The following is a 137,518-nucleotide window of genomic DNA, read 5'->3' on the forward strand; positions in this document are numbered from 1 at the left end:
TAGCTACATGTATTATGTGCAATTTTTCTGCAAGGAAGGCTGTTCTATTATCCTTCGTTTATTTATGAGATGATTTATTATGGTCAACATGGACTTGTGCTATGTTAATGTTGTGCTTTAGCTTATCATCCAAAACCACATTATTCAGTTCTTGCTTTGGGTTCTGGCTTTGCCATTGGAGCTCTTTCAGGGGGCGCCTGCGAGTGGGACAGTTTTTTCAGCATTGGAGAAAAAAGCTTAAATTGCTTCCCTATACCATATCTTTCAGCCATATGCATTACAAATGGGTCAAAAATTAAGCTACAAAAAGTTAAAACATAAAGGTACTAAAAGAAAATATGGGAGAAACTGTTTATAGGGTTAGAGTGGAAAAGCCTTTCTAAGTAAGCATAAAACCCCCCAAAGTCATAAAAGAAAGATTAACCTGTTTTATTACATAAAATTAAAATTTTCTGCATGGCAAAAAGGCCAAAGAACTAACAATGTGACAGAAATATTTGCAAAAGATTTCTACTGGACCACAAATATGTAAAGAGTGCCTACAAGTCAATAAGAAAAGACCAACTGGAAAAAAGATGCAAAGGACGTGAACAGACCATCACAGGGAAGACCTGAAAGAAAGAAAAAACGGATTTGAAATCTTTGAAAAGCTATTTAACCTTATGCATAGCGCAAGACATTCTCAACAAAACCACAATGGGATTTCTACCATTCAGATTGCCTAAAGCAAAAGTTTTCTTGTGTGCTGCTTTGTAAGTTGTAGGGCACTGGTTCTCAACCAGGAGGGATTTTGACCTCAGGGGACAGCCCGGGATGTCTAAAGACAACTTTGATTGTTATGACTAAGGGGAGGATACTGGCGTCTAGTAGGAGGAGGTCAAAGACACTGCTCAACCCCCTGCAATGCACAGAACGCCCCTCCCCCAGCCGAGAACGATCCAGCCCAAACATCAATGAACCAAACTCTTCTGTGTATTATTTGTGAGAACATACCTTTTTCAGAGGCAGTTTGCTAACATCTGCCAAAGTTGGAAATGCAAACATCGCCTAACACAACATTTCCAATTCTTTTAGTATATCCTACGTGTCTGCAAAGATACTCAGCACAGTATTGTTTGTGGCAGCAAAAGACTAGCAACAAACCAAAACTGTCCCCAAGAGGAGACCAATTTATAGAAACCAGAGTCAGCAGAAAACAGTGGTTGTTCCTCAAAGAATTAAACAGAGAATCACCATATGCACCAGCAATGCCACTCATGGGTACAGACCCAATGGAACTCAAAGCAGGGTCTCAAAGAGGTATTTGCATATCCATGTTGATAGCATATTCGCAACAGCCAAAAAGTAAAAGCAACCCAAGTGTCCACTGATAGATGAATGGATGAACGAAATGTGGCCCACCCATACAACGAAATGTATTAGTCAGTCTTAACAAGGAAGGAAATTCTGACACTCACTACAACATGGATGGACCTTGAGGACATGATGCTCAGTGATATAAGCCAGACACAAAAGAACAAATACTGTGTGATTCCACTCATAGGAGGTCCCTAGAGGAGTCAGATTCACAGAGACAGGAAGTAGACAGTGGGGCCGGGGCTCAGGGAGGGGAGGGGAGGGGGAGTCAGTGTTTCATGGGGACAGAGTTGCAGTTTGGGAAGATGTGAAAGTTCTGGAGATGGATGGTGGGGATGGTTACATAACAATGTGAATGTGCTTAATGCCACTGACCTGTGCTATTAAAATGGTTAATATGGTAAACTTTATGTTATTTATATTTTACCACAATTTAAAAAAAAAAAACTGGTGCATCCATGCCGTGGACAGCTATAGCCGCTAACTAGCGGCTTTGGGTGTTGATGGACAACCGGCTCTTAAGGCAAACCAAGCGACAAAGGCTGCAATGTTGACGTGTACCGCGAGGGGGCAGCACACGACCAGGAGACCCGCCTTAATGCTTTGATCCGCTCGCACGTTGTTGAAGGTTCCCTTTCTCCTCCCTCTTTTGTTTTGTTTCATTTCCCTGTGTATTTCTTTTGTTGTTGTTGTTGTTGTTGTTGTTGTTGTTGTTATTGTTCTTGTTTTCGGGGGAGGTAATTAAATTTAGTCAGTTAGTTATTTAATGGAGGCACTGGGTATTGAACCCAGGAACTCCTGCATGTTAAGCACGTACTCTACCCACTGAGCTACACCCTCCCCCTTACCTGGGTATTTCTACCCTCTTCCTCCGTTACCATCCATCCACAGGCAAACGTCTCAAGTATCAATGTGCGTCTCTGAAAATGTATTTTGTTAGTTTGCACGTATAGGTAATACACCTGGAAAGATGATGCTTAAGTGAATAGGTGTGGCTGTGAATGCCAATAAAACTTTATTTATAAAGGCCAGGGGTGGGCTGTGTACGTCAGGGTTCTCCAGAAAGCAGAACCAATAGGGGCTGGGTGTGTATGTGTTAGACAGATACAGAAATATAGATATAAACAGATAAAGATATTTATTTTAAGTAGTTGTCTCATGCCAGGTGGGAGCTGGCACGTCTGAAATTTGTAGGGCAGGCCAGCATGCTGGAAATTCAGTTACGAGGCGATGTTGCAGCCTTGAGTCTGAAATCTGTAAGCCAGGCAGGCTGAACACTCAGGTAGGACTTCTGTTACAGTTCAGAGACAGAATAACTTCTTTAACCAGGAAACCTCCGTATCTGCTCTTAGGTCCTTCAACTGATTTTATGTGGCCCATCCATATCCCAGAGGGCCAAGTGCTTCACTTAAGGTCAACAGATGGAGATGCAAATGGCATGTACAGGATCCCTGCACAGCAGCATTTAGATGAGGGTTCACAAAATTTAACCCTCCCAGGCTGGATTTGATCCTTGGACCACAGTGTGCCAACACCTGTGTCTTAGTTTCCTGGGGCCATTAAATCAAAATGTTACACACTGGGTGTCTTGAACCAGACATTTGCTGTCTCCCAGCTCTGGAGGCTAGAGTCCAAAATCAAGGTGTCCACAGGGCTGGTTCCTTCTGAGGTCAGGGTGGAGAATCTGTTTCTGCACCCCTTCCTCGGCTTGCAGGCGTCTGTCTTCGTGTTCACATGGCCCCCTCCGTGTGTGCACCTCTGCCCAAATTCCTCTTAGAAGGATGCCAGGCGTATTGGCCTAGGGCTCTCCCACAATGGCCTGCTTTGTAGCTTGATCACCTCCGTAAAGACCCCCTCTCCGAATACAGTCACGTTCTGAGGTCCTGGGGGTTAGGACTCCAACATATGCATTTGGGGAGGATACAGTTAGTCTCATAATGCCCTGTTATTAATGTGGGTGGTGCTGACTCCTTGCTGCATAGTATTCCATCAAATCAGTACAGCTCGCTTTTTTCATCTGTCCTAGTAAGGACGGGCATTCTGGTCGTTTCCAGTTTGGGGTTTTTATGCATGAAGCTGCTATGAAGCTCCTACGTGGGCCTCCTGGTGGATCCATGCAGCTCCGATGACAGGTGTGCACCTGCCTGTGTCAGCTAGTAGTGTCAGGCTGCTCCCCAGAGGGGCTGCCGCAGTCCCCCCCTCCACAAACACACACACAGGCTCCCAGCGGCCCTTGGCATCATCTGCCGTTCTCAGTTTTGCCCCGCTGACAGGCGTGAAGTGGCCCCTCACTTCTGCGCTACTTTGCATAGCCCCCGGGCTGGCCATTTCTTCTCTCCTCTGAAAGCCGTCCCCTCGTGTGCTCTGTCCACTTGGCTCTAGGGGTGCCATCTTTTTACAGTGGTTTTGAGGAGCAGGGCCTCCGTATTGCACAACTCCAGGGCAAACAGTCCCACTGAGACAGCTTGGAACTCAGGTTAGAGGGACAATGGCTGCCGCTGCAATATAGCAGCTCTGGGTAGGAGTTCCTTGTGTACTCCAGCTCTTGGCCCTGCCATTTTCCCTCCTGTCCCATCACCTGTCTAGTCACTCTGCTCCTAGTGTCCTTCTTTGGACAGAAAGATTTCATTTGAATGTCATCGAATTCACACATACTTTGCCTTCTGGCTTGTAGTTCAGAAGTTTTGTTTAAGAAGTTCTTTCTCACCTCCTGGGTTCTACAGCTCCCCTCTGACACCTTCTTCTATCAATGTTCCTGCTTTGTCTTTCATGTTTCAGTTTTTAATTCGGGGGGCGTCCACTTCTTCAGGTAACGTGGGTCTGGGGACCAGTGTCAGTTTTCTCATGGGACGCAAGCCTCTTTTCCCCAGTGCCATTGGCTGGCCCCACAGTCTTCTGCTGGTTGGCTTGTGATCTCACCTCCGCAGATATCCAAGGATGCACCCTGGGCTCTCAAATCTCTCTGATTGGTCTGTTTGACTATTTTAAACATCTGGCCGCACTGAACACAGTTGGTGAGCTGTGGACTCTCACACGCTCCATTTGACAGTTGGGAAAATTGAGGCTCAGGGCAGGAGCACTTCTAAAGTCATACTGTGGGAGGATGAGGGTACAGTCAGGACCAGAAGCTGGAGTGGGTCGAATGTTTCCATTGGTTCCATTTATATCCACTAGTCTAAAGTGGAGGAGGGGGGAGGTTGCAAAATTTTTCTCTAAAGGGGTGGATAGTCAATATTTTCAGCTTTGTGGGCCAGTCTCTGTCATGACTACTCAACTCTGCAGTTGCACCACAAAAATAGCCATAGACGAGATGTAACTGAATGGAGTGGCTGTGTGCCAATAAAACTTTATTTATGAAAACAAGTGGTGGGCCAGACTTGGCCCCTGGGCTGTAGTTTACTGACCACTGGCGTAAATGTTTATCAAACCCCTAGTGGGTATCAAGCCCTGTTCCAGGCCCTGGGGTTACAGCATTGACAGAAATGAATAAGATAACTTCAGTGATGAGGCTACAGAACAGAAAATAGGATGGTAGGTGGGTGGCAAGGGAGAGGGAGACAGGAGTGGAGGCCTCAAGTGGAAAGTGTCCTGAAAGATGAGAAGTCAGCCTTGAAGGTATTGGGGAAAGGTGTTCCTGGCAGCGGGTGCAGCCTGTGCAAAGGCCCTAGGGCAGGACCATTCCTGGCATGTTGGAGGAACAAAGAAACCTGTGTGGCGAGGTGGAGAGAGGGAGGAGGTAGGGACAGGGAGGGGATGGGGCGGGTCATGCAGGGCCCTGTGGGCCGAGGGGAGGACAGTGGATTTTACCCAAAGGGAGATGGGGAGCCATGGAGATATCAAGGAATATTTTACAGATGGGGTAGGGTGGGACCAGAGCTGAAACCCAGGAAACTAGAGAGGAGCAAACGGCTCCACCTCTCAGAGCCTTAGCTTCCCCATCTGTAAAATAAGTCCCATGAAGCCTGCTTGCTCGCGCAGCGGAGCAAGAGCCTAAGGGATGTTCCCACTCCCGGGTCTTGGAGTCTGACGCAGTTTCAAGGTCTCACCTGAGTTGTTGGAAACGACGTATGCCTGTTGGTACCCTATGCATAGAAGGCCTGCAGAGATGCTACAGGTGTGAGCGGTGGAGGACACTGGGTGACTAACTACCCACTGGGAAGACAGAGGAACGGAATGGGAGGAGAGAAATGATAAAGGGTTGGAGCCACGCCCAGCTCGCCAAGCCCTGGGGGGCAGAACCCTTTCTGCCCCTCCCACTTCCACTCTCCCTGGGTCTGCACCAGTCATGGTGGGGGGGGGGGCGGGGGGTCTCCAGGAGAAGCTGCCTGGTGGATTCAGTCATTACGGCGGGCGTGCTTCCTCCAGGCTGGGGACAGGTGGTCGGGATGGGAGTGAGTGTGTCATGGGGTGGACAAGAATGGGGACAATCTGGGCCATATCTGGGGTCTGGGAAGCTCTCCTGCCTCCTTCCTGCCTCGGGTGACACCAGACACCTGCAGGGGGCAGCGAGCAGCAGCCCAGGAGTTGGGGGCAGTGGGAACTCCAGCCTCTCCCCTATTCAGCACAGTTACTGCTGCTGGCCAAGGCCCTGACCTTTCTCCCAGACCCCGGAGCTGAGTAATCGTTACTGGAAAAATAAATCAGCCTGCTGAGTGGCTGCAGTGCGTCCCCCTGGTGGGGTGGGGGGGAGATCACTCTGGGTCCCCAGCCTGGCAGCTGGAAGGGAGGGCACCGTGGCCTCAGTGAGTGCTGGGGCCAAGGTTCCTCCCCCGCACCATACTCTCTACCCCTCAACACTGGGCCCACACTCCCTCCAACACAAGGGCCCTCAAGTGACACTGCCCATCCCCCTCCCAGCTCCCTGCAAGGCTGACAGGTGGTTGCGGAAAAAGACCCAGGCACACCCCCCCCCCAAAATCCCCCAGGCCTTGATCCCACAGACATCCGGGTCCAGGAGGAGCAGGGCAGCCTCTCAGCTGAGTGCCTTGAACGTTAAGGGGGAAGGGATTCGAAATTCAGCTCTGTCACTTCTTTGCAGGGTGACTTTGAGCACATGACTCTCCCTTTCTGAGCCTCAGTTTCTGCCTCTGGGAAATAGGGGCAATAAAACACCACTTCCTGATTTTGTGAGGCTCCTGTGAGATGCCCACATCCTCAGCACAGAGCTTGGTCCTGAGCGGCTATGCAGTACACACGAACGTGTGCAGGGCGCTTCCTGGGTGCCGGGTCCCTGGAGCTGGCTTTCCAGGGAGCCAGACCAGAGAGGAAACACAGCACACAATGTCCAGGGACACTGAACCCCATAAGGAAAACCGAATCGATCGTTAGACTTTCTTATGATTGCCTGGCTGCTAGCCGACGAATAGCGTGGAGAGCCCACATTCCAGCTTCCGAGGCTTTCCAAGGCGTGCGCCGACTTGTGCCGAGCTCCCAAACGCTTCGCCCTGCAAGCCCATTTCTCAGAAGAGACCATGTGGTCTCGGGTTTGTCCGAGGTCACGAGCGCATGGTGCCGGGAGGGCCTGGGAGCGGATCTGCCAGGTGGCACACTTCCTGGATCCGCCCCCCTCCACCTCCTCCCGCAGAACCGGCGCCCTCCCAGCGGCACCCGGCCCCTGCAGCCCTGAGCAGGGGTCCAGGGGGCTGGGCTCAGGGGTGGGCGTGGCCAGGGTGGACCCTGAGGCGGGGCGCGCGGGAGCCGGGTGCCGCCACCCACCGCCAGGGCTGCCTGGAAGACGCCAGCGCCTAATCCTGGCTCCGGAGGACACGTTGTACTAGAGATGATATGAACCAGCCTCTCCCTTCGTTTGTTTAATTCTTTCAGGCTTTTCCTCTCGTCTGTCACTCTTTAATCGCCCTGTTAACGGAGCTGGGGGGTGGGGCGCTCCCGGCCAGGCCTCTTCCAGAGGGGGGGGTTCTGCAGCCCAACCCCCACCCCCACCCTCCCCGCCTTCTTTCTTAGATCCAAGTGGGGCCTCTGCCCGCCCCAGGCTAGGTCCAGCTGGTGGAAGGTGCATCGGGTGGCGGATGGAGCGTGCCAGGGAGACGGAGTCATAGGGACCAGAGCAGGGCACCCAAGTCAGGCTCTGGCACCGCTCTGACCCAAAGCATCTTGCCCCAGTTTTCTCGCCCAAAAAGTGGGGGTCCCGATGGTCCCCACCTCCACTTTGTGGCGAAACCTCTTGTCCTTGAGAAAAAAATAAAAGAACCAAAATGTTAGTAAATAAATAAATACATAACCCAAGCCCACTGCACAGATGGGCACACGGAGGCTGGGTTACCCTGCATGTCCCGGGCAAGGCTGGGAGTGGAGAGACCCAGCCGGGGGCCGGCCGCCACTCCGGCCCGCGGTGCCCCGTGGAGGGGAGGCTGAGGGGATGGAGAAATGGGGTGAGGGCCTCCAGTCCCCATGGCCCGGATTCCCCTGGGCCGGCCTCCAGCTCCCGCGGGGCAGCCTCAAGCTTGTGGCCAAGCCGCTCCGAACCCGCAACCCGCGTTTCCCTCGTCTGTCCGACAGGCCGGGTGGGCGGCGACGTCAGGGCGCCCGCCCTCCCCGCTCTGCCCCTTCGCATAACTCAGCTGCGCAGCCGGAAACACGGCGCCCACGACTCTCACCCTCTGCAGCCGGCTTCCTGCCGCTCCCCCAACTCGGGCGCCGGCCCCCCCCCCCACCCCGCTCCCCGGCCCCCACCCTGGGCCGCAGTCCTCCCCAAGGCTCCCACTCCCAGGAGGGCACCCCGCCTCCAGCCTCACATCCACCTGGGTGTGACCCAGGCTGCCCCCTGGGAAACCACTTGCTGGCTGCCCCCTGCCTGCAGCTGAAGGTCAGAGGGCAAAGGGTGAAGGCCAGGGAGCCATCTTTTCGGATCTAGAGGAGCAGGAGTTGCTCCCCAACTTCTGGAAGGGAAAGAAATCTCTTATTCAGGACTTTCCCCAGCAGCTGGCAGGAGGCAGGAGGGAGCCCTCCTAGTGCGAAGAGAAGGCCCCAGCCCTACCCAGGGAACATTGAGGGGGTGTCTCTGGGGACACTCCTCCAGCCAGCAGGGCGACAGGTGAATAATGGCAACCACAGGCATCATATGACTGTGCCCATTTTGCAGATGGGGAAACCGAGTCAAGGAGCAAGGATGCCTCCTGCCTGAGGCCACGCCAACTGACAGCCACAGAGCTGGGGTCTGAGCCTCCAAAGTCCTGAGTGCTGGGCCCTGGCGGGTGGGGGTGAGGGAAGGGGACCTCGGTGAGCCCCATGGAGCTGGAAATCACCGTGCCGCTCCCACACCCGCTGCTGCACAGAACTGGATCATTTTCTCTTCCCTGCAGTGGCCCCCGCCAGGCAGGTCAGTGAGTTCCTGTGGGACAGATGGGGAAACTGAGGCCCAAGAAAGAGAAGCACCTTGTCTGAGTTCCCACATGACAACGGCAGACACAGCCTGGGAAGTGACTGAGCCAGGCGGTAACAGGGGATGTGGGGAGGGTCCCCACACCTGCCCCGTATCATTCACCATCTCCCACCCTGTGAGATCCTGACCTCAGTTTCTCCCATCTGAAGGAGCCGTGCCAGAGAGCGGGACTTCGGAGGCTGCCTGGGGCCGGCGTGTATGGGCAGGCTCCGGAGTTCCAGGCCGTGCCCGAGCCCACACCCAGATGCCCGTGCCAGGCCCTCTGGCAAAGGCGCTGGGTGGAGGCCTTCCCCAGTCCCCTCCGCAGAGGTCTGGGCTTGACTTTGGCCACCACATTCCATGGCCTTCTCGCTGCCCCCAAATGTGGCAAGCTACCCCTCAAAGTCACATGGCAAACAAGTGGCAAAACCAGGATTCCAATCCAGCTCGGCTCGATTCCAAAGCCAAGATGTCTGGAGAAGTTCAAAGAGTTCAGGGATAAAGCTCCCTGGCCAACCGGGAGTCCCCCCGCCCATGGGCAAGTGGCCACATCTTCTGGGGCTGCAGCCTCCCTGTCTCCTCCAGAAGGATCACCACTCACCTGCTCTTTCCTCTGCTGCAATTTCAAGGGAGTGAAATGTGTCCAAAGGGGAGAAATTGGGGGCAAACTTCCTGCTCCACAGGTTTCCAAACCTGGGAAGTGCTACTAAGCATCTAACCCCAGTCCCTCTTGCTGCTTTGCTTCCCTTCCCAGCAGTTTGGAGGGTGGCAGGGATAAGCCCAGAGAAGCCCAGGGCCATGCCCTGAGCAAGGCAACAGCAGCGCCTCCCACCTTCCAGGAGAACTGGGGAGACAGGCTAGGGGGCCCAGCTCAGCGGAAACCAGTGTGCAAGTCTGAGGGGACCTGGGAATCTGCATGTTGCATGGTGTCACAGAGCCCTGGAACAGACCTGCTCCTCTCTGGGCCTCAGTTTCCCCATCCGTAAAATGGGGGCACTGGTACTACACCCATCACTGGGCGGCTTTGAGAATTCATGCGTGGAGTGTGTAAAAGATTCGGGACAGGGTCTGGCACCTCGAGGTGCTGGGTGATGTTGGTTATTGGCATTCCTATTGTGATACAAGTGAGTGAGTCTGTCTCCACCGCATGCAGGGGTGTCATCCAAAGCATTTAACAACCACCAGAGCCCAGGCTGACTAATGAGAATAGAGGTCAGCTGTGGATGCTGGGAACGGACCTCTGGGGTAGGTTAACTGGCAGCTCTCTGTCCCACATAAGCGATGGGGGCAGAGGGCTGGACCACGGGGGCACCTACTGTGCACTCTTGCCGAGCCCAGGGAAGCCTGGGGAAGCAGGACAGAGAGCCCGGAGCAGGACCAGGGCAATGAGGTGGAGGGAGCTGGAGCTGGCCTCAGGCTTAGCGTGTGATTGCGGGCAGGTGCCTCAGTGTGCACACCTGTGAAATGGGTTGAGGAGAAATGGCTGTGTTGATTGGGGATGTGTGGGGGGGATGGAGTCACATGTAGGTGAGGCATGGGTACCTGATACACAGTAGGTGCATTACAAACCTGTCCTGCTTTCATTGTCCCCACCTCCCACAGCTCTCATGAGGATAAATGAAGCCGCCCTGTACGGGCCCGGCCCGCGGCAGCAGACAGATCCGTGCTTGTTGAGTAAATCATGACAACCAGGCAGCCCCTTCTTTGCACACAATGGTTTCCAGTTTCCGAAACGCCTAGACCCCTCCACTGCAGGGTCATCCCCCCACCTCCCGCCACCCGCCTCAGCACTGTGGATGTTTGGGGCCAGATCATTCTCTGTGGGGCCGTCCTGGGCGCTGTGGGGGATGAGCAGCACCTTGGAACCCCACCCACTTGATGCCAGGTGACCTCCCTCCAGTCGTGGTAACCACAAAAGTCCCCAGGCATGGCCCAATGTCTTCCCGGAGCAGAACCGCCCCCTTGAGAATCTCTGTGGCCTCACTGGCACCCACATTCAGAGGTTTCCTTTAGCAGAGGAGAGAATTGAGGCTCAGAGAGGGCGCACGGCACGTCAGGGTGGAGCCAGCCCCTGCCGCTGCCCCGGGCGCCCGCGCTGCACAGGACTCTGGGCCCACCTGCTGGGGGGTGGGCAGTCAACACCACCGGCCATGCCAGGGTTCCAGGAACTGGCAGAAGGAGCCCAGGGCATGCAACAGTTGCAAAATCTCTGGGCGGCACATCGGCATGCCTGGGCAGTGCCACCGCCTTGGCCCCGCGGGCACCGCCAGGAAAGAAACAGCAACTCAGAACTGGGCACCCGGACAAATGGTGGAATCCCAGGCATGGGGTGGCCGCTGGAGAAGAAGGGCCCAATCAGAGACTGCGCTTTGCTGCGTGGCCTGTCAGGACATGGCTGGGTAGGTCATGACCAATGAGAATGCCCCTAACGAGTCAGGCCCCATCTCTGGGAGAAGCCCATTGGCCCAATGAAGGGGTTCGGGGTGGATCCCTTTGGTCCCCCAAATCCAGCCCTCTTGGTTCCTTTCAGACATCCCTCTGCTGGTGGTTCCTAATTCGGGGACCCAAGGGTTGGTTTGAGGGAGCTCCCTGTTTAGATATGTGCCCTCGGGCTGTTACCACCTCATAAAAGCCAGAATTATGCTTAAAAGTTCAGTAAGTCACTCACTAAATACTTACTGAGTAACGACCATGTGCTGGGCACTGAGCAGGTGAAGATGAACAAGGCAGATGTAGAGGAAAAGCCACATTGGAAAGAAAGGAGTCTGGGTAGAGGGCATAGCCTATGCAAAGGTCCTGGGGCGGGACTGTGCCCAGCATGTTGGAGGAACAGCCAGGAGGCCCGTGTGTCTGGAGGAAAGTGAACGAGGGGAGAGAGGGAGGGGGTGGGGCAGGTCTTGCGGGACCTTGTGGGCCATGTGGGGGACTTAGTCATCCTGAGGGCAATGGGGAGCCCTGGAAGGCTTTAGACAGTGGGAAGATGCGCTGTGCCGCCTAGAGACTGGAATTTGGGGTGAGGTCCTTCCCTTCTCTGGGTTTTTAAAGTCTGCCATAATCTTCTCATTCATCAAATTGGGAAGTGATAATACCTAAGGGGGGTGGTACTGATGTGAAGGTAAAGAAAGATTTCAGCAAGGTACCTGGCACATAGTAGGTACACAGCCTTCCCCTGGTCCAGCCCCCATCACTGCCCACCTGGATTAGCACATTCCTTCCATCCTGGTCCCTAGCTCCCATCCTCACCCCCACAGTCTGTCCTCCCCGCAGTGGCCAGAGGGCGCCTGTGAGCCCCTAAGTCAGGTCCCACCCCTCTGTCCACAGCCCTCCAGGGCTCCCACCTCCCTGAGGGTAAAAGCTCAAGTCCTCTCTGCGGCCCATGAGGTCTGGCACGACCTGCCCCATCCGCTCCCTGCCCTCACCGCCTCCCTCTCCCCTCCTCGCTCATTCTGTTCCAGCCACACGGGCTTCTTCATTGTTCCTCCAACACACTAGACATGGCCCTGCCCCAGGACCTTTACGCGGACTGTGCCTTCTGGAACACTCTCCCCTTGGACACGCACATGACTCCCCCTCCACCTCCTGCAGGTCTCAGCTTAGTAAATTGCACCCCCAGGCCTGACCCCGGCTTCCCCCCCCCCTCCTCTCTCTCCTTCTGATTTTTCTCCGTGTTACCACCACCCAACGCTGTACATTTCTACTTCCACATCTTGCTCCTATGTGTCTCCCCTAATGGATCAGGTAGGAATTTTGACTTTTTTTATTCCCCATTGCATCCTCACTGTCCAGAAGATTGCCTGGCACACAGAAGATGCTTGATAAATGTTGATGGAGGACTTAGAGAAAAAAGACCAATTATCTTTACCCCCGCCTTCCCACACTGTTCCAGCTCAGTCCCTATTCCCCTTTCTGTATTCCCTCCACCCCTCCCCTGCCACCCTCCCAGCCCTAGGGGAGCCCCTGGGGCTCACTGGGCTGAGAGAGGAAAGGGCGGGTGCAGAAAGAGCCAGGCAGAGGTCCCCCAGCGCTCCGAAGTCTGGACACCCCCCACCAAGTGCTGCTAGCAGGGCAGCCGTCCCCCCCCCCTCTGCATCCACATGAGTTGTTTTTTGAATTAGAGGAGGGGGAGTAATTGGAGCGGGGCGTGTCTGTGTTTGTGGGAAGGCTTCGTGGCCTGGCTTGGTTTCGCTGGGCGGCTGGCTGGGACTCAGTTCTGGCCCGGTTCCTGGGGGAACTGAGAAGACAGGTCCCTGTGGGTGTGTGCAGACATGTGTAGGGGTCTTGACCCCCTGCCTGGCCCAGAAGCCCAGCTCAGCCCATCTGAGGGTCTGCTGAGGCCCAGGCAGGCCCTCTCCTCCAGCATTTTTTGTCCGGAATCCCTGCTCCTCAGCTCCAGACCCCAGTACCAAGGTTTTCAATGATGAACAGATGGTCTCATGGCCGAGAGGGGTGCGAGGTGCTGTGCTGAGCCCTGGAGGGGCACTAAGGCTGGGGGCTCCTCTGCGCCCCGGCTGGGGGTGTATGCCATCCTCAGAGGGTCCCCTGGTTTGGTTTGGCCACGTCGTGCTTGGCAGAGAAGGCATGGGGGAGGGTGGAGACCTGGGCCAGCTGCCATGTCAAATTCCTCCCTGGCAGCGGTGTGGGGGCGGGGAGGGAGAGGGTTTTTGTTTTTTGTTTTTTTTCCCAGCAGAATCCAAAGGAGGAGAGAGAGCTGTTGGCAGGAGGAAGGTATTGGAGCCAAGCCTAGGCCGGGCTCCCTCTGAATCACGCTCCTGGCCTTGCACTCAGCAGCTGGAGGGGGTGCGGGGAAGGGACCATGGTGCTTCTCATCCTCTGCCAGCATCGCTGAGTTTTGCAGAAAAGGGAGCTGCCTCCTCGAAGGACAGCAGCCCTGGGCTTCCAGGCCCCGGCCTAGCTGCTGCCCCCTCGCCCTCTAGCTACTCAGCAGGCTTCACTGCCTCCAACCTCCGCTGAGGCTGTTCCCTCCACCTGCGATGCCCTTCCCATCCATCTTGGTGTCTCTCCTGGCCACCTCCAATCTGGCCTTCCATTCCTCTAGACTACAGACCTCAGGTTGGAGCCTGAGACCAAAACAAAAGAAGCAGTAATACCAATCCTGACTTTATTTCAGCATGACATTTTGTTCATTGCAGATTTTTTAAAAGATGAGTTATCTTGTTTGTGCCGGGCTGAAACCCAGGCCCGGAGACCAAGGCAAGGAATATGAAGATTCAGTTTCTGGCCTCCACTGCTGGAAACAGACGCTGAACAGACAAGATCAGTGATGGAGGGGCCCCAGCATTGTGGGGCCCACTGGACACACAGCTTACCCGCTGTGTGACCCTGGGTGACTCCTGTCCTTCTCTGGGCCTGAGTGATGCTTCTTCTATCACACAAGCTAATGAGGGTTTTCCCTGCTTCAAGGGCTGTTTATGCATGAAATGGGATAATAGCGGAAATAGCTGCCTACACAATGTAAGCTGTTATTAGGGCTTCAGGGCCACCCAGGGGCCTCAATTTCCTCATCTATAAAATGGGCATAATGATACCTGCTATGGCTAACCTCACGGGGCTCTGGAGCATGCAGGGGGAATGATGATGTTTTGTGGAGGGAAATTTTGAAGGCTGAGATAGTTCTGCAAAGATGAGGACGGAGGCTGAACCACCCCGCCAACCCCGCACCATTATAACACCTCCTGCAGAAACACTGAAAAGACGTACTGGCTGTGTGACCTTGGGCAACTCTCTCAACCTCTCTGTGCCTCAGCTTCCTCATGTGTACCATGGGAATGATGACAGTTCCTTCCACGCAGAGATTCGCAAACTGCGTCCCAAGGGCTAGATTTTTCTGTTCAGCTCTTGAGCTAAGAACACATAAATGGCTGAAAGGAATCAAAAGCATAATATTCTGTGACACGTGAAAAGGATGCGAAATTCACATTTTGATGTTTGTAAATAAAGTTTTATTGGCACCTGGCCATGCCCATTTGTTGACATGTGGACAGACACTGAACAGCTTTTGAGCTACAAGGTGTTGGTGCAGCAGAGACCCTCTGACCTACAAAGCTGAAACAGTCACTCTCTGGCTCTTTATGGAAAAAGTGTGTGAACCCTGGGTTACTTTGAACTGTGGTGGACACAAAATGAGCTTGGTACAGGTGTGTTTGCTATTATTATTAAATCTGTGTTGTTTTTCCTCTGTCCCCATAGAAATGCCAGCATTTTGCCCCCACCACTGACGATTCTTGGAAGTCTGCCTTAGTCCCCCATCCACGGTCCCCTATGGTTGGGCACTTAGGTTGTTCCCAGTTGCTAAGGCAGAGCTGCAGTGAATAGCTTCGCATCTCAAGCTGGTTTGTTTTTATGCAACAAACACTTCTCCATCACTCACTGCGTGCTGGGTCCTGTTCTAGGCACTTTGCAAATATCAACTTATTTGATCCTTGCTATGACTACTTGTCTTCTCCCTCCCCATTTTACAGATGGGCAAACTGAGGCTTAGCCAGTTGAGGTGATTGCTGAGGGTCACACCGCCAGGATTTGAACCCAGGCTGGGGGGCTCCTGTCTGTGTCTTGGGCTGAACTCCTCGTTCCTTGAGGTAGAGACCCAGAAGCCCAGTCCTTGTAGCAGAGGGGGAAAAGGATTCAAAGACCCCAGTCGTCCACAGGCAAGCTGTCCCCACTGGCTATATCTGGACATCACTTAGGGCCAACGTGATGTTTGATGCTTAAGCCCCACCTACGGCCTCCCAAGGGCAGGCTCTGGACTCAGAGTTGCCGGGAGAACCTGGCATCCCTGCCAAGACAGAGAAGTGACAGCCTCTGGGCAGCATCCAGGTATGGATTTAGGGGCGCTGCCCCAAACGGGTAGCTGCTTTCTCCTCAGCCTGGAGGGGCGGGGCCAGCAGCGCTTATCCCTTACCTCCCCCCGCACCCCCTCAGGCTTCCGCTGCCATCTGATTGGCATTCTCCTAGTCACTCACCGGGTCTGAAAGGATGCGTTTGTTCAGCCTTAGCCACTGGATGTGGAGTAACCGAAATTCCCGATCCCTGCTGGCGGGTGTGTCAAACGGTGCAACCACTTTGGAAAACAGTTTGGCAGGTTCTTAAAAAGTTAAACACACACCTACCACCGTGGGATCCAGCCTTTACCCCTGGGTCTTTGCCCAAGAGAAATCAAAGCTTATGACCATGAAAGACTTTCACATAAATGCACTTAGCATCCGACCCATTCCATTTCCAGACATTTACCACGAGGAATGAAAGCAAATGTTCACACGAAGGCTTGTACGCAGAGGCTCATAGCAGCTTTATTTGTAATAGTCCAGAACTGGAAACAACTCAGATGTCTATCAGCAGGTGTCCATCAGGATAAACGAACTGAAATATATCCAGACGACGAATACTAGCCAGTGATTTTTAAAAAGGCTTGAGCTATGGGTGCGCACAACAGTGTGGATGCTCCTCGAGATAATTACGTGGAGTGAAAGAAGCCAGACACAAAAGAATGTTATGGACACTTGGCCACGCCCATTCGCCCATTCATTTACTTACTGTCTGTGTCTGCTTTTGTGCTACAGGCAGAGCTGAGCAGTCAGTAACCTTGGGGAATTAGCAAGTAACACTCTGGGCCTCAGTTCCCACATCTACAAAATAGGACTAAGCATTCTACCTGCTCACAAGTGTATCTGCAGCTAGAGGACTGTGTGGTTTTGTTTATTTTCCTACATAAATGTTGGACATATGTCTTTATCATTCAGCAATTTGGGGGTTTCTCTTTTCCCCCCAAGATAACAAAGCATCTTGGAGATTAGTTCATATCAGTGCTGTAGCAGAGGAACCCTGGTATGTGTGTGTGGGTGTGATTCTTTTAAATATATATTAAATGTACATTTAATAATATACACATATTATATAACGTACAAATGTAAATTATATACTATATCATCATTATGCCTGTATTTATAATATATACTGCAGAATACATGTTCAGTACATATACATGTTACATGATACATTTTATAGGTATATATAAGACTTAAACACACCCATGATGCTTTTTAAAAATGGAATTTTATAGGGATAAATTTGGGAGTTAGAGATTTACAAATGTTAATCAATATATATATAAAAAATACTTCTGTATAGCACAGAGAACTATATTCAATATCTTGTAATAACCTTTAATGAAAAAGAATATGGGGGGAGGGTATAGCTCAGGTGGTAGAGTGCTTGGTTAGCATGCAGGAGGTCCTGGGTTCAATCCCCAGTACCTACTATAAAAATAAATAAATTAACCTAATTATCTCCCTCCTCCCCCCAAACAAAAACCTTTAAAAAAAGAAAAATAATATGAAAACGAACATATATATATATATATATATATATATGCATGCCTGGGACATGATCCTGTAGACTAGAAATTGACACATTGTAACTGACTATACATCAAATTTTTTTAAATGGGATTTTACACAGGCCCTGTCCCTCTGAGACTTTCACTTAGTCAACAAGTCTTGACTGAGCACCTACTACATACCAGGCACTATTCTCAGTGTTCAGGGACACAGCTGTGAACAAAACAGACACCCTCCACCCCCAGCTTGGAGCCAACAGGCTACTCTGAGTTCATGGTTTAGCTGTGTAATGGGGCTTTAGATGCTGCCATGAGTTTAATCCCAGTTTGACTCACAACTTACACCTATTATTGTTCCTTTTGGTTTATTTTCTATCTATCTATCTATCTATCTATCTATCTATCTATCTATCTATCTATCTATCTATCTATTTATCTATCTATCTATCTATCTATCTATCTATCTATCTATCTATCTATCTATTTTAATAAGCACACACTGTACCACTGAGCTATACCCTTCTCCCCATTTTTCCTTTTATTTGTAAATTTAAACATTTGCTAATGGAGTAAATACCCCAAACCCCCAAAATAAATACCACCAGGAGAAACAGAGCTTTTGCAATAACTCTCACCCCAAAATGCTTCTCCCCAGTGCTGCCTTCTCGGCTCCTCTCCCCAAAGTTAACTCCTGAATCTGGAATGTATCCTTTCCGTGCTTGAAAAAAATTGCATCTCCAATATATATTCCCCCCAAATGTCTCATTTTAAGTTACTGCAAGTTCACAATATTTGGGAGTTTGTTGTTCCACTGGATGTAATGTTGTTGAGTCCATCCGTACAGTTTGCCTGTGGCTGAGGCTGCTGATGAATATCCCATTGGGTGAATTTCCCACAATGCACTTCTCCATTCTCTCAGAGATGAGCATCTGGGTTGTTTCTGAGTGTCCACCTGCTTCCCAGTGCAGGGATGGACAGTCTGGAGCATGTTTCCTGGGGCAAAACCCCAGAGTTTCTCATGGATATGTATCTGGGCTATGTTATGTGGCTCGTGAATGTTCAGTGTTGTGATTATCATCAGTTTGTTTTCCAAAGCAGTGTGGAAGAGCCCTGTGTACCCACAGCCTCTCCAACATTTGGCATTGTTGGACATTTTAAATTTGAGGCAGTGCTCTAGGGGTAAAACGGGGCCTTGGTATGGCCTTGTCATGCATTTCCTTGATCTCTAAAGAGGTTGAACATCTCTTCATGCACTTGTTGGCCACCCATATTTCATCGTTCTCGTGCTTTTTGCACTGTTGCTTCTTGGGTAGCTGCCTTTTCATATTGGAACTTCTTTTTAAAGGACTATATAAGTCCATCAAAAGGCTATAACATTGTTTATAGCACACATTCTCAACAAGGGCAACAATCAGTACTTGCAGAGGAGTGAAAAAATCTTACTCTTTTAATGTACAAAATGCAGATATAAACAAATATAAAGCATATCTGTGGTATCAAAATTTCATAAGGGGTGATTAGGAAAAAATGTCTAAAATAACTGGGGGAATAATGAAAAAGGCTGAGAAGCACTGATTTATAGCAATTTCACAAGTCTATGGCAATGAACATCCTTAAGGGCATATGTACCTTTTCCCAAGTTCAGGGTAGGTTTCCAGAAGTTGGCCTATAAGGTCTGAACTTGTCTGAGGCCTCTGCCATACCTGCCAAATTGCTTTCCTAATTCATATTCACGTTCACTTCCAAGCAAGTTATGAAAATGGTTATTTCACCACATGCTCACCAGCACTGGGTTTTATCAGTTTAAAAATCCTTACTGATTTTGATGGGTGCCAGAGCATGGTATGTTCTTATTGTTTGTTATCCTTTCTTTGGTCTCTGTAAGGCTGGATGTTTTTTATATGTTTGCTAACCAGTTTGTCTTTTGGGAATGTTCTAGGGTGGAAGAAATGCAAGCCAACACATCTGGAGGAAAGGGGATCTTTTATAGACAGTGGCAGTAACTTAGCTGAGTTGTGTCTTAAAGTTATACAGAAAGCAGAACTTGTAAGTGATGAACTTGGATATTTAGCAGAAGGGAATTTCCAGTCAAGTGTCAAAGGTGCAGCTTGGTTTCTTCTTGCTGCTCATAATAAAATGTGAGAGGAAAGAGATTGATGGAGAAGAAAACTGTTAAGCAAAAAGGAACCAGGACTTGATGACTGGAGAGATTCTTAGTCTACAAAAGTCACAAAATAAGCTAAACTTAGGAGATTCACAGTTAGGAAGGCATCCTCCGGACCAACATCACTTAGCAGCTGGGTGACCTGGGGCAAGAGTCTAAACCTGTCTGAGCCTCAGTTTCCTCACCTGTGATACGGGGTTACAAAAGTAATAGCACACACCTCATAGGGCTGCTGTGAGGGGTAAATGAGTAGCCTTGTGTAAAGTATTTAACTCTATGCCCGCAGGCCCAGGGGTGGCCGTGTGGGGAAAATGAGTGGGGGAGGCTGCTTCTGAGTCCCCATTACTGCCCTCTGGACCCCAATCCCGGCCTGGCTCTTATCAACCCATCTCTCCCCTCCCCTCCTCTCCTCCCAGGTACCTAATTCCCTAAGGCAGGGGAGGGACTGAGGATTCAAGCTGGGGATTAACAGAGGCCGATTAGAGATGAGCTGAGAGAGGAGGGGGTTCTCTATCCCCTTAACCCTTTCCTCTCTAGAGCCAGAGCCGGGGTATCCACCCTGCTTCCTTTGGCTTCATGTGTGTGAGAGGAGAGGCCATCTCCAGAACCTCCCCACTCCAACCAGTGAAACACCCTGGAAGAGGCATTAGGATTAGGGCGTCTGATAGGCTGGTCGACTGTAGGATGAAGAGTTCCCCTCTCTGGGCCTCACTTTTCTCTTCTTAAAAATGGGGAGAGGAATCCGCAGATGGAAGGAAAAAACCTCAGCATCCCAGAGTGAACGCTCCCTGGACGCCTGAGATACTGGCTACTCCGAACCCAGACATACTGAGCACCTACCATATAGTCAGAGCTGATGTTACCACCATTTGCCTGAGATTTTCCGGCCCCCCCAGGGTGCACAGCATCGCACACAGAACCACAGAATTAACTTCCAGAAGCTCCCGGAGTCAGCCATGGCTCCAGAAAGGCGGCCCACGGTCTGATTCTCCTCTGGGGGTGCTGCCTGCACTCACCCTAAACCCTGGCGTCCTCCCTGGCGGAGTTGGGAACGACTTCCCCAAAGGGGTCCCTGAATCTTGGAGCCCCAGTCGGGGGAAAATGGGGTTGCAAGCAGGGGGAAACCCCCAGATAGAAGGACGGTAACAGAATCTCCTCCACTCCACCAGGCCCCGGCAAGCCCCCCTCCCATGGTCTCCTAGTTGCGCCAGACGCAGAGCTTGGAGTGGGGCGGGGAGAAGGGGGCGGTGCCTACTCTGCGGCTGCCGGCGGAGGGGGGACTGCGGGAGAGCGCTTGGTTGGGGGGGGGGGGCGCTGCGGCACCGCTTCCCAGCCCGCAGCGGCAGGCGCAGCAGGGGCGGGGGCGCTGACCCGCCTCGACCCAGCCCCTCCCCCGCCGCGGAGGCATCGCCAATAATCCTGACCTGGGAGGGGGCGCCCGCTTCCCCCAACACCTACCGAGCCACCGCGCGCGCTCCCCGTCCCCCGCCCCGCCTGGAGACCCTGCGGGACCCCCAGGCAACCCTTGCCCCCCAGGTCTGTCACCCTTGGTGTCCGAGTCTCTGTCTGTGTCCCCATCTGTCCCATCTCCCCACTGTGCGTGTTTGTGACTGTGTTTCCGGGACACCTGCACTCACGGGCAAGGGTGGCTGCCGAGATGGCCTGGGGAGGGATCCTGGGGATCGGCGTTGGGTCATTCTGAGGTCTGAAGTGTCTTTCTACGATTGTCAATCTGCGTGAGTGTCTAAGCGACACCCTGCAGGCTGTGGGTCTGTGTGTGTGACAGCGTGGAGGCTGTGGGTGTCTGGGTGACACCCTACAGGCTGTGAGCATGTGGGTCCCCGTGTGTCTGTCTGGCTGACACCCGCAGGCTGTTGAGTGTGAGTCTGTGTTCGCGGCATCCTGCAGAAGGTGTCCGAGAACCGCATCTGCGGTGAGCATCGGCCCCCGTGTATCTATCTAGGTGACACTCGCAGGCTGTGTGTGTCTGTAACACGTTGCAGGAGCGGCGGTGTGCGGTCGGTGTCGGTGTCGGAGTCGAGGAGGCCCGGGCCGCGAGTGTCCCCAGCCGTCTGCGTGTGTGTGTATGTGTGTGTGTGAGCGCGCGCGCGCCGTGAAGGTGGATCCGCTCCCTCCGCAGCGAGCCCGACCCGGGCCCCACGAGCCGCCGCCAGGACCGCTCGTCTGGCCTCCCCTCGCGCGGGCCGGGCCGGGGATGGAGCCGCAGCCCGAGCCGCCGCAGCCGGAGCCCGGGCGTGGAGCGGCCTGAGGCGCGGGCGGCGCGCGGGACTGGGGGGAGGGCGGGCCGAGGGGAGGGTCCTGGGCCGGGGGGGGCGGGCGCGGCGCGCCCCCTCCCTCGCGCGCTCGCTCCCTCCCCCGCGCGCCCTCCCTCGCCGCCTCCTCCCGCCGCCTCCGGCCCCCCCTCGCCGGGGACCGAGCGCGCTCGCTCCGGCAACGGCCTCGCCTCCTCGCAGCAGCGCCATGGTACGTCGCCGCCCCCACTTTCGTTTTCGCCCGGGGACTTTTTTGGGGGGTGCGTGGGCTCCGGGAGAAAGTTGCAAGGTCTGGGGGGGACAGGGGCGGGGGCCGCCCGGGGGAGGGGCTCGATCCGGGACCCCCGCCTCCCTTCAGCCGCCGCGGGACCCCCGCCCGCCGATCCACAACCCCCCCCCCCCGGGCTGGGGGCGGAGCTGGCACGCGGGGCGCAGCGGGGGACCCCAAGTGGGGGGCCCCTCGTGGGCGCCGCAGACTTAGCAGGGAGGGGCGGGGCTCCTGGGGAGAGGGTCCCCCCCAGGCCAGGCCCCCGCCCCCTCCTGGGCCCGGCAGGAGACGGGAGGGCGCGGCCTGGGGCGCACGACCCCCGAGCGCACAGCACATGGGGGAGCCGGGGCCGGGAAGGGGGCACCCGACGGGGCCGTGCGGGGCGGGGGTCGCGGCGGCCCCCGCGGGGTGCCCCAGCCCGGGCGAGCGCGGCGCGCCAGCTAGCGGAAAATGGCCGCTGCGGAGAGGGGCGGAGAGCGCGCAGCGGCCGCAGCCGGGCGCCTTGAACTTGGAGCCGGGCGGGCGGCCGGCCACGCTCGGCGCCGCGCAGGGGCAGCCACCCGGCCTGCCCTCTCGCCGCCTGAGCCCCGCCTCCGGGCCCGACCCCGGCCCTGCTGCAGCCTACGCCGGGTCCCAGACGGGAGGGGTCACCGGGTCTAGGCCAGGCGCGCCCCAGGCCCTCGAGCGCCGGTAGCTGCACTTGAGGGTTCCGGTGTCCGGTCCGCCGGTGTCGGTGGCATCCGCACTCGGGGGTTGCGTTCGGGGTACCCTGTGCTCTCAGGCGGGTCAGCGCGGGAATGCGGGGGTGCGTTCGTGGGTCTGTACGGCTGGGTGGTCCCATCCCTTTCCGTGGGTCCATGGGTCCCCAGACGTGGGGTTCTCTCCTTTATGTATCTGTGTGTCGGCGCATCCACGTGGCTGTGTGTTGTGTTGCGTGTGTTAGAGCATTGTGCGGCTATGGGACGGTGTGTGTGTGTTGTAACTGGGCGACTGTGCCATGCGTCCCCGTGGGGCAGTGTTGTGAAGCTGTGTAGCTGGGTTGTGTCCCCGGGAGACGTGATGTCCCTGGATGACCGTAGGGGTGTCCCTCTGTGAGTATGTGGAGGTTAGGGGGTTGCCAGTGAGTGGGGAACTGTGTCGTGTGGCTGCGTCTCAGGGGACTGTTGGGTGTCGCTGTGTGCGTGTGACTGGCGCTTAGTGACTATTCCTGGGGATGGGTCTATGCTCTCTCTCCCATCCCCTCCCCAGTTCCTTTTTTCCTGTAACCTCGACTGCCAGGTGGGGGACGGGTGCTCCTTCTATCTTGGCAAACCTCTGTCCCCTCCTCTCACTCCTCACCCCTCCAATTCCCCCTGCCTCCGGGTCCCCCATCCGCGCAGCCCTAGGTGGTCTCAGCTTGAGGTTCGGGCGCGAGGTGGCGCCGGGACGCGATCACTTGGCGGCGACGTCTCCCGCCAGGGGCTGCGCGTGCGCGGGGACCTGACCCAGAGAGGGGCGGGGCGGCGGGGGGGGTCCCCCCACCTCCGCCTCCGAAGAGGTCCCAAGGGATAGGTTGTTACTGGGTTAGGTCTGGACCAGGGGATGGCCCAGGAGACCTCCTCGCCGGATGGGCTGGGAGCTGCGCCCTCAGGCCTGCCTCCCACCGCTTGCCCGGGACCGGGCCAGATCCGGCGGACACAAAGTGTTTTCTCCCCTCCCGGGGAATCCCCGCCACGGCCCCCCCTCCCCGCCCCAGGGCGCTTGATATAATTTTCTAAATATAAAAGCCCCAAGGCCAGGCAGGAATCTCTGCTTTTTACTTTAAACCTGCATCCTCTCTGGGGGCGGATTGGGAAGGGGAGAAAAAGGGTTCTAATACTGACCCAGGGATGCATACACACACGACACTCGGCGTCCCCAGCTCAGGTCAGCTCGCCCACCCTCGGGTCCCTCCACTCCTGACTCCACTCCGGGGCACTGCCCTACACCACACTCCTCTCCATCCCCACCTGTCACCTGGTGCGCAGGGGGACACATTCTCCTGTAAGCACATTCAGCAGCACATGCCCATGACACACCCTCCCAGCTATGTGTTCACAGCCACATGTGTGCAAAACTCTGCCCACCCACAGGGGTCCGCACAACCACACACACAGGCACACGGACACACACACTCAAAGACAGGCACCTGCGCTTGTGGGAGGGGGAGGAGGCAAGCCCATCACCCCATCTCCCCGTCCAAGCCAGGTCCCTACAGGGCTTGGAGAGCAAAGACCCCAGCTGTAGGGGGGAGCTGGTGGGGATAGCCCTGAGGGAGGAGCAGGCATGTGATGTGTTGTGTGTTACTGTGTGTGTGCCAGGGTTTAAATACCTGGGAGGGGTTTTACCTGTAAGTGTGTATAGTTGTGTTTGGATGTACTTGTGTTATTGTGGCCCAACGTCTGTGTGTTGTGTTTGGGGTTGTGTGTGTGCTCATTTTTTGGATCTGTGCGTTTCCATGTGAGTCTGCATGGGTCTGTGTGTCACCTGGGGTCTGTAGATCTGTATCTGTTTGAGTCAGGGTGACACGTGAGGATCCGTGTTTTTCCGTGTGACGTTTTTCTGAATGTCTGTCTTTGTGTCAGTTCGTGGCATGTTGTGTTTGTGTGTCTCTGTTGTGTTCTGTGCCAGCTCTAATGTCACATCCCGCCTTTACCTCTGAAGACTGAGGAGGACCTTAACAGCCCCTTCTAGGAGCTTAATGCCTCATCTGTGAAGCGGGAACACAGGATGCCTCATGAGGTCGGAGCGGGGACAGTGTTGCCATGCAATCACAGGTCCTGGCTCCCTGCTGTGTCTCTTCGCTGGGTCTGGTGGCTGTGGAGTTACCGGGCAGGCTTGGACCCCTATCATACCTGCCTGAGCTGCTCTCACTTTTAAACATTTTGCTGTGAATTCCAGCCCCTGCAAAGTCCACTCACATTTTTAAAGTTTGCTTTTTAATAACACAAGCCACTCAGGAACATCTAAAGAGGCTACCAAAGTACCTAGAGTAAAAATCAAACCTTCCTCATAACTCCTACCCCAGGGGGCCCCCTTCCCCACTCCAGAAAGGCCCCGTTATCACCCAGCTTTGTCTGAGCAATTGCAGATGTAACAGATACACATTCTTATAAAGTATGCATGTATATTCTTTTCTTGCTTGTTTTGGGGGGTAGGTAATTAGGTTTATTTATTTTTTTATTTTTAGAGGAGGTACTAGGGATTGAACCTAGGATCTCACGCATGCTGAGCATGCGCTCTACCGCTTGAGCTATACCCTCCCCCTTACATGTATATTCTTATAATGGATCTATGCATATCCTTAAAAAAATCCCAAATGAGATCTTGAGTTTACCTGTTGAGTTTACAGCAGGGGTTCTCAACTGGAGTGGTTTTTGCCCCAGGGGACACTGGGTGATGTCTGGGGACGTCTGTGGTTATCACGACCTGGGGTGCTCCTGGCATCCAGTGGGTGGGGGCCAGGGACGCTGCTCCACACCCCCCAGGCCCCGGGATACCCCCACAGAGGATGGTCCATAGTGCTGGAGTGGGGAGCCCTGGTCTGCATCGCGCCTTCCCCCTGGGTGGCTCTTGGAGCCGTCTCCAGGTGGGAGCCCCTTGCTCTTTCGTGGAGCTGTGTAGTGTTGGATGCTGTGCCGTGCCAGCCTTGCTGGACTGGCCCCCACAGAGGGACGCGGTGGCCAGCCCCAGGTGGTTGGCATTAGGGTTGCAAGGTGACAGTCGACACCCTTGTGCATCTGTGTCTGGGACGAAGAAGCCAGGGAGTGAGCGATAGGGGAAGTGCGTTTTTAAACAAATGAGCTAAATTTTGCTCCAGAGTGCCAGGAGCTAAATCACACCCCCACTTCTGAGCACTTACCCGCACAGATCCAATCCGCCCATTGCTTTGCTAAGAAACCACTATGCACGGTGCACCGTTCTCACCTCCGTCTAAACACTGGCTGGTTTACCCACCACAACCTAGAGGGGCAGAAACTATCACTGCCGCATTTCACAGAGCAGGGAGCTGAGGCACAGGGAGGTTTAGCTGCTGGTGGAGAGGAGACGTAGACCCAGGCTGCAACCTTGTACTACAGCCAGCCCTCTGTGCACCTACTGTGTACACTGCAGGGGCCCCTCCTGCCCAAACTGGATTGTATATCCATGTAACACTTCAATGCTGTTTGTGAACTCACAAAATGTTCTGCCACTCATCACCTCTAATATATTAACACTGTCTTCCGACACGTTATCTCAGAGCCTTCTCCAGCCTTCCAGAGTGCGGGATGCGTCCTCTCATTGCCATTTTATAGATGTGGGGACTGAGGTTCTGAGAGGGAGGTGGTCTGTGTTCTGCAGACTTTGCCTTTGAGAGAACCTAAACTGCCTTGTGACGGCTGCTTTCGAGGGGGTGAGCATTGAGGGGAGCGTCCCGGGGTGGGGCTGTCTGGGGGTTGCTGCAAGCCAGGAGAGTGCTCTGAAGCCCCACTGCAAAGTTTAAATGTGAATTTGGGATGCTGCCCTCCACGTGTTCATGGCGTTTTGGAAATAATAAAATACTGCTTTATGTTATGTTGGCATTTGGAGTCCTAGATACCTGCCTCCTACCCCCACCCCCATTCACCCTGGGGTTTAAATGCTCCCCACAGCTGCGGGGTGCGGGGGGTGGTGGTTAACAAACCATTTGTGAACTGCTGTTTGAAAGACCGTCACCCACGTGCAGTGGGAGCCGGTGGGTCCCACAGCACACGGGCCCTTTGTATATCTGACTCCCTCTTCGTCCAGCCCTGGGGCCTCCAGTCGGTAGCGTCTGTTCCTGGGCCTCAATTTCCTCCTCCCGTGTAACACGGGAGAGTAACAGCATTGCTGGCGTCTTCTGTGCCCCTGGGCACGGGGCAGCTGCCCCAGGTTGTTGAGAGGGTATCATTTGTTCTCAGGACACTCGGAGAGATGAATCAAAATGGCCAAGCTTTCTAAGAATGTCTCAGTGCACGTTTGACAGAATGTTAAGGCTCTGCTAAGTGCCATCATCCTTCTGCTGACCGACCTGGTGGGGTGGGCACCGTTAGTCCGCTTCACAGGGGAGGACACCAAGCGGGGAGTGACAGTCCACACCACCCTGGTCTGTGGGGTGGCAGTGAGAGTTGCACCGGCCGCTGAGCGAGGCTGGGAGGATTCCGAGTGGACTAGGGGAGGCGGGGAGTGGGGGCTAGATGGTCAGGCTCCCTGGTGGCTCAGACTGGGGGAGGCAGGTCTGTGCCCATTTATTCTAGAGGGAGAATAATGGGGCTTGACGAATGTCAGCTCTGGGGCCAGGTGGACAGGCTCCAAGCCACTCTGAGTGCCTCAGTTTCTGGATCCGTGAAATGGGCACATTTTGGGGATCAGTAGGAATTCCTGGACACCCAGGAAGAGGCTGCAAGGATTTATCTGGCCAGCCTGAGGTTCTGCCCCGACACCTTCTCTCATGGGCTACTGGGGCAACATATAGGGGAGGCCAAAGCCCCCTCAACACCCAGTTCCCCTTTAGTGCTGACTGAGGAGAGAGCAGATTCCTATAGGCTCCCCTGTTGGTTGGGGCCCATCTGGTCAAGAAAGGGCAGTTGGCGCCAAGCCCGTGCTGGGGCTCTGCAGTCCCTGTCTAGCTCTCAGGGGAGCAGGGGGAGAGAGTGCCGTGGGACCCTTTCTCTTGCCATGAACCCCGGGTTGTACATCTTTAAGGGCAAAGACGCGCGCTCGCGCTCTCGGCCTCTGCACACGTCACTTCATTCTTTCCCTCCCTCCCCCCCACCTTGGCTCCTTTCTCCAACTTCCCGGCCAGCTCGGGGGGGGGGGGGGGAGGCGGGGAGGGTGTCTTCCAAATCCACCTCCGGCCCCAAAATGTCCAGCAGCAGCCCCTGCCTCCCCACTTGACTCGGGCGGGCGGTCCAGGGGTACCCGCTGGGGTCGGGGTGTGCGTGGCCCGTTGGTCCCCCCACCGGTACCCCGGCCCAGGGTGGCTCGAAATTCGTAATAATAAGCAGTAATGGGGGTTCATGAAGCATGGGGAGGGGGCGCGGCTTTCCTTTCTCGCTCGCGCTCTTTTTTCCCTCGTTTCTTTGAAAGTTGGATGTTGAGAAGTGGGAGGTTCGGGGTGGGAGGGGAGACAAATTCGGGGAGGGAGAGAGGAGGTTGCCAGAGGGAGGAGAGACAGAGACACAGGGAGAGACAGAGACGGGGGAGGAGGGGTGAGGGACAGGAAAGGAAGAGAGAGAGACAGAGAGAGGGAGAGAGAGAGGGAGTCGGGCGCAGGAGAGAGGGAGAGCTCGGAAGGGAGGAGGGAGGGAGACCGAGGGAGGAGGCGGCGAGGAGCGCGCCGGCCGCGGCCGCGGGGGGGGGGGGGGGGTTGGAAAAATGACTCAGTAAGTTCAGCGCGCCCGCTCCGGCCGGCCCTGAGCCTCCCGCCGCGCCCGGGATGTATTCGTCCCCGCTCTGCCTGACCCAGGTACGCCCCCCGCCCGGCGCCCCGGCCCCGCGGCCCCCGCAGCCCGGCCCCGGAGTTTGGAAGCCTGGGGAGGCGGGACGAAAGAAGCGCGCGTCCCTCCCGCCGCCGCGGCCGGGATGCCCCCCGCCCTGGGCCAGGGTCCCGTGGGGGATGGGCTGGGCCGGGGACCCCTCCCAACCCGGGACCCTCACCCAGGACTCCCGCCCCGCCCCCCGCGACCTCTCCCCCTGGCGGACGCGGGGGCTCGTCCTGCAGTCTCGCCCTCCCCCCACGCAGGACGCGCTTCCCCCCAACGCCCCGGGAAGGTCGGGGGGCCCCGAGGAGAAGGCCAAAGGCGGGGCTCGGCGCGAACCCCAGGCCTGGACGCAGGCCTGCTTTTAAGAGGATTTGAGGGGTCCTGGCTGGACGCTAATCGCCCTGGGACTCTTGAGCAGAGGACCCCTGTGATGTTTTGGCTGAACGCCTCCCAAGGTTGTGCCCGCCACCCTAGCCCTGGGCCGCCTTTCCCCCCATTATTGGCCCACGTGGGCGAGGAGGGGGAGGGGGCACGCGAAGTTGGAGGCGCCAGCAATGGGGGAAGGGGGTGCCCCGACGTCCCGGCTCGGTCTTCTTCACCCTCCCGCCCCTCAATCCGGTTCCGAGATTTTCGCCGCATCGATTCTGGGTTATTGAGCCGCCGCCGCCGCCGCCGCCGCCGGGAGGAGCCGGGAGGCCGGGCGTTCCGGGGTCTGGCCCGGGCACTGCGGCGCTGCGGACGCCCTCGCCAGCCAGGCACCTGCCCCTGCCCCATCCTGTAGCCTCTCACCCCTGGCCGTGCTCCCGGACAGCCCCGGGCTCAGCCCTTGTGCAAGGATTAAGGGGGTGTGTGGGGAAGGGGCCGCACCTCAGGGGACCCCTCCCCCAGCACCCGCTGGGAACCCCCAGATTGGCTAGTTCTACTTTCCGGCTCGGCCTCCACACCACGTCCTTGTATGTCTTTAGGCCCTTGGGGTCCCGGCTGGCCTCCGTTTCCCCACCCCCCCAGCTGACATGGGGCCAAGGCAGGTTGTGGAGAGAGGGTCTGCGTGGCCTCCAAGCTGTAAAGTGCAGGGCGCTGGGAGGTGGGAGTCGCCAGAGCTTGAGTGCCCTGGGGAGCACTGTATGGGGTGCGCGTGGATGCCAGTCTCTGCTGGGGGTTCCCCCTATTCATGGCCCTGGGGTGCCCGTCATTCACAGGCTCTTTCTCCCTGGCCCCCTCCGGCTCCTGGCCCCCCACAGGGAAAGTGAGGGCTGGTGCCAAGGGGGTCCTGGGCTTGTCCTACCCATGATCCCCTGGGTGACCTTGGGCATCCCTGCCCCTCTCCAGACTTCCCTTCCCATTCAGAACAACTTTGGGGGTCCTCTGAAGTGGTCATCACTGGCCCACCTCTTCCTGTAGGTCGCCCTGAAGCTCCCCCAGAACAAGTAGGGTCCTGATTGGGGTTGCCCTGTGACCTTGGGCCTCCCAGTCTCTGGGCCTGGGGCTGGCCTGCGTGGCCCCCCGGGTGCCCCCGCCCCCTCCGCCCTTCCCGCGCTCACTAGCTCCCAGAGCTGCCTGGGGGGCTGAGCCCGGGGAGGCTATTGCAGGCAAGGAGGTTGGATGGCCGCCTGTTGTCCCTGCGCCCTGGAATTCCCCCACAGGACTCCTCCGGAGACAGGCCTCCGTCCCGTCCACGCTGCCCAGAAGGGGGTGGCGGTGAGAACCAGAGCTGGCGCTGTGCTCCTGGGCCTGGCTTTCCCAGGTGGAAAACCAGGCTGGCTGTCGGTGGAAATATGACAATAAAAAATACCTGGGGTTGCTGTGTGCTAGAGACAGGGTGACAGACAGACAGACGGAGAGAGGACCAGGGAGCTCCCAGGCTAGGGTGGGGATGGAGTGGCCCAAAGGCAGGGGGCTCCCCTTCTCTGTTTATTTTCCCATGGGTGCCCCAAGCCCTGGAGAGGGACCACCTCTTAGACTCCCCCAGCAGCCTCAGTGTAAGCCCTGAGCTCCTTGCAGGCCCACCCCCAGATCTGGGGTCTCTAGCTGGGGGACCCAGGTGCCCCTGCAAGATCCCCCTCCACTCCTGGCTGCCTAATCACGCCCTACGCATCGCATCGCTCTCTGACTGTCTGCATCTCTGTGTCTCCCTGCCTCTCTCTCTTCCTGTCTCTGTTCTCTCTCCCTCCCTTTCTCTCCATCTCTCTCTCCATCTCTTTTCCCTCTCTTTGTCTCTGTGTCTCTCCTCACCCGCCAGTCTCTCCCTGTCTCTCGGTCTCTGGGCCTCCATCTCCCCCCTTTACTGACTAATTTTACAACCCAAGCCCATCCTAAAATAGCTCCCTTTTAGCTGATCCGACCCGGATCCTTCTCTGAGCGGAGACCAGACCGGCTAGGGGGTGCGCGGGGGTGGAGGGTTTGCTGGGCTGCTCAGGTGCCCGCCCGCCCTGTGCCCCGGTCCTGCCCACCGAGGAGGGGGGGTGGCCGCAGCCCGGGCGGCCCTGGAGGATTCTGGGAGCCCCGTCCCTGTTTCAGTGGTGACTCAAGTGCTTTTCACTTTTACTCTTAAGAGGAACTGTGGAGCAGCCGTTACTTCCATAAATCCTGCCGGCGGGAAGGCCAGCCTCCTCCCCGAGCTCGCCCCACTCTGGGCCTCCCTTCCTGCCTCCCTCCCGCCCGCCTCCACCGCCACGTTAGTTATTCCGGGTTTGGGGCCAAATCCCTCTTGGCTGCAGTGCCCAGGATTCCCCGGGGCCGCAGGCTGGGCCTGGGCTGAGGCCATGGCAGCGCCGGCTGCCAGGGCCCCCTCCTTCATTCATTCATTCTTTCCTTCATTCCTTCACCCTGTTCCTTCGAGGGGCGGCACTCTTTTTATTACTGCTTCTCCAGTGGGGAAATTGAGGCTGGGAGAGGGTCCCTGACTTTTGATTGATTTAATGTAGTAGATCTTCACTGAGCCCCTCCTATATGAGCCTGGGCACGGAGGGGAGAAGACATTGAGGGGTCAGCCTGGTATGGGTTCCTGGAGGCTCTGCTGGGATTGGGGGACCCCCAGCACCTCAGGGCTGGGAGAAAGGCCAAGACCAGAGAGGGCCATGACCTGCCCCGGGCGGCACAGCATGGCCAGTGAGGCTGGGGTTCAGGGCTACGGCCCACCTTGCTCTTTGGCCAGGACCGAGCAGATGGGCGCTCCCTGTGAGCCCCCCCACGTGTGGTCTGATGGCCTTTGATTGGCTCCTGTAAAAGGCACAACCACTCTCCATGTCTCTCTCCCTCTCCATATCTGTGTCTCCCCCCCCACCCCTTCTCTGCGGTGGAGGTGCCTCAGCGTCAGGGTCGGGCGCCTTGTAAATCATGATGCTGGGATTCTGGCCGAGTCAGCGTTCTCCCTCTTCTCTCTCTCTCCCTCTTCTCTCTCTCTCTCCCTCTTCTCTCTCTCTCTCCAGTGTCTCTCTCTCTCTGCCTGAGCCGCCTACCTCTCTGTCTCACACCAAATGGATGGGGCACACCAAATGTCCTGGGGCCTCCTGCCCCACGAACGCATGTGTTCACAGCCGCCTGCACACGCGTGCACTGCCTCCTGGCCTGGGTACCCAAAGCACACCCTCCCACACGTGCGAGCACACAGACGCACACACCCGCGTGCCCTGACAACGGTCACCGAAGCAGAGACCCAGGGCGGCCTCAGACCTTGCCCAGGTGGCTGTGTGACTCTGGGCGAGAGACCTGGCCCTTCTGCGCCCCGTGGCCTCACTGAGAAATGAAGTTAACGGTAATCCTCAACTCCTGGGGCTGCCTGAGGACTCCGGGAGGCGGGACATCGCCCGGCACGCAGTAGGAGCTCATAAATATTTGTTGTGTGAATGAGTGAACGGTTTTGCCAGTGGAGAGGAGGAACTTGAGTCTCTCCCCACATAAAATGGGGAACGTAATCATGCCTTCCTCGGATGCTTTACCCTTAGCACTGTTCCTCGTATACAGTAGGTGCCAAATAAGTGCAGCTGTGATTGTGGCCGTCGCTGAGCTAATCACTGGACTGGACATCCCATAGGCATTTTCCAACTTGCCCTCCTTTCCTGTCGGCTCGGTGCGGACCCGGCCCTGGGCCAGGTGATAGGAACAGCGGTGACTCCCCAAAACCTTGAGCCCTGACCCGCCCCCCCAGTGGGTGTCTGTTGGCCTTTCCCCTCTGCCTAGCCCTGTCCAGGGTTTCCCTGAGTTTGGCCAGACCCACGTGGGTACCAGCATCCTTTGTCCATCAGGGTGTGTGAGTAGGTACCAGGCAGAGGCTGGGACTGCGCCTTTCCTGATCTGGATGCTGGGGACGAAGCACGGAATGAAACAGATCAAAGCCGTGCCCCTGAGGGGCTGCAGTCTAGGTGAGGGGATGGCGGGACCCAGCTGCCGCTTTGGCTCCCTGAGGAGGAGGTGGCACGTGTCCTGGGGCTCAGCAGGGGAAGGGGGCCACACGGGATTCAGAGACAGAGCATGCCAGGTGCAAAACTGGCACTGCTGGTGAGTCCCGAGGATGGCGCCAGACCACGTGCTCGGGGGTGGGAGGGCTGGCAGTGGGGCTGAGGAGTCAGGAGGTTCAAGTTCACAGTCATAGGGACCCAGGTTCAAGTCCCAGCTCCTTCCTGGCTGCGTGACTTTGGGCTGGTGGCCTCAGTGCTCAGGGCCTTAGTTTCTCCCTCTGGACAGTGGGCAAAATAGTTGTTCCCATTTCATAGAGTTGAGAGCTCAGTAAATGTTCAGCCTCTAAATAGCACGACCTCACTCCCTGTCTCTCTCCCACACCCTGGGCTTCTAGCTCTGCCCCCATCCTTCTCCCAGGACACCAAGGCACAGAGGGGAGCTCAAGAGATCTAAGGCTTAGACTCACTGGTCACTTTGGTGGGAACTTTCTACTCCCTGGACTTAGCTTATCCAGACTCTTCCCAGTGGCCCTCAAGGCTCTGCACGGCCAGCCCCTGTCACCTCCCTGCCCTCACCACCTCCACTTTGCTTATTGTTTACTCTGCTCAAGCCTTGCCAGCCTCCTCATTGTTCTCGCCAAACATTAAGTGTGGTCTTGCCTCAGGACCTTTGCATGTGCTTTGTTCTTCACCTGGGAAGCTCCTGCTGTGGGTTGTCATTTTTCAGCTCTTTGTTCAAGTGTCCTCTCCTATGGGAGACCCTCCCTGACCACCTTCAGCTAAAAACAACCCCCAGGGGACTCCCCAGCCCCCTCCTCAAGCTCCTTTAAATTTTTTCAGAGCACTTTGTTCAGCCTGACATTTTATTATGTATTTTTTAGCTTGGTTAACATCCATCCCTGCCCACATCAGGATCTGGGTGAGGGCCGAGCCCAGGACATTGTCGGGTTCCCAGCATCATGCATGGAGCTGGCACAGAGTAGACACTTAGTAAATGTTTCTTGAACCAAATGAATCTCCCCCTCATTAGATAAGAGCTGTTCATAAGCTGTGATGCTGAGCTTGAGGGGAGGAGTCTTTCTAGGTCAGGAACACTTACTCTGGCACAAGAAGAGTTTGTGTTTGAATAAGAGCTCTGCCGTTTGACACTTAACCTGGGCTTAACCTGGGCTTAACCTGGAGGAGGGGACCAGGGCTTTGAAGGATGCATAGGAGTTGAGGATAAACACTTAGAAGGTGGATAAGAGATTCTCAGTAACATTTGTTAGATCACTGAGTGAATGAAGGAGAGAGAATCCTTTGCGGAAAACTTTTGGTAAGGGAATTGGAGTTTCATGTCCTGGTTTGCTTCTGCGGGCTGTCAGAGTGGGAGGGCCACAAGGAGGCCCAGAGAAGGGCACAACCCAGCGCACAGTTGACCAGTTCATAGTGCCCAGCAAAGGCTTGGACCCAGTTGCCTACCTCCCAGCTGCTGCTGCCCTCTTTGGCCAGGAAGTCCCAGTGGGCCAAGTGGAGTTTCTGAGAAAGGCCTGGTCTTGCTCCCTGCCCTCACCTTGCATCTCTGATGACCAGGGCAACGGATAAGCTCTCCGCCAACCCCTAGCAGGGTGCAATGTCCCTTTCTGCCCATTGTACAGAATGAGAAACTGAGGCCCAAAGTGGAGTATCAGTTTGTTCCTAGATCATACAGGAAGTGAAAATGGAGACCGTTGTCACCCACCCTCATTCCCTCCACAAGTCTGCCTGGCAATGAGTGCCTCAGCCCTGGGCCTCAGGCTGAGGGGAGAGTGAGTGAACTGGACTCAGAGACCCCTAGTTGTGTGGTCCAGGCTAGTCTGGAAGAACACTGAGGAGAGCAGGAAAGCTGCCTGACGAAAGGCACCCTGGAGACAGGGCTTTGAGGGATGTGTAGGAGTTCAGGAAGATTCTTGGCATCTAGCTTGCCTTGGCTGTCTGCCTTGCCCTGTCCACCAGTGAGGCATTGGGAGGTGCTTGGGGAAGAGGCCTTGGTCATCACAGGTCTTGTGGGACAGAGAGTGATAGACCTGCCTCTCACCTGGCCTGACCTCCTGGGGAGGACGTGAGAGGCTAGGGCAGCAGGTCCATGACCCAGTTACAGGCTGTTTGTCTTCCTTTCCCCAGGACTAGCTTGGGTCACCAGTGACGTGGGATCCCACCCCTGCCCGCCTCCCTGGCACCTTTCCCCAGAGAGGGCCCGGGGGCAGGTAGGGATAAGAGAGAGGCATGGGGGCTTGGAAGGGGGAGGAGCTGGAAGACAAAAGGGACTCAGAAAAGGGGAGGGGGCTCAGAGACACAAGGGTTCAAGGAGAGGAAGAGTTTGGGCCCCAAATAATCACAACAACAGTAATAATAGCTAAGACAGGTTTTTGTGAGCTGGGCAGATAATGGGGCTCATTTGCTAGGAAGAGATAGCACCCCGCATTCAAGAAGGCCCGCCGGCTGACACCCCAGCCGCCCTTCCCAGCTCCCTCTTATCATGGCTCCAAGAAGCTCCAGGCCTCCAGTGGCAGCCGTTGCCCAGGTCTCCTGCCACCCTGGCGTCCCCTCCGCCGGGGGCAGCACCCTGTCCCGCTATCAGTTACCCACTGCTGGCCTCTCCAGTAGGATGGCCTGGGCTCTGGTCCTGGCTCTGCTGACTGGCTGTGTGACGGCAAGTGGTTCCCCATCCCTGGAGAAGCCCCCGAGGTTGGGCAGGGCCCCTCCACCCTCCCTCTGCCTCAGCAGATCAACCTGGGCTGGGGTCAGCGGCAGCAAAAAAGGGCCCTGAGGTCCAGTCCCTGCCACAGCTGTCACGGTGACTCACGCGTCGGGGGACATTGGCGTGGGGGAGCTGGGCTGGGACAAGCCGTGCCCCGGCCTGCCCCACCCTGCGAGGGCAGGCTATTTTCAGAGCCTCAGTAATAGGGGAAATCTGAGGTCGTCCCCCACCCCCAGAACCCCAGGGCTAGGAAAAGGCATCACCCCTGTTCCAGAAGCCCAGCAGTCCCCCCAGGCAAGAGAAGGGAGTGGGGTGGAAGTTCTTCTCTGCCTTCCTTTCTCTTTGAATTTTCACCCCTGGAGGCTGAGAAACCAGGTCCAGGATGTTCTGCAGACTCAATTTCTCTTGCTGAAAACTGGCGAGAGTCAGAAAGCCCTCCCATGGCCTCACGTTGTTCCCTGAGGGGCCCAACTGGGGCTGCTTTTTGTGGGGAAGTCAGATGGACGTGGGTTCCAGTCCCAGCCCTGCCCCTCATGACAGGGTCTTCTCTTGGGGTCATGGTTTCTTCATCTGTAAAGTAGGTGTCGTGGTCACCCAGCAACACCCACCAGGCAAAGGGAGGGGAATGTTGAAGTCTTAGCTCTGGCCAGGTCTCAGAGCCTCCATGAGCCTTGATATTTTCATCAGTGGAATGGGTCTATGGGGGGCAGGCTAGGGTGAACCAACCCCCAGGGACCCTTCTCTCTTCAGCTCTGAACCTCCAGGGCCGAGCACCACTTTCTCTACTGCATTCTGATCTCTTGCCTCCATGAGCCTCAGCTTTCCCAGCCCCTGCAATGGGTCTATGCAGGAACTGCACCCCACCCCGGCTTCCATTAGCTCCTGATACCCAGGTGGCCCCGTCTTGGCCTGTGGACCTCAGCCATCCTGTCTGTACACCTGGGTAGGAGTGACATGTTGTCCTCATTTTTCCATCATCGCCAGGAGCCAGCAGAGGCAGCCCTCTGACCCTGCATCTGGCGTCAGCTCCCTCTGCTGAGCAGTGGGTCTGAGAAACAAGCCCCAGGGACATATGCTGAGCCTGGTGTCTCCCATAATCCTTGAGCACCCAGAGTGTGCTCAGCCTTGCCCTAGCCATTCGGGCTCACACTCTGGTTCGGGGGTTTGCAAACTACAGCCCCAGGGCCCACGGCCCATCGGCTGTCTTTATAAATAAAGCTTTATTGAGACACTGTTGTGCTGGTCACTTACGTCTCCTCTGTGGCCAATCTTGCCCTACAGGCAGAGGGGACCTGTTGCAACAGAGACTAAAATGCTCACTATCTCTTTTAAGATGCTTTTGAAGTTTTCTGACCCCCATTCTAGAAGGCAGAGAATGGGTCCAAAACACCATTCTACTGACTCATATTCCCCATCTGTTCAATGTGTCCCCCATCAGCCTCCACTTGGGACCCTCAGCTTGTCCTACCTGTACATGGGGGTTCAAGACAGTCCTCCACGAACATCTGCCTTGGCCTGTGTCTTCAACATAGTCCAAGCCTCAGTTTCCCCATCTGTGAAATGGGTTGTTTTCAGACCCAGTGAACTTCTGCTGGGTCCCCTCTGGTCTTCAGTTGTCCCCAGGAGGTAGAGGGATCTGCAGTGGCCGCCTGGATACCTCTGCCCTGCCCTCCCTCTAGTGGCTCTGCCTGGGGCCCCTCCCACCTCAGTCTTCCTGGCCGGGCAGTAGGTTCACGGGGCCGCAGCGCTACCTGACCTCTGGCCTCTCCCCCTCTCCACAGGATGAGTTCCACCCGTTCATCGAGGCGCTGCTGCCTCACGTCCGCGCCTTCGCCTACACCTGGTTCAACCTGCAGGCGCGGAAGCGCAAGTACTTCAAGAAGCACGAGAAGCGGATGTCGAAGGACGAGGAGCGCGCGGTGAAGGACGAGCTGCTGGGCGAGAAGGCCGAGGTCAAGCAGAAGTGGGCGTCGCGGCTGCTGGCCAAGCTGCGCAAGGACATCCGGCCCGAGTGCCGCGAGGACTTCGTGCTGGCCATCACTGGCAAGAAGGCGCCGGGCTGCGTGCTCTCCAACCCCGACCAGAAGGGCAAGATGCGCCGCATCGACTGCCTGCGCCAGGCCGACAAGGTGTGGCGGCTGGACCTGGTCATGGTCATCCTTTTCAAGGGCATCCCGCTGGAGAGCACCGACGGGGAGCGCCTGGTCAAGGCGGCGCAGTGCGGCCACCCGGTGCTCTGCGTGCAGCCACACCACATCGGCGTGGCGGTCAAGGAGCTCGACCTCTACCTGGCCTACTTCGTGCGCGAGCGAGGTGAGGGCGCGCGGCCGCAGGTCTGCAGGCGGAGGGGGGAGGCGCCCTCCCGGTGTAGATGGGCAGGGCGGGCCCCGCGGGTCTGAGGGCGGAGGCAGGCGCACGCAGTCCGAGGAGGGAGGCCGACCCGGGAGAGGTCCGAGGAGGGAGAAGGTCTACCGAGGGGGGAGGCAGGTGCAGGTGCAGGTCCAGGGGGGCAGTGGGCCTACACGGAGGTCCGAGGGGGCAGGCGCATGCCGCGGGAGGGTCTAAGGGAAAGAGATCCAGTCAGTCCAAAGAGAGTCTTGGGGGGAGGATGTGGCAGGGGCGTCCTGGGGGTCTGGAGGTAGGGGCCAGCTCTGACCTTGATGTCTGAGGGGGCTGGCAGGCAGGTCTCAGGTTATGAGACCCAGTCCCAGAGGGTCTCTTGGGAACAGGGGTGTGGATAGGCGCGTGACCCATGGGAGAGGGACAGTATCCCTCTGGGGAAAGCTGGAAGAGTGTTGGGGTTGTGCACTGTGAAGGCTGGCCGACTTGCTCTCAGACCTCCCCCAGAGACCCAACAGGTCCCATGTTTGTGCCAAGTGGAAAGCTGGGGCTCTGTGTGTGACTTCGGCTAGGTTACCACCCTCTCTGGTCATCAGTGTCCCCCACTCTGTGTGTTCTTCCAGCTGGGTGTTTGCTGGCTCTGTGGTCACATGGCCCACATGGAGACCAGTGGGTTCCTGAGGATGGGGAATTCCATGGCAGCTTCCTGGAGGAGGAGGCTCCACTGAGCTGAGCTCTGCAGGATGACTGGGCAGTGATGAGCATGAGGATATCCCAAGTGATCAGAGCCTGGGCAGAGATGTGGGGACTGCTGGGCGGCCCAGCCCTGAATGTCAGCAGCCCCGGTGGCCCAGGGCAGGGCCTGGCTTGGGGGGCAGTGGGTGCGTCGCTCTGCTGCTCTCTGGTTGTGTGGTCAGTGGAGGTGTCGGAGCCCCTGCCTTGATCAGGCCTCAGGAGACTGGCTGAGGTCGTGTGTGCGGCGTGTTGAGCCCTGGCCTGCCGTGTGACGGGTGTCGGCTGTGACTGTCTTCATGTGGTACTGGGTGCGCCTGGAGGACCTAACAGGCACACGTCACAGGCCCCGCCGCGCCTCTCCACGCTGAGTCTGGTACACACATGGGCGTGAGCCTGCACCCACCCAGGGCTGCTGAGTGTGTCAGGTGGCTGCACGGGGGTTGCAACCCCTGTCCCAGCCCCCATAGACCCCACATTAACCAGAAATGATGGAGGAAGCCTGGTGGAGGGGTGGTGAGAAGAGGGGGGACTCAAGGGCCGAACCACCCCAGTTCTGAGCGCAGCCCCGCCGTTTACTGGCTGTGTGACTGTGGACACATCCTTGTCCTGTGCCTCAGTTTCCTCCTCTGTACAGTGGGGGTAACAACCGTGCCAATTCCTAGTGATGACGGGAGGATTACGTGAGGTCTCCTGGTCTGCGTGGTGTGCGGGAGGGAGAGCGGGGACTGAGTTTCCCAGTCTTGACCTTGATTCCTTGACCTTGACCCCAACTGCGCCCACCCTGACCCCCAATTAGCACCAAACGCAGTGGGGCCAGAGGCAGAGGGGTGGATAAGGTGACTGTGCTGTGGGCGTGGGGTGGGGGGGCAGGGGCGGCCTTGGGGGCCGCAGGGCTCATTGCCATGCAGGTCCAGGTCTCTCCCACCACATCCATCCTCTGCGCCTGGCCCTGCCCCCACCTCCTCCACGCTGAGCTGATAAAATTTTGAAGCGAGTTTTCTGCCGGTGTCAGCACAATCTCGGGCGCCTCCCCTCCCCCAGCGGCCCCCTCCCCCCTCCGCTCAGCAGGCAGGCCAGGCCTCCAGGCCTCCCCAGACACCTTCACGTCCGACTGCCAGGCCTTTGCTGGCCAGTCTGGTGAGCCTCCTCGCGTGAGGGCCCCGGGAAGGTCAAGGCTGTACCGTCCCCTGCTTCCAGCCGGCTCCATCATCCCAGGGGATCTCTGCGCAAACCGGCCCCAGCTGACCCAGCTTCAGCTGGCTGGGAGCGAGGGTCTGGTGTGAGGTCTGGGCCTGGAACTCAGCTCCAGCCCAGCCACCCGCCTGTCCGCTGGGTGTTCCAAAACAAGTCGCTTAATCTCTCTGTGTCTGCTTTCCTTGTCTTTAAAATGGGATGCTCAAAAATAGCTACCTGATAGGAATGTTGGGTTCTCACAGTACAAGTTCAACAAATTACCCCATGGAATCATGAAGACAGGTACCAAGCATGGGGCTAGAGCTCTGTGGACTGTTATTATTAACATTATCATTCTCATTAGGGTTACGATTTCCTACCGCAAAGCCTGTGTCCATGCTGTTCCCTCTGCCTGGAGTGCCTGTCCCATACAGAAAACTTCTACTTATGCTTCAAAACCTCAACTCCTTGCTTCACTTTCTCTATTTCTTCCATTTTTTTCTGAGGGCTCAGCAGTTTTCCATTCTTGCAGCAACCCTGCGAGGCAGGAATCATTGTTGTACCCATTTTACAGATGAGGAAACAGAAACCCAAAGAAGGTAGCTGCCCTGCCCAAGGTCACACAGCTAAGAGAGGGCAGAGGTAGGATTTGCACATAGGCAGCTTCTTTTGCTGACACCCCTGCTAGCCTTCCACGCTTGGTGGCAGAAGGGGATGGAGGTAAAACGCAGTGTACAAGGTGGGTGTCCAGTCCATGTGGCATGGCCACGTCCAGGCTGTGTTCTAGGATCCCACCCACCAAGGCCTTATCCAGGGTTCCTGGGCTGAGGCCACCCTCTGGGAGCCCCTTACTGAGCCTCACGTCCCCAACTTCCATCCAAGGATACCCTGTCCTCATCTGACCAGCGTTCTGTCTGCTTATCAGCCAGACAGTGGTCTGACTGCAGAGAGAGCTGGCCACCTCCTCCCTCGTCTCCCCTCGTGGGTCCCAGGGCTGGAAGGAGTCCAGGCCAAGGCCGGAGTGCAGTGTCCACTCACATCAGCCCTGCTGGGAGGCTGTGGGATTGGTGGGAGTGGGAGAGGCAGGCCTCGGTTGGCCTCTGGGGGCGGGAGTCACAGAGTGAATGTTGGGACGGGCAGCTGATATGACTGAAAGGAGGTACCATTTCCAGGGTCAGAAATGGGACCTTGGAGCCCACAGAATGACAGCGAGAGAGACATGGAGAGACAGAAGGTCCCAGAGACATCGAGAGACACAGAGAAACCCACAAGACCATACATGCATTCTCTGTCCTTGGACAAAGAGACAAGGCCTGGCTCCCCTCCCGCACAGCCTCCACATCTCTCCCAGAGGGTGTCAGGTGGACTGAGGGGGCCACACCCCAAAGGGGAGTCCTAGGCCTCTATCCTCTGGTTTATTTTGGAAGACGGAGAGGTGGGGACAAGGCATGAGAAGGTCCTTTTAGCGTTAGGGACCCTAGGCTGGTCAGAGCCCAGGGTACCTCCTGGGGCCAAACTTGGCTGCCCCAGGCATCCATCTGGCACCATTGTGGACACAGGGGCCTGATTCCAGGGTGGACTCAGTGAGTGCCTCTGGGCTGCCTAAGGGACAGCTGGGGGACCGTGATGAGGGAGTGGCATAAGTTCCACCTTGGGACATTGGGGCTGCCCACGAAATCCGTACACTTTGCTGGGGGTAGAGAGGAGTGGTGGTGGAGCTGGCAGTTCTGTTAAATTAATAAAAACCTAATGACAGTGAGGGGTGTGGAAAGAGGCAGCAGGAGGGCACTCTGTACTGGGAGGGCCTGTCTGAAATGACTTGAGACAAGGCCTGAAGGAAGTGAGGGAGCCACAGAGGGTTTTGAGTGAGAGTGTGCCAGGCAGGGGGAGGCACAGCCAGTGCAAAGGCCCTGGGGCTGGAATGGCTCCACGTGTAGGGAGCAGAGGTGAAGGCCGCTGGGGGTGTTGGAGGGGGCGGGAGGGCCTGCGGCGTGGCTTCCCAGTGAGGGTGATGGGGGGGCCAGGAGTAGGGGACCCCGGCCCTCCTTGTCCTGTTTGCATTTGGGAAGGAGCCTGGAGGAAGCAGGGCCCAGAGAGGGAAGCCGCCTGCCCAGCCCCGAAGCCCAGCCAGGCCTCCCCACCCCCTCTGGCAGCCTGAGAAACCTGAGGCGCGGGCGGGCACTGTGCCAGGGGCGGCGGGGGAGGGGCTGCCAGGCCCGCCCGCTCCGGCAGCTGCCAGCCCGCCCCGAGCCGCCAGCCCAGATGGTGCCCAGCTGCTGACGCTGCCGTGGGCTGGCCTCGCGTTCCCGCCTCCTGTTCCCGCCTTGTTCTGTGCCAACCTCCCGGAAAGGCACTGTGGGCAGAGGCCGGCTCGGGAAGCTTGCAGCTGCCCGAGGGGCTGCCCAGGGTGCCCAGGGAGGGGGCAGAAGGAACTGGGAGGGGTCTCCATCCCCTCCTGGGTAGGCCTGGGAAGCGACCCTAACATCAGAGACAATAGTAATAGCAGACGCACATCGTGTGCCTGGTGCTGAGCCCGGCTCACGTCGGTTTAATTCTCTCCACCACCCTGGGAGGGAGGGACTGTTGCCTTCTATGTTTCAAGTGAGGTCACAGGCCCAGAGACACTCAGCCACTTGCCCAAGGTCACACAGCTCCTAAGAGGTGGGGCAGAATTAGAACCCACAGATCCTGAGTCCTTGAAACCACTAAAGGAAAAGAACTCAAAACCACTTTTGAGGCTATCAGATGGAACCCACACCCTCCCAGATGTCCACATCATGAAAGGATCAGGCCCAGAATACAGAGTGAACAAACGAATGAGTATTTGCAAACCCTCATCCTGCAGTGCCTGCCGAGCCAGACGTGGGGCCACGGTCCCCATCAAGCGCACCCTGGGCTCGGATGGCAAGAGGAAGGGCCTCAGCCCGGAGCGAGGGAGCCTCGCTCAACCTCAGCTCTGCCCCTGGCTTGCTGTGTGCCTTAAGGCAAAGCATTCCCCTCTCTGTTCTGGGTTTGGGGGAGAGCTGAGGCCAAGAAGGTCAGGCTTTGTGGGCCACAGAGAGAACCACTGGGTGCTGTGCTGGGGAGACAGAGGGTGGACATGGATGGGAGGGCGTGTGAGGGCACCTGTTCGTTTGGGTAATGGGCACCATTTGTGTCCACACTTGTTCCAGGCTGTGCAAGGTGTGTTTCCATTTCTGAGCCTGAGTTTTGCCATCTGTAAAGTGGCAAGGATAAGAACGGTGTCTGCTGCGTTGACAGTTGGAGTCAGTGATCCCTGAATAGCATACAAGAGGCGCTCAATAAATGCTCTGTCCCTTCCCAGATCCTCTCCCCAGCCCCAAGAGGCAAAGGGGAAGAACTTCAGCATGCCTGTGGGCCAGCAGGGACACCTGTGACCCAGGACAGGCCCCCACTGGAAACCGGGCGGTGTCACCTGTCCAGATGTCTGGGCGGCGGAGGAGTGAGGGGCTTCTGGCAGCCTGGACTCCCCCAGGGCTGGGCAGCCAGGTGTACCAGCCTTCTGTCTGTGTGGGGAAGGTTGCTGCCCGGGTGTGAGGTCCAGACGCCAGCTGACGATGTATTTATAGTGGCGGCGGGAGGCCTCTGGGTTCATGGTTAGTGGCAGAGAGGGACCAGCAGGTGAGCGTACTGTTAACGCAGCCCACGGGAGCCCAGTGTCGGGAAGAGGCTGGGGCACGACCTGTAGCCCGACAGCCCAGGTTCAAATCCCACCGCTCGTGAGCTGTTCCACCTTTGGCAGGTGATGTCACTGCCCTGGGCCCAGGTGCCCTTCCCTCGTAAATGGGCCTGATCCAGATGGTGCCCACCTCCCCGGGGTTTTTTAGGGTTAAGTGAGTTAATGCATCAAAGACCTTAGTACACAGTAAGCGCTCAGACTTGATCTGGTGCCTTAAAAAGGAAGGAGATTCTGGCTCCCGCTACAACGTGGATGAACGTTGAGGACATGATGCTCAGTGAGAGAAGCCACACACAGAAGGATGAATACTGTCTCATCCGAGGTCCCTAGAGGCGTCAGATTCATAGAGACAGAAAGTAGGTGGTGGGGCCGGGGCTGGGGAGTGAGTGTTTCAGGGGGAGCTTCAGTTTGGGAAGATGAGAAAGTTCTGGAGATGATGGTGGAGATGATTGCACAAAAATATGAATGTGCTTAATGCCACCGAACTGTGCACTTAGAAACGGTTCAGATGGTTGGGGGGGGGTGCAGCTCAGTGTTAGAGCTCGTGCTTAGCATGCGCCAGGTGCTGGGTTCGGTCCCCAGCACCTCCGCTAAAACAAAAGCCAAAAAAGCAGACCCATGGGAATCAAAAATGGTTAAAATGGTAAATTTTGTGTTATTGATATCTTACCAGAATTTTAAAAATTATTTGTTGTTAATAACAATAAGTAATAATACATTCTCTATTATAATGCAACAATAAATAGTAAAAATAATTATCAGTGCTAGTAATGTAATAATAGTTGTTATTATCACCACCATTATGATCGGGGTTCTAGTCCCAGCGCTGCCCTGTGGCCAGCTGGGCAGCCTTGGACAAGGCAGTGCTCATCTGGGCTTCTGTTTCTTCATCTCCAAAGTGAGCACGGGGCTGTCCAGCCATGGAAGTTCAGACAGTATCTATGAGAAAGAGACCTCTTAGCATGTGATGCAAAAGCTCACAAATATGTGGGAGTTCTTTCGTGAGTCGCCCCCCACACCCGCAGACGTCCCTGCACAGGTGCCCATGTGCACGTCTGCAAGGCGGGCCCAGGAGGTCCCCGAGGACCCGAGAGGTGCCCGGGTCCACGCGGGCAGGGCCGGCCTCTGCGGAACCCGCAGGAGTGGGAGGCCTCGCGATGCACCTGTGGCGGCCACCCTGGCGTGGCGGGACTGCAGTTGCCACCCTGGCCCTGTGCCTGGGGAGCCAAGGGGAGGCCGAGGGCAGCTAGGGACATCTCTGCCCCCCCCCGCCCCCCCCTGCCTAGACAGCTGCCAGGCCGGCCCCTCTCCCTCCAGCTGGGTGTGGGCAGGAAGTCACAGATGGCCAGAGCTGGTGAGGGATGAGGAGGGGGCACATGGGAACACTGGACATCTTGTCCTGATCAGGAAACTAAGGCCTAGAGAGGGGCAGGCATTGCCCAGGGGGGCCCAGTAAAGACCCTTTCTCTGGTGCATTCTGTCCCACCTTCTGTTCCAGGCTGACTAGGATGGGTGTCAGGACAGGGAAAGGGGGGGCCCTGCTACCTGGGTAAATGATTCGCACGTGGGAAAGGGGTTTCAAGGCTGGAGGGGGGTTCTAGAATGCCAGAGCTGGGGTGGCCTCTGGACCCTCTAGGGAACAAGTTCTGGAAGTCTCAAGGCCTGATTCTAGACTCTCCAGAGCTGGGCTCCTGCCCCTCCGATGGCTCTAGAAGCCTCCCTGGTGGGTTCAGAGCAGCCCAGCCCAGAAGAAACACAACATGCCCCACACAGATAACCTAATACTTTTCTGGTGCCCCACTTAAAAGTGTAAACATCCAGGGGAATTTCATTGTAACAACCTATTCTTTGTGACCCAGGACATCCAAAATATTGTCATTCAACACATAATCAGTATGAAAAAGTCACTGAGATGTTGCACATTCTTTTTTTGTCCCGCGTCTTGGAGAGTCAATGTGCATTCCACAGTCGCGTCACAGTTTGGACCAGCCACATTTCAGGCGCTCCGTGCCACACGTGGCCAATGGCCACCGTATCAGCTCTAGAGGATCTGAGTTCTAGAGAATTCCAAGGCAGATCTTAAATTGCCCAAGCGGGGCTATGGATCCAGAGTTTCCCGGGTTGGGGTCCTGAGTGTCTAGAAGCAAGGCCCAGGACTTTTTACTTTGGGCTTTTGCTTACCTGTGGACAAGCTCCGAATTTCCCTGCGCTGGGTTCTAGCATTCTGTGAGGCAAGTTTTTACAGCGTCTGGGAGCGGACCTCAGATAGTGGGGTTCTCAAGAATGTGAGGGCCGATTCTAATACTCCCAACTCAATCATCAGTTATCCAGTCAAGTATTGGCTTCATCAATAGCCAAGAAACCCTGAAGTGTATCCCTGACCATTGACAGCAGTTTCCGGAATGCCACGTGTTGGGTTTTTGCCCACCCAGGGGCAGAATCTAGAATTTTCTCCAGCTGAGTTCTAGAGCAGGTTCTAGTATTCTCTGAATCAGGGATCCAGAATGTTCAAAAAGTTCAGTCTAGTAAGCCTGTCCTCAGACTCTGGGTGACTGAGCAGAATGTTCCAGAAAAGATGCCTGCAGAGGGGGAAGGAGGTGGACTTTCATTTCTCTGAGACTCCTTCCAGCCTGGCTAAGGCTGGGGCTGCCTGTCTGGGGACAGCAGACGGACGGGGGCCCCGTGGTGGGGTAAGGCGTTCAGGAGCAGTTTGTTGGGGGTACGTAACTGTGAGAACCTGAGACCAGGTGGGCCCGGGAGTAAGAATGAAAAGTTCACGTAATCCCCAGTCAGTGTGTGTGGTTTACTGGGTGTGGGGACACAGGACCCTGGCTGTGTTCCCAGAGGCTGTTGTGGGGCTGTTGTGGGGACAGGGCACTTAGTAGGCCCTCGGTGGAAGGCAGTGGCTGTCGTTGGTGACTGTGACATCTGGCAGGAGGCTGGGGTTGTCTGTGTGTTTGGGGCTTGGTGTGCGTTTGGGGGAACCGCAGGCAGACTGAGGACTTAGTAAGTTAAATCCTCAGTAAATATCAGAAATTATTAGCACCGTTTCACTTCACCTTAATCCCACAAAGGCAGGAATTATCATGAACTGCATTTAACACATGGGAAAATTGAGGCCCAGAGAGGTTAAACCACTGAGCCGAGAATGCACACCTAAGAGGTAGAGCAGGATTCAAACCCAGAATGTTCCAGGATCCTTCCTTTGGGCCTGGAAGATTTTGGTGCTAGTGATCAGGCACCAGGCTCAGCTGGATCAAGGAGCACCTTTGGGGGCTGCGGCCTGGCTCCGGGGAAGACTAGCTTCAAACTCTCTACCTGGGGGAGCCAGGAGGGGCGAGATGCAGCCAAGGTCACGTGTCTCCCTTTCAGTCTCGGTCCCTGGGTCTCTGTCTACATCTCTTTGTCTCTCCAGCCCCAGTCTCTCCAGGTCTTGGCCAGTCTCCTCCCCTCACCACCTCAGGCCTGCCCGTGGGCTGCCCGGAGGCGGAGGTGGCAGCAGCAGCTGAATGGGCCCCTTGTTCCTGACCACACCCGCCCCTTGGGGTCACCCCGGGACAAGCCCTGACAGCCTGCTGCCTTAAAGGGCCAGTGCCCAGAGAGAAGGGGAAGGAGAGAGGCTGCCTTGCTCCCAAGCTCCACCCACCAACTTCCCAAGAATGGGGGTACTGAAGTGCACGCATTAGGGGTGGCGGAGCACCGTACCAGGACACCCTCAACCCATGTGGTCAGACAGTGGCCCTGGGGCTGGGGAAGCCAGTGTGTGTGTGGTGGGGCTTGGGTTTGATCGCTCAGCCTCTGCTTCCGGTTTATATCTGGAGCTCCTTGTGTCCACCCCGGGGTGGGGCGAGGAGGTGGGCGCTGGGCAGATGGAATAGTCTCCAGCCAGGATTTGGTACACAGCTGGCACTCTTTCATGCCCATTGTGCAGTTTTGTAGCACCTGCTGCCTTGGCATGCCTCTGTTTCTCAAATGTAGAACAAGGCGGGTCAGCTAATAGAATTAAAAGGGTTTCAGAGTTTAAGTAAGGTTGCATTTATTGAGCGCCAGGTGCATACCAGGCCATGCTGAGAAAGGTCCTGTTCACAGCCTCGTTTTACAGAGGAGCTGAGAGGTAAGGCTATGGCTGAGACCACGTAGTCCAGATTTCACCCAGCTCTGCCCTCTCCACCCCTCTGCTCGGCTCTGTGAAGCTGCTGACTGCTCACTTGCCCTCTCTGGGCCTCAGTTTCCCTTCAGAGCAATGGGAACGGTCCCTGTCCACTTCCAGACAAGAAGCCTTTCACTTTTCCTGCCCAGAGAATGCTGTGGCTGGGAGTCCCGGGCATCGCCCAGATGGGAGCCAATCTAGAGGGCCTCGAACCAGGCTGCACCCGGTGGCCACTCTGGCTGGCCTTAGTGCTCCTGTGCCCAGGGCCGGCCCCGCAGACAGCCTGGGACAGGTTGCTGCCGGATGGACAAGCCTGTTCCCTGCTTCCTTATGTAACCAGGTTATGCAAGGGCAGCTGGCCTGCTTACATAAGGGGAGGCCGGGCCAGCGCCCAGCTGGGGAGGGGGAGGCTCTTAAAGGGGCTGGTGTCCCCCGAGTGTCACCTCCAGGGGCCTGTGCCAACCCGCGGAGGGGAGACTTATAAACTCTGGCCGACTCTGCACTCATCAGCATCACCATTGGCATCATTATTATTACTGCTGTTGATGTTGTTTATCGTCACTCTGTTCTTCCCCAGGGACCGTGGGTTACCCGCACTGGGCACAGTGCCCACCTCACTTTTGACCCTCTGCTAGCCCCATGTCTCCCTGAGCCCCAGTTTCCCCATCTGGGAAAGGCGGGGTGCCAGTAAAGGAAGGCACTGGGGCGTAATGGGGGTGCTGGCCCTGCCACCAGCTGACTGTGTGACCTCAGGCAAATGGTGACCCTCTCTGGGACTCGGTTTCCCCATCTGTGAAACGTGCTTGCCTCGTGGGGTGGCTGAGGGGGAAGTGAGTTAAGACACGCAAAGGGTTAGGACAGTATCGAGCATGAACAACACTTAGCGCTCAGCCAGTGCAACTGCTTGGCAGCCCATGAATATTTATTAAGTGCTTACTGTGTGCCAAGCACTGTTGTAGGTCCTGGGGACACTACTGTGAACAAGACAGACAAAAATCCAGGCTTCATGGGGCTCACAGTCTTGTGGGGGAAGCGGACAAAAACAAGTTCATGATAAGGGCTGTTGGGGAAAATAAAGGAAGGCAAGGAATAGAGTGATGGGCTATTTGGGGAGGGTCTGTCTTGAGGACTTGACATGAGAGCTGAGACCTGAGGTGTGAAGCAGAACCAGCTGTATGAAGAACTGGGGGCAGGGCAACCTAGGCAGAGGGTGCAGCCTGTGCAAAGGCCCTGGGGCAGGACTGTGCCTGGCTTGTTGGAGGAACTGCCAGGAGGCCTGTGTGGCTGGGGCAGAGGGAGTGAGGGGGAGAGGGATTGGGGAAGGCAGGGAGGGGACGAGGCAGGTTGTACAGGGCCTCGTGGGCCTCAGGGAGGACGTGGGCTTTTACCTGAGGGAGGTGAGAGCCCTGGAGGGCTGTGGGCAGAGGAGGGCGGGGCCTGACTCAGGTGCTCATGGGTGCCCTCTGGCCACTGCACGGAGGACAGGCTGAGGGGGTGGGGCGGAGTTGAGAGCCCTGGGCTGAGGCCACTACACTGATTCAGGAGAGCATGGTGGGGGCTGGCCAGGCAGAAGCAGGTGCAGGGAAAGGAGGGGCAGGTGAGGGCAGGGCCCCCAGACACGTCCAGGGCTTCTCCTGGAGTCAGGATGCTGTTTGCCAGCAAGCTAGGGTAGCGCTCTGGTGCCCTGGGAGCTCTGGGCAGGCTGTGCAAGTGACTGCCAGGTGCCCAGCCCCAGGTACGCTGTTCCACCTGCACGGCTGCACTGTTCTGTTTTTTATTCCCGTCCTGCTCAGGTGAGCCTGGGCCGGCACCTGCACCACCCTGAGCCTCAGTTTCTGGTCTGTGAAATGGGAGTGATTGTAACTGCTCAGTAGGTTCTGGGAGCACCAGCACACAGTAGCTACCAGTTCAGTGATCAGCAGCAATAATTCAGGAGGCTTGGGTGGGAGGGTGTCCCCCGGCATGGGAAGCAGGGATGTGGGAACCCAGAATATTCACTGAGATGGACCATGGGGCAACTAATTACTCCCCCTGTCTGAGCCCCTGTTTTGTCCCTGTAAAATGGGGCCACAGCCACAGAATCCCTGTGGAGCCTGGCCAAATGCCAGCACAGAAAGGTGTCTAGCCTGTTATTATGCTGTCCCAGCCCCGTGTTACACCTAGGGCAATGGAGCCCCAGAGAGGGCTTAGCCTGGAGTCACACGGCCAGTTGGGCAAAGAGATGCCCCTGGAACAGACGACCTAGCTCCAAGCCACTCTGAGCGCCTCAGTTTCCAAATCCATGAAAATGGGCACACTGCTGGGGTCACTAGGAATTACTAGACACCTAGGAAGAGGCTGTAAGGGTTTATCTGGCCAGCCTGAGATTCTGCTTGGACACTTTCCTCCTAGGGTACTGGGGTGACATGTGGGGAGTGGTCTTTGGTCTCCGCCCCTACCCAGTTCCCCTCAGGTGCTGGCAGAGGAGGAGAGAGCAGATTCCTGGAGGCTCCTGGGTTAGCTGGGGCCATTCTGGCCAAGGAGGGGCAGTAGTAGCCAAGCTCCTCTGCCTGGGAACTGCAGCCCTGTCTGTTGGCGGGGGGTGGGGGGTGGGTGGGCAGACTTTGCTTCATCTGCCCCGTAGCAGGGCTGGAACTGGACAATCCAGCCTGCCCCAGATATCTGCTGCACACCCATGGTGTGCCCACCCAGTCTCTACCAGACCCAGACACATTCAGGGGGGAAGCAGGCAGTGTGGCCAAGTCTCTCTGCATGGGTTCAAGTCCTGGCTGCATTCGCTCAGCCCGATTGCCTAACCTTGAGGCCCCTCTGCCCTTCTCTGAATCTGTATGGAGCTCCTAGGATTGTATGTAGCTCCTGGCACTCAATAAATGTAAGTCGTGATTATTATTATTTTCATGCACTATTTTCTCTTTCCAAAAGCCCATTCTGTGCATGGCAAACTCCTACTCAAGACATCAAGGCCCCACTTGCAATGTCCCCTCCTCCAGGAAGCCCTCCTGGGCCCCCAGGCCAGATTCCTGTTACTTTCTTGGGTTACTCCTGCCCAGAGGTCTCTCCCTCTGCTATTTTTCCCTTTTCTATTCAGGACCTAGAGCAGTAGGATGGGCTTCTCAAAAGAGGATTTCTGCTGATCCTCGAAGAACCATGGGGGCCGAGATGGGCAATGCTTTGGTGACATTCCACACCCTGCCCTGGGCCTAGTGTAGAAATCCCTTGTATCACCACTGGCTGGGGTCTCCAGCCCTAAACTTGGTCTTTCCTGCTGAATATCCCCCAGTTTTCCCAGAATTCCTCAGATTCAATCGAGAGGCATTTGTTTTGTACCTGTTGTATGCTAGGCCCTATCAGGATTATTCCAATTATTCATGCAACAGACATACATTAGGTGCCTACTGTGTGCCAGGCTCTGCTGGAATAATCACACTCATTTGTCTGCAAGCATCTATTGACTGCCAGCTATGTGTAAGCATTTATGCAGCACCGAATGCATGCCGGGCTCCGGGAAGAGAGGCTACAGGAAGGCCAGGGGAGGAAAAAAGTCTCCCGCTCATCCTCCCTCCAGGCTTGGGCCCTCAGATTTCCAGCCTCCTCTTGTGTTCCAGGCAGTGGGTTAAAGTTGTGGGTGCTTCACCGGGAGTGACTGAGTTCCAATCCGCTTGTCAGCTTACTGGCCTGAGAGCGGGGGCGAGCCCCTTCCGGTCTCTGACCCGCTCTGTCCATGCAGGCGCCCAGCAATCTGAGACGTTTGGCTCTCACCGTCTACCTTCCGCAGAGAAGGAAACTGCAGTTCTAATAAGCAGGCTCCAGTGTTCCGTGCTGCCCCCGAGCAAGACAGGGAGGGGGCCACGGCTTCGCCCCACGAGGGGCAGGGCCGGCCGGAGGCTGCCCGGCTCTAGAGCCCCGATGCCCGCCTCCCCGGCCGGCCTCCCCCGGCTCCCCCGGGGCTGCCTAGTCGGTGGGTGACACAGCCCGAGGAACATCAGGAGGGGGAGCCGGGGCGGGAGCCGGGCCGCTCGCAGCGCCCGGGCGTCGCGTCCTCGGCGGGGGCGTCCTCGGGCCCTCGCGGGCGGCTTCCGGGGCTGCGGCCCCTCCGCGGCCGCACGTGCGCGCTCCGCCCGCGGGCGCATGCGGCTCCCGGCTCCCGCCCCCGGCAGGGCTGCCAGGGAGGCAGGCCGAGGCCTTGGCTCGGCTGCCGGCGAAGCCAGGAATTCGCTCCCAATGTAAACAGCGAGTTATTTTAAGTCTGCCCCCTCCCCGGGTGGCGCTGACACATTTGACATTGGAGGGGACGGGGGTGGGGGGGGGGCGTGTGTGGGTATTTTTAACCTTGTTTTTCACGTCCGAGGTGCCACCCGGAGCCTGGGGTGTGCCGAGGGGCGGCGCGGGGCGCGGGGCGCGGGGCGGCCTCCCCGCCCTGGCACCGACGCCCCCACGGCCCGCGCGCTGCTGCGCCCACAAAATGGCCGCCGGGCCGGAGAAGCGTCTGGAAGCGGGCAGGCAGCGCTGAGAAGATGGCCGCCGGGGAGCTGATGTCACAGGCGGCGCGGCCGCCAGCAGCGGCCTCGGGGGCGAGCCCCGGCCTGCAGGCCTCGGCGCGGGCCCCGCGGCCCAGGGGCCTGGCCGCCGGCCTCGGGCGGACGCCCCTCGCCCAGGCCGAGGCCGCCGTGGGCCCGGCCGCGCCGCCCTGCCCGCCGGCCCGGGGCCCCCACGAGTGCCCGGCGGGGCCCGCGGCCAGGCCGCGGAGCAGGCGGGGGCGAGAGCAGGCCGGGTGGGAAGAAAAAAGAAACTTTTCTTTGAAAGTGATTCCGAAGCAGGTTGGCTGGGGCCCAAGCGGCCGGCGGCGGCAGGGCAGAGGGAGATGGAAAGTGTGGTCCAGACTCGAGGAACGCGGCGGGTCAGGAAGGACACGGCGGGGGAGGCCCGGGCGGGGGCCGGCGTCCAGCGGGTCGCCCTGGCCATGGCCTCCTGCCTCGCGGCCCCGACGCCTTGTCCAGATTTCCCCCGGGACCGACGAGGGCCGTGAACGTCTAGCATCTTGCATTTTTCGTTTGATTTGTCCAAACGGCCCCTGGAGGAGTGGCCCACAGGGGGTTTAGATCCTCTGTACCAAGGTGTAGGGGCTCAGAGAGGGAGAGTACTTTCGCTGAGGTCACACAGCATTGGCGAGAATGGTAGCCAGTTCGCAAGGTTGCTGGCCTTGGGGGCCCACAGTCTTGAACCTGCAAGGGCAAGAGGGGTGTCTCCAAGAAGAGTCAAGGTTTGCACTGGAATTCCTTGAAGCCCAGGGCAGTTTCAGTTCTGGTCCTCCTGCCACACTACCAGGGAAGTCCAAGTTCCGTCTAACCTGAGGCCTCCCTGTTGTGGCTCAACCCTTGGCCCTCCTCAGGATGGCTGGGAGGAAACCTTGACCATGAACCTCGTGGGGAGGAGCTTTGTGTCTCTTCTGTTCATTGCTGTGTCCCCAGAGCCTAGGACAGGGCCTGGTACACAGCAGGTGCTCAATACACGTGTTGAATGAAGGAATCACGGTTTCTGATTGAGAACGTGAATCCCTGAACTTTCAGAGCTTCAAGCCCAAGTCCTGTGGACATCTAAGCCGCATTTGAGCAGAGGCCTGAATAAAACAAGAGAGGGATCCAGGCAAGTGTTTGTAGGAAAGTCATTCCAGGCAGCAGGAACAGCGTGTGTAAAGGCCCTGGGGCAGGACTGCATCAGGCCTGGTGTGTTAGAGGAACAGCAAGGAGGCCCTTGAGGCTGGAACATAGTGAGCCAGGGGGAGACAGGGAAGAAGTGAGGGCGGGAAGGGGACAGGGAAGGTTGTGCAGGGCCCTGTGGGCTGAAGGGAGGACTTGGGACTTTCATATGTTTAAAGACGCAGACTCAGTCCAGTGTGATTGGAATTAGGATAAAGTTTAGACCAGGGGCCAGAGGAGGATGTTGCAGAGGAGGGCATGCTAGCTTGGGGCTTGGAGAGATGGATGGAGTTTGCTTAAGAGCGAGAAGGGCAGGGAAGGTTCATGGCAACCATGAGAAGGGTGGAGGCCAGGGTCAGGTGTATGGCATGGCCTTCCAGGACAGCGAAATTGAACCTCAGCTGGCTGATGTTTAAAAATGGATGGTGACACCCGGGAGCTGGGAATTCCAGGGCCTGGCTTTGGTTCTCTCTCTAGCTGGCTGGTGTTGGGAGGCGGACGTGGCAGCCCGGCAGAGCCAGCTACATTTGGAAGCCCGCTAAAGTTGGAAAAGAAACCGTGCGGGCGAGCTCACCATGGCAGCGATGCTGGTCCAGCCGAATGGGGACCCTGGACTCGCCTGCACTCACCAGGTTTAAATGAGTGTGATTATGGTTTCAGCAGGTCCTGTCCTTTCTACATCCCAAGGATAAATTAAGTGTGACTCCTATGTCCACCCCAGGCCGTCACCTGGGCCAGGCTGTGCTGCCCTCCAGGATGCTGGCCCACCCCTCCCCCCGGTTAACCAGACCCTGAGAGTCCAGAATTCACTCAGCAGCCAGATGTCTTTTATGTTCATGTGTGTGTGTGTGTGTGTGTGTGCACTTTATGGTGGTAAAATGTATGTAATATAAAATGCACCACCTTAACCATTTTTAAAGGCACAGTTCAGTGGTGTTAGGCACACTCACACTGTTGTGCAGCCATCCCCATCATCATCTCCAGAGCTTTCTCATCTTCCCAAACTGAAACTCTGTCCCCACTAAACACTGACTCCCCAGCCCCCTCCCCCAGGCCCTGCCCCTACTGTGTACTCTCTGTCTCTGTGGATGTGACTCCTCCAGGGACGCCTGTGAGTGGAATCAGACAGTATTTACCCTTTTGCGTCTGGTTCTCTCACTGAGCATCACGTCCTCAAGGTCCATCCACATGGGAGCGGGTGTAAGAATTTCCTTCCTTTTTAAGACTGAGTGATAGTCCTTTGTAGGGATGGACCACATTTGTTTACCTGTTCATCTGTTGATGGACACTTGGGGTGTTTCCACCTTTGGGTTTCTGTAAATCATGCTGGTGTGAACACGGGTGTGCAAGTATCTGAGCCCTGTTTTCAGTCCTTTTGGGGATATACGTAGGTGTGGAATTGCAGTCATATGGTGAGTCTATGTTTAACTTTGAGGGGCCGCCAAGCTGTTTTCCACTGCGGTCGCACCATTTTACATCTCCACCAGCCGTGCACTAGGGTTCTGATTTCTCCCACATCCTTGTAGCCAGAGACGTTTTAACATGCAACATAGACCCAGCCATATCCTCTTCATGGCCTATGAGAATAAAACCCAACTTCCCACACAGCCCAAGGGGCCCTGAGTGGTCTGACGTCACTCACCTTTAGTCCCGTGTTTGAGCCATGTGCTCTGTCTGGTACTCCAACATCCCATGCTTGTTCCTGCCTCAGGGCCTTTGCACTTGCTGCACCATCTGCCCTTAGCTCTCCCCACAGTTGGCTCCTTCCCATTCCTAGGTCCTCAGAGAGGTTCCACCTGACTTTTCTGTCAAAAGTCACCCCCACAGCCACTTTCTGTCCTCTCACCCAGTTTTATTGCCTCAGTGGAACTCAGGTCCACTGAAATTATCTCCGGCTCCTTCTGTTGGCTCGTTTCCTGTCTATCTCCTCTCCCTGGGCTCCCTGCTAGCTCCCCAGTGCCTGGCAAGTAGTAGGTGGTCGATGAACACCTGGGAGATGAATGACAGGGCGGTGCCTTGATCTCCAAATTAGGAACTGCGGGAGTCTTAGCCACCGGGATAGAAGGGGTTGTCTGGTGCAAAGAGGGTGGGTGCTCCAGGGCGGGAAGGGCTAGACCTGGGGCCACGGCAGTGCCTTTGTCATGGGCTGGGACAGACCAAATTTGGGCTCGTGGCCACTCACAGGAAAGAACAGTTTGTACGCTCCATCAGTGGGACCCAGTGTACATTTCTATTGTTGCTATGATCATGTGTTTGAGCGAAAGGCCACAGGGGGTGGTGACGTTCCAACTGCCCATGAACACCCTGTGGACCTGGAAGTTGAGAGAACTGGTCCTGGGCCAAACCAGAGTGTCACTTGAAATACAGCTGCTGTCCAGGGCCAGTGCCACTTGTACTGGTGTGAGTGTGGTTAGCCATGCTTCTTGCATGGTGCTGAAACAGCCTTGTGTGTCTCTCGGAGAAGGGGACCTTTGAGGAAGGTCTTGGAGTGAGGGGAGAGTGTGAGCCATGTAGATCCCGAGGGAATAGTGTTCCAGACAGAGGAAACAGCCTGTGCAAAGGCCCTGGGGCAGGACTGTGCCTGGTATGTTGGAGGAACAGCCAGGTGGCTGGAGCAGATTGAGCAAGGAGGAGAGAGGGAGGAGGGGAGGGGAGGGCAGTGAGGGGACAGGGCAGGTCGTGCAGGGCCTGGTGGGCAGCAGGGAGGACTTGGGCTTTTACCCAGAGGGAGGTGGGAGCCCTGGAGGACTGTAGGCAGAGGAAGGACAAATTTCATTTAACTTCTGAGTTGGGAAAAATTCTGTCACCAAAACAGTATATGTCCCTTTGACTGTGATTGGCCCCTCCCCTCCCGGGACCCCTCTGACCTCAGCCTCACTGCCGTATAAAGTAACGCAACTGAGGAGAACGCCCGCTTTACAGTTGGGGAAAACCGAGGCTCAGAGAGGCGAGACCCCTGACTAGTCCCAGGTCACACGCCCAGTTGTGCCAGGGCTGGGGCTCAAACCCAGGTTTTGGGGGGCAGCTCTAGTTTCTAAAAGATACCGCAAGGTCAGACAAGCACCTGGGAACCTGCAGCTCCTTCCTCAAGATGCCAGTGCATTTTCAAGACTCTGAAGCATCCCACAGCTGCCCTGGGAAACCCGCAGCGATGCCCATACCTTTTGACCCCAAACGCCACGCTGGGGTGGATTCTGTGACCACCTCGGGGCACACCCACAGGAAATCCCCCAAATCCCCAACTCGGCACTGAGAGCATGCATCTTGGTTTCGCGGTCCTGCTCTAGTGTGTCCAGGTTTCCCTTGTGCGGTCGAGGATCCATTTTGAGCAGCATCAAGTGCCAAATCGAATGCCTGATATGAGCCAGGCTGCAGAGAACCACGTAGGCAGGGATGGGCAGTGGGGGACCCTGGGGAAGGGGCCCAGGTCAGCAGAAAACTCATAAACAGGCAGATACTTTAAAGCCGGCGATGGGCATGATGTAAAATACAACGAGATGTTCACGTATGTGTTTTTAAGATGGGAGCAGATAAAACCGGGTCAGACTGTCCGCTTTCCTTGCTGTGTGACCTTGGGTAACTTACTCACCCTTTCTGGGTAACCTGGGGTTGTCAGCCTCGGTCAAGGGTTGCTGTGGGGTGTTAGACAGGACTGTCAAATGTGTAGCCTGATGTCTGGTGTTGGTGAGCTGTCTGTGCTTGGCAGTTGCTCTTATTGTTATTTCTCATTAGTATTATTGTTATTAATTATTACTGTTAACCAGTGTCTTCTCACTCTACTCATCAGCTCCCACCTCAGTGTTCTGAAAATTTCCCTGACCTATGCAGCAGGGGCTGGGGACTCTGCTCCCACGGGGTGCTTGTCAGTGTGAGTGGAGCAGGGACACGTGAATGATTTTTCTGCCCCTAGTGTCCCCAGCACCACAGTTAGTGATGGAAGGGATCTTAAGCAGAGGCAGAGCGGCAAGGGACCCCCAGCTGGGGGCTTTATCCAACTGGTTAGAGAACAGGGTCCAAACATGGGGGTCACCTCAAACCACTGACAAGAAAGGGGTCCTGGAGTCAGGGGTGGGGAGAACTGAGCCCCCCTCCAAGGGCCCACTGGACCCCTCTTAGTCAAAAGGACAGTACCCAAATGTGAATCCTAAGGGTGTCTGGGCGGTAAGCCCAGGCCCATGGCTGCCACCTGGTGCTGTGTGAGTTTGAATATGTCACCACCTCTCTTTGTGCCTCAGTTTCTCCATCTGGAAAATGGGGGTGATAATCGCATGTCCCTCCTGGGGGAGTTTCGAAGATGAGATGAGTCAGTGGAGGCGAAACCTGCAGCCTGACATAGTCAAAGGAGTGACTCACTAAGTATTAACTATTGGAATGTACCATTGCATCCAGTGTGGCCTTGTCAAGCCTCTCAGGCGCTTCAGTCGCAGCCCCTCACTCCCATCTCCCATCTCCGGGCTGTGTGACCTCCCTGGCACCTGGCACAGCCTGAAGTGATATTCCTGGTTTATCTGCTTCCTTGTTCCTTGCCTGTCGCTTCCCCATGAGGACAGCAGTGCCACGAGGGCAGGGGATTTTGCCCATCTCGGTCGGTCCCTGCTGTGTTCTCCCAGGCGTCTGGCACCCAGGAGGTGCACAGCAGTCAGTTTGCCCAGTGATCACAGGAAACGGCAGTGCATTTCAGCTCCAGGTTATCAATGAGGCCATAGAGGCTCCGGGATGTCAAAGTACTTGCAGGAAGACACAGCGGGAGACTTTCAACAAAGTAATTGTTTTAGACCTGGTAGGTTGCCTGCAGTGTCTCTCTCATATTCTTCTTTCTCTTTTTACAACCCTTTAAAATTGTAAAGGAGCCCTTTTTTTCCCGTTATTACCTTCCCTGAAGAGTGCTTTTAGATGTTTTTTTCCCCAATCACTCCAAATCATGAAATTTTAATAACACAAATGTTATATATATATATTTATGTAGTATATATATGTATATGTGTGTGTGTATATATATATCTACGTTTTATACATCAAAAGAGCAAAATTTTTAGCTCCCTCCATCCCCCCAAGGACCAGTTATTGCCCCCACTGAGAATGGATGGATCTAGACCAAGATTTCTCCCCCTCGGCACTGCTGACATTGGGGCAGGGTCACCCTCTGGGGAATCATCCCGGGCACTGTGGGGTGTGGAGCAGCCTCCCTGGCCCCCACCCAAAGCCAGGAGCCCCCTAGTCATGACGGCCACAGATGTCCCCAGACATCATCTTGGGGGCAGGATCGCCCCAGTTAAGAACCTCTGTGCTAGGCAGACAGCTTCTTCGAATGGACATCAGCTTTGGGATATAGACTCTCTGAGCTGGGCCTCAGTTTACCAACCTCATCAATTGGGTAGATTTAATCATCTCGTGCCAGGAAGCTCTTAAAACAGTGAAAACTCAGCAAATGAAAGCTGCCTGCTTGGGGGATGGGGCGTCCTGGGGCGTTGGACATTAGCCAGCTTCTGGCATTGTCCACTCGGGGTATCTATTCAGACCAAAGGAAGGTCCATTTTAGGGCTGGGTCTTTAAGTAGATGGAAGGAGAAAGAATTATCTGTGTCCTTTCTTTCTTTTTTTTTTTTTTTTCCTGCTTTTTCATGGAAACACCCAGAGCAGTTCAGCCCAGTAGAACTTTCTGTGATGATAGCATAATTGGCACCGTCCAGTTTGATCGCCACCAGCCACGTGTGACTGTCGAGTATTGAAAGGTGACTGGTATGAATGCAGTCCTGAAATTTTAATTCAGTTTCAGTTGGGCCAATTTAAATTTCAAATCTCGTGGCTGGGAACTCCTATCCTGGATAGTTCTATAAGACGGGAAGTTCTCAGGAGCCAAATGACAGGCAAGTGATCAGCAGGTAGTTGAGAAGTATTTCAAAGTTTTAGAGATAATTAGAAATAAGATGGCACAAGAAAAAGAAAGGAGATTGTGACACCTGCTCCAATGTGGACAAACCTTGAGGATGTGATGCTCAGTGAGAAAACCAGACACAGAAGGACACATACTCTCTGAGTCCACTCACAGGAGAACCTAGAGAAGTCACATCCACAGAGACAGAAAGTAGATGGTGGGGGCCAGGGGCTGGGGGAGGGGGTGGGGGGGGTCAGTGTTTCATGGGGGCAGAGTCTCAGCTTGGGAAGATGAGAAAGTTCTGAAAATGGAGGGTGGGGATGGTTGCATGACAATGTGAATGTGCTTAATGCCACTAAACTACACTTAGAAATGGTTAAATGGTAAATTTTATGTGTATTTCAACACCACTAAAAATCAAGTTAAAAAAATTTCATGAGATGGCATATAGTTACAGCATCATATTATATAGAAACTACACTTATTTAAATTTAAAAAGACCCTAGGAGTATAGAAAAAAAGGGAGAGTTTGTTTAGCCCAATAAAGGGATCTGCTGAAACCCACAGCTAACATCATTCTCAGTAGTGAGAAACTGGATGTGTTCCCCTGAAGACCAGAAGCAAGGCAAGGACACTTGCTCTCATCACTTCCAGTCGACATGGTTCTGGAAGTCCTAGCCAGTGCGATAAGGCAAGAAAAGGAAATCAGAGGCATACAGATTGGAAAGGAAGAAATAAATCTAGCCCTACTTGCAAATGACATAGAAAACCCCAAGGAATCTACCAAAAAAAAAAAAAAAGATTCTTAGAGCTCATACGTGAGTTCAGTAAGTTTACAGAATACAAGATTAACACCCCCAAACCAATCAAATTTTTAAATGCTGGCAGTGAACAACTAGAAACCTAAATTAAAAACACAGTCTCATTTATAATCACTCCCCAAACCCACTGTATATTAAAATGTTGATTTGGTGCCAAACCTTTTACATTTGCTATTAGCTGACTTGGAGACCGGACAAACCCTGAGTGGGTTTTATTATATTCCCATTTTACAGGTGAGGAAACTGAGGCTCAGACAAGTGGTATGGCTGGCCTGAGGTCACAGAACAATGGACAAGGCTCCAAACTAGAGCCAGCTACAGCCTAGGGGCTGTGGCTTTCTGTCCCTACAAAGTAAGAGCACCCAAGACAGAAACAACAATGAAAATAGTAATAATAGTAATAAAATTCTCCCTCCAGTTGGTGAAATGCTGACTGTACCAGCCACTGTTTGGGGCACATGATTGCATTCATCATCAGCTTTTCTCTCACCACCAGCCTCTGAGGGAGGTGCTATAGTTGTGCCCGTTTCACAGATGGGGAGAGTGAGGCACAGGGAGAGACAAGGCAGTGTGTCTGAGGCCTGCAGCCTCATCTGCCTGCTTCCAGAGTGCGAGCTGCCTGGTTCCTAGGTGGTGCTCAGGAAACATCCCCCTTCTCGGGTAAGCACCTGGGTGCCATCCCGGCACTGCTGCCCGCTGAGTCCGTGTGGGCGCCAGTTCCAGAAGAGGGTCTGTGCCCGAGGCCTGGAGCCCGACGGCTGGCTGCCCAGGCTGGGCTCCTCCCAACGGCGTGGCCACCCGTGCCCAGCCGTGCGGCCATCCAAGCTGGACGGGCCGGCTCCAAGGGGCTGCTGGCTGCCCAGCCCGGGAGCGGCCACAGGGCGCGGGGACGAGCCGGGCATCGTCCCCTCGACCATTGCCCAGCCCTGCCCAGCCCAGGCGGCCATGCCAAGGAAGGCTGCCTGCATCCGCTCCAGTTGTGGATGGGGAAACTGAGGCAGCTCGGGGCTGCTCCTGGGCTGTGCACTGCATCCTCAATCCTGGCTGCCAGTAGGTGCTCAGCACACAGCAATAACAGGCAGACGGCAAGGGCTCGGAAACTGTTGTGGGCAGCGGCATCATTACTATTATCCGCAGAGCTGCCCTTCCCGGGTGGGGACGTGACTGCCCCAGGCCCGCGCGGCCTCTGCGGCTCCCAGGGCTGGGACGAGAAAGCGGGCGTGGGGTCCGAGGAGCCAGGCAGCTCACGCATGCGCCGCGCTGGATGTCTGGACGCACGCACAAAGGATCCACTAGACTAACGGGGGGTATGGGGCGGGCACTTTTTCGCCATCCTAACTCTGTTTTCCTTGTCTACAAAATGGGTACGCTGACAATGCCAGATTAAAGCCTTAAGAGAGCCACAGAACACCACATCTGCGCTCATCTTGGGGATTTAAAAATAAGAGAAATAACACTAATGGGTGGACGTCAGGCGGTCTTTTGAGCTCAGTATGCCCTAAGTGCTTCATCGGTATCCTCTCCTTGCCGCCTCCTGACAACTCCGTCAGGCCGGTGTGTGCAGTGCTTCTGTACATCTGAAAGAGACAACTGAGGCCCAGCGCAGTTAAGTCATTTGCCTGAGGTCACACAGCGATTACCTCCCAGCCTTGGAGTGTGGCGGGAGGGGGGGGTGCTGATTCTCTTTCTCTGGCAGTTGGTGGGGATTCCTACCACCTTCATCCTTGACCTGAGAGACAAATTGGTAGGGCTAGGCTTGCTGTCTGTCTGGACTTGGCCGTATGCCCCCCCAACCCCGCTCCAAGTCCAGGGTGGAGAGTGTGGGGGCTGCAGCGGGGCTGGCCTCCGTCTAGGCCTCCGGAGCCGATAACGCTGAGCTCAGCGTCTGTCTGCTTTGCCGGCCTGCCAAGGAGCCTGATTATTTTTAGATAAGATGGAGGGGCGGGCGCCAGGGTGGGAGAAGCCCCCAAGCCAGATGGGGGCAGGGTGGACGTTAGAGCTGCAGAAAGATGCCCCTCAGCCCCCACTCTGAGGAGCCCTGAGTGGCAACCCAAGACCAACGGCTGGGCCACCAGGACTTCAAAGGCAGAGGCAGAGGGGAGGGGGCCTGAGGGGTCAAGGACTCACCTTTCTGGCCCTCAGTTTTCCTATCTGTAAAATGAGCCTAATGAGAGCTCCCGCCTTATTCGGTGGAGGCAGGATTAATTGAGCTATCCTGACTTCACAGTTGGAGAAACTGAGGCTCAGGGAGCATTGACTCCCACGCTTCAGCACATAGCCACCCAGGTGCCCCAGCGACCTCAGACGTCCATGGCCCCCTGTAGCAGCAGCCAAGGGAGGGGTCCACACCACGTTCCTGACCACCATCTCCATGGCGCTGGCCCAGCCTAGCGCTGGCACTGATGTCTCCTCCCCTCCGGGGTGGGGGGTCCATGCAATGTCACGCACTTCTCCTCCCTCTCTTTGCAGACGCGGAGCAGAGCAGCAGTCCCCGGGCAGGGATGGGCTCCGACCAGGAAGACAGCAAGCCCATCACACTGGGTGAGTCTGGGGGTGGGGGGGTGGGAGGCACAGCCCCGTCCCCATCTTTTATTTAGAAATCATTTTCAGAGCACCCCCTGTGGGCTCTGCGTGGTCCTGAGCACCTGCGTCACTCCTCACAGCCACGCTCTGGGGTGGGTGCTGCTGTTCCATTTCGTAGATGAGGACACTGAGGTCCAGAGAGGATAACGGGCCTTCCCAGGGGCATCTAGGGAGCTGGGGTTGGAACCCACGACCCTGAGCTCCAGCCTCTGGTCTCTGAGGTGCTCCTCCTATGGGAGAGGCCCCAGAGGGTCCTGCAGTCTCTTGGGACATTTAACAAATGAGCAGACAAGTCAGTTTTATGTTGTGGGAGTGGGAAGTGGGAGAATTTGTCTGAGGCAGGGCTAGGAACAGAGCCCTGAGGGACAGAAAGGATCTGGAAGCTGCAGAGGCCCTGCTTCTACCTGAGTCTGTCCTCTTTGAAGTGGTCAGAGGATGCCTGTGAGGACCTGAGTCAGGTCCCGCCCTCCTCTGCCTACAGCCCTTCAGAGCTCCCACCTTCCTCCAGGGTAAAAGCCCAAGAACTCCCCGGGCCCACAAGGCGCTGCACGGCCTGTCCCATCCCCTCCCTGCCCTCACCTCCTCCTTCTCTCCCCTCTCCCCTCTCACTCTGCTCAGCCACCTGGGCCTCCTTGCTGCTCCTTCAACATGCCAGGCACAGTCCTGCCCCTGGGCCTTTGCACAGGCTGTGCCCTCGGTCTGAACCACTAACTGCTCTCTCTTTCCAGATCACCCAGGTCTCAGCTCAAATGCCTCCCTCTCAGAGAGATCTTCCCTGAGCCCCTCAGCTCAATCATAGCCCTCTGTTTTATTTCTTTTAGAGGAAGTTAGTGATTGTATATGTATTTGCTTAGTTCCTTAGTGGTTGCAGATGTGTTTGCTTAACTCTCCTAGTGGAACATCACCTCCTCAAGGGCAGAGGTGTTTATCTGTCTTGGTCACTGCTCTGTTCTGAGTGCCTAGAACAGGACCTGGTATACAGTAGTTGCTCAAAAAACATTTGTAGGAAGAAGGAAAGGAGAGAAGGAGGGAAGAAGCAGAGTGGGGAGGAGAACCTAGAGAGCCGGTACATCAGGGTGAGGGAGGAGGAGAGATGAAAAGGGAGAAAGGAAGAAGGAGCCGGTGGGTGAGGGCATCCCCCTTGGAAGGTCCGGCACAGGGAGGCTGGATGGTTCCAGGAGGTTCACAGGCCCCCAGGCCACTCTTCACCGGCCATCTGTGACCCGAGTCCTCCTTGGCCTCCTGTGATTCCCAGGCACCTCCCTCCAAGCCAGATGTTCTGGGCAGGCGGCAGGGGCCGTGGCGCTTGGCCTGGTCCCGCGGGGAGCTCCAGCGTCTGGCGGAGGAAATCACTTCCTCCCCGCCCGCCAGGGAGTCCCCTGGAGAAGGAGCAGGGCAAGCGCTGCACAAACAGGAAACCCCGGTGGGGGGAGGGTGCAGGGGTGTGCTGACACCAGCTGGCCAGCTGGGTCAGCAGGAAATGGCCATGGCCACTTCCCCTGGACACTGGGGGCCACCGCCCTGTCCTCCTGGGGATAGTGTGGTCCCGAGCCTCTCATCATGGGCCTGGGCAGGTAGTAATTGCTCAATAAATGGTGTGCACAAAGCTTGTAACCAGGGGGCTTGAGTGGTGGACAGCTGGGGACCTGGGCACTGCTGTGAGCTCCCTGTGGCCCATGCTGGCCCGTGCTGCCCCCTGGGGGCCTGGACAAGAACCGCTCCCACCCCGCCCCAACCCCCCCCAAGCCAGAGTGCCCCCACTCTGACCACTCTCCCCACTCCTGCGTCCCAACCGCAGGGCCTTTGCACCAGCTGCTCCCACCACCAGGAACGTTCTGGCCCACAGGGAGGTGGCAAAACGTCAAGTTTAAGGTCATCCTAGTCGGGGCCGCCAATTTTCGCAGGGCGATTTCCCTGTGCCAGGTGCTGTCTTGGCACTTCCCAAATTTTAACTCACAGGTTCCTCTTATTCACCCCTGCCTTGAGGTCTTAGTAAAATGTCACCCTCCCAGACCTTCTTTGAGCCCTTTGTGTAAAATAAAACAGATCCCTTCCCCAGCAGGCTCCCCTGACCTCACCTGCTTTATTACCACTACCTGACACTCCTCACCTTTGACTTCATGATCTTTAAAATAACCTTTTTTTAATTGTGGTATAATACACATAAAATGCATCATTTCAACCATTTTACAACGTACCATTCAGTGGCATTAAGTACATTAACAGTGTTGTGCACCATCACCTCTATGTAGTTCCAGAACATTTTCAGCACCCCAAAAAGTAGCTCCATCTCCATTCATCCCTCCCCCTCCCCTGGTGACCACAACTCCACTGTCCCTGTGGACTGGCCTCTTCTGGACATTTCACGTCCATGGACTCACACGCCGTGTGTCCTTCGGTGTCTGCTTCTCTCCCTGAGCATCGTGCTCTCAGGGGCCGTCCACGCGGTAGTGAGGGTCAGCGCTTCACTCCTTTTCACGGCCGAGTGGTGCTCCTGCGTAGGGAGGGGCCACATTTGTTTGTCCATCATCTGCTGATGGACGTTTGGGTTGTCTCCAGTTTTAGCCACTATAAATCGTGTTGCTGTGAACACCCATGTACAGGTTTTTTTGACTTCCTGCTCTTATGTGGCCTCTGTCACCCACACTGGACTGTGAGTCTGGAGGGCAGCTGCTTCTGTCCGTCCCATCTCCCACTGTATCCCCAGTGCCCAGCTTAGAGGTGCTCAGTAAACGGTTGCTGAGGAAATGGGTCCTGCTTGTGAGGGCCTCCAGGTGGGACAGGCCTCCTCCCAGCTGTCCCAGGTTGGCCAGGACTCCAGCCCTCTCGTGGCCAACTTCAGTTTCCAAATCCATGAAATGGGTCTAAACCACCCCAACCTGGAGAGGAGGGGCCCTCTTCCTTTGACATCAGGCAGGTGTGCACCTGATGTGGGGGTTTTAATTGCTGCCTCTGGACCCTCCATTCAGCCTGTGGTTCTGAGCCCCTGCCGTTTGCCAGGCTCTGGTCTAGGCACTGGGGACACTGCAGGGCTCCAGGCCTGGGGGGGACAGGCAGTGTAAGCAGCTGCAGCATTGTGTGGGGTGAAGAGTGAGGCAAAGGAGGTGAGCTGGTCCCTCCTAGGTAGAAGGATTCATGTCTCACATCCACCCAAGATGACAGGGTGTATGGTCCCACTTTTGAGATTAGACCATTGAGGCTCAAGGAGGTTAAAGTGACTTGCCCAAGATTACACTCTGAGTGGGCATCCCAGCTGGGATTTGAACTCAGGTCTGGCCTCCACTCATGTGCGCAGCCTGCCCAGGCATGAAGGCCCTGGGTGAAGGCTGGGAGGGAGGCTGGGGGAGGCTGCAGTGAGAAGGGCTGAGCAGAGGCTCAGAGAAGAACGTCCTCCCCAGCTGGGTTAGGGCAGAGGGACTCCCCCGTCAGACCGGAGGACATCCTCTGCGGCCCTGCGGACGAGGGGAGGGGGGAGACAGAGTGACCGCCCAGACTGGGTCCAACCCCCGCAATCTGGGCAGCCCAGGAGTGTCGGGGGGTGGGGGAACAGACCCAGCTCAGCTGGCCACCTGCTGACCTCCAGCCTCTCCCTTTTCCAGACACCACCGACTTCCAGGAGAGCTTCGTCACCTCCGGTGTGTTCAGTGTCACTGAGCTCATCCAAGTGTCCCGGAGTAAGTGTCCCCGCCCACCCTGTGCTGGGACCTGCAGAGGGAGGGGCTCACACAGGGGAGGGCTGGTGGAAAGAAGTGGATTCAGGATGGGGGCTCCAAGAGGGAAGGGGACTTGGGGAGAGAAGAGAGGCTCAGGGAGGAAGGAGCCTGTCACCCTGCCCACTCCCCCACGTCCTCTCTAAGCACCCCTTGTCACCAAGCCAAGGTTCCCAGGAAGGGCGGTATCCAGCCCTTCCCAGAGGCCAAGGTCACAGTGACGTGCTCTTCTCCAGGAAAGACTCCAGATGCTGGGTGGAAAGGCTAAAGAAACTTCCGCTCCAGCATCCCCCCTTCCTGGGGCCTCCCCATCCCCTGAGGAAGAGACCCCAGATAGCCCCGCCCTCCACCTGCTTTGCCTCCTGTTCTCTTGCCTTACCTATGGACCTGCAGGGACCCTCCCCAATCCTCCAGACACCCGTTTAAATCTCACCCCAGGGAGCTCTGGGCACTGCATTGCCTTAACCCTAACCATTGCCCTCCCTGTCCAGATCAGCAGAGCCTGGCCTCTGGGAGTGCTGGGAAGCTTGACCTCCAGCTCTGTTTATGCCTCTGCCTCACGACGTGACCTTGGCCTCTCTCAATGCCCTCGTTCTTCTGATCTGTAGAATAAGGCCACTTTCGGACAAATCAGGAAACAGGCCAATTTGGGAAGCGGTTCTCTTGCAGACTGCCAGCCCCCAGGTGGCTCTCCCCACCCCTCTAGGGCAAACTGCACCCAGGGACCTTGTTTCCTCCTTCACTGTCCTCTCTGTCGCCCTTTGCAGCACCAGTGGTGACTGGAACAGGACCCAACTTCTCCCTGGGGGAGCTGCAGGGGCACCTGGCGTACGACCTGAATCCAGCCAGCACAGGCATGAGAAGAACGCTACCCAGCACCTCCTCCAGTGGGTACGTGCCCAGGGCCCACCTCTTGGCATTTCATGACCCGCCCCCATACACCCATCTCTGTCTGGCCCCAGCTGGTTCATTCCTCTCCGTTTTCGCATTCCACCTGGGAAACTCATACTCCTCCTTCAAAGCCCAGCCTCCAAGTGACTCTTTCTCCATCCCTGACACCCTACTCTGGGCTCCCACAGCCTCGAGTCCAACAGGTCCAGCCCTTGAGACTCCGTAAGAATGCAGACACTGGTTATTGCTGAGATAGGCCGTGTGATCGGTAGCCAGTCACATCGTGTTTGCCTCGGTTTTCTCTTCTGTAAAATGGGATCATAATCCCACTAGGTTGTTCTGAGGATTACAGCAGGCCAAGTGATCAGCCTTCAGGGCTTTAGTCTCCACTGGCTAGCTTGTTACTTGGACCTGGGCTGAGTTCCCCCTTGCCTCTGGCCCCAGGCGTCCTGTTCAAGTAACAGGCAGATTGAAACAGGTGTTAACTGAGAACCGGCTGAAAATGCACGGCTCCCGACGTCTCGCGATAGCTCCCTCCTCGCCCCGCCCTCTAAGAACCGGAAGTAGTGATGCCGGCCCGGCCCGGCCCCCTGCGTCTCCTTGGTAACCGGCATGTGGGCTTCCTTTTTCACCCCTTAGGAGCAAGAGGCACAAATCCGGCTCGATGGAGGAAGACGTGGACACGAGCCCTGGCGGCGATTACTACACCTCGCCCAGCTCTCCCACGAGTAGCAGCCGCAACTGGACGGAGGACATGGAAGGAGGTGGGGCTGGCGGCGGCGGCGGCGGCGGCGGCGGCGGCGGACCCGTCTTCCGGTCGGGTTTACCGCAGCGGGGACTACTTATTCCGGAAGGCAATGCGCGGCCGCCAGGGAGCGGAAGCAGGCCTGGGGCCGCGGGGCCTCCTGGGAATTGTAGTCGCGCGGGCTGCGCGCGGATGGAAGTCAAGTCCGGGTTCACATGCCCGGAGCTCTTTGGTTCCGCTCAGGCTGGGGAGGGCGGAGATTATCCCCTGCCCGATTTTCCTACCCTCTGCCTTTTAAGGGCCTATCTCGGTGGGGTTCCTGATCCACAGAATTGACTTAGTAGCGATTCTGATCAACAGGGTGCTTCTTCCTGGGGCCTGCCATAGATAGAGCCTCAACTCACATAGGGTGCCAGCTAGAGGGCCCTGAGACGTAGGATTTCTTCTCGCTGGGGTCCACCCTGGGCTTCCTTTTTTAATAGGATTCCTATCTTGCTTGCTTCGTGTGATTCCAGTTCCATAGGAGCCCCGCCTCTTTTCTCATAGCGCCTTTCCCCGGTGGATTTTACTGTTGCTCCCTGTCTTCATAGGATCCTCTCCAGAGTGTCTTTCTCCTGTTCTGTAGGGTCTGCAGTTCTGTAGGGTTTCTTTTCTGTTGAACGCTGTCTCCTCGAAATTCTTTGGTTACTTACCGTCTCCCCGGGGGCTTTCTTCAAAAATTTCCCTTCTTTGGGGTCCCGGTCTCCACAATGGTTCTCATCTAAAGAATCCCTTTCACTTTAAGATTCTGCTCTCTAGAGGACCAGCGTCTGTGACTTGGGAAATGACATGAACAGTGGCCTACGGTTAGACTGGGAAGGGCGTCCTTGGTATTCCTTAGATTCTCAGCTGGGTCTGTGCCCCCAAATTGTAGAAGCATGACTCTACCCAGTCCTTTATCCCTTATTAAGGGTTCACCCCGACGGTATAGCCTAGTGGTTATGAACGTAAACACTCAAGTCCTCCAGCCCTTACAGCTTCCTGGTGGCCCCACCTCTTGGGCCTCAGTTTCTCCATCTGTAAAATGGAGTTGTTAATACCTGCAGTACCCACCTCATAGGCTTGTTATGGGAATTAAGTGAGTTAAAATACATTTGATGTCCCTAAAACTGGTCTGGCACAGAAGTGCCCAGTATTCCTTGGAATTTGTTTTCTTCTCCCCTTCTCCTTTCTCCCTTCTCCGTATCCCTGTAGAGCCCAGTTTCTCATAAAGATCTGTCTATACAAAGTGCCATGCCTACAAGATTCTTGAAAAGCAACTTAACATTATAATTAAGAGAGCAGGTTCAGGCATCAGAGAGATCAGGGTTCAAATCTCAGCTCTGCCCTTGACTCACTGTGTAGGCTGTGTAACCTTGGGCAGGTGAATTCACTTCTCTGAGCATTAGTTGCCTCATCTCCAAAGTGAGAGTGATAAGAATGATCATTCTTTTGGAGACTTGGAAGGAGGACATGGAAGAATGTGCGTAAAGTAGCCATCTGGCCAGGGAAATGGGAGAGTTTCTTGGTGCTCATGTCTTTATAAAATTCCCATGCCTTTGAGTCAGTCTTTGACACATCTGGTTGTGACATTTGAGGTCCCAAGGGTCCTCCCTCTTCCTCAGTGTGGGCTCCCAGGGTAGGTACCTAATGCTAGGACAACCTGTCTGTCTATTTATTAGGCTCTAATTTATGGATCAAAATGTCTCTCTCAAGTTTGTCTCTATAAAGACCTTGTATTTAATATGCTTAAGGCTTAATTGTGTATAACAGAAAACCCAAAAGGACAGTGCATTTCTCCCGCAAGTATATGTCCAGCCATCAACAGCCCCAGGCAAGTGTAATGTAAGGCACTTAGACTCCTGCCTGTGCTCCACTGAATGTGGTTGTCCTGACTCATGGTCCAAGATACCTGCTGGGGTTCCAGCCATCATGTCTGCTTTCCAGCCAGCAGGAAAGAAGAAGGATCAAATGTGGGTGTGTCCTCTCCTTTTAAGAATAATTCTCAGAAGATACACTTACCTTTTCTGCTTATCTCTAAGCCTCTGAGTTAGTTGTAGGGCCATGCTCTGCTGCAAGAGCTGCTGGGAAATGTATTTTCATTTGGAGCAATTATGTGCCCATCTCAAATTCAAGGGTTCTGTTACTAAGGAAGAAGGATAGAGCAGGTATTAGGAGACAGTTAAGTTCTGCCCTGCAATTTACTGATTGGGAACTCAGAAGCACTTCTTGTTAATTCTGTGATTTTAGAGGTTGTCCACATATAAAGTGTATACTATTTAGAGCTGAAAGACAGCCTCTGTGATGTAGCCACAGCAGCCCTGAGAGGAAAAATTATAGCCTGGAGTCTACTGATTCGAAAAAGAGAGAGGCTGGAAATAAAGAGCCCAACTTTCAATTCAGGATGCTCAAAAAGGAAGAACAAAATTTTAAAAGGAAGGAAATGTTAGAGTCACTGGGGCTTGGTCTGACCTTCCTGCCCTGACAAAGAAGTGGCCTGGATGGGGGAGGACACAGAGGAAGTCTGTACCAGCTTCTAGTGTGTGATGGAGGATCATAGAGCTGGAAGGGAATGCCAGAAGGGGTTGGACCCCTGTAGCTGCCATTGGTTGCCTCAGGTGATGGCTTACTCACTCCCTCCTGTGGGAGCCTCAGTATGAACCTCTGCTGTGTCCCTGCCCCGCCTCCCCACTGACAGCCTAGCAGGGAGACAGATTCTGTGTCCTCCCCGCTCCTCCTCCCCTCCCGGCTTCCTCCAACTTCCTGTCTAGACGGCCTCCAATTAGCTGTTCATTAAGGAGGTTAAGCTGATTAGAGCGCTCTCTCCCTTCCTCTGCCGTGGCCACCACGGGCAGCGCTCAGCTAACCCCCCCAGCTCTAGCATCCACTGTCTGGTGCCTGGGAGGGGCAGAGGCCTGGGGAGATCATGCCACCTCTACCCAGGCGAGGCCCCTCCACCCCCACCCAGGCAAGACCCCTGCAGCCACATCTCTTAAGCCCCATGCACCAGCCTCCAGGCGTTTGCCCACTCCATGCCCAGGCCAGGAGGGCCAGGAATACCCTTTCTCCTCCGGCCACCTCCCGAGGCCTTCCCTGATTTCCCACCCATGCGGGGCAGAAAGGGGGCCCCAGAGTCTTCTCTGTGGCTGCTTCTGTGGTCCTCCCACAGGGGTCCTCCCATCGGGCCCCCCACCCCACCCCGCCACAGGTAGTTGTTCTGTGGAGTAAAGCAGGTAACTTATCTCTCTCCTCTGTTACCTGGAGAGAGGGGCTTCCCCCATCTCTTTTGGGGGGCAGGAGGGGGTGACAGAGCATGGCCTGTGGAGTTTGAATCCCAGCTCAACCACTTCTTGACTCCCCAGGACCTCACGGAGGGTCCTCACCCAGGTCAGCTCTGCCCTCAGGGGGCACTGAGTGATGTCTGGGACATCTGTGGTTGTCATGAGCGGGGGGGGGGGGGGTCCTGGCATCCAGTGGGTGGGGCCCAGGGAGGCTGCTCCACACCCCACAGTGCCCAGGACAGCCCCACAGATGACCCAGCCCCCTGATGTCAGCAGTGCTGGCAGGGTGGGAGGCTGGTCCGCATAGTAAGTGCTCACTGAGTGACGGCCATTCCCAGCAGAACTGCGCTCCATCCACCCATCCACTCCACACTCTCTCTGCCCACCCTGTGTCCTGGGCCCTGGAGACCCAGCGGGCGGCTGCAGTCGGCACCCCCAGTGGCGCTGGCATTGCAGGGAGACAGGCTAGTTTGTCTAGCAGATGGGCAGGTGCTCAGATACGGGACAGACAGGCGTTTGTGACAAGCGAGTGCAGGGACACTCAGATGGGGGCATCTACAGGCATGTGTGTCCATTAAGGTTTACGTTTTTGATGGGGAACATGCGCAATCTCGGATGGGGGTGTAGAGATATGTATGTTGAGCAAAAAGCTGGCCAGTCAGATCCAGGGGATATTACGGGCACGCTTGTTAAATGGGGAGACATCTGCTTTGATGAGGGACACAGGGCACTGTGTTAACCGGACAGCGGTTGCTCACGTGGGACCTTGACAACAAACAGGATGGGGGGTGTTCAGATGTGGAGATGCGCACGTGTGCAGGACCCCCTCAGAGCCGCCCAGGAGCACAAGGGTTACTCTTCCTTGCAGCCCCCTGGCCGGCTCTCTCTCCCCTCCTTCCTGCCCTGGCTTCTGCAGGCCCCGGCTCAGGAAGGGCCTGTGGAGATGCAGCGGGGGGCTGGGGCCACACCACACTATTTCCATCCAGGACAGGCTGTTCTAGGAAATCCTCCTAAGTGAGCATCTGACAGCCCTAACCTCATTCCCACTGCAGCCAGCCCCGTGCCAGCAGGGAGCCTGCCACGCTCCTGTGCCAGTGCGCGCGCGCGCACACACACACACGCACGCACGCACGCACACACACACACAAGCACGCAGCACCCACGGGGCCAGCCTCCTCCCTGCCAGCCGCCCTCGGTCCCACCAGCTCCTCCTGTCCCTGGGAAGTCCCGGGCCTGCTCCAACGCCCGGCTTGGCCATGGGGCCTCTGGGCTGCCAACCACACGCCGCGATTTGCTCCCCACTTTCAACAGTGTGATGTGCGCTCTGAGCCGTCAGGGGCAGTGACCTTTGTAACAGCAAAAGCAGTTGGTGGCCTGTCCAGGGGCTGGTTCCCAGATCTGGTCCACCCCAGGCCGTGCAGCTGCAGAGGACAGGAAGCCCCCATGGGGAAACGCCAGAGGGGAGCTGCACCAGCATGCCAGGTGGCACAGTGCTGGGGACGCCACAGATGCCCCAGGGACCGTCGGCAGGAGACCCACAGACAGTGGCAGTGGGCTTGAGAGTAAGGCAGGGGTTCTGACCGGTTGGTTCTGCCATCCAGGGGATACTGGTCACTGTCTGTCTTGTCATGACTGGGGGTTCCTGGCATCAAGTGGGTGGGGCCCAGCATACTGCTCCCCACCCTGCAGTGCCCAGGACACTTATGGAGGGTGGTCCAGCCCCGATGTCTGTCACCAGAGAGGCCACCTTGTGCTGGGTGGGAGATGTCTCCCCCTCACCACGTGTGAGTCCACTGTGGTCTCAGTGGGTATGCTTCACCCTAAAATGAATTTTAAAATAATTTCTAAACATGCCGGCCTCCGGGCCCCACTTCACTGAGAGTCCAGTTCCAGGGATGAGGCCGGGCAGGGGACTCTGCCGTTTTCCAGGCACGTCACCATCCCTAACTCTCAATAGAAAAAGCCTCTGCAGAGGATGGCATAGAGGGGGCACAGGGAGGCAGGGGAGGCAGTCACGCGTCTTCAAGGGAACATGTGCCCTGGCACCCGTGCGGACCATCCCCCCTATCATGACAGGGCTCCTTCTGAGCCAGTGTTCGTTCTGTGCCATGGCCTCCACGGAGTCTGTACCTGCCCATTTTACACCATTCATTCCTTGAGGCTGAGCTGGAGACCGTCCGAGTTTTCAAGGGCAGCCATGGGAGGTAGTGAGGCCTCTGTCTGCAGAGGAATGACAGCAAGTAATTCCAGCATGTGGGTGTGTGGAAGGCCCTGGTCTAATGGCTTTACATGTTGTATGTCACTTAATGCAATGACTCCACAGGGATAGTTCTGTTGCCCCAGTAAGGATGGGGGAACACAAGCACAGAGTGACTCGGGCTTTGGACCAGACCACCCTCCCCCTCCCCACCATGCCACCTTCTCCAGGGCTCTGGTGTCCCCAGGGGAGAGGGTCAGCCCTGAGCTCATCCATCTCTGGAAGGAGAGAAGCTGGGGACCAGGCTGTGACGTCCTGGGGCCTGTGTGGCATCAGGCTCCACATCCCATGGGCCATGTGACCCTGGGTGGCCCCCTTCTCTGAGCCTTAGTTTGCCCCTCTACTCATTGGGCTCCCAGCCCCTTGCCCACAGGTTGCTGGGAGAAGGAGGTCCAGGGGTCCTGGGAGTGGAGCAGCCCTGCCTGAAGGGCCCTGACCCTCTTGCCCTCCCCACAGGCATCTCATCCCCAGTGAAGAAGACAGAGATGGACAAGTCACCTTTCAACAGCCCATCTCCCCAGGACTCGCCTCGTCTCTCCAGCTTCACCCAGCACCACCGGCCCGTCATCGCCGTGCACAGTGGTGAGCACTGCATACCCCAGGCGGGGAGGGGCAGCTGGGCCCTCTGACCAGGCCCCTCGTGGCCAGGGAAGTCCCACTGGCCATCTGACCACAAGTTCTATTGCTGTAGCCTCCCAACCAGGCAAGAAAGCCTGAAGGTGCTGTGGCAGAGAGCACTTGGGGCTGACTCAGTCCTTTTGGGCCTCAGTTTCCCCTTCTGTACAAGGAGGTGCAGCCCAGGACTCACCCCTCAACCTGCTCCCCATGTGAGTGACCCACGGACAGACCACCGGGTCAGGTGGCCACAGAAGGAGGCAGACACACACAAAGACACACGCAGGCCACACAGAGATCCGGGTGCTCCCGGCCACACAGATGGGAAGCATCACACTTGAAGCAGAGGAGAGACTCCAGCAGCCTCAAGGTGTGAGCTGAGCCAGTCATCTGTCAATTGGGGCTCATAAACATCGCCCTCTCAGGGCTGTCTGTGGGATAGAATAAGTTAAATAAGAGTTTGAATATCACCTATTGCACCTTGGTTGTGATAATAATGATTTAGTTCCATACAAGGGCAGACACACATACAGGGGAAGGGCAGAAATCCCCAAAATAGCACAGTGGTTTAGAGCAGGAGCCAGCAGAGCAGCACCCCCCACCCCAGCCACTTCCTCTTCTTGTAAATAAAGTTTTATTAGTGCAGGGCCACACACATCCATTACCATGTTGTCTGCAGTGCCTTGCAGGCTGCAGGGCAGAGTTGACCGGCTACAACAGAGACCCTATGGCCTGAAAAGCCAAAAATATTTACTATCTGGCCAGGGGCTGGAGAGAGAGGAAGGGGGAAGTGACTGCTCATGGTCACAGAGCTTCTTTTCAGAGAAATGAAGATGTTCTGGAATTACAAACTGAATATACTGAAAGTCACTGAATTGTGTAGAAAAAGGAAAAAAAGCAAATACCAGAATGGAATATTACTCAGCCATGAAAAGGACCGAGGCCCTGACACTCATTACAGTGTGGATGGACCTTGAGACACGGTGCTCAGTGAGAGAGCCAGACACAGGAGGCCACATAGTGTGTGATAACATTTATATGAAACGTCCAGAACAGGCCAATCCACAGAGGTAGAGAGTGGGTTAGTGATTGTCAAGGGCTAGGGAGGAGATGGGGGTGATGCTAGTGGGGATGGGGTTTCCTTGGGGGTGATGAGAATGTTCTAAAAGAGACTAGTAATGGTTCCATGGCTCCATCAGTGTGTTAAAAAAAAACTGAATTGTATACTTAAAAAGGGTGAATTTTAATGTGCAAATTATATCTCAATATTTTTTAAAAACCTGACCTGCCAGCCATTTATGGAATGAGTTAGCTGTGAGGCCAGTGAGCCTGGGCTGGAACTATCTGCTCGCGTGGCCTGGGGCAGGGGACATTCCCTCCCAGAGCCCCCGGTCATCCTCTGTTTAAAAAAGAAGTAAAAACAGGAGCGATACCAGAACCCTGTGGGGTCCCGGTGGAGTCAGCGAATTTGGGCGTGTAAATGACAGCAGGGCCTGATGCAGTCATGATCCACGCCCACAGTCAGAGGGAGACAGAGGGGGCTGGCCAGAGCCCCCGGTGACCGCCCCCCACCCCGCCCCCTCCGCAGGAATCGCCCGGAGCCCACACCCGTCCTCGGCCCTGCACTTCCCCACAACCTCAATCCTGCCCCAGACGGCCTCCACCTACTTCCCGCACACGGCCATCCGCTACCCGCCTCACCTCAACCCCCAGGACCCGCTCAAAGATCTCGTCTCGCTGGCCTGCGACCCGGCCAGTCAGCAGCCTGGACCGGTGAGTTTGGAGGGCGCGACCTCCCTGGGGCCCTGGCGCGTCACTGCGAGTGTCAGGCGGCCGTCCCCGCGTTCTCCGTCGTGCAGCAGCGAGTCCGCAGCCCCTCTCATCTGAAGCACCCGGAGCCAGACCGGGTCAGAACTGAGGCTTGTTCGGATGTCAAAATTGACAGCACATGTTTTAGGACGCCCGGAAACTAAACACGGTTACGGCGGAGCTCAGGCTGGCTCTGGCCAAACTTTCACCAAAACATTGGGTGTTCTGAGCCTTTTGGAGCTGGGAACTGCGGGCAAGGTGGTGGATGGATGTGTCCCCGCAGCGAACGCCGGGGGGCCGCCCCGGAGGTGGGACAAGGCTGTTTAGGAGGCGTGGAAGGGAAGCAGGTGGGTGCAGAGTGGCTTGAGGAGGCGGCGGAGGGAGCGCGATCCCAGGAGGCTGGATCCCGGGACGGGACGCTGGAGGCCGGCCGTCCTGGTCATCCGGGCACCCACCAAACTCGCCCTGGCCACGCCCACCAGCCCCTCCCCGGCCCTGCAGGGCTGCGGGGCGCGCGGGCAGATGGCAGCCCGAGGCGGAGGGGGCGCCGCCGCCTTAACCACCTGTCTCTCTGTCCCCCCAGTTAAATGGAAGTGGCCAGCTCAAAATGTCCAGTCACTGCCTTTCCGCTCAGATGCTGGCACCCCCGCCCCCCGGGCTGCCGCGGCTGGCGCTCCCCCCTGCCACCAAACCCACCTCCGAGGGAGGAAGCTCGTCGCCGACCTCGCCCTGTAAGCACTCGGGAAGCGGTGCCCGTGGCAGGGCGGGCGTCCCCGAGGGGCCCCTCCCCTCCCCGGCCCCGCTGCTGGGGTCGGGGGCTCAGGCACGGCCCGGTGGGTACCGGCGAGTTTGGTGGGTCCCCAGATAGAGGCCTGGGGCCACCTGGTCAGGTCCACGCAGAGCCAAGGCAGCCTTAGAGGGTGGCCAGGGGCAAGTCTGGAGTCTGCCCCCATTGGCTGAGTGGCTTGGGGTCCCTGTGTTCCCCTTCTGGGCTTCTGAATCCTCCTCCGTGCAAGAGGCCGCTGGCAGAGGGACAGGCAGAGATCTCAAAGGAGAAAGGCCGGAGGGCCAGACTCGGCCCCTAGATGCCTCTTGTTTGTGGAAAATGAAAATCTGTTGTTGTTTTAAAATCTGGATATCTCACATAAAAATTCCAGCGTTCTGGATTCTTGGGGGGAAATGGGGCCCCGTTCAGCTACTGGTAACCCAGCTGGGCCACACCTGTAGACAGGACAGTACCCACCTGTCCTCCTGACCCAAGGAGGCCGTGGGTCAGCTGCCTCGCTTCCTAGAACTTTTTGCTGTGTCTCTGTGGTTCCAGGTGGTAGCCTGATGGAAGGTCCTGGGTTGGTCTCCTTACATTCTAGAACTTTCTACCTTCTGGATGTGGTTCCAGATTACAGCTTGCTTGCTCCTAATGCACCCCCCACTCCAAGGCTGCTCCAGACTGGGAAGAGGTCTCAGATTCCCCCTCCTGGGGTCTGTCCCATCAGCAGTGGCTCCACCTCAAGCCTCTCCCTGAACCCCTTCCCTTTTTGAGTGTCTCTCTCTCCCTCGCTCCCCAAGTGAGATTCCTCACCCAACCCGAGCAGGAGGGGCCGACCATTCCGTCTGGGCCCCATCCGCCCCCCTCCCCACATGCAGCACCCCAGCCCCCAACATTTCTTCCCACTACCTGCCTAGAGCCAGGGTAGCCTTACATGCAGATAGGCTTTCTCTAAACACCAGATGCAGCGTGGGGCACTGGATTCAAATCCTGCCTCTGCATCATGCTCCCTGTGTGACTTTGGGCAAATGTCCTCTCCTCTCTGAGCCTCAGATTTCTCAGTGGCAATATGGAATAGTCACCAGAGGGTGGTGGGTAGCAAGTTGGTGAAATAGGTCAGGGAGAACATTTAGCAGCAGGCCAGGTGCAAAGTAGAGAGTTGGCCTGTGCTGCTGGTTGTCACCTCCTCTGCCTACTTTCTCATCTGTGAAATGGGTATAATTATCATGTCTGCTGCATTGAGGCCACTGAGGATTAAAATGGGATAGTGCCCAGTGCCTGGCATACAGTAGACACTTAATAGACAAGGAATAAATGTGGGTTCATTTTCCTTCCCTCCGTACCAGCTTCTTAACTGCAGGTCCAGCCTGCTTCCTACACCCCAAACCCCCCAGGCCTCACTGCCTCCCGCTCACCATGTGGGGACCCTCCCACCACCCCTGTCCCCCCACCAGCCTGGGTCGTGAATCATTCACTCACTGACAAAACGTGATCAGTGAGATTAAAATAGAAATACGTGTGTGTGTGTGTGCGCGCGCACACCCGGCCTTCCCCGCGCCCTCTCCAGGAGGAAAATTAATAAATAAAATGCCCTCAATAGTTCATGGCGCCCCGTGCGGGGTGTAGGCCGCGGGCACAGGATGGGCCAGGCAGTGGAGCACCTGAATAATTCACAGGCGGTTTCTGGATTATGAATCTTTCATCCTGTGCCTTCCCTCCCAGCAGACACCGGCCCGCGTGACCCTGGGGGCCTGAGACTGTGGGCTTTTCCGGGTGCCTGGACCATCCAGGGGGAGGGCGGCGAGCTCTGAGGACCGGGTGCTGGGTGCGAAGGCCCAGCTGTGTGACCCTGGGCAGCGGCCACCCTCTCTGGTGCTCCCGTGCCGCCTCTGCGCTAACGGGCTCTCGGTCTCTCTCCTCCCCGCAGCCTACTCTACGCCCGGCACGTCCCCTGCAAACCGTTCCTTTGTGGGATTAGGACCAAGGGATCCAACGGGCATTTATCAGGCACAGGTAGGGGCCAAGAGGCCAGCTGGTTGGGGGGTGGGAGGGGCAGGGCAGAGGGCCGGCCTGGGTGCACAGGGAGAAGCTGGCCCACTGGGCCCCGTGCCTCCCCCCAGCCACACCCCTAGCACAGTGGCTGTTGAGCGTGGCAGCGTGGCAGCGGGGCCAGCCTCCCAGGCCCTTCCAGGGCCTCGAGCCCATGCCCAGGGATGCGGTGCTACTCCAAGTCCGTCTGCGCTTCCTGCCGGGGGCAGTTACAGCAGAACTGCTGTGGGGCCTGGGTTATTGCCACCCTGGCCCCATTGGCACAGATGGGGAGACGGAGGCTCGTAGAGGTGAGGGGATTTGCCCAGGATCACACAGCACGTCAGCCCAAGCTTCCCCCCCACCCCTGCCTTCATCCTCCTATGCTGGCCAGAGGGACCACAGGAGAGGAGGGCCAGGGGTGGGGCCTCCCAGTAGAGCATGCAAGCCCCTGCCCCCGGCTCTAGCCTGCAAGGTGGCGGGGGTGGTAGAGGTGGAGTTGGCATTACTGCAGCTGAGTGTGCACCACGGAAAGGGGAGGGAGGTTGGTTGAGGACGAGACTAGGAGGCTCAGAGAGGAGGAGTGAGTTGCCCGAGGCTGCACAGCAGTGCAAGGTAGAGCCATGACAGTCCAGAGCTCAGACTCAGGGCTCCCAGCTTTCTTCAGGGTGGGAGGTGACTTCAGCTCCTGCCCACGCATCCCCAACACCGGCCTTCGGGCCGGCATCCACATCTGTGTCGTGCACAGGCCAGGAGTGTGTTGGGCAGATGGTGTTTGAGAGTGTTGGCTGGACCCCAGAGCCTACAGTCCCTGGTGCATGTTGAGGAGGGGGTCACAGTATGTAAAACAGCCAGAGGGCAGTACCAGCTCCCTCCAAGGCCCAGATGCACCAAGAACCCTCCTCAGGGCCCCTCAGCATCTCCAAATCACCAGAAGCATAGAGCATGGGGATCTGTGGGGTCCCCAGGAGCCACATTTGGACCCTCAAGCCACTGTGGGAGAGTCTCCTACAGCAGAGTCCATGGGCAGGGTGGGTGTTTGGAGGCAGAGAGGCAGCCACATCCCCCATCCTCCGCTGAGACCAGATTCAGCCACCCAGACCAGACCCAAGGAACCTCCCACCACAGCCTGGCCCCCTGGGGACCCTCCAAGGTTGGCCTGGTCGCTGCTGGCAGCGCGGAGGGGCCAGAGTGGGTGAGGAAGACCTGGCTATCCTCTGCCCTTCCTGCCCAGACTTCAACTGGGGGTGCTGTGGTCAGGAGACCAGGGCTCATGCCCAGTTCTACTTTAGTCACTCTGAACCTCAGTCTCTTCTTCTGGCCTTGGGCACCTCCTGGGGTGGCTTTGAAGGGTCTCAAGCGTTAGGGAACCAATTTTATCCAACCGCCCCACATACCCTCACATATCCAAAATACTCAGTGTCCTGTCTTACAGAGCCTCAGCTGGAATCCAAAAGAGGGGTCACTTGGTCAGTGTCACCCAGCAAGCTGGGGTGGCCCTAGGACTCCCCTCTTTGGGTTTTGAGTTTTGTCGGGGCCTGGACACTACCACCCCCACAGTTCTCTGAGAGCCAGGCGTTTCCTGTCCCAGCTGACCTGACATCCCTCCCCACAGGAGGCTGGGAATGTCCTAATTGCTTCAGAAATCAAAGCTAATAAAAGTGACAGGGAGAGGGCCCTGCCCTCTTAACCCTTCCCCAGCCTCCCTCACCCACCACCTCACCTACCCCATTGTCAGCCTGGATGGCCTGAGAGGGGAGGGAAACTGAGGCAGGCAAGGTGGGGTACCTTTGGTTCTACATGCTTCTGGTCGCACCCCCCTGCTCCCCCCCAGCCTGCAAGTCCTGCTGGGTACCCAGGGAGGGTGGGACCAGAACTGTCGAGGAACTTGGGAGAGGGGCTATCTGGGACTCTGCCTGGGTCGGGAGGGGTTGGAGCCTGGTGTCAGGCAGAGAAGGATGAGGGTGTCCAGGCAGGGGGCTCAGCACTGCCAAAGGCTGGAAATGATGGCGAGACAGCCTGAATGTGGAAGACCTCAAATGTGGTCTTTGGCCTGCGGGCCAAGGGGAGCTATGGAAGGGATTAGAGAGAGGGAGGGGCACAGCTAGGGCGGGGAATTGGAAAGCACTTTGTGAGGCTGGTTTTGGGGAGGCAGGGAAGGTGACAGATGGGTGAGAGACTCTCAAGGGTGACAGGAAAGGTGAGGCCCTCCATCTGAGTCTGGGGGAAGATCTCGCCAGCACCATACAGGCAAGACCACAGGTCCCTGGACTGAAGACCCCCAAGTCCCCCAGTGGGTTCAGGCACCCCCGGTCCAGACAGACCTCAGGGAGGGAAGGGGGGAAGAAGCCGTGACACCCACTCCCCCCTCTTGGAACCCCTGTGCGAAGGGCTCAGAGCTGAGAGGCCTCTCCTTTCTGGCCCAGTCAGCACTTCTGTCTCCGCCTTCATTATTCCTGGCGGGTTTGCTTTCCTCTGCCCCTACCCCCAGCCTGCAGTGGCTTCTCTGCCTCCGCACAAGCCCTTGCATCCCCTGCCTTTCCCCCAATCAATGCCTCTCTCCCTGATCAATATCCCCCTCTCCAGTCAGTGCCCCTCCCCCGATCAATGTCTCTCCCTCCAGTCAGTGCCCCTCCCCTGATCAGTATCCCCTCCTCCAGTCACTGCCCCTCCCCCTGATCAGTGTCCCCTCCTCCAGTCACTGCCCCTCCCCTGATCAGTATCCCCTCCTCCAGTCACTACCCCTCCCCCTGATCAGTAACCCCTCCTCCAGTCACTGCCCCTCCCCCTGATCAGTAACCCCTCCTCCAGTCACTGCCCCTCCCCTGATCAGTGTCAGTTGATCTCTCCTTGATGAATGGCCCACCTTCTTCATCCTGCCCACCCGTCTTTCACCATCAGCCTCCCCAGTCCTGAGCCATCCATCACTTTGGCCCCCCAAGTGAGACTCTGTGGCCTCTGACACCCCTACCCCCATCCCTATGTGAAGGATTCCCCCCAGCTGAGCATTTTACACCAGATGGTTTTTGTCCATCATGTCCGTTCAGCTGATGAGTAAACCAAGGGCCAGAGGGTTGCAGCCACATGCCCAAAGCCACACTGGTGGCTCCAGAGAGGCCAGGGGGATGCCAGAGCCTGGACCTCACCTCTGGCACCGTGCTGCCTCAGTCTCCCCTTCAGCTAAGGGGGAGGATGTTGAGTTGAGGGGCCCCACCACCACCCCATTACGGGGCGCCAGAGCTGGGCAGAGAGCCTAGGAGGGGAGGAGGAAGGGAGGAAGGGCCTAGGGGAGGCCGGCCACCACAGGGGAGGATCACGCCCAGAATCTGTCTGGTTGCCAACGGAAACCAGACATGAGGTAATGGCCAAGATGAACTTGAACTTGGCTGGAGATGGGGGGCTGGGAGCCACAGCATCAGTTGGATGGGATGGCCCTGTGGCTGCAGGGTGGCCTGGTTGGAGGGGGTGCTATTGATTTACAGCAGGGGTGGGGGTACAGTATGCTCTGACCTCAGTGGGGCAAAGATGGGTGTTACCTACCCCCAAGCCCACCCCACACAGGCAAACTGGATGCATTTCCAGGGGAAGAGTCTGTACAGCAGCTTCCCGGTGGAGACTCAGGCCACAGCTATACGTGCAGGCCTGGCCTCCTGTCCCAGAGCCTCAATCTCCCTCTCTGTAAAGTGGGAGTTGTGACCCCCGAAAAGGCCAGGCTGAGGGGTCAACCCCAGGCAGGGCTACCAGTGGGGACTGGAGCTTCTCAGGCCTGAGTTCCAATTCCAGCTTTGCCCCTCCCTCCCATGCTGGTGGACTTGGGCAAGTTACTTAACTTCTCTGAGCCCCAGTTTTCTTCACTGCAAAATGGGGTCAGGGGGCAATAGTTCTGCTTTCATGTAGGGTTCTGGAGGAAATCATTAATGGGAAAATGTTTATTAAAACAAAAAAGGAAACCAACAACCCCAGTCTCAGAGCCCAAATATGGTGGTGCTCCATAAAGATTCACCTGTCACCCTCCATGAACAGAGTAAGAGGTCCCCTCCTTCATTTTATAGTCAGGGCAGTGAGGCTCAGAGGTTGAGCTGCCAGATTTAGCAAACAAAACTACAAGATACTCAGATAGATTTCAATTCCAGATAAACAAAGGATTTAAACAACAGCAACAAAAAAATCTTTTAAGTAAAATTATATCCCAAAAGTTGCATGGGGTATACTTATGTTAAAAGGTTTATCGGTCGTTTATCCAGAATCCAGATTTCACTGGGCATTCTGTGATTTATCTAGCAGCGCTGCTTAGGGGCAGAGTCACTTGCCCAGGGTCAACCAACGGGTCATGACAGGTCTGGGATGGGGGACAAGTCACAGGTCACAGGAGTCGGGTGGGGCCGCGGTGGGCATGGCAGTGGCTGGCAGAGCCTGACCCTCAATCTCTTCTTTCTCTCTCTGCATCCTCTCGGGCCGCCCAGTCCTGGTATCTGGGATAAGAAAGATTTCTTCCCACACCCTGCTCCTTCGTCCTGGGAATCCTGGGGGTCCGCAGCGCCAGCCCCCGGCCCACGTTTTCGGTGGAAAGCTAGAGCAAGCAAGAATACCCTGCCGACTCCCAGCGCGGCTGAAAGACAAAACACACAGACACATACACACAGAAGAAAAAACAGAAAAAAAGAAAGAAAAGAGGAAAAAAAAAAAGACAAACCGGAAAAAAAAAACCATGCATAAAAATAAACCCACCCAACCAAGAAGGCAGAAGGTGAATATGGCAACGCTTCGGACTCTCGGGACGCCGCGGCCAGACGGACTGGACCGGAGAGCCCGGCCCCGCCAACCCTCAGAGCCGGCGCGCCTTCCTAAGTTATTCATCTCCTCTCGCTGCTGCTCTGGAAGGGCCGGCACCGCTCCCGCCTCCGCCCAGGACCAGGTGAGCGCAGCCTGGTGCCCGTGCCCAGCCGACGGGGCAGGACACCCAGCGAGGCCACCTCTCCCCATGCCCCTGCTGCCGCCGCTGCCAGGACGTCGGCCAGGCCCCCGCGACAGTGTTTGCCAAGTGGAAAGGCAGGACCCCAGCAGCGGGCAGCCAAGGCCAGCAGGGTGGTTGGGGAAGCGACAAGGGCAGAAGAGGGTTGTGGGGAGACCCCGGGCGTGGCCAGGGAGCTGGGATGCGTGGCCTGTGCTCTCTCAAGAGTGTTCTGCGCTTGTGGACCTCTGCCTGCCCCAGAGCGTGCTGGGGACTTGTTCTTTCTGGAAGCCCCACGCCTGCCCGGTTTGGGAGAAGTCTCTATGCAAACGACCCCCAGCCCCACCCCAGGCATTGGAGGCCACCCCATGGCACCCCAGCCCCGGCCAGCTCCACACCCCCGGGGAGGGCTCCGCGTTGCACACACTGTAAGAGATGCACTTTCCGAGGAAGGGGCTGGGGGCGGTGGAGCAGAGAGACCCGGAGCTCCCCGAGATGGGGGCACCCCTCTGGACTCTCCATCCACCCAAGCCCTGAAAGGGGAGGACCCCCCACTTAGCCCATGGAGGTGGGAGGTGAGAGCGAGTGGTTTAAGTGCCTGATTCCCACCGCCCGCCCCCCTCCCCTTTGTCCAGCTGGGACGCGAGTGGCCGTGGGCATCCTCCACCCTCCTCCCCTGCAACCCGGCCCCCTCCAGTCACTGACCCCTCATTGCTGTGCGCCCCCTCAGAGCTAGAGAGATGGGACCCCCCCACCCCCCGAGCAGACCCAGGGGGCAGAGCTGGGCATCCCCCAAGCGTCCTGCCGTGTGGGGGTGGGACCTGGGGAAGCCGATGTGCCCCCTCCCCACGCCTCCTCTGCCAGTGCCTTACATTCTGGAGCGACACCCCCTCCCTGGTGCCTCTCGGCCCACAGGGGGACCACGGTTTGCACTTTCATCTCCCCTCCGAAGTGGGCACAGCTGGGGAGGTGCAGTGCAGCTGGGCGGCCAGAAGGAGAGAAGGCTGGGCCGAGTGCCCTCTGCTTGCGCCTGGACAGGGTCGGGGGTTCTGGCTGGGGGCAGGAAGGGTCAGCGCCTCGGGGCTCCCTGCAGCCATGTAGGGGACCTCCCATCAGCTAAGCGTTTTCCGTTGAGCCGCTCCAAAAACACTAAACCTGGGGACCCCAGGTGCCCCCTCACCCCCATCCCTGCCCCAACCCCATGATGGCCTTGGGTGAGTGGGGGGCCAGGGAATCGGGTGTTTGGTGTCCTAGGGTCATCAGGCCCAAACACAAGACTCCCTCCAGGTCCATCCTCCTGAGCCCTAACTGGCCTCTTCCAGGCCTGGTGCTGGGGAGTGCCTTCCGCCACCACGGCCCCCCATCCCCAGGCCTGGGCCAAAGCCATTGCCCTGGGCAGGGCCTCCACCTCGACTATGCCCAGTCTGGCCCCCCTCCTCTCCCTACCCTGGTACCCCGGTGCCCCAGTCCTGGCCAGCCTCCTCCCGCCTCCCCAGAAACCAGACTTTCCTCCCAAACCAGCCCAAGGGGCTTGGCGAGCCCACTCAATCATAAAGAGAAAGACCCAAGACCCTTCCCCACCAGGCCCCCTCCCGTCGTCCGTCCGTCTGTCCCCAGGGCCCATCCACTGCCTGGCTGTTGGGGACCAAAGCATGGGCCGTACTCTCCGGGAGGTGCAGTCGGGGTCTCCAGAAGCTTCTCAGCTGGGAACCTTAGGGTGCGGGTAGGCGGGGTAGGGGAGGGGGCACCTGGCAGCCCCCAGCTACCTAACTTTGCATGGTGCTTAGTCAAGGATTCCTGTGACCTGGCTCCTGACATCAGCTCGCGGCGGCTGATAACTGCATGGCAAATTATACCTGGCTCTCCCTTCCTCCCCAGCCGTCCCCCAGCCCTCCAGCACCACTTCCTCCTCTTTAAAAGAAAAAAAAAAGATACAAAAAAAAACTTTAAAAAAATTCCATGTTTCCTAATTTGCACGAAATTTTCTACCACATGATGTGCCTTGCCTCCCGAAAATAAGTATTACCTTTAAACAATATCAGCGCACACATAGCTGCATGCACTGCTCGTGTAGTTCAAAAAAAAAGACAAACAATGACATGAAATAAAAAGTAAAAATTGAAAAGGGATGTATTTCTATTTGTAAAAAAATAAAGAAAAATTAAGAATTTTTAAAAATGAAGAAAAATCACACGCTTAAAAACCACACTGCTAAAAAAGCAGTCCACATCTGCCCCACCCCCAGCCCACCCTCAGCTCTGTCTCCACGTCTCCTGCTGCATTGGGGGCGCTCCCTGGTGCTCTGCAACCCCCGGCCCCACCCTCGGGCTCCAGGGGGGTCATTTCTGAATCCCCTGCCCACAGCGGCCGACAGACCTCAGGGGTGTGCCCTGGCCCCGGGCAAGGGCTTCTCCCGTCACTGGGCCACAGGCCAGCCCCCAGACGCCATGCATGCACCCACGGTCCAGGCAGTCCCCCCATGGGGTGGCCACCCTGCTGATAGCCAGACTCCCCCGTCCCACCTCTCCCGCAGGCTGGTGTCCCCCTGGCTCAGGGTCAAATCGCTGTCCCCCACCCCCCCACGCAGCCCCCTCCTTCTTGCCAAAGGACCCATCCCCGGAGACTGGCCTTGGGAGGCAGGTCCCTCCTGTCCCTCCCAGCCGGTTCTGAGTCTTCCAGCTGTGACTGTGGAGGGGGTCTGGTATGAAACAAACAAAAAGACAAAAACCAAACCCGATATATGCAATATTTGTCTGTCTGAACCTTAGGGCTAGCTCAGCCATCCGAGGCCCGGCCGGGGGGCCGGGGAAGGGGGACGCTGCATCACAGGCCTCCGTCCGGGGTTGGGGTGCCGGCCGTGCTGTTGTCCTTTCCTCAGTTTTATTTTGTTATTTCCCTTCCTTTCTTTCTCCCTTCCTTCTTTTCTTCCTTTTTCTTTTCTTTTTCTTTTTTTTTTTTTCCTCTTTTCCAGTTTCCTTTGCCTTTAACTCAACCAAAGCTGAGATAGTAGCAGACAGTTAGTGGGGTGTTGGGGCAGGAGGACCAAAGGGCCAGGTCCTCCAACCTCAGGCCATCCTTCCTCACCACCTCTGGCCCTCCCCGCCCCTGAGCCCCTCAGACATCTCCTGTGAGGACACACCGAGCAGACGGTCCCCATCCATTTTTCCTGCCACCACCTCAGACTTTAGAATTGTGTCCAGAGCCGGGTGGGGCCTTGCAAAGAGACCCCGGCATTCATCCTCCACCGTATGCTCATGCCATGTGTTCTTCCAGAAAGACACCTCAGTAAGTCCCAGGGGACAGAGGGAGCGTCAAGACAGTGGCCTCAGCCGGCCTTGACACTGCCCTTAAGGGCTGCCCTCTGGCCTGAGAGCCCTGCTTGTCAGTTTCCATGGGGCTGATTTCTGGTTTTTATTCCATGCCCCACAGCTCTCCACCCCTAGGGGCAGGGGAGCAGCCCGTGGCAGAGGGATAGGTGACACCTCCCAGCAGGACCCCTCCCCGAGGGCCTCCTGGGGACCACTGTCCCTCATGGCCCAGACCCCAGAGCACCTCGGGCCCCAGAATGCCCCCTCCCTTGCCCCCTCCCTCTCCCCCAGCTGTGTGTTCTCGGCTCCTCCAGCTGAGTGTGGCAGGCACGTCCTCCCCAGGCGCTCAGAAGAGCTGCAGCGTCCCATCCGGCTGATCCCCAGGCCGCCTGCCACAGGCAGGACTGCAGAGACACTAGGAACCGGGCCCCTTGCCCACCTCTGCACTTGCGGCTCCTGCCCTGGGTGGGGAGCCGCCAGGGTGTTGGATTTTTTTTGACATGTGTGAAACTGACATCTAAAACCCCCTCCCCCCTCCAGCCCACTGTCACCCGCTCACCCACCGTGCATCCACGCAGAGCCCCCTGCCTGGCCCATGCTGTGGAAGAGCCTAGGGAGACCCCCACTGTATGCAGACTGCCCCCATCCCTCTGTGGGTGAGGGCGCCCGACCCCAGCCAGGGTGGAGAGGGAGGTGTGGCTGGAGAGATGGGGAGCCAGGGTCTCCCCACGTCCAGATCTGGAACCCAGGTTCTGGCCGAGTTCTGAGCCCAGTTTCCCACCCTGAGCTAGACAATCAGACCCGAAAAGGAAGCCCAGAGGAGACTCGGTGAGGAGGGGCTGCTGCAGCTCCCCAAGGAGCAGACAGCCCCAACCTCGGCGTCCCCGTCCCTGCTCCGGAACTTTCCGCCCCGAGAGACAGCAATGTTCCAGGAGCAAGCCGGCTTGGCTGGGCAGGGGCCAGTGAGGCAGGATCCCGGGGCCAGGAGCAACCGTGCAGCCTTCTGGAAGAGACAGCGCACAGGACCCCCCAACCCCCACTCTCACTTTTCCAACGGTACTTTGACCTCCAGTGTAGGGCTATACTATACATATATATATATAATTTTGGAATTTTTTTATCATAATACAGATTATACAGTGGCTACTTTTTATTTTGGCCTGGATTCTCTCTCTGAGACCCTGATTTTTAATTTTTTTTTTTTTTGGAGGGTAATGGGAGAGAGGTTCCAGAGACCCATCCTCAAATCCAGCACCCTCCCACCTTTCCGCGTTTCTGCACCTTTGGACACTTCCTGAGAGTCTCATCTCCAAGCTGACACCGCCTCCCCCACCCGTCTACCCCTAAGCATTTCAGAGTGTGTGGGGTCCGAGCTGGCCCCGGAGGCCCACCCCCACCCCTTCCCCGGGCGAGGCAGGGAGACAGACCCAAAGCAATCCCAGCAGGACTTGTTGCCAGCGATACCAAAACAGACTTTTCCCAAGCAGTGCCTCACATGTCTGCTGGTACGGCTTTGGGGTTCATCTCCCCCACTCCCTGGGGGTCCCCCAGGCCTCAGGAAAGAGCAGGCGGGATCCAACAGGAACAAAGGCTCCAGGAGAGGAAAGAAGTCGCTCCCCGTCCCCAAGCTACCCGACAAGCTGCCCTCCGAACAGCCCCTCCAGACAACCCCCTGGCTAGAGGGGGACCCACTGCAAAGGGGACGGGAGCTACCCACCCCCCCAGCTGTAAGCCCCCAAAGCCCGTTCCCAAAACGCAACACACCATCCTCCCATCTTGAGTCCCAGCCAGGCCCCCCCAAACCAAAGCCCCTTGAAATCCAGGGGTCCTGGCCCCCACCCCCCAGCTTCTTGCCCTCCTGCCCCCCCAGGACCGCACGTGGGGGTGGGACAAGCAGGGTGTCAGAGGGACAGGACACACGGCCTGGTGGGTAACAGGGAGAAGGGAGAGAGACCCATTTCCCTCTGAATTTTCTTTCCTTCTTTCTCTCTCTCTCTCTTTTTTTTTTCCTTTCTTTCTAAAATTTTTTGGTGTTGCTATTAATTTTCTTTTCCCTCTGAGATATTTTTTGAGGTTTTTTTTCCCTCCTTATTTTGTATTTTACCAATATTACCAGGATAGTTTACTCTGTTTCTTGCTTTCTGCTTGCCGCACACACCGGATAACACACATACACACACACACATACACACACCATGATCATGAACCCATGTCCGGAGAAGGTTCCAGCTGGGCCCACTGCCCACCTCCTCCCCTCCTCCTCCTCCTCCACAGGGTGGGGACAGGATGGGGGACAAGGGGGCATCTGGGCAGACCCAAGCTCAGCCTTCTCCCTTGCCCGGCCCCCCGCCCTGCTCCCTCGCATCATACTCCAATCATAACCTTGTATATTACGCAGTCATTTCGGTTTCCGCGGACGCGCCTACCTAAGTACCATTTACAGAAAGTGACTCTGGCTGTTATTTTGTTTGTTTGTTTCCCTATGCAAAAAAAAAAAAAAAAAAAAAGAAAAAAAAAAGAAAAAATGAAAAAGGGGGGGTTCCATAAAAGATTCAATAAAAGGCAAAAAAAAAGAAAAAAGAAAAAAATGTATAAAAATTAAACAAGCTATGCTGCGACTCTTTCCAGCTGTCCTGGACCCTCCTTTCTGTGTTCAGTTTGGGCTGGTCTTTGTTCTGTGCCGAAGTGAAGGGGAGAGGCTGGAGGGGCAGGTGGCCTCAGAGAACAGGTATCCCCACACTGAAGGAGCAGGCAAGTGTTGAGACCTTTAAATCAAATGTCCCCCAGGTGACATTCCACCATATCCGCACACATCTGTGGTTGTCATGACTGGAGGTGCCCCTGGCACTGAGTGAGTGGGGCCCAGGAATGCTGCTTAGTGCTTAGCAGTGCCTAAGATGGCCCCCCAGGGAGTGCCCCTTCCTGGGATGGGCTGTTTCACACGCCTTCGCCCCTGTGTCCCCTCTGCCCATCACTGCCTCTCCCATTTGTGCTGATCCTTGCATCCCACAGCAATATCCTCTTCCTCCAGGAAGCCTTCCCACTATCCCCCAAGCCTGGCTCTTTTCCCTACCAGTCTCAGAATTCCCCAGAGTCTTTGATCAACAAATTCCATGGGCATCTATGGAGCACCTGCTCTGTGCCAGGCACAGAGAATTCCACCTCCTCCCTGGCTCCAAGGACAGAGCCTGGCACACAGTCGATGCTCCACAAATGCACTGAATGCCTTCACTTTTTTTTTCTCCCACCTAGCAAACTCACATTCATTCAGCAAAGATTTCTTGAGTATCTACTGGATACGAAGTACTGGGGACACAAAACGCCCAAAATGATCTGCCTTCTTGGCACTTACACTTCGAAGTTGGGAAGACAGACAAGAAACAATATAAGTGTATGTCAGAGGAGATTAAGTGCCAGGGAGACAAATGGAGCAGAGGAAGGGATAGGAGAGTCAGCCTCACATGAGGAAGTAACATTTAAACCGAGATTTGATTAGAGGAGAGGGAAACACCCCATTGAAAATGTGACAGAAGAGTTTTCCAGACAGAGGGCACAGCCAGTGCAAAGGCCCTGGGGCAGCACCATGCGTGGTGTGTTAGAGGAACAGCCAGGAGACCTGTGTATCTGAAGCAGAGTAAGCGAGGAGGAGAGGAGGTGAGAGCTGGGAGGGGACGGGGCAGGTCATGAAGGGCCTTGGAGGAGGATTTGGGCTTTTAACCCAAGGCAGGTGGGAGCCATGGAGAGCTGTGAGCAGAGGACGAGGGGCGGGACTTAACTTCGTTCCAATACCCTCTCATCCAGGAGGCCTTTCCCACCTGCCCGGGCAGAGCAGCTACTTGACCTCCCAGCACCCCAGCCCTTCAGTCTCTCCCACCTCACCCCTGACCATTCAGAGCTGGCAGTGTCCATGTCCAGCTCCTTCCCCGAAGCCACAGGAGCTTTTCAAAGGCTGGGGTCAGGGAAGCACCTTGGGTATGTTACTTCCTCTTCTTGGGGGCCTGGGATCTGAACCCTTGTCCCCCCCTCCAAGTCCCCCAGGGACCCCAAGACGTGCAGTCAAAGCTCTCTGCTGCACAGGCTTCTTCCATCCTACTTGGGAGGGATGTTTGCATTGCCTTCCACTGAGGGGGAAACAGGCACGGAGAGCCCTCAAGACGCACTGAAAGGAACCCAGGTGCCGTGTGCGGATGCCTACACGCAGGTTCGTGGCCCCCCACCGCCACCCAGTACCAGACACAGAGACACAGTCGTTGCAGGGTCAGGGGTGGGGGATCCAAGGCCCCCCAGATGGACAAGTGCCTTTCCCACGCCCCACCCCTAAGTGGGGTGGATGCTTCTGCGCTCAGCAGCGAGGTTCTGGCGTCCCCTTGTGGGAGGACCTAGGACCTGGACCCAGAAACCAGGCAGAAGGGTCAGCTGGTCCCCGTCCGCATAGTCCTGCCCTCCCCTCCCTGAAGCGGGAACGGGGGACTCTAGCCAGGAGTTTTTTAGCTGGGTGGTGGGGTAAGTCTCATCTTGAGTGAGGGGCTCAGTTCGGAGGTGACAGTCTCAGTCGAGAGTCGGGGTTCAGCCGGGGGTGCGGGTTCAGCTGGGATGGAGGGCTCATCTGGGAGCTGGAGGTTCATCTGGGGTCCCGGCTCAGCCGGGGTGGGGGGCTCATTCTGGCCTTTAATCTCAAGGAAAGCCTCTGTTTTTCAGCCACTGGCCCCTGGAGTGAAACAATGTTTGGCTTGGAGGGGCTGTCCCAGCACTAGCTCCCCTCTAAATGCCGTAAAAAGGGGCAGGCTTGGGACAAGCAAAAACACCTCCTCCCCAAGCGTCCCAGTCGCCCCCTAGTGGGGAATTCTCGCCCTGCGGAAAGGGAGGAGCCCAGACAGCCCGTCCCTCTCCCTTCCCGCCCCCCTCAGCACCGTCACCCACCCGGAAGCCCCAAGCCTCGCCGGAGGAGACGGGAGGCAGAAAACTCCACTGCCAGAGCTGCCGCCTGAAAACACAGCCTCCGACAGTCAGGGGCCCCCACCCTGAGAGGGCGAGGCCCGTGCGCTCCGCCCCAGCGTCACTATTTCAGCGTAACAAGAAGTTGGCATTTATTAGCCGCCCTTGGGGTGCTGGGGTCTGCGCTTAGGAGTTTTGTAGACAGTATTTCTCATTCAGTCCTCATGACAGCTTCTGAAGGATTTAACTATTATCCTTGCCTTTTACGGAACAGGACACAGGCACAGAGAGGTTCGGTTACTTGTCCCAGGGCTACACAGCAAGGAAGTTGGGACTCCAGCTCCTTCTCCTTCTCCGTGGAGCCCCCACCAGGAGTGCAGGGCAGGAAGAAGGGGTGATGACGCTGCGTCCCCCCACCTCCACCCCCGCACCCTCGCCCCAGCCCCCCGCAGTCCCAGCTTCCAGGACAGCGCCCTGAAACTCAGCACGTGGTAGGAGGGGCCCTCGACTCCCAGGAAACGGCCCTGCTCTGAGCTAGCTCAAAGTTCAGGTTCAGGAGCACCAAGAGCAAGTCTTCAGGAGGAGGGCTGGATCTGCCCTGGCTCCTGCAAAGACTTGCAGAACCATTTGCACGGTTTCTCCCCACTATCCCTCTTCCCAGTGAAAAGGAGGCTTGGGTAGCAGGAGCCAGGGACTCTCCTGGCTTCCACCTGGCACCTGGCAAACCAAGACCTGCAGAGGGGTTGGGAGCCAGGTGACTCCTGTGGGCTCATCGAAGCGAGGCCTCAAAAGCTCTTGGAAGCGCTTGCACCTGAGCAACGGGAGAAGCTGGCTTCTCTGATGAAATCCAAAGGGCAACAGAAACCAGAAGTGGGAGAAGAACTCAGGCGGTGGGCAAGGAGAGATGGCTGCGGTGCAGACTGGGCAGAGATATGAGATAGCGGGGGTCTCACATGCAGGCAGCTCCTTGTCCAGGGGTGCCCTCCATGCTCAGGAAGAATCACCAGGTGAAGACCCAGCTTGGGAAGGAGCGTGTCATGGCCAAGTAGCACGCAGAGAGCCCTTCAAGAGGGGCTTGTGCTGGTCCCGAGTCCTCTGCACTCAGGGGCGCTCTACCCTGAATCCCAGACAGAGTCATCTCACCTGCCCCAGGACCAGGTCTTTGCCAGTACGGTACGGAGAAGGCATTGGGGCATCCCTTGGGGGCTGCCTGGTGGAGGCAGGTGCAAAGGTTTCATGTGGAAGAGCTCGCCACTGTTTCATGGTTCGGAGGCTCCTCTTTCTCCTCTAGTTCCAGCCCCCAGTCACCCTCTCCCTCCTCCTTTCTCACAGTCTCCTCTTCCTTATCTTTATTGCTGTGGAGACAAGAGGGGCCAAGATAACCAAAGTGAAAAGGACTGACAGTGGTCCAGGCCTCTTAACGAGTCTCACAGAACCTCTGAGTCCTGCAGGCAACCTTGTTCCCATTGTACAGAAGGGGATGCTGAGGCTCAGGCAGCTTAGGACACCAAGGAAGTGCAGGAACCCCCGCTTGAGTTGCATGATCCCAAACCAAGCTCTTAACGTCTACTCCCCCTGCCCCCCCCCCCCCGCTTCCTGGGTGTCAAAACCATGGTTGAGTGGATGGGCAGAGAGATGAGGGGATGGATTGATGGATGAGTGGATGGGCTAATGAGCAGATGGGTGAACAGATGAATGTGTGGATGGGTGATGGAGGGAGGGAAGGAGAGAGACAGGGAGGGAGAGATGATGGATGGATGATGGACAGCTGGAGGGAGGGAGGGATGGATGGGTGGATGGATAAATAGATGGATAAGTGGATGTGAACAGATGGGTGGATAGATGAGTGGGGTTGGGGATGTGATAAAGACTTTATAGATCCCAGTTGAAACACATATGAGGAAGCGGATTCTCTGGGAGGAAGCCAGTCTCTTTTTGCAGGTAGATAGTCAGGAGGAAAGTCAGTGAGATTATGTGAGGCCCCCATCGATTCTGAATCAAAGAATAATTACCCACTGGTCCTGCCCTGCCTCCTCGGAGGATGCTCAGAGAAGCGAGGATCTCAGTAACGGAAGGGGCTTGGAGAGGGGAGGGGCTTAGAGGGGCTCCGAGGGGAGGGGCTTGGCGCGAGGAGGGGCTTACAGGGCTGGGACTCAGAGAGGGGAGGGGCTCAGAGGGGAGAGATTTAGAGATTTCAGGAGGGAAGGGCTCAGAAAAATGACGACCCACCTTTCCCGGGACTCGCTGCAGCAGATGGCATAGACCAAGGTGAGGACAAAGATGAGGAAGAGGAAGGCCAGCGTAGCCCCCAGCCCCACCAGCCACGGCTTCCGCTGGGCCACTGCGGGTGGGGAACAGGGCGGGGTCAGCTAACTGGCCGCCAGACTGGGGCTCCCTTCCCCACCCACCCCAACTCCCTCCCAAGGCCTTACAGGGCTGGGCCTGAACCAGCGAGGGGACCAGAGCCGCGAGAAGGGGGAGTGGGCTGGGATTAGTCCAGAGCCTATCCATCCTGCTCCGTCTGTCCTCGCCCCTGTCCAGAAGGTTCTGAGGTTGCAGCTCTGGCTAGAGGAGGAAGTGGCCTGCCCAGGGCATCCTAGGGCAGGGTGTGGCTGGTGCCACAGGAAGTGAGAGGTGGGGCCGCCTCCTTGGGTTCCAGGCACCCTGGGGAGGGCGTCAGGGTCCCAAGCACCCCAGGTGTCCCTGAGGCCCATGCTGACCTGGTCGTTACTCAGAGCCAGAGCCATGGGAGGGAGGAGAGGCTCAGGAAAGATGCAGAACTCATTTCCTGAGCACCTACTATGTGCCAGGTTTTGCAATGGCTTTCAAGCCCTGGGACGTCCTTCAGGCGTCACACTCTGGTGTTCAGAAATCTTGCCCTCACGTTGCATAAGAGGAGCCAACTTGAGGCTCAGAAAGGTCAAGCCACTTCCCTGGGACCACACAGCCTTCTAGAGGAACACAGTTCTCCCAGCTAGGAACATCCCCTCCCCCAACTCTCTCCCATCCTAGGACATGAACCTCCCAATTTGACCTTAGCCAGAACCTGCATGTGCCCCATCCTTTGGGCAGCCTGGGCCAAGCTCTGCCAACAACTGTCAGGGAGAGCTGGCCAGTGGCTACCCTCTTTCTAAGTCTCAGTATTTTCCCCTGGAAAATGGGACTGACTGCGTGGAGATTGGGACCATAAGGATGCTAGGCGTTCCATGGGAGCATCTATTAGGGCGTTTATTACGTTTCTTTTATTTATGGTTTTTCCGCCCCCTGGTGGACAATCCTGGAGATGTTCCCAGACAGAAGCTCCCTACCTTCTGGGCTGAATCCTACCAACCCCAGCTACAAGCTCCACAAGGAAGCCCCAAGTGCCAGCCTTTGTCAAAGTTCTCACTAGGCAATGGTTAACGTCCAGGACAAGGTCCGGGGCCCAGAGAAAGTGAGGAGAGGGGGGAGGCTGGAGAGAGGGAGGCGAGAGTGCTTGTCTCTTCCCAAGGTAGTGCACCCTCGGGCACCCCGCCCTCCAAGACCCAGTTCTCATAAACGGAGTCACGTGAGCCAAAACACTGAGGGCAGGAGGAGCAAGGATCACCTAGGAGATGGCCCTTGGGGCTCGAAGTCCAGGGCTTAGGACAGAAGAATTAAGATTGCAGGGGGAGAGTTTAATCTGCACAGGGCATCTGGGCGCCGTGGAGTTTGGTCTCCCATGCCTGCCTGGGCATTGCCCCCACCCCTAAAGCTGTCTTCCCCAGAGGAAGCTAAGTCCTAAGGGATTATGGAAACCCTTCTGAAGGGCTTTTCCCGGAGAGACAGCCCCTGGCTGATACTGGTCCTGAGACTGAGTGGGAGGGAGGGGGTTCTGGCCAATAGATATGAGGCAGTGGGGAAAGAGCTCAGGCAGTAGGTAGAGGCAGGTGGAGCCATGAGATTGCGGGGGCGTGGGGGATCCTCAGTAACCAGGGATGGTCTCCAAGTGCAAGAAAAATCAGCAGGCAGAACACATCAGGAAACCGGGTACATAGAGACCACATCACGCACAAAGAGCCCTCCTTTGGGGGGGGGTAGGTCCCAAGCCTCTTCATCCAGGGTGCTGTGCTCTCAGCCCCAGGCGGAGTCACTGCAGCAGCCTCAGGTCCAGGTCGTTGCCTCTAGGGTGTGGAAGGGGCAGCTCGAGGGGGCTGCCTGGAGGAGGTGGCGAGCTGTTTTCACATGGCTGTGCTCCTGACTTTCTCCTGGTCCCTGGGCTCCCCGTTCTCTTCCACCTCCATCCCCAAGCTCCTCTCTCCTTTCTTTCTGGCCTTCTTCTCCATCTTGAGCTTTTTCTCCTTCTCTGTCTTCCTCTTCTTGCCTTCTTTACTGTGGGGACACAAAGGCCCCCGGCCACAGTAAGAAGCAGAGGCACTCCCATTTAACGAATGCGTACCTGAGCCCGGCCTTGTACTGAGTGTTTTACAAAAAGGATCTTTGTTGAATTTTCCAAACAGCCCTAACAAAGCATCCTGATTATTTCCATTTCACAAAGGCAGAAACTAAGGCATAATTGTCCCATGGAAGGAGGGTGGATGAGAGAATAGATAGATGGATGGATGAGAGGAAGGATGGACGGATGGATGGATAGATGGATGGATGGATGGATGGATAGATGGGTAGGTGGATAAATGGGTGAGAGAATGCATGGATGGGAGAATGGATGGGTGGGAGGACAGACAGATAAGTGGTTAGGTGAATCAAAGTCTTCAAGGAAGGAAGAATAGATAAATGGGTAGGTGAGTAGATTTGGAGGAAGGTGAGAATGATGGGTGGATGGGTGGGTGGGTGGAGAGGTGATGGGTAGATAAGTGGTTAGGGCAATGGATGGTTGCATGGAGGAGTGAATTTAATGGGAGGATGAGTGAATGAACTGGAGAAAGAAGAAAATGTTGGATCAATGGATGGGAGTGTAAGTGGGTAAATGAATGGCAGTGCAGATGGATGGATGGATCAGTGGGCTAATGGGTAGAGAGATGAATGATGGATGGTTAGAGGGTAAAGACTGGTTAGGCAGATGGATGGATAAATGTACAAGTGGATGGGTGGATGGTGGAGGAATGAACCAGGCAGGAAGGGAGTCCCACTTAGGAGCACCTGTGGGACTCGGAGCCTCCAGCACATTCTGAGAGTAGGAATCACATTTTACTGGGGCTGAGCTGGGTCTCAGACAAAGCACAATCTAACCCACACCTCTCCCTCGGACACTTCTTGGGTTCAGCTGAGAATCTTCCAGCCAGGATCATCTCCTCCCAGCTCCAGAGCTCCTACTGTCCCGAAGCCTTTGTGCAAATTTGGTTCTTGTCCCCAAAGAGCCCCCAGCCCTGATGGCATCCTGAGCCCTCCCTCAGAAACACATCTGGAAACAGGATCAGGGGACACACTGAGTCCAGGAGTCACCCACACCAAATGACACACTTGTGCATGGACACCTACACAATCCCACACCACAGTCTTGTTCAACAGGTATTTACTAAGTGCGTACTGTGTGCCAGGCCCTGTGCTGGGCACTGGGGACACAACCAGGACCAAAGCTAAGTTCTGTTCACTTACTGGAAGCCACTATGTAGTTGTTGAGAAACCAGCAAATGACAAAGATAATTTCAGTTGGTGGTACGTGCAAAGATGGAGGGCCATGGGAGAGAGAGTGTCAGGAAGGCTGGTGGTCAGGGTGGGCTTCCGTGAGAAGGAAACATCTGAGCAGGGGCTGAAGGAAAGAAGGAGCCAGCTAGAAGATGTGGGGAAAGGTGTACCCATCAGAGCCAACGATGAGTGCAAAGGCCCTGGGGCAGGAACGGGCTTGAGGTATTCAAGGACAGAAAGAGGTCATCTGTGGACACCCATTCCTCCCCTCCCTGAGGAGGGGCCTCACACAGATCCCCTGACCCCCTGCACACATCTACACATGCTCACATGGGAGTACCTTGGGTCCACATCTTCGTACACGTTGGTATCCGTTCTCAGTGTGTACTCTTCATCCTCAGCTCTGCAGAGAGAGATAGAGGGGTGAGGGTGGGTAAACGGCAGGAGGGAGGTGGGGACAGCCTCAGCCTCAGTCTCCTCCAGGATCGGGAACTCCTAGAAGCAAGGAGGGGGTGGGCTGCATGGCTGTCCTGGGCTACAGGTGCATGGGGAGCAGGGAAATGGGGACAAGGGGGAAGACTAAAGAGGGTCAGGAAGCGGAAGGGGGTGCCCAGCACTTTGGGGAGTGGGGAGAGGAAGGTAGGGGGCGCAGGGGAAAGGGGCCCCCACCTGACTTTCGAGCACCAGATGCGGTTGGCCAGCATGAGGAGAAAGACGATGAACAGGAACCCCACGACCGCAGCCAGGCCCACCAACCATGGTTTCAGGCGATGCTTGGAGGCTGTTGGGAGGTGGGGGGAGAAGGGCCTCAGAAATAGGGAAGGGTAGAGGGGCCCCTGAAAGGAGAGAGGGAGGAGTGTGCGGAGGATGCTCAGACAGAGGGGTCTTGGAGAGGGGCTGGCTTTCTGAGGTGGGTTTTAGAGAAGGGGAGGGGCTTACAGAGGATGGGACCTCAGGGAGGGGGGTGCCCAGGAGGAGTGTGGGGGAGGGGAGGGGGCTCCGAGAGAGGCCTGACCCCATCCCTCTTCTGCCAGCCCCTTCCTCTCGGAGGCCTCGGCTTCTCATCACAGAAGACAGGGAGGTGGCTGAGTCCACACGTCCTCCTGCCCACCCCACAGGTCAGAGCCCTACCTTGCTGGGCCTCAGCCGGCGACAGGAGCAGGGCGCTGAGTAGGAAGAAGGTCTCCATGGTCCCCATGGCTGGAGCAGCCCACAGCCTGAGTGCTGGAGCGGCGGCTGGTCGGTCCAGGAGGCCCTGCCCGGCCACTGACAGGGGGTGGGGGGGGCAGGCGGGCCTGGGGTGGGGCAGGGCAGGCCCGCCCAGAGAAGATCCTCCCTCGCCCCACCTGGTCGGCCTTCCAGGAGGGCAGACTCTGGAGCTGGTGTAACAATTAACTCGGGAGTCCAGCCACCCCACCCTGCGCCCCGCCCCAGGACTGCCAGCCTTGGCCTCCAGGCCCCCAGCCCCTGGGCCCTGGCTGAGATGACCTGACCATCCTTCCTGGCCACGGCTCAGTGCTTTTACGTGTCCTTATGTTCCCTTCTCTGCACATCCCAGGAAATTTTGCTGCCTGCATTTTACAGAGAAGCCAGGGAGGCCAGGGGCACCAAAGCTGGGCAGAAGTAGTTGGAGCTGGCATGCGAACTCAAGTCTCCCTCACCAGCAGCTTATGCTGCCCCATCCTGGCTCCCTGACCCCTGGGAACAGCTCGGGACTGAGCACGGGGCCAAGAAAGGATGGCCACATGCCCACCGTCCACCTTCAAACCCAGCCGCTCCCTTGCAGCCGGAGATGGGGCCCCTCGGGCACCGATGACTCAGGCTCCAGCCTCTCCTGGCCGCCAACCTTGGGCCCCAGGTTGATTAGATATGGAGCCTTGCCCAGGAGAAGGGGGACCCCACCCCAGCTGCCACTGGACAGCCGCGGCCCAGGCATGTGGCAGGAAGGCTGGGGTGGGGAAACCCGGCCTTTCTCTGGGCCTGAGACCTCCGCAGGGCCCCTGGGGGCTGGGGGAGCCCCAGCATCACTGCACACACGCGTACGGAGTGCCCTTGTCTTCCTGGGGCCCCCTCCCTTCCTGAGGCCGTTTCTGGGCTATGTGCCTCCGTGGTCGCATCTGATACACGGGGGCAATAAGTCCGACCTCGGAGGACTCGATGAGGTAGCACACAGAGCGGGCTTGCTTGGCACAATAGCGGGAAATTACGAAGCACTTGCTAAGGGCTGGCCGCTACTATTATTATGATCAGTTTTAATCTTCTTAGCGTTTTTGCTTTACAGGCGGAGGTTGGGCGGGGTTTCGGCTCTGGGAGCAGGAGGGTGGAAATAACCAGTGTCCAACCACCGGAGCCTGCAGCCAGGGAAGAGAGCGTCCCCTGTCCCCACAGCACGGGTCAGTGGAGAAGGGCTCCGGTGTGCACGAGTCTGGTCTATACAGCCGCCAGCGGTGCTGAAACTGGCTCCCAGGCCGGAGGGCAGGGCCCGGCTCAGCCCAGCCTCCAGAAGGCACTTCGGACTGGCGGGTCTTTGAAGGCGATGGAGGGGCGGCGGGGGGCCTGGGTGGGGGCGCCAGCAGGGGCGCCCTCCCCACCACGGCCGGCATCCTCATCACCCCGCCAGGCCAGCGCCAGCTGCAGGTCCAGCTCCTCCAGATCCTCGCCCTCCAAGCTCTCGGGCAGCTCCCGGGGGGCGTCTTCCTGGTCCGGCTTCGGGCCGAAAGCCCAGTCTGCGGCAGGAGGCCGGTGAGGGGCTTCCCCGGGCCCGGCCACCCTCCGCCTCCTCCTGGGCTAGGAGAGGCCCTGGACCGCCCCCCACCCCCACCCAGGCTCGTGGTGGGTAGCGGCTCACCGGCCAGGTCGTGGGCGAGGTCCTTGATGAGATGCCCGACAATGGCATAGGCCACGGCCACCACCAGGAGCGCAGCCAGCAGCAGGTACAGCACGTACCTGGGCAGGCGGATGGTGTCCAGCGGGGGCGGGCGGTACTCCTCGTACAGCGGTGAGGCCGGGCTCCAGCCCTCCATCCCCTCCTCAACCGCCAGCCCTGGCATGGCGGCCACCTGGCGCAGGAGAGGCCCGGAGGTGACCTGCGTGGCGGAAGTATTAAGGAGCTTTGGGTAAGAGGATTGGGGCTCCCCCACAGCCACCATCTGCCTGGATGGATCACATTGCAAATCACTTCCGCCCACAGGCCCCCTCCCTCGCTCAGCTCCAGCCACACCAGGTGCTTCCTGCATGTCAATCTCCGCCCCAGGGCCTTTGCACAGGCTGTTCCCCCTTCTGGGAAAAATCTCTGCCCTCGTGGAACTGACTTTCAAGATGGGGAGAAAAACATAACCTTGGGGTACATGATGTATTGTGTTAAAAAGTGAAGCATGGTTTGGGGATGGAGGGAGATCATGGTCTAAGGGGTGGGGAGTTAAAGTTTACAATAGGACAGCCAAGGCCATGTCCAGATGACATTCGAGCAGAGACCCAGAGGAGGAAGGAAACCAGTCATGGGAGTACCGGGGGAAGAGCTTTTTGAGCAAAGGGAACAGCCAGCGCAAAAGTCCTGAGGCAGGCTTGTTGGACGGGACTTGACTTGGGCGCTCACGGGCGCCCCCTGGTGTCTTCTTTGGGGAGGACAGGCTGTGGGGCCAGGGTGGGGGCCAGCGTGGGAGCCAGGGGTCAGGGCGGATGCTGGTCCAGGTGGGCAATAACGCATCTGGAGCAGGTGAAGGCAGAGCCAGGGGAGAGCGCAGAGCTGGGGTAGATTTTTAACGGAGCAATTCCCGGTGTTTCCAGGCTGGATTGAAAGAGTTTCCATTTCCTATGTGAGAGGTGACATGAGGACAGGCTAAGTTTGGGATGTCTCATCAGTAACTAAGTGGAGTTGTCCGGACTAGAACCAGAGTCAGGAGCTCAGAGGAGGCCCCAGGCTGGAGTCAGGACTGTGCGCATCATTGGGGCATAGATGGGGTTCCAGCCCCAAGAATGGATGAAGCCATCAGGGAGGGGTGTGGGTGGGGCCCCAGGACTTGGTGCTGTGCCAATGACGGAGAGGAAGGGGAGATGGAGGCGGGCCCAGAGAGGCAGGAGGGAAGCCTGGAGAGCATGGGGTCTCCGAGGAGCTCCCAGAAGAAGAGGGACTGGCCCAGTCAGACCCGCCGAGGGGGAAAATGCAGACTGAGATGTGACCACCAGGTCTGGACACTGGGAGGTCACCTTTGGGCAAGGATGGTTCTAGAGACAGGAGGGGACGAGCTGGCTGGTGCAGGTTCGAGAGAAGGGAGAGAAACGGGAGCTGGTGAGGGTCTGATAACTTTCTAGGGCTTATAGGGGTGAGAGCTGGAAGGCGCAGGGTCAGGAAGGGCTGTGGATAGTGGTTGCTCTCCTGTTTTTAAGAAATCGCAGCCTGTCTATGCTGATGGGCAGAGGGAAGACTGGAGACGGGAGAAACTGAAATGATGGCCAAGTTGGCGGGAGGGGCGGGGCTGGGGACCAGGGGATCCATGGGGAGGTGGCTCACGCCCAGTGTCCGAGGATGACCCTGTGAGATACAAGAGACGTAGGTTTGGTTTTCATCCTGGTTCCCGGCATGGCGCTCCCAGAGCCCTGTAATCCCCTGAGTGATGGGCCAAGGGAGCATCCTTTGTGGCTCATAACCAGGCCCTTTCCACCACACCTGAGTGGATGCTGATGAGGACAAGGGTGGGGAGCCTCGGGATGGGGCTGGTGGCCGGGGAACCGACCCTGGGGTGAGAGGGATAGAACTTTCAGCCCAACCCATCCCCCAGCCCCAGGGAGAGGAGAGGGGCTGGGGGTTGAGCTCATGATCAATGGCCAATGACTTAATAAGTCATGCCTGTGTGGCGGAACCGCAGTAACAACCCTAAAGGAAGGGGCTCAGGGAGCTTCCAGGAGAGTGAAAACTTCCATGTGCCAGGAAGGGGGTGCACCCCAAACTCCACAGGGACAGACGCTCCTGCGCTCAGGACCTTTCCGGACCTTGCCCTCTGTGCCTTTTCATCTGCCCTCTTTATGATAAACCGGTAAGAAAAGTGCTTTCTCGAGTTCTGCAAGCCATTCTCACAAAGCCTCTAATGAGGAGGGGTAGCGGGAACCCGAATGTATAGCCAATCGGTCAGGAGTAGGGAGGCCTGGACTCGGGACCAGCGTCTGAAGTGGACTCAGCCCTGCAGGACTAGCCCTGGATCTACAGGGTCTGCCCTGATCGTGGGCAGATGGTGTCAGGGCTGAACTGAATTGTAGGATGCCCAGCCGATGTCCACGGAGACGTGGAGGACACGTGGTATTAGGTTCAATTGTGGTTTTTGGGTTTTTTTTTTCAATGTTGTGTTAGTTTCAGGTGTACAACAAAATGGTTCAATTATATATATATATATTATTCTTTTTCAGGTTCTTTTCCATTATAGGTTATTACAAGATATTGAATATGGTTGCCTGTATTCTACAATAAATCCTTGTTGTTTCTCTATTTTATATACAGTGGTGTGTATATGGTAATCCCAAACTCCTAATTTATCTCTCTGACCTCACCCTTTTCCCCTTTGGTAACCACAGTTTGTTTTCTATTGTGTGAGTCTATTTCTGGTTTGTAAATAAGTTCATTTGTGTCCCTTTTTTTCTAGATTCCACATATAAGTGGTATCATATGGTATCTGTCTTTGTCTGATTTAGTATGATGATCTCTAAATCCACCCATGTTGTCTTTTCATTTTGTGTATGGTTTCCTTTGCTGTGCAAAAGCTTTTAAACTTAATCAGGTCCCATTTGCTTATTTTTGTTTTGATTTCCATTCCTCTAGGAGATGGATTGAAAAAATACTGCTGATTTATGTCAAAGAGTGTTCTGCCTGTGTTTTCCTCTGGGAGTTTTAGAGTATCCTGTTTTACGTTTAGGTCTTTAATCTATTTTGAGTTTATTTTTATGTATGATGTTAGAGAATGTTCTGATTTCATTCTTTTACGTGTAGCTGTCCAGTTTTCCCAGCACCACTTATTAAAGACACTGTCTTTTCTCCATTGTATATTCTTACCTCTTTCGTCACAGATTAATTGACCATAAGTGAGTGGGCTTATTTCTGGGCTCTCCTTCCTGTTCCATTGACCTCTGTGTCTGTTTTCGTGCCAGTACCACACTGCCTTGATGACTGTAGCTGTGTAGAATGGTCTGAAGTCAGGAAGCATGATTCCTCCATCTCTGTTCTTCTTTCTTAAGATTGTTTTGGCTATTCGGGAGTCTTTCATGTTTCCATAAAAATTAAAACTTTGTTTTGTACCAGGTCTGTGAAAAATGCCATTGGTAATTTAATAGGGGCTGCAGTGAATCTGTAGATTGCCTTGGGTTGTACGCCCATCTTAACAACACTGACTCTTCCAATCTAAGAGCGTGGTGTGTCTTTCCCTCTGTTTGTGTCGTCTTCAATTTCTTTCATCAGGGTCTGACAGTTTTCGGAGTATAGATCCTTTGCCTCCTTAGGTAGGTGTATTCCTAGGTATTTTATTCTTTTTGATACAATGGTAAATGGGATTGGTTCCTTAATTTTTCTTTCTGATATTTTGTTCTTAGTGTATAAAAATGAAACAGATTTCTGTATATTAATTTTGTATCCTGCAACTTTACCGAATTCATGGATGAATTTCTTTTTCCTGCCTAATAACTCTGGTTAGAACTTAACAACACTATGTTGAATGGAAGTTGCCACGTGGGCGTCCTTGTAGAGGAAATGCTTTCAGCTTTTCACCATTGAGTGTGATGTGAGCTGTGGCATCTATTATGTTGAGGTATGTTCCCTCTATGCCCAATTTTCGGAGTTCTTTTTTAATCACAAATGAATGTTAAATTTTATCAAACGCTTTTCCTGCATCTGTTGAGATGACCATATGGTTCTCACTCTTCAATTCGTTAATGTGACGTATCACACCGCTTGATTTGCAGGTACCGGAAAATCCTTGCATCCCTGAGATAAATCCCACTTGATCAGGCTGTGTGATCCTCTTAATGTATTGTTGGGGTCAGTTTGCTAGTATCTTGTTGAGGATTTTTGCATCTATGTCCGTAAGTGATACTGGCCTGTAATTCTGTGTGTGTGACATTTTTGTCTGGTTTTGGTGTCAGGGTGATGGTGGCCTCATAGAACAAGTTCAGAAGTGTTCCTTCCTCTTCCTATGCAATTTTTTGCAATAGTTTCATAAGGATGGGTGTTAACCTCTTCTCTAAATGTTTGGTAGAATCCACCTGTGAAGCCATCTTCTCCTGGACTTTTGTTGGGCGCTTTTTAGTTACTGATTCAATTTCAGTCCTGGTAATTGGTCTGTTCATATTCTCTGTTTCTTCCTGGTTCAGTCGTGGGAGATGATGCCTTTCTAAGAATTTATCTGTTTCTTCTAGGTTGTCCATTTTATTGGCATATAGTTGCTCACGAGGTTCTACTGTCAACATGTGTTTACTGAGTGGTAAGTGCTTGAGACTGCACATGGAGGAGGTAGGGGAGGTAGGTGGGAGGGGAACCCATAGCCTAGGCTCTTAGCCATACCACTAAACCCCTTTCCCCATGCCCTTAATAGGGGCTGGGTGAGGATGCCATCTGAGGAAAGCCAGGCTGGAGGGCTGCTCCCCTCAAGCCCCTTGGAGGGGCTGGCTGGGCAGATTTAAACCCCCACCCCCACCCCACCCCGCGCCAGGAACTGACAGTGAAACAAGGGCACAGCATAGGGGGCAGGGCAGACCCCAGAGTTGAGCTCCCCAACCCCTCGGCACCCCACACTTAGGTGTTCCTTAAGAGCAGCTGACCATCATCCCTGCCAACCCCCAACACATTCTGAGAGTCATCGCTTGTCAAAAATAATTTAATAGTCCATTTGGGGGTGTCCTGGGACCTGCTTGCCAACACCCCCACCCCCAAGCCCTGAGCTCCAGCCCAGCCCAGCCACCCGCACCAGGGACCACCTCCCCACCCATGACAGCTCTCCCACCCCTAGACTCTGCCCAGACCCAAAGACGGTGGGTTTCCCCACAGCGCCTTTCCTGGCACCCCCTCATTCCTGAGGAGTGCTGAGCCACCGCACTCCACCCCCCGTCAGAGCACAGCCCTGTCCCTGCACCCCGTCAGGTCCTCCCTCCCACGCGGACACTGCAGCCCTGTGCTCAGTAGGAGACAGAAGAGACCTCAGCCTGGCCCCGGGGAGCCTGCAATCCACTAGGGGGTCAAGGCGCAAAAGCGGCCGGAGGCGGCGGAATCAGCGCGGTTCGCGGGCGCGGCTCTAGGGTCGGGCCGGGCGCAGCTGCTCCAGCCCGTCCGCGTACTGGAAGGCCGGGCCGGTCTCGTACTCGTACATGTCCAGGGCCACCTCGCAGCTCTCCCGCACCACGCGCTCAGGGTCGGCCGCGTGCGCCCGCAGGGCAGCCAGGCAGGCGGGCCGCGCGATGGCTCCCAGGGCCTCGGCGCACTCGTGCCGCACCATCGGGCTCTCGGCCGTGCGGGCCAGGGCCGCCGCCAGCTGAGGCACGGCCGCCTCGTGCTGCAGTTGGCCCAGGACGTAGCCGATCTCGTGGCGGAAGAGGGCGCTGCCGCAGCGCAGGCCTGCGGGAGAGGGTCACAGTGAGTGCGGCGCCATTGGGACGGGAGGGGATGGGGGGGCGCACTTGGGAGACAGAAGGGACCGAGGAGGTGGAAAGGGGGTTCCGGTCTCGAGGACACCCCACCCCTGCCCCGGGGCTCAGCGCTGCTCAGGGGAGGACCCAGACCCGTACTGGGATCAGGCTGGGCGTGGCCTTCTCCTCAGGCCCAGGGCCGGGCTCCCTTCCCTCCCCTCTATTTGCAGACATGTTGTACAGTTGTGCTTCTGGGTTGCTGGAAAATAATGCAAGTCTCTTTGCCTCTCTGGGCCTCCGTCTCCCCCACAGAGAAGGGGGAGTATTAAGAGGACGTGCCCCCGACCCACGTGTCCTGGAATGCTCTGCTGCCCCATATCACAAATGCAGCCACTGAGCCTCCCCAGGGGGCCCTTACCCCGGTCCTGGGGCCCCTCCTCACCCTCGGCCAGCGCCAGGGCAGCCTCCTCACCCCCGGCGTCCCGCAGGGCGAACATAGCGCGGTATCGGTCGAAGAGCGGCCGGGCCTCGTCCAGCAGCGCCTCCCGCAGCCGCCCCACATCGCGCTCCTCGGCGGGCGGAGCTGGGTCCACAGAGAGGTAGGGCCCCTGCGCCACTGGCTCCCCGCTGTGCTGCTGCAGCCACTCCAGCCGCCGAACGGCCAGCTGGCACGTCTCAGCCACCTACGGGAAGGGGTTGCACAGGTGGCCGCTGGGACAGGGGGTGGACATGGCAGGCCCTTCCCTACCCCTCCCAGGGGCAGAGCCAGCAGACACAGGACTAACTAACCCTTCCAGACTGGGGACAAACCAGCAGAGACTGCCGCGGTTAGGGAGCGACCAGGGGCAGGGGGCGAGAGGGCTCGCTCAGAGGTGACATCACGACCGAGAGACAGTGCCAGGTGGGACTGGCCAGTGCAAAGGCCGAGGCCGCAGCTGCCGGACCCGTCAAGGAAGAGCGAGCAACACAGGCGACCTGAGGTGGCCAGGCCAGCCTACTTCGGGCCTGCGGGCCTCAGCGAGGACTCGGGATTTTGTCGAGGCGATGACAAGCCACGGAATAGGTCAATAGACTTAAGTTTTACATACACCATCCCCGACCCCCGCAGCTGCCAGAGGAGACTGAGGGTGGGGTATGGGAAGCAGATAAGAACACACTTGTTCACAGCAGCACGATTCACAACAGCCAAAAAGTGGAAACGGCCCAAGTGTCCATCAACAGATGAATGGATAAACACACGTGGTCCCTCCACACACGGGAGCATCACTCAGCCGAGAAAAGGAGAGCAGCCCTGACACCCGCTCCCACGTGGACGGACCCTGAGAGCACGGTGCTCAGGGAGAGAAGCAGACACAGAAGGACACACAGTGTGTGAGTCCATGAATGTGAGACGTTCAGAACAGGCCAGTCCCCAGACACAGTTAGGGGGGTAGTGGTTTTTGGGGAAGGGGGTGGGGAGTGACTGCTGATGGGGATGGGGTTTCCTTTTGGAGCGATACGTTCTGGAATTAGATAGTGGTGGTGGTTGTACAACTCTGTGGGTGTACTAAAAACAACCTAGTGTGCACGTTCAACGGGTGAATTTTATGGTGTATGACATCTCAGTGAAGCCATTATTTAAAGCAAAAGGAAGGGAGACGGGAAGGCAGCAGGGAGACCCTGGAAGAGGCTGGGTGGGCAGGGCGGCAGATGTGGAGAAGTGGGTGGGTTGGGGGATCTCCCATGGGTGGAGTGACTTCCCGTGGGAGGTGAGGGAGAGGTGAGAGAGATCAGGGCGGCTGAGCAGGGCAGGTTTTATATGTGAATCAGGAGTTTGGTTTCGCCCGTGGGGCCACGGCCAGAGTCCACCCTGACTGCAGCTCTCTCTCAGCATCCCTGGGCCAGGTGGTCACCCTGGCAACCAGACGCAGGGCCTGAGTCTGGTTCTTGGACCCGAGACTGGGGAGGAGGGAGGGCAGGGCTGCATTACCTCGATGACAGGGTCGGTGGAGTACTGCTTCAGAAGCTCCAGAACCTCCAGGTTCCCGATGGCCCCCAGGGCCTCCCCTGAGAAGAACCAGACAGAGAGAGCACATTGCTTGCCCGGAAACACCTGAGATGCACCATCACCTCCTTCCTGCCCCCTGCTCCCAGCTCTGCCTGTATCCTCTAGCCACAGCAGTTGGAGCAGGAGCCAGAGTAATTAGAGTCCCTTCCCCAGAAATCACCAGAATTGGGCTGGGACTCCGCCCTGGCCTGCACCCCCGGAGCTCATGGCCTAGAGAGGAGACGTAGACAGGAGTGTCATTACAGCTTAGGGACACAGGTGACAAGAAGCCAAGAACCCTCACCTGAGTCAAGCCCATCATGGAGAGGCCTTAAAACCTGGAGGAGGTTTTAAGCTGCGATGTGGGCAAAGCGGGTCAGCAGACCAGGCACCGTCCTGCCTCCAGGCCTTTGCACAGGCTGGACCATCTACCTGGAGCAACTTTCCCCAGAAAGCTACGTAGAGAACTCCCTTACTTCACTCCGGTCTCTGCCCACTGATTAAAAACTGCAACACCTCCTTAACGGAAGGCCCTCCACACCCCTATGTCTGCTTTATTTTCCTCCTTAGCACTTACTAAGTGTTTCCATCATTAGATGACTGGGTGTTCTAGAAAATCACGCACTCAAAATAGCAGCGTTTATGGGACAAGCGAGGTTTGGGGTCGAGCGTTCTTTGAAAGGAGAGCTCCAGGGCAAAACCAGGGGCTGGGATCTTGAGAGGTCCCTGGGGCAGCACAGCATCCCTGCAGAGTATCTCAGGGAATATTAAAAGTGCCCCCAAACAATCAGACGGAAACAGTCCCCCGCTGAAAATCTGCAAATGAGCCCCTGGATGAAGTCTCAGCAGCACAGACCTGCCAAGGATGTTACTCTTCTGTCTTGTTTGCTGTCTGAGTCCCCCGGGGCGGAAAGGGCCTGGCACACAGGAGGCGCCTGATAAATGTTTGTCCAGTGAATGGAGCGAGTGAAGGACCTCAGGGCTTGGCCATCTGTGGCCGCCGCCTGTTTTTGTATGAGTGAAGGATGTTTTTGAGGTTCTTAACTCATGTTTTAAAAACTCAAAGAGCCAGCATTTTGACGTGTGAAAATGATGTGACATTAACGAACCTCTGGGCCCGTTGGGTTGGCCGGGCTCGTGGCCGCGCCTATCTGTTGGCTGTGGTTGCTGGCGGGCAGCTCTCTGGCCACGGTAGCGGAGTCAAGTCCGTGGGACAGAGAGGGTCTGAAGACAGTGATCACCCACCGTTTCCAGGGCCAGCCTGCTGAGCCCCAGGCAGAGTGAGTCCAGGCCTTCCCGCCGCTCACCTGCCTCGTGGCGCACCATGGGCTCCTGGCGGGTGTCCCGCAGCACGTCCACCAGCACGGGGATGGCGCGCGAGTCCTGCATCTGGCCCAGGCAGTAGGCTAGCTCGTGCTTGAGCAGGGCCGAGTCGTCGCCGAAGGTCCGGCTGATCCAGGCAATGGCTTCAGGACCGCCGAGCCCACGCAGTGTGAAGAGCGCCCGGAAGCGGGCCTGCAGGGGCTGCTGGGGGTCCACGAGCGTGCGCCCGACCGCCTCCACCTCCTGCTCTGTCACCATGGTGCCGTTGCCACCTTTCTCCTGCCACCGCCAGGCTCAGGCTAAACCAGGGGACTCCCAGGACCTGGGGTGGAAAACCGAGAGGCCAGGTTAGAGGCGCCCTTCTCCTCTCTCTGATGTGTTCATTTCAGAGTTGGGATCTGCGCGAGGTTTTCCCACCGCCGACTAGCCTGGGCTGAGAGCCCAGCTGCGGCCCTGCCTGCTTGCCACGCGGCCTTCCCTCAGGCACTGTCCCTCTCCGGGCCTCCGGCCTATCCACCAGCAATGGCCTCTGCTGCTCTGCTCGTCACACAGCAGCCAGAGGGACTAGTCCCCACGATGGCCCCCAGTGACTCCATCCCCTGGGTTTTGTGCCCCGTGCGGCCCCCTCCCACACCAAACAGAGCTGATCTCCAGGTGAATAACAGGGATACAGAAGAAACCTGTGTGAATTCTGAGGTTAGGTCACAAGAGACACTCTGCTTTCTCCCTGCGGGCTGGAAGGGAAGCTGGGAGACATACTGTGAGGAGGCTCGAGCAGCCGTGGGTAGGGGCCCACCTGCTGAGGAACTGAGGCCTCCTGCCAGCAGCCACGTGAGAGTACGTTGGGAGCAGCCCCTCCAGCTCCAGTCCAGCCTTCAGATGATGCAGCCCAGCCAGTGTCTGCACTGCAGCCTCACGAGAGATTAGAACCACAGCCACCAGGCTAGACCAGGCCAGATCCCGGGCCTACTGAAACCATGGGAGGTAGTATTTACTATTGTTTAAACTTGCAAAGTATGGGGTAATTTGTTACAAAGCATAGGGAACTGATACAGGAACCCTTTCAGTAGAAGACTGGACCATGTGACTCCCTCACAAAATCCTCTTATGGTGTCTCGTTACTCCAAAACTCCTTAACAGTCCCAAAGGCCCTGCACGACCTGCCCCCATCACCCCCCCTCACCTTCCCTTCCTCCCTCTTTCCCCCTTGTTCATTCCACTCCACCAAACAGGTCTCCTCTGTGTTCTTCCAGCACACCAGGTACAGTTCTGCCCCAGGGCCTTTGAATGGGCTATTCTCACCCCTAGGAACATGCTTCCCTCCATACCCCCATGCTCACTCTCTCATTTCCTTGGGTCGTAAATGCCACCTCCTCAGGGAGGCCTTCCCTGATCAATGTTACTCCTCAATCTCTTGTTCTTTGTTCTGCTTTATCTTTCTTCAAAGTACTGACCACCACTAGATACTGTATTAGCTATTTCAGTTTAGCTGCTTATGGTGGGACTTATCCTTCACTAGAATACAAGAACTCTGAAGGCAGGGACTGAGCACTCCCAGCACACAGGTCCTCAGTAAGAACAATGACCGTAACCATAATAGCCACTGATGTTTACAGAGCATGTGCTTCCTGCCAGGCCCCTCCTCTAGGCCCCTAACATTCATGAGCTCAGATGATCCGCGCCATAACCCTTTGAGACAAGCATTATGATTGTCACCGTTTTACAGGAGAGGAAACACAAGCGCAGGAAGGTTAACAACTTGCTTAGGAATAGCGTGAAGTTACAAATCCAGGCAGCTGGGCTCCAGAGTGAAGTGAACAAACACTGTGCAGGTCCCCTCTCCATCCTCCAGACCAGTGAGGACCTGGTGGATGCTTCATAAACCTGACAAGCAGGCTGTGGCTCCCAGTGGCATCAGCAGGGCCAACTGGGTTTAATGAGGGAGGTGCAGCTGCCTGAGCACAGGTGACCATCAAAGGATTGACACTTGAAAGAGGATCATCAGAAACCCCAGAAGCCAGGGGTGAGCAAGCTGGCAAGGCACTAGGGACCATTGAGACCCGACTCTTTGTTCTACACAGATGAGCTGTGACCTATCTGGGGATCACAGCTAGTCAAGAACAGACAGGACCCAGGACTCCTGACTCCTGGTCTGTGCAGGGCTTTCTTCAAGACACCTGGGAAAGGCCCTTCACCACCTCATCCCCAGAGACCTTAAACTCCCGGGAAAAAAGAAATCTGTAGCCAAGAAGGCAGCTCCAGCTACAGGAGAGGGAGGGTGAGGGCTGAACTGGGCAAATATCTCCAAGCTCAGTTTCCTCCTTTGGAAGAAAACTATTAACAGGTCACAAGCCTTGGGCTTCCTTTGAGTCTCTGCTTGGATATTACCTTCTTGGGGAGGCCTTTTCTGACCACCCTGCTTTCCAGGCTACTTTACTGTTCTTCATAGCTCCTGACAGCAAGTGATGTCCTGTGTATTGCAGCAGGCACTTAATAAATGCTGTAGAATGAACTGACCATCCACTGCTTGCCAGGTATGGTGCAAAGGACTTTATACACAGTATAAACCAGCTTAATCTGTAAAATGGGTGTAAGGGGCACATGGACTTCAGAGTTGCTGTGAATGAAATTATGCTAAAAGAATGCTTAGTACCACCACTGGTACTTAGTATGCACTTGATAAACCAGAGCTAGTATTAAATATTTCCACAGGGAGCCAACACCCACCTCTGTGCTCAGGAGGACGAGGGAGGTACGCATAGCCACCTGGAAGCCCGCTACTCACACCTTTGACCCATTTTTCAGTAGGAAAGAGGAAAAAACTGTGGACGCGGGGTAGAGGGGATCAGCTCCCGACCAAGGCAGAATCTGAGGCTTCGCTCACCCCTGCTAAGGTGTGTCTTAGAGAGAGACACGAAGAATTAGTAAGGAATGGAGAAAAAGGCGTTCTGGATCCGCGAAATCCGACCCGACCCCCACCCTGCCTACTTCTCTAAACCAAGAATTCGCAACAAAAAGGTCTCCGATAACTAGACCCTCGCCTTCAGAGAGGGGTCGCCCCGACACGGCATACCTCAGGGCTGCCTGCAGGCTCCCCCAGCGACGACCGGCTCCCCAAAGCTCCTTGCAAGAGACTCTCAGTAACTGGATGTCCCTAGACGTGTTTATGTGGATCTCCGAGTATTGGATCCCTCACAGGTTGATTCTGCCAGAACCTCGAAAAAGAGATCGCCAAATATGGGACCCCCGGCCCACACACTGACTCTTAAGCAAGGGAATCCCCCGAGACAGGCTTTCCAGAGCTTGGGGTAAGAGCTCGCCAGAACCTGTCAAGAGGCGGCCCCTCGACCCCCCCCCCATCCCCCCGACAACGAATCTCAGAGCCGGCACCCCCAACGAGGAATCCTCCCTCTGCCTGCCAGGCCCGGGCTCCACCTGATGCTCCCTGCCGCCAGAACACCGCAGCAAGCTCCCGGATCGCAGGACCTACGGGACCAACCCAGCCCGTAGCTGCCACCACCGCTTCACCGACCGCGACGCTCACACAGCTCTCCGGGGGCCGCCATCTTGCCGCCCACGTGACCGGGACGGACGGCACCAACGCAGCCTCGGGGGGGAAACCCAGTCAAAGGCCCCGCAGCGTGGGAAGGCCCGGAAGCACGAGTTAGCACCGATGCCATAGCTCTCACTCACACGTCAGGCGGGGTTAAGGGCACTCCTCAGGGAACGGGAGGAGCAATTCCATCTTTTCTCCGCAAGAGATTTTTCTCCGGCCTCCCCACCCAGTACGACGAGTGGAAATGGTTTGTGCCGATTCAGCCCGGAGGTGGGGCCGGCTAGCGACAGAGCATGCGCAGCGCCCCTGGGGCGTGGTCGAGTCTCAGGGGCGTGGTCAATGGACTCCGAGGGCTAGAAACGAGGTTGCGAGGGATTAAAAAAAGGACTTGACCCAATCTTAAATTCATTCACTTAACAAATAGTGTGTGGGCGCTGAGGACAAGACGGACTGCAGCCCTTACGATCATGAACATCACAGTCTGATGTCTGAAGGCGACAAACAATAATGAGATAAGTGAAAACATACTAAGTGGTGACAGGCTCAGGAGGAAAAAGTAGTCGAGCCGGTGCTTGTACGGGGTGTGCAGCCTTAGGAAGGACTGGGCTTTACTCTGACTGAACCCGTGTTCACAGCAGCACTGTTCACAGGGCCCTCAGACCCTGATCACCGCTATTGTATTTTCTGTCTCTACGAATCTGGCTACTCAAGGAACCTTAGAAAGTGGAGTCAAACAATGTTTGTCCTTTTGTGTCTGTCTTATTTCCCTGAGCATAGTATTCTCAGCGTTCATCCATGTTGTAGCGTGTGTCAGAATTCCCTTCCTTTTAAATTTCCTTCCTATGGCATGAATGGACCACATTTTCTTTATCTATTCATCTGTCAATGGACATTTCCATTGTTTCCACCTTTTGGCTCTTGTAAATAATGCCGGTATGAAAAAAAATTTTTTTTTAAAGCCGCTATGAACATTGGTGTACAAGTACGTATTTTATTCCTTATTTTCGAATCTTTTGGGCATATACCCAGGCGTGGAATCTCCGGATCATATGGTAGTTTTATGTTTAACTTTTTGAGGAACCACTGAACTGTTGTCTACAGCAGCTGTATCATTTTACGTTCACACCAGCAACATGCAAGGACTCCACTTCCTCCACATTCTCACCAACACTTGTCATTTTCTGTTTTGATAGTAGCCATCCTAACGGATGGGATGTGTGCAGCTTATTTGGAGATGCATTTAAAAAGGATATATATTGATGGATGGATAAATACATAACAGAGCAAATGTAGCAGTGTTAATTGGAGAAAGTGGATGGTGGGCATATAACAGTTCACTGTAAAATTCTCTCAACTTTACTATACTTTTGAAATTTTTCATAATAAACCATTGGAAAAATAAGTGGTGGGAAAAGGAGGGCTACTTCTATCCTCAGTGTTTAAACATTTCAAATTAAAAATGGGGAAAGTGTCTTAACTTTTAAATGCAGAACCTCTGAGTCTGCAAATCCGTTTTGAGGAATTTCGCTGACGCTAGTGTAAAAACAAAAAAACCGGAAGGCCACTCATGGCAACATTATTTGAAACGGAAAAAATTGGGGGAGAAAACTCCGCTTCCCACCACCGCTCTCTCGCAGCGCCCCCCACCCCCCCCCCCACACACACAATCTGTCCTCCCTGAAGCCGCCACCAGAGGGAGCCGATGAGCACCTCAGTCAGGAGCGCACTCCCTCTGCCCACAGCCCTCCAGGGTCCCACCTCTCTAGGGTAAAAGCTCAAGTCCTCCCGCCGCCCGCAAGTCCCTGCACGACCTGTCCCAGTCCGCTCCCTGTCCTCCTCTCCTCCTTCCCTTCCCTCGCTCACTCTGCTCCAGCCACACAGGCCTCCTGGCTGTTCCTCCAGGCACAGTCCTGCCCCAGGGCCTCTGCACAGCTGTGCCCTCTGCTTGCAATATTATTTCCTCCAAATATCTTTTGTTCACTCCCTCCCTCAAGCGCGAGTGTTTGCTCCTTTCCTGGAATGTTACGTCGTCCACGACCCCTTCCCTGAACACTTCAATTCCCTCACCCACAGCATTCCTTTATCCAGTTTCCTGATTTCTTTTTCTCATAGCATCTATATTTTACTGTACATTTTATTTAATTATTTTGTTTACTGTCTAGCTTCCCCACTAGAATATAAGCACCATAAGAGCAGGGACTTTTGTCGGCTTTGTTCTCCACCATATGATACAGTGCTGTGCCAGTTAACCAGCAATCTGGAAAAAAAAAAAAATTTAAAGCCCTGATTTGCAGTGTTTGCCAATTCCCGTGGTGTAAATATTCCCACCACGGTCCACTCACAAAATTCCTGGTGGTGCCTCCTGTGAGTCAACATTGACACATCGGTTCCAGCACCTAACTAAGTGGTTCCCCAGCACCTGTTACATGCCTGGAACTTAACAGGTGATGAGTAAATATGTGAGGCATGAGTAATGGAGCTGCCCCTCAATAGGGGTCTGGGTGAATAATGGTGCATCCATGTGTTAACAAGCAGATTTTCCAAAGAATGGGAAGTTAGTTGGGAAGGGGATAGCTCAGTGGGAGAGCATGTGCTTAGCATGCATGAGGTCCTGGGTTCAATCCCCAGCACCTCCATTTAAGTAAATAAACCTAATTACACTCCTAAAAGAACAGCAACAAAAGGATGGGAAGATCTACCTGTGTTGTATGAAAATCAGTCCAAGAGGTACTTTCAAAAAGTGAAGAAAGCTGGGAGTTTGAGATTTGCAAATATTAACTACTATATATAAAATAGATTAAAAATACAAATTTATTCTGTATAGCACATGGAACTATATTCAATATCTTGTAGTAACCTGTAATGAAAAAGAACGTGACAACGAAAATATGTATGCATACGTATGACTGAAACCTTATGCTGTGCACCAGAAATTGGCACATTGTAACCGACTGCACTTCAACTAAAAAAAGCAAAGAAAGCAAGCACAGACTCAATCATGTGTTCCCATTTGTATAAATGGGTTAAGACGTGTAAATTACAGATGGGTAAAACTGTTGAAAAATACCCAACCATTTACCCACAGTGCTTATGTTAAATCTCCTACCTCCCTGTGCTGCTTAAGTTGTTTTATTGTAATATTTTATTCTGAAGTGTGTTAGGGAATGTGGTGGTGGCCCCTCCAGAGGGGCTGGCAGCCTGTACAAGGCGGTCACTTTGATCAGGGGACAGAATTCGCCTGGGCACTCAGAGTTCAACTTTTGGCCGTCTCTTGCCTCCTAGGCCAGGCAGGAAGCATAAGGCAGTGTGCTGGGAACCTGGGGTGCACAGGCTCCTTCCTTGGGGCGCCTGCCACCCCTCTCCAGCCAGTCATAGCCGCGTGTGGCCAGATGTCCCTGTTTTTGTTTGTTCGTTTCTTTGGAGGAGGGTAGGTAATTAGGTTTATTTAATTTTTACTTATTTATTTTAATGGAGGTGCTGGGGATTGAACCCAGGACCTTGTGCGTGCTAAGCGGGAACTGAACCACTCCGCCATACCCTTCCCCCCTCAGATGTCCCTGTTTTTCAGGGAAGCCAAGCAGCAATTGATTTTACATGTAATCTCTCCTTTAAAACACGAGGGCAGTTAGTTAAAAACATCAACATACAGCAAAGAAGTCGCTTTGATAGGCCAACTGCTGGTCTAAACATTCAGTCATTCATTTCACAAATATTTATGATCTGCTGTGTGGCAGGCGCTGCCCTGGGACAGAGGGCACAGATATCAGTCTCTGAGCTCATAGAGCGGACATCCCATTTACTGTCGCTTTTATTGTCTTCCTGTGTGTTCAAAAGCTGAGCCCAGATAACGGGCGTTACAGCAGACCTGGCTGGCTCGTAGGGACACCATCGGGACCGGTTTTGTGGCGCAAGTTAATGTCCACGCAGGGCTTTCCCGTGGGCTGGGTGCTGTGTTGACTCTGGAAGGCTTCGGGGCAGCGTGCCAGGTGTGATCGGCTGCAGGGATGCTCTGGGGCTGCGTGGAGGCAGGCCCAGGGGTGCAGGAAGCAGATATCAGAAGCCACGCCCCCAAAGCTGGGCCTGTGGATGTCCGAGAACTTGGAATCTTGAACCTGCAGGCTTGCGGGGGAACTGATAGCAGGAGAACAGTCTGTGCTGAGCCCAGATGCCACCCACCTTCAGTCCCGAGGCTCCTATCCTCTGGAGCAAGGCTGTAGAGGCCAGAAGTCCAAAGTCAAGGTGCGGGCAGGGCCGTGCTCCCTCTGTACAAGGCTGGTGTGGCCAGCAATCCTTGGTGTCTTTGGCTTCTAGACACATCCTTCCAGTCTCCACCCTGTCTTCCCGTGACAGTCTCCCTGTGTCTGTGTTCGAATTTCCTGCTTCTCATAAGGACATCAGTCCCTGCTGGCTGGGGGGCCCACCCCACTCCACTCTGGGTGACCTCCCCTTAACCCAATGACCTCTGCAAAGACCCTATTTCCCAAAACAGCCCTATTCACAGGTACTGGGGCTAGGACTTGAATGCGTCTTTTTTGCGCGGGTCACAGTAGAACCCACCACACTTTGTTCTTTTTTTTTTTAATCTCAGCTTGGGTGTCCAGCCTGGCCCCTGCTCCCGCCCAGGCCGAGCGAGAGGCTTCCCCTGGGCCCCCACACCCAGTGCAGAGCTCAGGAACGATTTGTGGAAGGTTAACCGTCTCTGTCACCCCTCTGGACTTCTCGTTTGTCAAAACGTGAACCTCTGCTTAAAAAAAAAAGCAAAATAAATAGGGAATCAGTGATGCTCTTCACAGGCAGAACCAGAGAGAGAAACAAGTTCCTCAGCAGTGTGTGGGGAGTGAGCCGGAAATCGAAGGGGGAACCAAAAACAAAATCAGTAAATAAGATCAGTAATATTTAACTTTTTAAAATTTTGTTTATTTGGGAGGAGGTAATTAGGTTTTTATTTGGTTATTTATCTTTAATGGAGGTGGCGGGGACTGAACCCAGGACCTCGTGCGTACTAGGCACACACCTTCCCACTGAGCTACACCCTCCTCCTAGATCAGTCACATTTTAATGCAACTTTTTTTCTTTTTAAAATTGGCATTTATATTGAGATCACTGTAGAGTTACGTGCAGGTAAGAAATCACACAAATGACGCAGCGGGGTACCTTACACCCAGTTCTCCCCGATGGCAACTGGGTGCCAGACACACACACAGCACTAGCGTGGGGTCCTGGCTGGATGTTGACATTGGTAACAATACACCAGCCTGACTCAGAGTTCACCAATCTGAGTTGTATTCATTGGTGTGTGGGTGTACTGAGTGCTATACAGTTTTATCACCATTAAATTTGTGCACCTGCCGCCACGGTCATCACGCAAGACAGCACCAAGACCACAAACCCTGCAGGCTGGAAAACGCACCCCCCACAAAAAGACGTCCGTGCCCCAGTCCTCAGAAACTTTGAATATGTTACTTTACAGGGTATAAAAAGATCTTTTCAGGTAAGGTTAAGTTAAGGTCCCTGTGATGGGGTGACCCTGGATTCTCCGGGGGCCCTGTGTCCTCACAGGGTCCTCATCAGAGGGAGGTGGGAGGTCAGAGTCAGAGAGAGACGGGGGATGCCGCGCTGCTGGCTGTGAGGATGGAGGGGGGGCCGCGAGCCAGGGATGTGGCGCCTCTAGAAGCTGGAAGAGGCAGGAGCCGGTTCCCCCTGCCCTCACCCGCCTCCCCTGCCGCGGCCCAGATTTGAGCCTGGATTCGAGCCTGGTGAAACCATGCTCCGGCTTCAGACCTGCAGAGTGGGAAAGGAATAGCGTTCTGTAGCTTTTAGCCCCTGAGTCTGTGCTCCTTTGTTACAGCAGCTGTCAGAGACTGATACACAATGAATGATCTCCCACGTTGTCCTTTCACCGCCACACCCGCACCCAGCCCTCATTAATTCAATATTTTAAAAAATCAAAATTAATGCCAAAAACTTGAACTTTGAAATGAAGACAGAATCCAGTCTTGTTTTTGCACAACTCATGTCTCTGGCCTCGCCCTAATCCCGGCCTTGTCGGATGCCGACTTTATTTGAAATAAAACAACCGAGTCAGATGGCAGAGATGGAATTTCCGTTCAGATAGTTGGCTTACTTTCTTTTCTCCCTGCAGGGGGTATCAAGTTCCGCCTGAGACGAAAGGGAGAAGTATTATTAATTTGGACATTTTTCACATCACCATCAGAATTTTTTAAAAAGCTATAGTGCCTCTGAATTGTTCGATTTGCATGCTACATTTTAGCTGGAATGCTGATACTCTTGGTTCAGGGAGAGGAGCGGTAAATATTAGACACGTGTTTACTGAATCTGGTACTGTGTCTGAGGAAGGGGATAAATCAGACCTAGTCTGGAGGGGCAGATATTCAAATAAAAATTTCTTCATTTCGAATTTATTGAACTCCTGCTCTGTGCCTGGCATGGCTCTGGGCTTTCTTTGTCCAGTAGAATTTTCTACCGTATATATGTTCTATGTTTACATAAGTCAATATGGTAGCTACTAGCCAGATGTGGCTATGAATCATTTATGATGTGACCAGTGCAACCAGAGAACTGAATTTTTATTTAATTTTTAATTCTAGATTGTTACTGAAGTGTAGTCGAATTATAATGTTGGTTTCTTTTTTTTAATTATTTAAGTTTTTTGGGGGGAAGAAGGTAATTGAGATTTTTTTATTTTGGGAGGAGGCACTGGGGATTGAACCGAGGACCTCGTGCATGCCAAGCATGCGCTCTGCCACTGAGCTATATCCTTCCCCCTATAGTGTTAGTTTCATGTGTACAGCAAAGTGATTCAGTTATACTGAATACATATTTTTTTCAGATTCTTTTTTATTACAGCTCATTACAAGAAATTGAACATAGTTCACTGTGTTGTACAGTAGGTCCTTGTTGTTTGTCTATTCTATATATAGTAATGTGTATCTATTACAGAAGTGAAATTTTTTAATTGAAGTATAGTTGATTTAAAATATGCTAGTTTCAGGTGTATAGCAAAGTTACACAGTTACACATATATATGCATGTATCTAAATTGTTTTTTCTTATTCTTTTCGATTGTAGGTTATAGCAAGATTTTGAATCTAGTTCCCTGTGCATTACAGTAGGACCTTGTTGCTTATCTATTTTATATACAGTAGTGTGTATCTGTTAATCCCATACTCCTAACTTACCCCTCCTTCCCCTTTGGTAACCGTAAGTTTGTTTTCTATGTCTGTGAGTCTGTTTCTGTTTTGTAAATAAGTTCATTTGTGTCATTTTTAAGATTCCACATATAAGTGATATCACATATTTGTCTTTGTCTGATTTACTACACTTCATATGATAATCTCCAGGTCCATCTATGGTGCTGTAAATGGCATTATTTCATTCCCTTTTATGGCTGAGTAATGTTCCATCATATACATATACCACAGCTTCTTTATTCAGTCATCTGTTGATGGACATTTAGGTTGCTTCCATGTTTTTGTTGCTGAAGCATAGCCTCTGTTCCCTGCTTATTAAACTGAGACTCGAGGACAGGGTTTTGGATGAAGTAGAAAAGGCAGCTTTATTTCTTTGCAGACAAAGGAGGTAACAGTGGGCTAATGCCCCTAAGGCTGTGAGCCTGCTGGGACGAGAAAGTAGGGAGTTTCATAGTAAAAGTCCAGGAGTTCAAGGGAGAGCTGTTTCCATAGAGATCACATGCAGGGTAACAGTTGTTGCAAAGCTGTTCTTGTTTTTGCAGATGCAGGTCCCCCAGGTTTTTGCAGAAAGGTGTCCCCTTCCCTCTGCTGGGTATAAAGTTCATCTCTGGCTTTTGGACTCTTTTAATAGTCTTGTGCCTGGAACAAAGAGTGCTTACGAAGGGGTCTGTAGAAAAGTGCTCTAGAGAAAAACTTGTGCAGTTTAAAGTTGGGTGGATAAATGCCTCCAGCATTTTAGGCAGGCTGAGGCCTGGGACCTCTTGCTGCAGCCTGAGACCTGCACCTGGAACAGCAGGATACAAAGAAACTATAAGGGGCTAAAAATAACAGCAGATGAGCAGTTGGGCAAGCTATGAACAAGATGCACAAAACACCCAACTGCTGTTTCTGAGGTGTCTTGGTCAAGAGGAGGGCACTGAGGGCAAGAGCAGGGCACTGAGCATGTTCCCTGCACACAGCACCATGAGGGGGTTGGGCAGGCCACCCAAGCCCCCTTCTTTCCAGCAAGAGCACGAGGAAAAACGAAAAACCTTTAAACTATTATTCACTTCAGCAGTTACAAACACCATTACAAATATTAGATGGTCACAGATAACAGTAGGGTCCTGCTTGGTTACATCTTGGCAACTGGAAATAGTTCTGCTATGAACACTGGGGTGAATGTATCTTTTTTAATTAGAGCTTTCCTCTTATCTGGAACTATGACCAGGAGTAGGACTGCTGGATCATACGGTATGTCTATTTTTAGTTTTTTAAGGAACCTCCATACTGTCCCCCATAGTGGCTGCACCAATTTACATTCCCACCAACAGTGTAGGAGAATTCTCTTTTCTCCACACCCTCTTCAGCATTTATTATTTGTAGACTTTGATGATGGCCATTCTGATCAATGTGAGGTAATACCTCATTGTAGCTTTGATTTGCGTTTCTCTGATAATTAGTGATATTGAGCATATTTTTATGTGCCCGTTGGACATCTGTATGTCTTCTTTGGAGAAATGTCTGTTTAGGTCTTCTGCCCATTTTTTTTATTGGATTGTTTTTTGTTATTGAGTTGTATGAGCTGTTTGTGTATTTTGGAAATTAAGCCCTTGTCAGTCTCATCATTTGCAAGTATTTTCCCTCAGTCCATAGGTTGTCTTTTCATTTTGTTTATGGTTTCCTTTGCTGTGCAAAAGCTTGTAAGTTTGACAAGGTCCTTCTTGGTTTTTTGGCTTCTATTTCTTTTGCCTTGGGAGAAAACATTGCTATGATACATGTCAGAGAATATATCTAATTTTGCCCCCTGTGCAGAACTGAATTTTTAATTTAAAAAAATTAAGTAATTTAAATAGAAATAAAAGAATCTGATACTGCATTCAGCTATTGGAAGAATTTAAAGTATGCTTGGAGCACAAGGGGTAGGTGAATCTACTCTTTCAACTGTGCATTTTATACAATATACAGAGCAAGTATTTCCAACAAATATTAGCGCCCAAACTGAGATGGGCTGTGACCGTACAATGCCCACTGGAGTTTAAGACTTAGTGTGTGTGCAGTAACATAAAAGGTCACATTGACAATTGTTGATTTTGATTGCACGTTGAAATGTAAATATTTTGGCATACCAAGTTAATAAAATTTATTATTCAAATCAGTTACACTGATTTCTTCATACTTTTTTATACGGCTACTAGAAAATTTCACTTATGTGGCTCATGGTATGTTTCCATGGGATGCTGCTGTTCGAGAGCCTATAGTGGGTACAGAGTACACTGAAATCAGATAAATGTGTGTTTTTGTAATACATATAATTTCATACCAGATAAGTGAATCAATAGAAATCATGTACCCTGTGTTCCTTTCTTTCAAATCTTTGCTCAAATGTCATCTTTGCAGTAAGACTCTCCTTGATCATTGTATTTTTTGTTTACTTGTTTTAGGGGGTAGGTAATTAGATTTATTTATCATTATTATTTATTTAATGGAGGTACTGGGGATTGAACCCATGACCTCATGCATGCTAAGCATGCACTCTACCACTGAGCTACACCCTCCCACCTGATCACTGTATTTGAGACTGTAGCCCTCACTCTCCTTGTTTTGGTATTCTCCATAATTCAGATCCAAGCAGACAGAATATTTTTTCTTTGAGATATAATTCACATACTGTAATTCCATGGTGTTGAGTATATTCAAATTTGTGCAACCATCATCACATCCGTTTTAGAACGCTCCATTCCTCCAGGAAGAAAGTCCCTAGCAGTCCTTCCTTCTTCCCAGCCCCTGGCAAACACTCATCTACTTTCTGTCTCTCTGGACGTGCCTGTTCTGGACATTTCATATCAATGGAATCACACACTATGTAGCCTTTTGTGTGTGGCTTTCAAGGTTCATTCACATTGCAACAGGTATCAGCACTTCATTTCTTTTTAATGCCAGACAACATGCCACTATATGTATATACTACGTTTTGTTTATTCATTCATCCATTGATGGACATTTGGATTGTTTGCACTTTTTGGCTATTATGGATAATGCTGCCATGAACATTCACATACAAATTTCTATGTGGACACATGTGTTGACCCAAAACAATAAAACAGCCAGTTATTTTATCAGCAAAAATACAGTTATTCCAAAACAGCAAAGAATTGCAATTTGGGACAACCTATGGTGAGCCACAAACAAGTCTGGAGAACAGAGGGAAGGATGACTCTTCAATAGAGGAGAAAGGGGAGTTGAGAGGGGCTGTTATAAACAAAGAGTCTTTTGGAGGTGACTGGGGGTTCAAGGTGTAGTGGTTTTCCACTGGCTCAGTGGTGACAGTCTCTCATTGGCTGGGTTGTTGCCAGGCAAGGAGAAAGTCTTCCTTCCCTTGTTGTGTAATAAAGTAGTGACCTTCTTCCTGTTACAGATGCAAAGTTATGTTTCTTCCTGTTGAGTCTTCAACTGACTCAGTTGGGTAGGGCTTGAGAGCTCCCCATTTTGGCTCCCTGACTCCATTTTAAATGAGGTTTCTGTTTATTAATTTGCACGTAGGTCTTCAATGCTAGGAGTGGAATTGCTAGGTCATCTGGTAATTTTATGTGTAACTTTATGGGAACTGCCAGACTGTTTTCCACAGTGGCTTCTCCATTTTACAATCCCATGGGTAATATATAAGGGTTCCAGTTGCTCCACACCTTCTCAAGCAATTGTTATTTTCCTGGGGGTGAGGTGTTTAATTTTTATGATTATATTTGAAATCATAGCCATCTCACTAGGCTGCAGTCTGTGGTTTTGATTTGCATTTCTCCAGGGACTAATGATGGTGAGACAGCATCCTTTCCTGAGTTTAGTGGCCATTCATTTATTTACTTTGGAGAAATGTTCACTTGGATCCCTTACCATTTTTTGAGCAAGGATTTTTATCTGTCTCGTTCCCTACTTGGAGGTTCTGAAGGAGCACTCACTGGGAGTGCAATGTGTTTGTTGAATGACTGAATGAATGAATTTCGGCAGGCCGTGGGTTTTGCACGACCCGCACAAGCAACCTGTTGTGCGGCCCACCTGCGCTAATCACGCGGTGTGGCTGCGTTACTGCGGTGTGAGTCCGCCCAGGGGTACCTGTTTCTTCTACTGCCCCTTTCTAAGAACCTCGCCCTAAACTGAGCGGAGCCACTTCCCCATATTCCCGCGGAGCCGGATCCGCCAATCGGGTTCCGGCACGGTTGCCCCGGGCAACCCGTGGCGCCGCGCTTCCTGTATTGATTCGAATCGCTGGCGACGTCACGTCCTCCCGAGATGCCCGAGGCGCGCAGGCGCAGCCGCGTGGGTGGGCGGGGCGGGGCGGGGCAGCGGCCCGCAGCGCGCCGGCGCGGGGGCGTGGCCGGCCGCGGGAGCGCGCGCGGCGGAGGAGGGCGCCGGAGGCCGCGGAGCAGCGACCGCCGCCATATTAAGGAGCGCGGAGCCCGGGATCCCGTCAGCGGTGGCCGCGGCCGGACGCGGCGGAGCTGCGCGCAGCGGGGGCGGGCGCGGCGCGGCGCCGGGAGAGGAGGGGCCGGCGGAGCCAGCGGGGGACGGGAGCGAGCCAGGTGAGGCGCCCGAGGTCTGGGGACCCGCCCCCTGGACCCGAGCCGCGACCCCTGAGCCGGGCCGGGCCTCCCCGGGGCCCCTGAAACCGAACCAGCAACCCAGCTTGGCACCCCCAAGCTCGGGCCCCTCCAGGAGCCGGCCGGACCCCCGAACGCCGCCCCACAAGCCGAGTAAGGCCCGGGTGACCTCAGCATCCCACCTCCCGTCTTGACCCCCACGTCCAAGCCTCCCCCCAGACCAGGCCCTGCGTGACCGCTCCAGCTCGAGCCACTTGCAGGCTGCGACCTCCCCAGGCGGTCAGCGTCCCTGTCCTTTAATAAATAGCAGGTCGAGCTCTGACCCCCCCCCCACGGGGGCCTCCCCACTCCGCCCCCCAGAACAGCGGGCCCACTCCCTCATGCGTGGTCCTCATCGCTGGCCTGTCAAACCCGGGTCTCCCAAGTTCGGACCATCGCAGCTCGGGCCCTGCCCGAATTGAGACTGCCTCCCGCCCAGAGCTGTCACGACTCCCCCAGTCTTGAGCAAGCTCCCGCCCCCCCGCGCGGATAAGATACAGTCTGAGCTTTGTGGACCCTGGCGCAGCCAGGCTGAGGTGCGGAGACCCTGTCCGTCTGGACTCCCCATTGTACTCACCGCGCCCCTCCGCTCCTGGCACACGGAAGCACTTAGGCGACGAGTTTTGAATACATAAGTGTCCCCCTGGCTCCCAGCCCTTCTAGTTTCTGCTCCCCAACCCTCACAGCTGGACCCTTTCTGGCCGTGACCCACACATAATCAGGCTCTCCCATCTTGGCACCGACCAAAATCTGAGACAGCCTCCTTCCAGTGTGCGACCATGCTGTGTCTTCCTCCAAGTACAAGCCTGGCCACCCCGGATCCCCCAAGTGTGGCACATTCACCTCGGCACAGCCATTTTCCCCAGCTAAAAACTGATTCTCACCATCCCCCTGCCCCGCCGCCCCCCACCGTCTAGACCTGCCCCAGCTCAAAGCCTGAGTCCCACTGTTGTGCAGATACCCAGCCTACACCAGTTTTATTTTTCCTTGTTCTCTTCCCCCTAAAATCATCCCTTTCAGGGTGTCTGTCAGACTGGGAACTAGATTTCCCCCTCCCCGCCCCCACCCTAGTCCACTGAGCGATGACCTCATGCCTCACGCTGGTGAGGCTGCACCCCACCAGCTGCCCGTCACCTCTTACCATACTTTGAGCAAGAGCACTTTACTAAAGAAAAATGATCCGCCCAGACCTTCCGCAGCCGTCCCCTGCCACATCTACCCTCCAGATCAGAGACAGGTGGGAGGGTCTTTAAAATGAACAAGGTTGGCTGTTCTCTCCTGGAGGTGGGGGTGGGATTTGCAGCCTGGAAGCTGAGGAGATCCTGGAAGAGCCGTGGGTGGTGGGACAGTCCCCAGAGTGGTGCATGTCCCCCCTAGAGCACTGCATGTCCACTAGGCCGAATGTCTTGTGGGCCGTCGTGGCCTTTGACGTCGAAGGCCCCTCCTGTTTTGGCTGTGCTGGGCTGGTGTTTCTTCTGAACTCAAGAGGGGAGGCAGGTGTGCTGGCCTCCTACTGGTGCTTTGCATACCAAATATGGTTGGATTGCTCCAAGAGGGTTGTGTTAAGGTTACAGGATCTCCCCCTCCAAAAACTGGGGCTCGGGTCCTTGGACAGCTCTGGGCTCAAAGGACAGTTGCTTTGCTATGGTGGGGGCTGCGTCTCACGTGACTGTGCTGGCCCACTTGCTGCCACAACTGTTCCCCAGGAAGATCTCGGGGTCTGGGCCCTGTTGAGGGTGTCTGTCTGGGACTGGGCAAGGGGACCTGCAAGGCTGATGAGTCGTCACAAGTGGGTCCTCAGTTCTAGCAGGAGGCCTCCCGCCAGTGATATTTACTGGGGCCTCTGGCCGGGCAGGCTTTGTATACCCGGGACTTCTGGGTTTGGGGAGACCTAGAGTGAGGGTTGGTTGTGGAGACCTTTGGCTCAGTGTCACTGAGAGGGACAAGGATCTGAAGCTATTCTGTCTGGAGGGCTGACCCTCAGGATTCCTGGCTAGCGCCGAGGTCAGTGAACTTGGTCTTTAAGAAATCAGCCAGCTCACAGCACTCTTGTAATTATTCTCTTCTGAGCAGAGGTTCTCAACCCGGGACGCTGGTGGTGTCTGGGGGCACCTGGCATCGAGTGGATGGGGCCTGGGAGGCTGCTCCACAACCCCTGGTGCCCAGGACTGTCCTCCACAAAGAACGGTCTGGCCCTGAATGTCGTCAGTGCTGAGGGCACAGATCTGGACCAGAGTCCAGATCATGAGGCCTGTGAGTGCAGGGACTCTGTCCCCGGAGCCTGCGTGGTGCCTGTGCGGCTGAAGCTGGAGGCTGCTGGCTTGAGTCAGCGCTGGGGGCTGGCCCAGGGAGCTGGCAGCCTGTGGGACTGGGAAGGGAGTATTTGGCCACCCCTTTTCTTCCCCAAGAGCTCCCTGTCATCTGGCTTCTGCTCCATCCCAGGCCCCAGTGGCTTCTGGCCTGTCATTGCCACTGGTCATGGCCCTGCCCACCCTTCCCTGGCCTCCCTGAGACTTTGGCTGCTGTGTGGCCTGCCTGATGCAGACAGGGTTGTGTGTTTGAACACAAGGCCCCCCAGTGTGGCACTGACAGTCTCGACCTGACATTGTGCCCAACCGCGTGTCCTGTGTCTTTGGCAAGTGACTCCTTTATCCCACCCCAGTGTCATCAGGTGTGAATGGAACGAGAGGATGCGCTGTGCCTCCTCCGGCCTGGCTCCAGTTTGTCATTCAACTGCTGTGCACTACAAAGCGTAGACCATGGAGTCGCCCTCCTGGCTTCTCGCACATCCCGTCTGTCCTTCAGTCTCCTCCGCTGGCCCTTTTTAGTATAGTGTCTTATTTATTTGTTTTTGTTGGTAACAGCTTTTTTCAGATGTAATCGTCATGCCCTACAATCCGCTCATTTAAATTATACAATTCCTTGGTTTTCTGTGTGTTTACAAGGTGTGTCTAGTTCCAGAGCATTTCCCCCACCTCAGAAAGCAGCCCTGTCCCCGTTAGCAGTCACTCCCCATCCCCTGACCTCACAGCCCCTGGCAACCACGAATCCACTCTGTCTCTGCCAGTGTGACTGTTCTGGACGTTTCTTATAAATGTAATCACACACCGTGTGGCCTTTTGTGTCTGGCTTTTCTCTCTGAGCATCGTGTCTTTAAGGTTCATCCACATTGTAGGGTGTGTCATCCCTTTTTTGCAGCTGAATAATATTCCGTTGCGGGGATGGGCCACGGCGTGTTTGTCTGCTCATCAGTGGGCAGACCCTTGGGCTGCTGGCATCTTCTGCCTGTTGCGGAAAGAGCTGCCAGGGGCAGTCGGGCGTGGGTTCTTATGGGGTGACTCTCCTGTTGAATCTGGACTCAGATGCCACTGCATGTGCTCCTTGGTGGCCTACCCCTCACCTTTAGCTTCTTGTCCTCATCTGTTGCTGGTGCCCAAAGCTGGTTCCTGATTACAGGCCCATGTGGCCAGCAGCCAGTCAGTCCTCTCCTTGGTGTCCAGCAGTGTGTCCAGAAAAGGTTCTCTTTCCTCGGACCTGCCTGTCCCGCCTCCCGTGGGCCTCACCTGGGGCCCCTCCTCTCCTGCCCCCGTCTCAGGACCACCTCCTTTCTCACCTGGACAAGCAGCACCATCTCCCTGGTCTCCGTGCTCCCTGCTACTCTACTGGTCTCCACACTGCACCACCGTCGGCCCACAAGCGCACATCTCATCACGCCCTGTGCCCCGTCCCTTCCCTACCTCCCTGCCACCAGCCGCCCAGGGCACAGCCTGGGAAACTGCCATAGTGGCCTCCCCACCTTTGCCTCTTCCTGCCTTCAGTGTGATCCTTGCACCCTAGCCTGCCCAGATCGTTCCTTCCAGATCCCCCCATGCTCTTCCCCGGATCAGAATGGAACCACTGTGTTGTGACCCTGTTGTCCCTGTCAAGCATGACAGCCACTGCAGGAAGGGTCAGGCTGTATCTGTGCTGTGTCCCACAGTGAGGAGAGGCTGCTTGATGGAGGGATGGAGGGGTGGAGGGGTGGTGGGAGCAGGGGGAGGGGCAGCCAGGTGGGTAGGGTATGTCTGTCTGTCTGCACTCACAGAAGAGCTGAGTAGCTGAGAGGTCAGTGCTGGTCTTTCCAGCCAGAGGGAAGCAGCTATTCCCCCCAAGGATTCCCCTAAACCAGAGGATCTGCCCTGGAGGCAACATCTGGTGACATTTGTGGTCATCAAGACTTGGGGGGGGGGCATCAAGTAGGTGGGGCCAGGGATGCTGCCCGGCCCCCACAGTACCCAGGATGCCCCGGACTGAGAGTCAGCAGTGTGGGGTGGGAGAGGGCTGCCCTAGATGTACTAGGCTTTTCCTTCTGCCACCCCCACTTCGGACCCATGGGTGAGAACCACAATGAAGACAGACTGAGGAAGCGCTCCCTGTGAGGGGTGAGCTCCCTGTCACTGTCCCTGCAGGTGTGCAGCGGACAGAGATGTGTGAGGTCTCTGGGCACCTGAGGGGACGTCCAGCCTTGAGAGTCAGGCCTCTGACGTGAGTCACAGCTACGATCACAGAAATGATCATGAGTCATCTGGTGTGATACCAGGTTCTTCGTTTGAGTGGGGTTTGTGTTCTTCGGGCTGCTGCAGACCAGATGTGCTGGCATCTGAACACTTCACTGGTCGGGCTTGAGCGGGTGCCCTGTGCTCGAGGTGGGGTGAGACACTGCGCCTCAGGCGCCCCTTCTGAGGCTCAGGGCAGCGGTCCCATCCGGGGTGGGCGCCGCCTGCTACCAGCAGCTCGCCCTCAGGGGCGCTGGCGCGGACAGAAGGAAAAGAGGTGTGCTGATGGGACTCTCCTCCGCTCCGGGAGGTGAGCCCGGGCACCAGAGCCTGGCCCCGGCCTCCCCGCTCCCACACCTGCCCACGCACAGCAGGGGCGGTGAGCTCAGCCAAGTGAATGAGTGAGAGGGATGCTCCTGAGGCGCCTGCCCCAGGACTCCTAGAAACAGCTGGCCGCTGGCGGTGACTCCCATCAGCCACTCGGGAGGGCACGCTGTGTCCGCCTGTGCCTGGTGCAGCCCTTCCTGACACTGGCCGTTCTCAGCCTTGTCTTTTGCTGTCCTTGGGGTTAGGGGGCTGCTCGCTCGTTGTGTTCTCTCTGCGGGGTGAGACCGCTGCCTCCAAAGGTCCCCTGCTGTGCCCCAGCAGTCCTGAGGCCAGGAGCCAAGGTCGAGTCCAGATTCGACGTCTGTAAGACCAGGGCCAGCCCTGCTGCCGGGCAGTCCCACTCTTCCCACGTCCTCAGGACGGTCCTCCCTCCCCTCAGGGGAGACCAGTCCTTTTAACCTTCAGGGGCAGCGTGGGAGGAGATGGGACCCTCCCTGGTCCCCTGGCCTGCAGCTGTGGCCACCAGAGCACCTTCCGTGCCACACGGCCCACATCACTGAACAGTGGAGGAGCAGGAAGCCGGCGCATTGGTTCCGGTTGTGCGCCTGTCCCTGAGCCCCTGAGATGGCCGCTGCTTTGTGTCATCTCCTTTGGGTCAGGCACTCTTCTAGCTGCTTCACAGAAGTTTCGCTCAGTTTCATAGCAACTGTGCAGTGTTATCCCATTATCCCCACTTCTGAGATGAAGAGACTGAGGTTCAGGAAGGAGAAGTTGCTTGCCCAAAGCTACACAGCCAGTAAGGGTTGAAGCCAAGCTAAAAGCCAGGTCCGTCCTTCTCCAAAGCCCACCCTTTCTCTGTCTACCTGCTGGACTGGTTGACAGCAGTGGAAGGGAGGGAGCAGCCAGGGCTGGCTTCCTGAGCCCATGCAGAAGAGGCAAAGCCAGAGACTCCGACATGAGTGGAAAATTGGGCCACCCCCCTTTTCTGGTTCTATCTCTGTCACGTGGGACTTCTCCCCCAGCCCCTCAGAGAATGGATGGCTGGGAGTGAGACGACCAGCCCCCAGCCTTTCTCTGGAGCTGGTGGTCAGGAAGCCGGAGCTGGGCACCTTGAGCCAGCCCCAGCTCTCCAGGTCCCTCTGCCTGTGTGCCTCTCAGACCAGATGCTTCCCTGGAGGTTTCAGGAGCTCTGAGAAAGGTCATGCCCTGAGACAGCAGTTTCCAGGGAGCCCCAGCCATTCATCACCATGATCCTTCATTGGATGGCTCCCTCTGGGGCCGAGCAGGGGAAGGCACACATGGCTGCAATGACCCATCCCCTGTGAGCTTTAGATGGCTGACCTGTTGCTGCCAAGCCTGGTGGCCCTCTCACCACAGAGTGTCATGTCCTGAGCAGCCAAGGGCAGGTTGGGGACGGCAGGGATGGAGCCGGGCTGCCCACCAGTCGCTGAGACCTGGCCTCTCCTTCGTAAGATGGGGATAGGATCGCACCTGGGGGCCAAGGTGAGTCAAGCACCTGGACTGCCTGGCTCTGTGCCAGCTGCTGGAGGGGCACAGGTGAGCTTCGGGTCCCTGCTGTCACTGTCATCGTCTGTGTTCTGATAGTCTCCTCACCGGGCCAGGAGCAGTGTCCCATACCCCTGGGACCCAGTATCCACTCAGGATGTGGCAGGGTGGTGCCAACAGGCTCTTTCTGGCATGCTTTCCTCCCTTCCCTCCCCTGTGCTCCACTGGGGAGCTGGCAAGACTGCCCCCTAGAGGCCAGAGTTACCCTCACTCAGAGTGATCCTGCCTTGCCCACCTCCCCTCCCCGCCTCAGGGGACACTGGGCTGTGTCTGGGACATCTTTGGTTGGCATGACTAGGGGTGGGCTCCTGGCATCAAGTGGACCAGGTCCAGGGAGGCTGCTCACACCTCACAGTGCCCAGGACAGCCCGGTGGCAGCAGTGCCGCAGGCAGCCACATGCCACATGCCACATGCCACATGCCACATGCCACATGCAGGCCGTGCTCTGCCTCGAGCACTGAGTCATGAATGACGTCACAGGGTGTCTCCTTGGCCTCCGAGCCTCACAGCATAAAAACAGCAGGGCCAGTTTTCAAGATAAGCAAGGCGCGGAGGGCCCTGCAGTTAGCCCGAGCACTTCTGGAAGCAGAATACTGCCTGGGGGCCTCCAGGCCTGGCTGAACTTGGTGAGGACGTGCCCAGGACGCTGCGCTCGCGGCGCCCCTCCCCGAGGAGGCTGCAGCGGTGACAAGCAGGGGGCCACACTGTCGTGGGTCCTCCCTCCACAGGCCTGTCTGAGCTCATTTCCTCCCCTGGGCTGGGGGCGGGGTGGTCCCTGCCCACAGTTGGGGGCTGGCAGGTGATTCAGTAAGGTGAAGATTTGCCCTCAGTGTTGTCCCGTATGTGGGACCCCAGCCTGCCTCCGGCTCCAGCTGGCAGGAGGGCTTGCGGGGCTCGGGCACTGGCTTATCTCCAGGCCCCTGGTCTTTGCTAACCCCGGGGCCAGCCCACGCGCCACCACCGTCTCACTCACCAGGTAGCCTCCCTGGGCTAGGGCCTAGAGGACCCTATGTCCTGCAGACACAGGGGTGGCTCATTCTCCGTGGGGGGCCATCCCAGGCACGATGGGGAGCAGCATCCCTGGCCCCCACCCACCAGAAGCCAGGAGCCCCAGAAGTCATGACAATCACAGATGTCCCCAGATGTGGCCCAGTGTCCCCTGGGGGCAGGACCACCCCAGAGAGGACCCCTGGGTTATACTTACTTTGATCCTTCTTGCTGAGTACTTGGTGAGTGGAACCCTGTGAGTGCAGTAGGGCCGGGCAAGGGCAAGGGGCACGAGGAGCCACAGGGAAGGCCTCCTCGGGAGCGCTCGTGCAGCCCCTGGGCAGCCGGGTTGAAAGCAAGGGCCCTGCTCTGTCACTGGGACTTCGCCCTGTGTGAGTCGGCCCCGCTCCCGGAGAGGACCAAGGCAGGGATTGACGTGGGGAGCACATAGGATGGCAGCCCCCGGTGGTTAGGTGGTCTGTTACCCATGCAAGCCCTGGCCATGTTGGGACCTCATTGTTGTTCTTTCAGGCTGGAGTGTGCCCATTTTCCGGAGGAATAGGCTGAGGCTCGGAGTCTGCAGCAGTGCCTGGCTCTTTGTTCTGGGGGCCACGAGGGGAGAGGGGACACCCTTCCTCAGGGCTGGCTCGGCAGGTGTGCGGTACCCCCAGTGACAGCACTCTGCAGGTGGGGCAGTGGCCACCAGCGGCCGAGGGCCCTGGCCCACCTCACGGACCACACGGATGCCAGCCTGCAGATGCCGGCCCCCCCTGGCAGGGTCCCTCCAGAGCCAGTCATTGCTTCGTTCCCAGCTGTGTCATGGCCTGAGCAGCAGCTCTAAACACCTGCCGCCCATGCCCGCCTTGCAGGTCTTCTGTGCTCGTGACTGCTCGTTAACAGAGAGGTTGCTCCTCTCTCTAGCTGTTATTAGGGGACAGCCAGCTGTGCCCCACCGCTGAGACGCGTCTGGTCGCGTGCTGGGCATGCGTGGTCCCAGCTGCCCCCCGCTGTCTCATTTCTTTGGTGAATGAGTTCCCGTGACTCAGAATCTGCGCAACACAAGATGGCAGGGCAGGAGCGCCAGGGCTCCCCTCCTCTGCTGACCCGTGTCCTCTGATTTCTCTCCCCAGAGCCCACGTCTGCTACTGATTTCTCCTTCCGGCAATAGCTTATTTTGCAGTGTGTTACCTGTAGTGCGTCCTGAAGGCCCCACCAGCACCTCCAGCCTCTTACTGCGGCGCCTCCTGTCGGAGATGGCCTCGCCCTCCGTGTAGACCTTTGTACCTCTCTGTCCCCTGCTCTCTGAAGCAGCCTGCGGAGATCTTTGTACGCACAATTTTGCACACACAGGCCAGAATTTCTAAGGGTGAATTCTTAGAAGTAGAAATGCTGCCTCAGAAAGATGTACATTTTTAGATTTTGAAAGCAGTTGCCAAATTTTGGCTCCTGCCAACAGTGGGTGCGAGTGTCACCTCGGCTGGCGAGGGTGTCATCGGATCTTGGAGCTCGCCGGCAGTGGGTGGAAGCCCCACGTTCTGGGCCGGTTTGCAGCCCCAGCCGCAGGTGCAGGTGAGCCTCCTTTTCTGGGAACATTGTGTTCCTGTCCTTTGCCGCTGTGGGCTGTCCCTGAGGGTGGCAGGTATTTTTCCTGATTGTGCTGTCTTTTTTTTTAAGAAAACTGTGGGGCGTTCGCCTTGCAGACCCTTCTCATTTCTCTGGAAATGAATTTATTAGCCTTGTCTCTCACGGCTTCAGGGTCTTCTGTTCTTCCTGCAGTGCAGCAAGCAGCAGTCTCAGGGGAGGTGGGTGGAGGGTCCCTGAGGACTCTCTCTCTCAGGTACCACCTTCAGTTCTCTAAAATGGGCTGGTTGCAACCTGGCGGAGCTGTGGGTTCCAAGGATGGGCTCAACTGGGGACTGCTGGCAGGCCGAGCCACCTGGTTTTGTCACCAGCATCGTGTGATTTGGATGTGACTGTGGCCCACAGTCCTGCTAGTTACCGCTCTCCTCCTGAGGTCTTGGTTGAGGCCACAGCATCAGTCTCTGCCTCCATCTCTTCACCCAGAAAACCTGAGCGTTCGGGGCGGGTGCTCCTCGGCTAACGAAGCCCTGGTCAGGGCCAGCCGCGGTTGACTGCACAACGGGCCAGGAAGTTAGCCAGCCTCTCCGAGCCTTAAAGCAGAGGGACTGCCAGCTGGCCCAGCTCTGGGGCTGCCCAAACAGAGCTGTGACGTCTCCTCTTTGTGTCCAGCCTCGCTTGAAGCCCATCAACAGGCTGCTTGGTCGCGCTGGATGCCGGCCCTCCTGGGACTTGGTTCTGGCTTGTACTCAGCCTGGCACTGTGGTCGGCAAGATGACCAGGCCCCCCTTGGGAAAATGTCCCCCGAACTGGTGTTTCCACCAGGAACAGACACTCAGATGGGCATCTCTGTGTCCCCAGGTGTCCATGCCACCCCAGCGGTGGTCAGGTGTAATGAGGGCTCCCTTGGCAGGCCCTGGATGGGCGCATCACAGGGCAAGGCAGGGGTAGGGTGGGGCTAGGCTGGCAGAGAGGGAGGAGGAAGGCCAAAGAGGGAGACTAGACTGTTCTGTGGACGGATGAGACGTGTCTAGGATACCTGGCCGGGGCAGGAAGCCAATGGCCAAGAAGGTGGCTGCTCCCCTGTGGGGCTTACCTGAAATGGGGGGGCTGAAGCGCTGCAACCCTGCTTCTCACCGAAGCAGGAGGCCCGCTGTCCACCGAGTTTGGGGCGTCAGGGCTCTGGGGCTCCGGGCCAGCACGGGCTCAGAGGAGCCCCAGGTTGAGTGGAGGGAGGGCTGTGAGCACCGGGGGTGCATGGGCCTCCACACAAGAGCCCTGTCTGTGCCCCCACCTGATCCCTCTGCCCAACCTTCACATCCTCATCTTTGCAAGGGTGTGCGGGCATCCAGTTCGCAAGGCCGTGCAGAGGGAACACGGGATAAGACATGCACACTGAGGTGGCCAGTGGCCACGTTACTGTCCCTCAGGTCTAATCTGACTGGCTCTGCTTTGGCTGAGCGTCTGACTTTGGGCCGAAACCACACCAAGGTGGTCCTTTGTGTCCTACAATCTGGATGAGGGACAGGGAACAGGCTTATGCTGGCACTTCAGCTCCAGGGTTAGGCTCTGGCGCTCGTCAGGCCACGTGGAGACATGGAAGTAGGGCTTAGGCAGCTCTGCTAAGTTGTCTCCCGGTGTTGCACAGAGATGTGAACAGTGTGAGCCTGGTGACGCTGAGCTAGGGCTTGCTTCAGGTGTCTTTTTTTTTTTAGGGCAAATGTTCTCTTTGGTTTACTTTGTCTCTATGGATTTGACAACTCTGGGCCCTCCTGTGAGTGGAATGAAACGGTATGTGTCCTTCTGTGTCTGACTGACTTCGCTGAGCACTACGTCCTTAAGATTTATCCATGTTGTAGCTTGTCTGGGTTTCCTTCCTTTTTAAGGCTGAGTAATATTCCAGTGTGTGGATGGAACACACATTGTTTATCCATTCACTGTCCTTGACACTTGGGTTGTTTTTCTTTTTGGCTTTTGTGAATACTTCCGGTAAGAGCATTTGAGTACTGGCTTCTGTGTAGATCTGTTTCCTTGCTTCTGGATGTTTATCTCAAAGTGGAGGTGCTGGGTCACCTGGCAGTTTGATTTCTCTAGGAGCTAGCAGGGGCAAGGGGAGTAGGGAGTGAGTGTTTCATGGGAACAGAGTTTCAGTTGGGAAGGTGAGAAAGTTTTGGAGATGGTGGTGGCGATGGTTGCACAACAATGTGAATGTACTTAATGCTGCTGAGCTGTGCATTTAGAAATGATTAAGACGGTGAATTTCATGTTACGTGTATTTTACTATAATCTTTTTTAAAGGCAAGTGTCTGTTTTTTTAGTTGAAGTATAATTGATTTACAATGTTGTGTTAGTTTCTGGTGTGAAGCATAGTGATTCAGTTTTACATATATATTTTCCATTGTAGGTGGTTAGAAGACATTGCATACAGTTTCCTGTGCTATACAGTAGGACCTTGTTGTTTATCTGTCTTATATATAGTAGTTACTATCTGCAAATCCCAAACTCCTAGTTTATCCCCCACCTCCTTTCCCCTTTGGTACCCATGTTTGTTTTCTATGTCTGTGAGTCTGTTTCTGTTTTGTAAATAAGTTCTTTTGTGTCATTTTTTTTTAGATTTCACATATAAGTGATACTATATGATGTTTGTCTTTGTCTGATTTACTTCCCTTCATATGATAATCTCCAGGTCCATTTCTGTTGATGCAAGTGGCATTATTTCATTCTTTTGTATGGCCGAGTAGTATCCCACTGTGTGTGTGTGTATATGTGGTATAGGTATAGATGTATACACCACAGCTTCTTTACCCAGTCATCTGTCGATGGGCATTTAGGTTGTTTCCATGTCTTGGCTACTGTAAATAGTGCTGTTGTGAACAGTGGAGTGCATATATCTTTTTGAATTAGAGATTTCTCCTGATTTATGCCCAGGAGTAGGATTGCTGGATCATTTGGGAAATCCATTTTTAGTTTTTTAAGGAATCTCCATACTGTTCTCCGTAGTGGCTGCACCAAGTTACATTCCTACCAGCAGTGTAAGAGGGTTCCCTTTTCTCCACACCCTCTCCAGCATTTATTGTTTGTGGACTTTTTGATGATGGTCATTCTGGCTGGTGTGAGGTGATACCTCGTAGTTTTGATTTGCATTTTTCTGATAATTAGTGATACTGAGCGTCTTTTCATGTTCCTATTGGCCATCTTCTTTATTGGAGAAATGTCTGTTTAGGTCTTCTGCCCATTTTTGGATTGGGTTGTTCTTTGTTTGGTTTGTTTATTAAGATGTATGAGCTGTTTGTATATTATGGAAATTAAGCCCTTGTCAGTTGCATCATTTACAAATATTTTCTTCCAGTCTGTAGGTTGTCTTTTCATTTTGCTTATAGTTTGCTTTGCTGTGCAAATGCTTAGAAGTTTATTTAGGTCCTGTTTATTTATATTTGTTTTTGTTTCTACTGCCTCAGTAGACTGACCTAGGAGAACATTGCTGTGATTTATGTCAGAATGTTTTGCCCTTTTTTTTTTTTTTTTTTTTTTTTTTTTGCTTATGTTTTCTTCCAGGTTTATAGTGTCCTGTCATATGTTTAAGTCTTTAAGCCATTTTGAGCTTATTTTTGTGTATGATGTGAGGGAGTTTTTAACTTCATTGATTTACACGGTGCTGTCCAGCTTTCCCAACACCACTTGCTGAAGAGCCTGTCTTTTCTCCACTGTATATTTTGTCTCCTTTGTCGAAGATTAATTGACCATAGGTGTGTGGGTTTATTTCGCGACTCTCTGTTCTGTCCCACTGAGCCATGTGTCT

At 55.6% G+C, this 137,518-nt stretch overlaps 6 protein-coding genes across 26 annotated transcripts in view; 2 read left to right on the forward strand and 4 right to left on the reverse strand.

Annotated features, from left to right (window-relative positions):
- Positions 1–21,561: 21,561 nt before the first annotated feature.
- Positions 21,562–84,529, forward strand: NFIC (nuclear factor I C). Of its 7 annotated transcripts, XM_031436901.2 has the most exons (11): positions 27,973–28,276; positions 37,190–37,721; positions 62,367–62,438; positions 66,080–66,154; positions 66,958–67,081; positions 67,721–67,845; positions 73,839–73,964; positions 75,586–75,770; positions 76,390–76,537; positions 78,500–78,585; positions 83,064–83,267. In XM_031436901.2, the coding sequence occupies exons 1-11, from the start codon at positions 28,247–28,249 to the stop codon at positions 83,079–83,081; spliced, it is 1,521 nt and encodes a 506-aa protein (XP_031292761.2). In that variant the 5' UTR covers positions 27,973–28,246; the 3' UTR covers positions 83,082–83,267. The 7 variants fall into 7 exon arrangements, with proteins under 7 accessions (XP_031292760.1, XP_031292765.1, XP_031292764.1 ...); XM_031436900.2 differs by lacking the exons at positions 27,973–28,276; positions 78,500–78,585 and adding an exon at positions 21,562–21,735 and having other exon boundaries at positions 83,064–84,529; XM_031436904.2 differs by lacking the exons at positions 27,973–28,276; positions 76,390–76,537 and adding an exon at positions 21,586–21,735.
- Positions 84,530–91,929: 7,400 nt separating this feature from the next.
- Positions 91,930–94,913, reverse strand: LOC116148376 (small integral membrane protein 24). The gene is made up of 3 exons (XM_031436906.2): positions 94,227–94,913; positions 94,024–94,135; positions 91,930–93,149 (listed from the first exon to the last, which is right to left on the reverse strand). Exons 1-3 carry the CDS (start codon positions 94,303–94,305, stop codon positions 93,029–93,031), a joined length of 312 nt encoding a protein of 103 aa, XP_031292766.2. The 5' UTR covers positions 94,306–94,913; the 3' UTR covers positions 91,930–93,028.
- An 83-nt stretch (positions 94,914–94,996) lies between these two features.
- On the reverse strand, positions 94,997–98,684 carry LOC105102660 (small integral membrane protein 24). Its single transcript, XM_010996069.3, has 4 exons — positions 98,530–98,684; positions 98,068–98,179; positions 97,739–97,801; positions 94,997–96,144 (listed from the first exon to the last, which is right to left on the reverse strand). The coding sequence occupies exons 1-4, from the start codon at positions 98,594–98,596 to the stop codon at positions 95,994–95,996; spliced, it is 393 nt and encodes a 130-aa protein (XP_010994371.1). The 5' UTR covers positions 98,597–98,684; the 3' UTR covers positions 94,997–95,993.
- Positions 98,685–99,630: 946 nt separating this feature from the next.
- SMIM44 (small integral membrane protein 44) lies at positions 99,631–100,564 on the reverse strand. Its single transcript, XM_064479712.1, has 2 exons — positions 100,247–100,564; positions 99,631–100,124 (listed from the first exon to the last, which is right to left on the reverse strand). Exons 1-2 carry the CDS (start codon positions 100,545–100,547, stop codon positions 99,886–99,888), a joined length of 540 nt encoding a protein of 179 aa, XP_064335782.1. The 5' UTR covers positions 100,548–100,564; the 3' UTR covers positions 99,631–99,885.
- A 4,673-nt stretch (positions 100,565–105,237) lies between these two features.
- On the reverse strand, positions 105,238–113,160 carry DOHH (deoxyhypusine hydroxylase). 13 transcript variants are annotated; one of them, XM_064479701.1, is made up of 9 exons: positions 112,781–112,971; positions 112,419–112,560; positions 112,073–112,245; positions 111,734–111,922; positions 110,142–110,311; positions 109,330–109,667; positions 107,966–108,042; positions 106,439–106,679; positions 105,238–105,985 (listed from the first exon to the last, which is right to left on the reverse strand). In XM_064479701.1, the coding sequence occupies exons 6-9, from the start codon at positions 109,601–109,603 to the stop codon at positions 105,666–105,668; spliced, it is 912 nt and encodes a 303-aa protein (XP_064335771.1). In that variant the 5' UTR covers positions 109,604–109,667; positions 110,142–110,311; positions 111,734–111,922; positions 112,073–112,245; positions 112,419–112,560; positions 112,781–112,971; the 3' UTR covers positions 105,238–105,665. The 13 variants fall into 13 exon arrangements, with proteins under 13 accessions (XP_064335771.1, XP_064335781.1, XP_064335777.1 ...); XM_064479711.1 differs by lacking the exon at positions 111,734–111,922 and having other exon boundaries at positions 106,469–106,679; positions 112,781–112,974; XM_064479707.1 differs by lacking the exon at positions 111,734–111,922 and having other exon boundaries at positions 112,419–112,550.
- Positions 113,161–124,521: 11,361 nt separating this feature from the next.
- The window catches only part of FZR1 (fizzy and cell division cycle 20 related 1), a 26,120-nt gene continuing 13,123 nt past the window's right edge, over positions 124,522–137,518 (forward strand). The window contains exon 1 of one of the 3 annotated variants that reach the window (XM_031436911.2): positions 124,522–124,668. The gene's annotated coding sequence lies outside the window, so the exon portion shown is untranslated. Of the gene's footprint in view, positions 124,669–133,076; positions 133,711–137,518 lie in introns of those variants that run through there. The other 2 variants (XM_031436912.2, XM_064479714.1) reach the window with 2 other exon arrangements.

This window comes from Camelus dromedarius, chromosome 27, assembly GCF_036321535.1.
Source record: "Camelus dromedarius isolate mCamDro1 chromosome 27, mCamDro1.pat, whole genome shotgun sequence".
Classification (NCBI taxonomy): domain Eukaryota; kingdom Metazoa; phylum Chordata; class Mammalia; order Artiodactyla; family Camelidae; genus Camelus; species Camelus dromedarius.

What these genes read in the sequence shown, in the direction of transcription:
- NFIC (XM_031436899.2), top strand. Translation starts at nt 28,247, where the DNA reads ATGTATTCGTCCCCGCTCTGCCTGACCCAG. An exon ending in GACGGAGGACATGGAAGGAG is followed by an intron (nt 67,846 to 73,838) that starts GTGGGGCTGGCG and finishes CCCTCCCCACAG; the next exon opens with GCATCTCATCCCCAGTGAAG. An exon ending in CGTCATCGCCGTGCACAGTG is followed by an intron (nt 73,965 to 75,585) that starts GTGAGCACTGCA and finishes CCCCCTCCGCAG; the next exon opens with GAATCGCCCGGAGCCCACAC.
- LOC116148376 (XM_031436906.2), bottom strand. Translation starts at nt 94,305, where the DNA reads ATGGATAGGCTCTGGACTAATCCCAGCCCACTCCCCCTTCTCGCGGCT. An exon ending in GCTGGTTCAGGCCCAGCCCT is followed by an intron (nt 94,136 to 94,226) that starts GTAAGGCCTTGG and finishes CCCCACCCGCAG; the next exon opens with TGGCCCAGCGGAAGCCGTGG. An exon ending in TGCAGCGAGTCCCGGGAAAG is followed by an intron (nt 93,150 to 94,023) that starts GTGGGTCGTCAT and finishes TTGTCTCCACAG; the next exon opens with CAATAAAGATAAGGAAGAGG.
- LOC105102660 (XM_010996069.3), bottom strand. Translation starts at nt 98,596, where the DNA reads ATGGGGACCATGGAGACCTTCTTCCTACTCAGCGCCCTGCTCCTGTCG. An exon ending in GCCGGCTGAGGCCCAGCAAG is followed by an intron (nt 98,180 to 98,529) that starts GTAGGGCTCTGA and finishes ACCTCCCAACAG; the next exon opens with CCTCCAAGCATCGCCTGAAA. An exon ending in TACGAAGATGTGGACCCAAG is followed by an intron (nt 96,145 to 97,738) that starts GTACTCCCATGT and finishes GTGTCCCCACAG; the next exon opens with TAAAGAAGGCAAGAAGAGGA.
- SMIM44 (XM_064479712.1), bottom strand. Translation starts at nt 100,547, where the DNA reads ATGGTGGCTGTGGGGGAGCCCCAATCCTCTTACCCAAAGCTCCTTAAT. An exon ending in CCTCGCCCACGACCTGGCCG is followed by an intron (nt 100,125 to 100,246) that starts GTGAGCCGCTAC and finishes CTCCTGCCGCAG; the next exon opens with ACTGGGCTTTCGGCCCGAAG.
- DOHH (XM_064479710.1), bottom strand. Translation starts at nt 109,603, where the DNA reads ATGGTGACAGAGCAGGAGGTGGAGGCGGTCGGGCGCACGCTCGTGGAC. An exon ending in CATGGTGCGCCACGAGGCAG is followed by an intron (nt 108,043 to 109,329) that starts GTGAGCGGCGGG and finishes GGTTCTTCTCAG; the next exon opens with GGGAGGCCCTGGGGGCCATC. An exon ending in CCACCGACCCTGTCATCGAG is followed by an intron (nt 106,680 to 107,965) that starts GTAATGCAGCCC and finishes CCCTTCCCGTAG; the next exon opens with GTGGCTGAGACGTGCCAGCT.